This window comes from Poecile atricapillus, chromosome 3, assembly GCF_030490865.1.
Source record: "Poecile atricapillus isolate bPoeAtr1 chromosome 3, bPoeAtr1.hap1, whole genome shotgun sequence".
Taxonomy (NCBI): Eukaryota; Metazoa; Chordata; class Aves; order Passeriformes; family Paridae; genus Poecile; species Poecile atricapillus.
Window position 1 is genome coordinate 20,128,318 of NC_081251.1, and position 144,179 is coordinate 20,272,496.

The window sequence follows — 144,179 nt, forward strand, 5'->3', positions numbered from 1 at the left end:
ATTCTCGGTGTTATTGAAAAATATGTTTATGGTTTTAGTAAAGGTTTTACTTTAAAGCATAACAGATATAAACTCAAAATGAGATGTGCTGGATGTGATACACATGCATGTTTTAGAGCTGTTTATCTACCTACTAGAAGTATCCTTTGGTATAGTAAAGAGGTAAGGGTCTGATAAAGACCAGGGATAAGGGCCTGAAGTGGAATTCAGCTCCTGAGCCAGCTGAGGCCTCCAACACAGCTTCTCACAGCTCTTTCACAAATCCTTTTGCAGCAATCTGATACCAGGTCACACAGCTGCACTGTATCAGAGATATCCTTGACCATGGGCGGTCAAACATCTCGGAGAGGTGAAAGGAACCAAGGGGTTGCTGTTGGCACTCAGGGCCCTGACAACAAGGGTGGGTGGGGAACAAGTATCCAGGTTTTTTAGCAATAAACTCTTACAACAAGACCTGAATAAAAGAATGAAATGAATGCTAACAGAAAAGAGGCACCTAAGAAATCCGATCAACCTCACAACTCATTTCTCAGTTGTTATTTGCTGTCAACATTGTTGCAGTCCATGCAAAAGACAAACCCCAAGTTAGCCTGCTGATATTTCATCTGAGATAAAGACATCCAAAAGTTCCAACATACACAAAAGATGACTGTGGCATGGTCAATACACAGTCATATCTCCTGTCACACTTCATAACTAATATGGTTCATCTAATCTATTCCAGATCTAACTTTTTAATGTTCTTAACACCCATCTTTTGCTATTGTTTTACTCTATGCTGCAGGTTTTCTACATTCAGAAGTTCTGCAAGTACCTGTAAGAAGTGCCCAAAAACATGCATGTATTTAATCACAAAATAAATGTCTCTGAAAACTGTGGAGGCAACTGCTTATCTTTTCTCTTATCCCGAGTACAGAATCTTCATGACTGTTACTGTGCCTCATTACTGAAAATCAGGTGCCAGTTAAGGCATCAACAGCTTCCTAACCATAAAAGATCCAGACCTTGTATATTATAGCCATCCTTTACAAAATGCCACAGAATTCCATGAAGATCAACAACTTAATCTCTCTTAAAGAAGTAAAATACAGAGCTGGTCCATGGACGTTCTAATAGCTCCTGAGAATGCTTTTCATGTTCAGATCAAGTAACTAGTAAGATCTAGCCTTTGCTTTTCATCAATGCTAGACCACATTTAACATGTGACTTTACATTCTCTGCATGAATTCCTGCAGCAGATCTGGGATTTTCCAAACTGTCTTCCACAAACTAGATAGTTTGACAACCTAAAGGTGTCTGGATCAGATTTAGCCACTTGAAAGCTCTACAAATTCTTCCAGGCTACCTTCAGGCTGATTTTATTAGGAGACAACCATTCCCTGTGAGTTTCAACATCATTGTACTTACCCTGTGTGCTCATTTGCTATTTTATTGTGGTCTGCAGATCAGAGCAACAGCTTTCAATCCTTTACCTTAGTTCTTCTTTTTAATATTCTTCCTGTAGCAATTGCTCTTACTGTGCCGTAAGTTCTTGCAAGTGCTGACAAGTTCTCAAAGCTTCTACTGGGTCTGTTGCTGCCACCTTTAACTGCACCTGTAGGTACATTTGCTGCAACTCTTGCTGGCGGTTTGCTGCTACCTCCTGGTTTTCTCACCAAAGAACTCTGAAGCTGCATTTTCTATTGGTAACAGCCTTGCTGCAGACATTCTTCCTCTCAGGTGGTCTACCTTTGCCTATGGTCATCACAGGATCACTGGTATCACTCCACTAAACAGTTCTTGATCAGTGTTTCAACACAAAGTAAATGCAACAAGGCTACCTAGGGAGCAACAACAACAAAATCCTCCTTCCTTGAGTAGACATCATTTTTCCACTTATTACAGAAGAATCAGGACACACACAATGACAGTCCCACACTTTTAAAATCCAAAATACTTGAAAAATTGGTATGCAAGCTCTTCTACTCCTTCACTGGGGTAGGAATTGACAAGCATGTGTGTGTCATTTTATTATCAAATACAAACAGTCAATTTGCTAGATTCAAAAAAAAACCAAAAAAACCAAAAAACAAAAAACCAACACATGAACTCCATTTGAGGGAACTAACAAAATTAGTTCTTGTGAGTCATCACTGTATTGCTGGCAAAGTGAAAAGTATTCAGAACAGGAAGAATAGATTGATTAAACTTGAACCCTGCAAAGCTCACATGGCTAAGATAAAACCAGGAAGCAGCAGGCATAATGTGGATTTTATTTTATTTTCTAGCAAGTATTGATAGGTAGTTTATAAGGCTACCAGAGTTGAGGAGAGGAGAGGAGATCGTAAAAAGAATGAAAATAATTAGTCTTCAGCTAACAGACTTCAATAAACTGCAAGCATCAAAAACTTCATTTGAAACCAAAAAAAATTGATCTGCTGCTCCTGCCACTGTCACATATGTTTATTGCAGTCTGTACTGAAGTCAACCAAGATGGCCCAAAAAGAGACACATAACTGAGACTGACAAGCTTCCTCTCATGGATAACATTGCCAGGAACAAGAAAAACCACAAGGAACCTTTGCTCACCACACAGAGGAAAGTGAAAAGAAATCACATAGAACTGTCAAAGGGTGTCAAAGGATCTACAGGAGATGTCACAGAGCATTGCCCAGTGCTTTCTTTATTAAATGCTACCTTCAAGTAAAGCAGGCCTCTAATCAATTCTGAAAAACAGTATTCGAAGGAATACTATTTAGTAAAGACCAAGAGGCTGAAGCACAAAGCTGATGTAATGACCGACAAGGCTGGAAATGCCTTTCAGTACCCATCAGAAGCTGCCCTTTTATTCACCAAATATGGGACTACCTTGAAACTGGATGCCCTACAATCAAAATCAGTTTACAGCGTATTTAGCGACACCATAGTTCTCATCAAATTCATTATGACTTTGAAACCATTTGCAGACTCCTCAGTATCTTCACATGGAAAAATCTTTGCCATGTTATGAAGGTGCTGCCAGTTTATATGCCAGCAAATAGCCATGTTTGGTTACATTATTCCAGGCTCCTGAATGACCACTTCAAGAGTAACTCTACAGTAAAACAAGCACCTTCTCCAGATGCTGCAAGAACAGACTTGCCTCCTCTTTACCCAATACCCTCTTCCTGCTGGTTTTGTGAGTTCTGAGCTGTGATCAAATATGAACAGCATTGGCATGAATGGCATTGTCTAGAACATCTTCACTTCTGAATACATTTAAACTCTTACCATTTTTCTTGTGTCAGAGTGTTTTGCAGATAACCACAGGTTAAGAAATAGTTCCTCTCACTGGTTTTGAATCTAAGGCCCTCAAAGCTTTCACTGGAAGGCACAAGCATTCCCTATTTTACTACTCTACCAATAACACTCTTGGTTTCATAAGCCTTTACCACATGCCATCAATCATAATTTCCATGCTGAAAGTCCTAATGCACTTAGCTGTTCCCTGTACAGCAGTTATTTAAGTATCTGATCACCTCTATCAAACTTTTCAGAGCCTCATCCACTGCTAATATATTTCTGCAGTGGGTAGGGAGGTGGGAACAGCTGCAGACAGATCACCATGCTCTGTGGAGAGGGAAGGAATGGTTTCCACCATGTTTGTCTGTTCTTTTTTTAAATAGTTCTTAATATTGACTTGATTTTGAGCAACAGGATGACATTCTTAACAGAACAATTGATTTTAATTCAGAGACAACATTCAAAATAGTAATAAATTCAATCTTCTTTCTCTGTAAAATCTGTATTATTTTCCGCATATATTTTGCTGAATATCAGACCTATCTGTACTGAGTTTCACCTGCCATTGCAATGACCATGCAGTCTTATATGGCTCTTTCCTACTTTTTTGATGGTCAGGCTTTCTGAATACTTTAGTATCAGTAAACACTCTCACATTTCCCAAGGAATGGCTCATTTACAAATATGCTGGAAATTATAGATTTTAGCACAGATTCTTGAAGGGGTCTTTCAGTAATTTTACAGAATCACAAAATTAAGCAGGTTGGAAAAGACCTTGGAGATCATCAAGTCCAACCTGTGACCTAACACCACCTTATCAACTAAACCATGTCACTGTGCTACACCCAGTCTTTTTTTAAACACATCCAGGCAACCACTCTTTCTGTAAAGAATTTCTTTCTAATGTCTAGCCTACCCCTGGCACAGCTTAAGATTCTGTCCTCTCATCCTATTGCTGGTTGTCTGGCCGACCCCCACCTGGCTACAACCTCTGCTCAGGGAGTTGTAGAGAGAAAATTTACTGCTTAATCCAATTTATTGCACTGTGAAATTTTACTGCTTACTCCAGTTTCCATTTTCTGCTGTCTACACATCTACATGTGTAGCAACTTTTGTTCTTTTTCAGTGGATGTTTTATTTATGTTGGAGGCTTTGAGATGGCTTGTTGACAATATCAGTCAGATTTCCCTGATGTGTGCTTGTTTCTCCAACAAAAGCACAACAGGTATTATGTAATTGTAAGGTATGTCTTTCCTCTGCAAATTTTGTGTTAATATATTGCAACACAAAACCCACCTGAAATAAAACCACCTGAACCATAGGAAAGCTAACAACAATAAAAAAATCCATCTGCAGCGCAGCTAAGAGTGAGGAATTCTAATGCACTGGAAAAGAAATGAATCACAGCAATGAAACGGCCTTTTAACTAGACATGGATTGTTAAATTATTAATAGTGTAGAAAAGGAACATTTATTCAATTAATACTTTTATTCTGTCTTTAAAAGAAAGCCAGATAAGATACATGGGTCACGTAGGATTAAAGGAAAGATTCTTAATTCACTAGCAGCTGAGAAAGATATTAGACAACATTACAAAGAAATAAGCATCTTACAGGTGCATAAGAAGTTTCCAGTAACACTAAATTGGTTGCTGAGGAAATATCTGCCCTCCTAATTTGAATTTTATTTATTTATTACAGTTACAATTAAACTGTAGAAGTCTGAAAACACTGATTATTTTTTTTGTCACCATTCCAGATGAGGAAATGGAGTGTTAATTGATTAGTCTGATTCCAGTCAGAAGTAAATTAATCAAAAATAATTTCAGAATCAATAAATAAAGAATTAAAAAACAGAATTCTAGTTAATCTCAGTCAAGAAATATTTTTTTTAAAACACATTTTTTCAAACAAGATGGGACGTATTTTTTTAAATAATATAGATCTGTAGATAATCTTGATAATATATTTATATTTTAGATATTATATTTTACAAAAGTCTGTTAACCAGATACTGTATCATTAAGGAATTAAGTATTTGCTATTAACATAATAACTCAATGACATCCTGTAGCAAAATGACTGAATGAATTGCACCTGAGTTTACTGACAAGAGATATACAACTGGAAATCCAGAAACAGGAGTGGTGAGACTGTTACTGTCATACTATGACCTCTTGATGTTTCCTTTAACAAAAGGTTGTAGGGAAAACATGGAAGTCCCAAAAAAGAGGGAACATAAAAATAATTAAAGGGTTGTAGAAAGTGTGAGAAGAAACATTCTACATAAATTAGAACATGAGTCAGGTGCTCTTGCCTCAAATAAAATGAAAATCTGTGAAAATAGACAAGTGCAGTAATTTATCTCTGTAATCTTCCATTAATCCATGATTAATCCACTGATGTTTAACTAGTTAATTGGGCTAGCTTCATTAAGATCTTTTCTGTAGTCATAAAGTATATGGATATTTCATCAACTAAGAGAATCAGGATCCAGTTAATGTGGCTTAACTGAGTTAAATATTACTGAGTTTGATTTTCTCTATGTATTCTTTTGGGTAAGATAAATAGGAATCACCCAACTTTACTCTCATGGAAACAAAAATGTACCTGTTTTACATATTATCTGGAGCAACTAATCAAATTGTTCATTTGTTCCAGACATGTATATTATCCAATTATATATTATAATATAATGTTTCTTTAATTATAAGTAAAGAAACATTATTCCAATATATAATATTGGAATAATGTTTCTTTTCCAAAGTATGCTATATAAAACTGCTTGCCATTCTTGTGGGATATACTGGTGACCAGGTCATCTCACCTTGAATATAGATTAGGATGAATACAATGAAAATGCTGATTTTTTTTCATGAATATAAGAACTTTTTCGGATTTTTTTCTGATTTTTCTTCTTACTTTCTGTTCAATACATAACTTCTTGCCTACACAAGGACTTGCTTGTTCAATGCAATGCATTTTACTTTGTCTCCAGAATAACAAAAAAGCCACAAACAAATAAACAGTGGCGACATTTAGTGTTCTGCTACTAAGAAATACCCAAAGTGGATCATGCTTATTTAATTTTTTTCCTTTACTCAGTTTCTTGGACTGAGAACTTCCTACTACATGAAGAGAGATAGTAAGTTTTCAAACATGGTAATATTTCATTCGAGGAACACTTCCTTGTTAAAGTGGTGCAGAAATATTTTGCTTTCTATCAACCTCTGATGAATCACAAATGCTGTTTCCTGGTAAGCTGCACGAGACAGATCACCTCAGAACCAGCAGATGGGCACTCAACAGATGGAACAGCTAATCTCAAGTTTCTTGGCACAGTCAGAAGTTGCAGAACATTATGCAGCCAAGAACACAGCAGCCTTGGGAAATCTATATTCAACCTTTAAAGAACCTGGAAACATCTTTAAGGCATCCTGTTACACATGTTCCTTGTGCTAGTCCTAATTCTGGGGAATTCACAAGAATACTCCCACTTCTGAATGAGATGTGTGCCCACTTCTGAATGAGATGTGTGCACTGTTCAATTTTGGAAAAATCATAGAATATTCTGATTTTCTGAAATTATTTTAATATTTGTTTTCCATTGTCAATATCTTTGAAGGCTTTTATTTGTTTGTGAGATTGTCTCAGATCAAAACTAAAATATTTTGAAATGTTGGACTTTTTCAGATAATGGAAGTTCCGTATTTTATCTAGCTTCTAATCATTATTACTGTGGTCATGATCCTTTTCCTTTGAGTATTGTCCTCTTGCTACTCTAACGTGTGAGGAATGGACAGAGAAAAGGTGATGAATAGCTTCATCTGAAACAAGGGGTTTTTTTATTATTATTGTGAACCTCATGTTTTCAAATAGAATAATTGCAGAGCTCACAGTTGCATCGGACAGCACTGCCCAGGGAACATTCTCATTCTATGACAGCCTCTAACAGAAACATCTGCCTGCAATTTGTTACTTAACTGACACATCAAAGTGGTTGCTTAACACCAAAGTATATTTCAACTAAACTAGCACTGCAGAGTAAGATGGGCATAAATATTGATATCTATGTGTAGTACCTGATGGCTGTGACGGAAGTCCATCTGCATTCTTTTAATCACAGAGACAAATTCTTTGGTATATCAGAAGAACATTTTACAAAATTTGCATATAAGAGAATTAATATCCTAGCCAGAAATTAACATTTTAAGACAGAAACCCTTCTCTTGTGGTATTTGCCACTAAATCTAAACAAAAATGGATGAAGACTTCCCCAAATGAATATGCCAGCTGGAAAAGGGGAAAATAATTGCGCTGCTTCTGTTATTCAGGCTGAGCTCCATGTAAAATTTAAATTAATGACATAAAACAGTGAATCATCAATTCCATTTTTATCTTTTATGTTAACCATATAGATAATAATTCAGCAATACTTCTGAGCAGATCTTCTCATACCTGTAGCTGTTGTTGTTCTGCGCTAAATAGAGTGAAAATTTTATAAAATACTATTATAATGTGATTTTTTGAATATGACACTGCAACACCAACAATAAAACAACCCTTAAAGATTAGTCCCATTTTGCTAGAAATGTCAGATTCAAGTCAATTTCCAGTTTCAGAACCATTTGGCATTAATGTTCTGAGACAAACTTGGACACACATGATATTTAAGCTTAGAAAAAGACAAAACCAGAAGTGACCAATACTACTACTACTACTACTACTACTACTACTACTACTACTAAATGACCTCTCAAATGAATCAAATGTTTTGACTGGCCTCAAAATGACATTATTCTTTTATGTGTGAAAATTTCTCCATTAAAGAATATCTGATTAATTTTGGTGGGGTCTGGGCAGGGGATGAGGTTACAAAAGAGGCTGAAAGAGCAGTCATAATAGCAAAACGTTCAGTAGCTGTGTGGCATGGTTTGACACTGACTGAACACCAGGCACTCACAAAAGCTGCTTGCTCACCCTCCCCTGCCACAGCTAAGCAGAGGAGAGAAAAAAAATTAATGAAGAGTTCATGAGTTGAGATAAGGAACAGGAGAAAACACTTTAAGGGCATAACAGGCTCAACTAAAAGTTGCAAAGTGAATTTATTACTAACAGAATCAGAGGAGAATAATGAGAAGTAAAATAAGCCCTTAAAACACCTTTTTTCCCCCCTGACCCCTCCCACCAACAGGGAACAGGGAACAGACAGGGCGTGGGGGTTTTGGTCAGTTCATCACCGAGATTTTCTTCTGCTGCTCCGGGAGAAAAATCTTTCTCCTGTGACACTGTGGGGTCCCTCCCACCGGAGAATTCTCTATGAATTTCTCCAACGTGGGTCCACTCTCTCAAGCAGCAGTCTGCCAAAATTGCTACCATGTGAATTCTCCCTTTGAGCACACAGTCCTCCCAAAACTGCTGTGGTGTGGCTCTCTCTTTCCACAGGGTCAGTCCTCCAAGAACAGGCTGCTCCAGTCTGGGAGCAGGGCCCTCTCTCTCCTCTGGGTCTCCCACGGGGTCACAGCCTCCTCCAAGCACCCACCTGCTCTGGTGTGGGCACGTGTACCATGGACTGTGGGTGGATCTCTGCATCCCCTGTGGATCCCCAGGGGCTGTGGGTGGATCTCTGCATCCCCCGTGGATCCCCAGGGGCTGTGGGTGGATCTCTGCATCCCCCGTGGATCCCCAGGGGCTGTGGGTGGATTTCTGCATCCCCCGTGGATCCCCAGGGGCTGCAGGGGCACAGCTGCCTCACCTGGGCTGCACCACGGCCTGCAGAAGAATCTCAGCTCCGGCGTCTGGAGCACCTCCTGTCCCTCCTTCAGCACCAACCTTGGTGTCTCCATGTTGTTTTCCTTCACATGTTCTCATCTCCTTCTCTCTAGGTAGAAAAAGCTGCATGACTTTGTTTTGATTTTCTTCTTTACTATGTTATCACAGAAGTGTTACCAACTGTGCTGGTTTTACACTGGTTTGCATCTAAACCACTACACCAACCTCTCTCTAATTGTCCCAGCTTTGGCCAGCAGCCTGTCCATCTTCAGAGCCATCAGGGATTGGCTCTGCCGGACATGGTGGAAGCTTCCAGCAGCTTCTCACAGAAGCCACCTCCGTGCCCTGCCCCCTCCCCCCCCCCAAAAAAAAACAACCCAGGCCATGCAAAACCTATACTGTATGTTATAGTCTTTTAAAAATAATGTAATGTGAAACAAAGTAATTTTCTGTCTTAGGAGAAAGACCAGCTTGTAATGGTCCTATAGATTTTTTTTTTTTTTTTTTTTACTAAAATGAAAGATATTGTTAGTTTTGGCCCATTGCCATACAAGATCTAAAATAGCTTACATTTATAAAAACAGAGGATTAGAGGGCAAAAGAAAAAAACACTTTATATTAAGTTGTGTAACTAAGTTGATTTCACTGTGGTTCTGCCCAACTTGCATTGATTCTTTGCTGCCTCCAGTGGAAGCTGTGTACAACTGCCTGACCATAAAGACATGGAATTATTTTTTAAAAGCAATTTCAAGTCTTGAGGTTACTTTTTGAACCTGCTGCAGTTCCCTGATTCTGATGCTTATTTCATTCTAATTTAGGACATGATGCAAAAAGGCTCATGTCAATTCTACCAACTGGTAAGAGTTCCCAAAGCTTTTGCCTCTACCCCTTGCAATACAGGTGGGACCCACAGGTTGTGACTATACCGGAAGACAAATATGAAAACTGCCAGGGACGTTTCCTGGCACTGGAACCCAGCTGTCAATACAGTTAAATTGTTAGGGCAGTCCCTGGAACATGGTTAGTCTGTGACAACTCTCCGATCGATCCCTGTGTACTGTTGGGAAGCAAGGCTGCCCAGGAAGTGTTCCTAATGAGTAGTTTGCGTAAGGCTGTCCTCTTGCTGGCAGTAAGAAGGATGGACAGAATGGATGTGGCCTATCCTGTGCCAGCTGGCTTAAGTGCCACAGACTTTCTCAGTGCTCTTGAGCGCATTATATTTATTCCTGCAGATGTATCCTGTGTATTCCAGGTCCTTGGCTTCCCGCAGTCAAGCTGAACCAGGATGTATTCTCTCCTCTAAAGGACAGCAAATTCCCATACACGAAGAAACAATATTCACAACCTTCATCTTGTGGATGTGCAATGCAGTATATTGAAAATATAGTCTGCACTTTAATATCTTTGTATCACCTCAAATGCAGAATCAAGAAAAGGTACAAGCTGGACTCTGAAATGTAAAGACAGCTCTTAATAGCCATCTGTTGCTGTTGAATAACCTTTCTGCCTTTACTGTGAAGACAGCTTAATCACATTATGAAGCTGGTAATGAGGAAGCTGCCCAGGTACAGCTTGGGACTGCAGTGCTGTTTTCTGGGAGAAAAAAAAACCCTGGTCAACTGTGAACATGTGTAGGGAGCTCAGTGCTGCACAGTTGTTGTAGAACTGTTTATGGCCTGAAAAATAGCTGCCTAGAAGGGGACTAACCCCCCTTCCTTCCTCAGCAGCTTTTGTAGGCACATGATCTTCCACAGAGTATGCTTGCCTACAAGAGGTCTCTGGAACAGTCTGGCCAAAGGGCCTGCTCTCCATCTGATCTGTAAAAAGTCATCCAGCTCTCCACTGGATAGTCATGAGGCCTGCTCACTAAACCAGCAGTGTGCCTGCCTACTGATGACCTGCAGAAGGAAACAAGTACCTCGGCTTTTTATAGTTCTCAATGTTTGTACTTAGCATTCATATGCTGATGGTGAGTCATATGGGATATCCTTATGTTGCCTGAGATGGCATTTGTTTTTCAGCATAAATTTTTTAACAAGTGGTGCAAAGACAATGTGAGATAAAATTCTCAGATTTAGAGTACACTATCAAAACATGCCATCATTTATCAGTCATGGCTGTAAAAAACACATGTGATCCACTTGTCTCTTTGAGCTGAGAACCATTGCTCTGATGAAAGACGAAGATACTCTGCTTCTAAAATTACTAAATTCTTACGTACACTGAAGCTATCCTCTTTCCTTTGGCACAGAAAGACCAGTGTAGGCCAGAAAATGTAATGCACTCTATCAGCTAATGAGACATCATCTAGAGCTTTTACATGTAATCTTAATTTGATGTAGAAAGAGTTTCTGTGGCTGCAGCTATATAATTCTAAGTGAACAGATAGGAGTCCACAGTAAACCCACATGTAGCAGGCTCAGAGCTGCACAGTAGCTATGGAAGGTAGTTTCGTGGAATGGCATTAACCCCTACCCTCACTTATCTGCTTGAAAGTTTGGGGTCTGGTCTATGTTAGTGTATTCCTGTAGGCAATAGTCTACAGTTGGAGAGGTTTGACTTGCTTCGCTGAGGTATTTATCTTTACTGTGTAAAAGAAAGTATTCTGGAAAACCTAAATACAGAATAATTCAGAGGGATGGTCTCTGGAGATTTCAGGGGCTATCCTGAAAACCATGAAAAGCATCTAAAAAAGTGAGACTATCCTCTCAAAACTTGAATTTCCTCCTGCTGGTTCAGTAGGATTGCCAGAGCAGCTTTGTGCTAGTGCAGCACTGTTACCCTGCTGCAGCACTGCAAAGCTGATTGAACATAACTTTAAAACTGTCTCAATAACTGATGCATTCACCAACTCAGAGCTGTCTTGAGCCTTGAATTTACAGGCAGAGAAAAATTCTAGTCAAAAATCTGGTTAGGAATTTTTGTTGTGGTTTCTTTTTTTAACTTACTACCAAATATGAAGCTGGCCCTGGCTGCAGTTCTGATGAAACATTTGGGAACTGTATCAAAGTTCTTCAGTTTTGGTTGCAGTGATGATTAATTGGAGTATAATCTTGTTGGCATTTGCATCAGGTAGGAAGTGGGGAAAGCCCTTAAAATGCTCAATTGGCTTTAATGCCCCTAACATCTGTTGAAGTTTTTGTTCTACTTATATATGTTCTCTGGCTGATTTCAGTGCTTTTTCAGTGATTTTACTGCCTCATCTTTAGTCTCCCCAGCAGCTGTCATTGGGCATTGCCTCTGAGAGTTGGAGGCTCAGAGAGATGACTGAGCCAGGTGCATAAATATTATTTTATACTTATGTACAATACATTATATGGAAAACATTCTGCATTTTCATTAACTAGGAACAGAGATTGTGGAAAGTATCGTCTGTTCTGCTGGATGCAGTGTATGTATTTTTCTATAGATTTTAAAAGTAACTATCACACATGCAGATTCCATGTGTGTGGTCAACATTTTGTGAGTTGAATTGCCATGTCAACCAACTGATACCCACTCAACCCAGCAGAACTGCCATCCCCATCTCATTCCATAATACTAACCTCTACTGGGATTGGTGTGTAACCTAAAGATTAAATATGGCTTTTCTTTTCTGAGGAGTGAAAAGTATGGTTTTTAAACCAGGAGTTTTGTAAGTTGACGTGATATTTAAGAGAGAAAATGTATTTCAAAACATTTTTTGAGGTTATGAGGTCAATAAAGACCAATGCAAGAAGCATTTATTTAGCCTAGTCAAATAAATATCCATTGGAATTTTCTTCTAAGCATACACTCAGTTCATGTATTGGTTATGAGCCTGATTTAGACAATCATCTCTGCTCTGCAATCACTTCAGAAAATGTTGCACTTGCTATTATTAAATATAGATAGGAAGCCTTATGTCTGTTATAATCAGCTGGAACAAGAGCATGCTTAAAACTGTAGGGCTCTTAGCATGAAAATTTCACCAGTCTTAGACAACAGAACCAAAGAGAACACATTTTCTTGTTTTCATATACACCATGTAAGTAAAGGAACTCAAGAGATCTTTCCATTTCTGTCTTAGCATGGCATAATAGAATGGAATACTAGAACGGAATACTAGAACGGAATTGGTGAAAACAGTGACTAATGCATGTTATTTAACAAAACTAGGAATTCTGCCTGGCATGTTCCAAATCCCAAATGTAGTGCCTTTGTTTCATAACCACAGGAACAAGGAAGGGTTCACTGGCTAAAACTATCCACCAAATGCTGCATTTGGTCTCATTTGTGCATGCTTACTTCATGAAGTCCTTATCCTGAGGGTCACAGTGTTTAATTTAAAGACAGTGCATTTTTAGTAACATTGTAGATCAATCTACGCATAGATTTTGATTGTGGAATAGTTAATTAACTCGAGGTTCTGTAAAAATAAGACAAAAAAACATCCCATCACTTTTAAATGAAAACCACTCCTCCAGGACAAGCCAAAAAAAACCTAATTGCATAGCATTAACTCTAGGGATTTGGTCTCCCAGGTACATGTTGCTTTTTGAGACTGAGTTTCATATGTCCCTCTTCACCTTCTTTCAAGGAAAGCAAGCAGGTTTTTGTCCTGGCAGGGAAGGTGTGTTCATCTTTCATCTCTGCCTGAAGGGATTAAAACTTACATCTTGCAATTCCTGGAAGAATGCTTCCTTCACCAACCTGGCTGTTTAGTGTTGATAAAAGTCAGGCACTTCCCAGCATCCAGGGAAGAAGCCCAAGAACCTGTGAGCAGCCATGACAAACAGTGCACCTAATCACTTTAGAAGCCTCAGGAGTCACATTGAGGGTGGATTGAAGGCTTGGGGATTGTAGTTTTGACACCATATAGGCAGAGTAGGAGCTTGGTAGCATATAGGCAGTTATCAAGTAGATGGCTAGCTTAGACGAAGCCCTAAGAAAATATACTTAAGAAAATATAACCTGTTGGAATACTAAATTACCATCCTAAACCTATCAGCGGGAATTTCAGTTTAGTTCTATTGAAGTAATGGGAGCTATTCTATATCTTTGTATAATTCAATGTAAACAAATCAGAACAGACCCTTGCCTCAGAGTCTACATGCAGAAAAAGACAACAAACTGTTCATCTACCTCATATCTCAGCTAATATCATCATCGTACTTTGAGTCTATGTTTATATTAGTAAATTTAAAAGGAGTATTCCTGACCATTTGAATTCAATTGTTTATGACATTAACTTGTCCTTGGTGTGTCTTAGGGCAGTTCCAGCTATCCCATTCTCAGAGTCATGGTAGAGATATCTCAAAAGAGGGATTAATGCGGCTTCTGCTAATGTCCACTGTCTTTTCAAAGGGAAGACAGCTACATAAACCATATTATTCAACAATTTTCTGGTTGTTCCTTGACAGCTGGTCTCCATGCCAGACCAGGCATGTCTGGATACATCTAAGACAGAAGAAAAATGCAGCCTAGTATTCCTGACGTGAATTGGTGTGTATTCAAAACACAGGCTGTTCCTTCCTTACATGATAGTGACCAAAATCAACATGGAAATTGTAGCTGCAAGGAAGGGGAGAATCCATCTACGTGTTTAGCTGAAATCCTCTTTCAGTTCTTCTCTTCTCCCAAAGAGATTAGTTTGGGTGAAAGAATACTTACAATGAAATCTTAGGAACAGAACACCAGGCTGTATTCTGCCTGCCTCGTTTTCCATCTTCCCTGTCTCCAATTGGTGACCTCAATGTGTCAATATTTGGAATGACTAACATGTAAATACAGCCATACCAAGTTATGTCATGCAAAAGGACATTCTTTCTAACTGTTGCACTGATTGTTAAATTTCTTTTCTCCCCCCGAGTCTTAAGGTGACTGGAAACAAACCATGAAGCCAAGAGGAGGAAGGATTCTGGAAACCTGACAAAGCAGTCTTGCTCAGTCTTGCCCTGGGTCTCTTTCTTCATCGTGTGGTGTGTATTTTTTATTTTTTTAATGTTTTTGTACCTTCACTGTGACAGCACAGGCTGATATTTATGTAGTTAGAGACATGTGCCATCCACATATTGGTTTTGAAGACAAATCGATTGAAATGATTCAGTAGCTGGGGGCCCGCCTGCAGGCACTCCAGAGGCGCCGTGCGGCCGCCCCGCCCGTGCAAGCGCCTCAGGCCCGGCCCGCCCACAGCGCTCAGGGGCGCGGGGCGCTCAGCGCCGCCTGGCGGCGGCAGCGCCGAGCGCGCGGGGAGCCGGCCGCTGGGGGTCGCTGTTCCCGCGGCGCGCGGCCCCCGGCGAGGGGGTCGGGAAGCGCGCGGGGCGGCACGCGGGGCAGCTCCGCGCGGCCGAGGGACAGCGCGGCCACACACGAGAGCGAACACCGACAGCTCCGCCGGATCGGGTTTCACCTCCCACCGCCGCGCCCCGAGGGGCTACGCGGGGAGGGCGGCAGCCTGGGTGTGCTTTGGGGAAGGGCTCTCGTTGGAGGGGGCTCGGTGCTTCTCCGCAGACTGCCCCGCGTTTCCAGTGCCCTTCGCTCAGGCTGTCACCTCTGCCGAGGGGCCGCCAGAGCGGACAGGGCGCTCCCGCCGATGGTACTGCCTTCGTCGTCGTCCTCTTCCTTCTCCTCCTCTCCCGGCCTCGCTGGGAGCGCTTCCAGGCAGCGCCGCGCCGGGAACCCAGGAAGCCGCCTCGCCACCCGGGACCGCCCGTGCCAAGAATCGGCGAAAGTGGAGGCACGCCCGCTCCCTCCCTCTACCCAGACCCACTCCAGCCGCCTCTTCACGGGCTTCCCGGCCGGAGGGAGCAGAAATAGCCTTCCCCTTCCCCGGCAGCTCGCCCCCGCCCCAACACCTCCCCTTCCCCGCCGCAGCCGGGCCCGGAGTTCCCGGTAAACAGGCGGCTTCCCCACCCGCCCTCCGCGGGGCTGCGGCCGCGGGCCGGGGACCCGCCTGACGAGAGCTGCGCCAGGGACATCAATATTTCAGTGGCTCCTCAGCGCGGTTCTAATTAAAGGCTCGGGCGATGCTCGCCCCCCCCGTCCCCATCTTCCCGCCGCCACCCCCTCCCACTCCAAACACACACACTTGGGACCGTCTCCTTACGTCGGAGAGCAGCGAAAGAGTGACTGAGCCCTGCCCGGGAGAACAGAGCAGGGGGAGGGACGGGGGGGACCGGGGCGGGAGGGGAGAGAGGGCGGGAAGGGGGGGCTTGTGCAAGCAGCGACGCTCCCGAGGTTGCCAAGTGGACTTTTATTGTTTTCCACCCACTTCCAAGTCGATACTATCTGCCGTCTCATGTCCATCCTATAGCCTATATAAGCGGCTGCACTGGGGCTGGCGGCGATGGAGTAGTTTGTGGATACGACGGGAGCGCAGGGACGGGAGGGGGGCGGGCAGGCCAGCCGCGGAATACTCGGACTCCCTGCCGTTCGCGGACTGCTGCCGTCCGGGGAGCGGCTCCCGGGGGAAGACACCTCGGCTTCTAGGACAGAGATACAGGTAAAGCGGCCGGCGACCGCCAGCAACCTCCTTCCCCTCTGTCTCCCTCCCCACGCCTCCATCCCTCCCGCCCCTCCGGGCCGGAGCGCTGCGTGCGGCGGGACCGGTGACACCCTGCGGGCGGGAGCGGCCGCTGCCGGACCCCGCCAGAGTTGCCAGGGCAGAGCCGCCGCACGGAGCGGCCGTGTGTGAGGGGCGGTCAGTCGTGCGAAGGCGAGCGGCTCCGGGCATGATGCTGGCCGCCGCTCCGGGCTGCTGCTGCGGGAAAGGGGAGCGGGAAAAGGGGAGACTGGCGGTGCTGTCCCCTGCACCGGCTGGTGCCCCCCAGCCGCTCACCTCCCGTCCCGCCGCTCCTGCCCGCAGCCCGGGCGTGAAGCCCCGCAGCGAGGCTGGGGCAGGAGCCACGGCCCTCCGGCAGAAACTTCGGGGAAAGTTGTCGCCCCTCGCCCGTGCTCCTCCGCTCCGCGGCGGGGCGGGGAGAGGCGGGGCGGAACGCCCGTCCCGGCCGGGGATCTGCTCCGCCGGGACACCCCCAGCCTGGCCCCGCTCCGGAGCTGCGCCCCCGCCCTCCCGCGGGCCCGGCGCGGTCTGCGGGGAGGCGGTGCGGGCGCTGCCCGCGGCTCTGGGGCGGCTCTGCCCGCGGGGCGGGTGCCGTGGGGCGCGGGGGCAGCGGCGGAGCCCCGCGGACCCCCCGCCCCGTCCCACTCCGCCAGCCCCCGCGACCCGGAGCGGTCTGTGCCCCCGCCTTGTGTAACCTGCCAAGCGGTCGCCGCTCTTGCCTCCGCTAATGTTTCCGATTTCACCCCCACGAGTCTCCCCACCTTCGACCCACCCCCAATTTTCTCTTCCAGTGAAACAGGAGACCTCACATAGCAGCGGATCTTCCACTTCATCCGCTCATGCACTCTTCAGGTCGGACTGCAATGAGTGGGCTCAGGTCTTCTGGGCTGCTGGGGCTGGTACTCTTAATGCTCTCAGCAGGATACTGCAAAGAAAAAACGGACTCCACAGATCTGAAGGACAAGCAAAGTCTCTTAAATCTCATCATGGAGATCATTCAGGAACTGAAAAGGTACCACCTGGAGAAGGACAGTGGGATGCAGTACTTCTCCAAGCATGACTATAACTTGGATCGAAGAGAAGTGGCTGACTACGGAGGATACCAGGATGAGCAGAGAGTTGGTAAGTCACAGTCCATTTTTTTTTTTTTCCCCTAGGGTACGTCAGTGAATGAGATAGTGCATCAAGTTACTAATTTTGTATTAAGAATTCACCACTCAAAATACCTGCAGATTCCTTTTGGTATCAGAAATAGACACAGATGGCAAATTTGGAATAGAAAACCTCCATTCACCTCTCTGAGTCTTTTACTCTCTGGATAATGTATTCAACTGAAAGTCCAACCTCCTGTCGATTTGAACAAAACCTAATAATATGGGAAAAGACTGAAATGGGCTGAGATCAAAGAAACAAGGAATGAAAACACTTTTTCCTGAAAAGTTACCACTTATTATCATGTGCTTGGTTTAAGTGTTTCTTGGAAATGACCCTAGCAAGAATTCTCCTGCAAGACTGTAGTATCTCCTTAAAGAGCTTATGTACAGAAGTCTTCCCTGCATCTCAGGCTTCACTGAACTGTTCTCCCTGCTTGTTAATTCCTTTTGTACTTCAGAAGTAGCACCTTTGAAATAGTAGAGAACTGAGACAGTACTCTTCTGTCAGTGTATAGGCTGTGACCAGTTTGGGACACTCCTGCAGTCATCCTTCTGTTGGTTTGATTGGCTCTTCTCTAACGTGCTTAGTTAGGTGATGAACTTCCGTGCACACAGTTGAAACTTGATTTAATTTCTCCTGCTGCCATGTCTAACTTAGTGCTCCCTGTCACTCGCAAGCTCCCACACCGTTACTGCTGCTCATCTGACCCCTCCAACTGAAAGTGACTTTCTGAATATTTTCCAGCAAATATCTACTCACCTATTCCCAAACTGGTTTTCATTTTGATAGTATGCTATTTATTTTTCTTTATTGATCTCAGAAAGCTTCATTGTACCTTTTTGTCATTCTCATTCATACTCAAATATCGTCATAATTTGCAATTATTGGTGGTTGTCATGAAGATGCTGCTTCTCCATTTGGATGATTAATGAATGCACAGAGGAAGACAATTTTGTTCTATTTAAGGTCAACATGGGAGAGAACATTTTATTTTACAAATGTTGAAGTGTCAAAGAGGCCAGACTAAGCAGGGAACTGTGATCTGCAGAACTCTAAATCTCATCTTGGAACATGGGCATAGTTTTTGGTCACCCTGTTGGTGTGAAATATCTGGCTTGTATGGAACAGTTATCTATGAAATTAATAATCCTGCTTCAGAGCAGATTAGTTGGTAGTGTTGTTACTGATTCTGAAGCAGGATTTTTCATTCTGTTATTATAATGGAGTTTTTCCCAGCAACTCTGAAAAGGAACTACTAGTTAGAGTCTTTTAATTCAGTTTTGGCATCACTTTCCTAGTGAGCTTGTCTCATGGGAAATTTCTGAGTGAAGCATGTGTGTTTTTAATGCTCTTCCTGACATAATTAGGTCAAATAGGATAAGGTCAATTTTACTTACACTGACTAAAGTTAGAAGTAAATGAAGAATGACTTTCGAGAAGTGTCTAAATTCACAAGTGAATCGGATCTGGATGGAAATGCTCTCTGCTTTATATCTGATAAGAGGTGCCAGGGGAATGAAAAAGGCTGCTCAGGCATTCATGGTCAAGTAAATAAATAAAGCACCATATAGTGTATCATACACAATCAGCACTAAGCTATCAGCATAGAGTTTGTAACGGAAAGCAATCAAAGATAGCTGTAAATCAGGAAGTCACAAGCAGGGGTTAGGGCTAAAATGGATTTCAGTAAACCAGTTTCATTTTGCCATCTGCTGAACACAAAACACAAGGCGGTAAACCACAAACATAGGGAGCCAGAAGAGAGCAATTTGCTTGGAATCATTTCCTGTGAATTTTATTTACTGCTGGGGGGAGGGAGGGAAGATTCCTGTAAGTAGATCAATCCAGCTTCATTATTACAGTAGAGCAGTGCTTCTACAGACATACCTGGGACAGAATAGTGGTTACATTTGCATAAGAGAATTAAAAGACACAGCACCAGACTTGAATATATCTTTGGGTCTTTACCACTCGTGTAATATGAAAGAATTTAAATCTAGGTAAACTTGATAATGTATTTCACAGAAAGCTAAGATCTGACTCTTAGTTAATAAACATGGTCATGAATGATTTCTCACCTCACAGATGTTGTTCTATCAGTACTGTGTTTCACAGAGCATTTTACAAGGTCTCCCTATGTAAAGTGAATGCTTTAAATTTGGCCTACTGTATGCAAAGGACTTTTGACCTCTGTGCATCTGTCAAGACATAGTGGTGATGTTGCTGGACAGATTATTCCCTGTCCTTATTCTATGCTTGGCAAGCATAGGTCTAGTGCAGCAGAGTAACTATCCTTTTTTCTGTCCAACAGAAATAGTTCCAAGAGATCTGAGGATGAAAGACAAGTTCTTGAAGCATTTAACAGGTATGTTTGAATTTTGCATTGGTATCCATATTTCATACACATACCATAAGCTACACTGCTCTACCTGTGAGCTATGCTGATTCATAACTTTTTTCTTTATATTTCAGGTCCACTCTACTTTAGCCCAAAATGTAGCAAACACTTTCATCGGCTTTATCACAATACAAGGGACTGCACCATCCCAGCATGTAAGTAACAAAAGCAGACACTTCCCTAAAACAAGAGGAAACTCTAAAATTTATTAGCTCTATCAAGTATCAGTAAAGATACAATGTCAAAATGCATTCCCTGCAAAGAAAAACTTGGACTGCTCAAAAATGTACTAAGCATTGTACATTGTACCAAAATATACTCTAGAATTGCCAGAACAGCATCAGCATTACAGAGAGGAAAATGGAAATAAAACTTTCTCATTGCAAATACACTATGTAGAATGGCAGTAAACACTGCATCCTTAGGTACTGATGTATTTGTCTCATGGGTTCCAAACCAAGTGTTTGCTTTTCATAGGAACACGACTCCTCTCACAAATATTTCATGTTTAATTTCTAGTGCCGTAAAGTCAATCACAAATCCAGGTGGGGTTATTTACTTTTCATTGCTTATTTATGTAAGACTCATTTTATAGATATTTTCTATTTTCTATTCAGCTACCATTCTACCAGTGATGTGGACAATGAATCTTTGCAACACTTGTCTTCAGTGAATTATTAAAGTACAACTTCTTAGCTTAGAAAAAAGAAATAAGAGTGCTGATGGACCCAGCTAAGCAAATGCAGCTTATGATACCTCATCACTGTTGGCAGCACAGAGAATTAAATAAAAATCAAACATTGACATTTATCAGTCAGTAGATGTGACTCCAGATTCATACTGAGGTGGACCTGTTGAGTAAGCAGATGCTATTTTAGTACAGTCTTTTCAGAATGGAAGCACACTTTATTTTATTTGTCTGAGGTCAACCAGTTGGGTCAGTAGCGGAGCTGGGAATAGAAACAAGAGTTAGAGATTCCAAGTTTCAAGTATTAATAAATATTTCAGCCCAGTGCATTTTAAAGGCATATTTGGTAAGAATTGTGGACGTTTTCTCTATTTGTAAGGCTTCAGATTAGGAATTTCTTGGAAAGACAAGGATTTCTAGATGACAAGTAACCAGATCACACTCTGTTTACATGGGTAGAGATGTAAGTTGTTCGTAACTTGTCTGTTCTGAACAAGCAATGGACATATTACCTTTTTCATAAGCTTCACAACACAAACGTCATTTGGCTCAGCATTAATGAGTACTCCAAGCTGTGAAGCTAAAAACTAGTTGTCCTTTAAAGCTCTAAATTAGCCTTTTTCTCCTGACAGGTTACCTATCCACCAACATAATGTCTGGATAATAGAGGATAATTTGTATGAGTGGCAATTAAACCATAACTATGCTGTGAGTTGGGGATTGTTAACATTTCATCTCCAGAAAACATTAAATGTAGTTACTCATTAATGAAATAATGCCTAACAAAAGTGAACATCACTTACTGGGCTAGATTGACTAGCATCTTTTTAAAGTAACTTTCTTCTAGAAAAATGAGACCAACAGTCTTCTTTAATTCTTCATGCACATAATGATGTTACTTTTTAAAAATACCTTGACTTCAAATTATACTGTTCCTTCTGTGTAGAAATCTGAAGGTCTAACAGCAAAGAAACTAAGTGTCTCTGAGGCTGCAATGTGGTGGCTACTGCTGTAGCAAGTACAAAAGCATTGTGTTGGCATACTTTCTAGTACGTTGTACAGCATAGTAGCACTGGTATCTGAAAAATAATTTACTTTTCTGTCTGTCCGTAACCAACATTCACAATATTTGCTCTCAGTTTTTAATGTAAATGGAAAAAAAAAACCCTTTTGAATAATTTCTTTAGTTTTGCATTGGTTCTGTGTCTTACTATGAATGCATCAAGATCTTGAAAGTACCTAAAATAAGAACAACGAACAAAAGGACTGTAGAGGAAAAAAACTATTTTACTAGTTTTAAGATGAAACTTCATGCTCTTATGAATGTTTATGATGTGGTCATCTGCTTGGGCTGGACTTAAGATTCGTATGACTGCAAGATATTATTTGTCTGATTTAACAGCTTTCCCAGGAAGAAAATCTATTGGAGAGTAGCATTAGTTAATATTTAGTTGACAGACTTGCTCATTGAAGGCTGGATTTCAAAGGTGGATGAGCACTACTTATTCTTTCTCTAATATGGAAATACTACAGTCACATGTTTAGATCCCGCACGGAAGCACAGGCACAGATGTATAAATTTTTATACATACCTACATACACATGGAGAGCCTCCAAGCACATTCATGCTGTTTGTTTACAGATAGAACATGTGCAGAAGTCAGTTGCATAGTTACACGTGCTATTAGACGTGGCTTTTAGTTATTACCCAATCCTTGCACATTGCTCTTTTAAGTCAAATGAGTTGATTTTTATTCTGTTGCAAACTAAGGTATTCACTGAACTATGCTATGACACTAATTTGCACACTGAAAACAATTTTGATTTTTAAAGGCAAATTTGATTACTTTGGTCATCTAGTCATGCTTTTTTTTTTTTTTCATACAGACTATAAAAGATGTGCCAGGCTTCTTACTCGATTGGCAGTAAGCCCTATGTGCATGGAAGGATAAAGGTAAGCTTTTTCTTAGAAGAAATGACATTCCACTGCATAGCAAAGCAGTAGGTGTTGTGTTTCATACATGAAAATTCATGGAGTATAATCACAACTGTCCTTTAGATAAGGTATTCCCCTCCCAGAGGACTTCAAGTAACTGGCTTAATCTGGCAAATTTTGGCATTAAGGAAAGGGTACCCCCTACTGGAAGTCATTACATAAATGCCTATATGCATCATCTGTGAATTATTTATAGCAGCATACAGTTAGCAGATAGTGAATTTGTTGTTACAGAACAAAACACAACAGCTGTGGCTTATTTTTCAAGAGTTTACTCAGTACACAATTGCCTATATTGGCAGCAGCAGCCGCCCTTTTATGTGTGCAGCTGTAGTAGTTTTATGCTGCGCTGTACTCAGTAGTACGAGTTAATACATAGCTATACACATCAAAGCTTTATAAATTAAGATAGGTCGCAGGTGCTTTTATAGTAATTCAGTTAAAATGTATTGATAGCAGCATTGATAAAGTAACTTCCAGCTATTTGGATTTTTTGTGATATCCTTGGGTACACCTCTCATGTCTAGAGGTTATTTCCTCCTTCTTTGCCTAGATGAGCCTCTATTTCCCACAACTACTTGGGAGATTTCATCATGCACCAAAATAAAAACAAAAGCTAATCAACCAAACCAAAAAGCACTCCTAAATTATCTGTATTTTAGAGAACTGTAACATAAGAATACAGAAAGACTAATTTACATTCTGTCCTCAACTTTTTACCTGAGGCAAAATGTCATCTTAGACAAAGAGATAAATAATAACCATGTGGATTTGTCGGTAACAAATGCTGTCAAGCCAAGATGCTTTAACTCTGTGAAAAAATACAAATCTTGTGGAAGGAATCAGTGAGAAAAATAATAAATATAAAAATAATTAATATTAACTATTTTATTTTATTTTATTTTATTTTATTTTATTTTATTTTATTTTATTTTATTTTATTTTATTTTATTTTATTTTATTTTTTTTAAGCATTGACACTGTTTTGCACTTCACTCTCACAAGCAAGCTGAGGAAATAGGGTCAAGATAAATTTAAAAATGACAGGAAAAAGTAATTACATAAGTAAGTCGTTAGTGCTTCATTGTCAAAACTGGAAAAATGTACTGACCAGTGTCACACAGCTTCATTACGGGTTTGATATTGTTCAGTATTTTCATTAATAACTTGGGTGATACAACACCGTGTTTATGTATTTCAGTATTATAGGACAAGCAACCATGATACAGTACAACCTTGAAATTAAAAATAATCTTGGAAAATAAGCAAAATAGTCTAAATCCATGATAACAGAAAAAAAGCAGAATTATGAAGTCCAGTAGGATTATTCAACTGCAGAAATACGTGGAATTTGGTGAATAGTTAGATAGTGCTATTGAAAACACACATGTTGTCATGGACTGCAAACTAGGCAAGTCTTCAGTGTTACACTTGAAGAAAGCCAAACAATACTGGAATTTATAAATAGAATCATTGTTTATGAAACTCCTGACATAATTACTGTTACTGAAATACTGTATTTAATTAAGGGCACCACACTTGCATACATATGGGTTCTTCTTGTAAGAGTCCAAAGAAGAGCAATGTGGATGACCAAAGGCCTAGAAAACTTAGGATACAAGAACAGTTATAAGAATTAGGATTATTTAATCTAAAGAAAACATAACTGCAGGAAAACCTGACAGAGCTATCCAATTTCATGAAAGGTTTCTACAAGTCATTCTCTCTATCCATTCTGGATAAAACAGACATAATTTCTTTAACTTTGCAAATAGGTGAATAATGTTATTACCAATACCAATAAGCAGATATATGAGTGTGAAATTCTTTTCTCCTTTTCTCTAGAAAATTTCATATGTATTTTAACAACCTGTCATGTAAACATGAACTTGTAATATGAAGGAATAACAACTAAAATAGTTCCTATCTCAAGCTGAGAGTCTATTCATAAATGTCCATCTCTCAAACAAGCTTTGCTTAACATGTTTCAATGTCATCAACAACTGTCCACTTCTTCTATTCACACAGACACAAGTCAGTAGTGGTAGACTCCTTAAGCAGCCTCAATTGGCAGAAAGGACACTAACCTCTACCACTTACATCTGGAGATGCACAGGTGTCTCTGCAAGATTAAGCTTCTTTTCTCCTCAAGGCTTTTCTACTGCATCAGTTCAATTTGTGTGAAAAAAATTTGGTTTCCTGTTTTGTTCAGTATCTGGTTTATGTTTCATAGCAGGTTTGTAAGTGGGCTGGACTATAGATGGAGTATTAATTTGGCAGGCTGGTAGTTTTTTTGATTTTTCAGGTCTGTGGACATCTATCCATGTTTAGAGATCAATTTGGAGACAATAAAACATATGTATTTATTTATACTTAAAGTGCATTTTGGACTAGCACAGCTTTAAAGCACATAAGACATTGAAACTCAGAGATAAGATCAAACAAGAAAATAATACGTGAAAACAGGAGTTAAGATATGTTACTGTGACAACACATACCTGTGTGGGAACGTGTGTTTATGGTACGAGGTGTCTGTGGCTAGCACTAAATGGAACAGTAAAAGCTTCATAATCTTCAATGCATGGATCCCTGTGATCACATTACAGCAGAATTCCACCTGGGTGTGCACACTTGGGAAAATATTTTTTTTTTAATGTAAGCATGGGGAGGTTCTGCTACAAAATCCTACTGGCACAGTATTTTAGTTTATATTGGTATTTAAACCACTATATTCTTCCCATATAGATTAGCTTTTTCTTACAGAGTTTATCGTCATGCACAGGTAATAACCAGAATCAAATTTGGAAAGCTGTAATATGCCTTTACAATAGCTTTTATTTGTGCTTTTAAAAGTAAGCACAATTGGCTGGGGAGTTGTATAGTTACCTGTGTTCTCAACAGAGGGTGTAGTCAAATTGTACTCAGGATCTCCCCTAAGATTATCCATCATCCTTCAGCTAAGTTCCAGCCTAATATTCCTAGACTCATGCATGTAACAGACTATATTAAATAAATAAATAATAACAAAAAAGTAGAATAGAATTATCAATGCTAAAAATCTGGGGTCTACTCAAGGGTTTCTGAAAACTCCAGGGGTTTAGAAAACTGAGTTACCTCATACAAAACTGTTAAGTTACCCATACAAAAGCAAGTGTAGATGAGATGACAAATGAGTACCCTAACCACTGTTTTTTCACCCCCAGTGAGCTGCATATTCCCATTAGTAATAAAAAAAGTTTTTATTGAATTTTCAGTGTTTAACTTGCAGATTGTACCACACACTGATCAAACCAAAAGCATGTTAATTTCTTCTAAACATCACTTTTTAACATCATAGCTTAAATAGGGTACAGTAGGAGCATACTTACAGAAAATAAGCTAGATGAAAATGCAAGACAAAGAAAATTTACATCAGTTTCCCCCTTTAAGGAAGGATATTAAAAAAAAAAGTAATTGTCCCATCTGCAAAGCCAGAAAAAACCCTAGATTACATTAAGATTTTCTGTAACATTATTACATTTCCTAATAGCTTTCAAAAATTGTGAAACTAAATGTTTAAATACTACTAACAAGTATTTCTGTATGCACCAATAGCTTGATTTTCAATGGTTTATGTCAAGTCCAACTGACTTTGCATACAAATGATTCCATTACAAATTATGCTTAAACAGTAGAAAATGTAGAGAAGCTCAGAGTATCAGAGAATTCACACTGATTATGGGGAAGACAGTTACCTATGTTCAGACAGACAATATGAAAGTTTTAACTGTGAAAAATATAATCAGTGGAATTCTAGTATCATATTACCACTGTTTTTTAATCTTCCCTATGAATTTTTGATGGCTGTAAGACACCAAAGCTTCATCTGGGTCTGTTTGCATGTAAGAGTCTTTCAGCTGTGTAGTTCTTGCTGACTGAAAAGACATAGACTTTTTTACTTCTAAATAAGAACAGGCATAGAAACACATGAAACTGGGTGGACAGACTTGTAGCATTTAGTGCTCACCTGTCTAGGAGAGGGATAGACTTCTAGATATGTGTATATGCAGTTACACAGTATTTTCTTAAAAGCTTTAGAGGTGTGGGGGAGTAGGGTTATGAAAACCTTCACTGCTCAACATTTGAATCAACATTTCATATGTATTACATACATAAGCAGTCTGGAAAACTGTAATTTTGTATTGGTGATTTTGATATCAATGTCATAGGCATGGTTGTGATTTCATTCCAATAATCTCTTCTGGAACACTTAATAGAACAGGCAGCAAATTGAACCACTGCAGCTCCTTAGTTTTGTGGTGGCTCAGTGTCGGTATGGTCCAGGGCCTATAGTTATACAACCAGCTCTAAAAAAGGTACTTCTATTTATTTCTTGTTTATTTGTCTCCAAGTTTCTTCACAAATGGGCCCAATGAAACATCAAATCCTTCCTAGATCCTTCAAATTGGACATGCCATCAACTGCTCCTGACACCCAGGCAACTAGACAGCATTTTTCAATCTGTTAATGCTATTCCTGAGGTTTATTCATTTTTTGACTTCACAGATGCAGTCATTGGAACAGATTAACTATGAGCACATTTTTGATACGTAGAACTGGATTTCCCTAATGTGTCCACCAAAAATGAACCATCAGAAAAAGTGATGCTTTCCAGAATTTTAGCCTTGATTAATAAAGAAAGCATTCATGTAAGAGTCAGGCTGATACGAGCCTAGCTAAATCTGGAATTCACTACTGATCCTCCCAACATTACTACTGAATATTTTCACATTCTGAAACACATGTATATGAGTATAAAAATGATGAAAGGCAATTTTCTTCTTTCTTTTAATCCACCAGATGTTATTACCGTGACAAGAAACACCAAGAACCAAGAGAAGTGCCTTGGAAACCAACAGGGAAATAGAACTTACTACCTTTTAGCGAATTCCATTGTGAACAAGAGATTTATTTTTGCAGATTGACTACTTCCCATAATTCTTTTAACATGCATTTTGTATGTCATCAACAGTTTGCAGATTGACGTTCTCTACAGTAGCATAACTGCCAGTAGTACTTAATGCTCCATACTTAAAAACACACTACAATTGATGTGTAATGCTGCCAAAAATTATGTAAACACAAATACTTCACCAAGAAAATTAATGTTCTATTGCTTAATTCTACAGTTTTAAGGAATGGTTGTTTGTATATCTAGAACTACTAAAGATCTGCTCCACAGTAGTTGTGGTCACTTGATATCCTTCATGCTTATACAATTTTTTTAAAAGTTTGGTTAAAACAGACTTGCATTGGGGTCACATTGTACCCTGGAGTACAAATTGCATGACAAATAGGAACGTAATTCCAAGTAGACATACTTTTTGGGACAGTGGAGCATGGATTTTGTACACAAACACAAGCTGCCATTAATTTACTTTATATAATAAATGTATAAAACATTCCAGCGAACGTGCAATATGTAAATAATGTAAATAACAAGCGTAAGTAATAAAGTGTTTGGTATTAAGTTGTTCTGTTTGCTTTCTGTTCACTGAATCCAGGTAAACAAACTGCGTTCTGGTAGCTACTATCATTTATCCACACTTAAAACTTCTTTACACAGGAGTTCACTAGTGTAGGAAGGAACGGTGTACTCATTTCAGAGTGCAGTAACCTGGACACCCTGGATTTTTGAGGATGGACAGATCTCTGTTTCAAACCCACAGAATGCCCAGACTACAAGGCTGCTCAAATTCTCTATGGCATTCTAAAATGGAATATTTTTTAAGACTAACAGATGTTCTGAGATTTTTGTTTGGAGTTTGGGTTGGGGAGGGGCTTTTTGTTTGTTTTTTAATAATGTGCAGTCTGTTAATGATACTGCAAGGCAATCTAATCAGAAAATATCCAGTAAATCATTAGTATTGTACAATTTTTAAGGAATTAGTGTTACTCCAAAAATCTTGACACACATTTCCCTTTTTTTAAATCAGGTATTAAATCCAGTTGTTATAGTAAAATTTCTCAAACAAGAAGAAAATTTATATGTGCAATCTATAAATCCGTGTACTGGGTTTGCATAGCCAGGTTTTGGTAGCAGAGGAGCTACAGGGGTGGCTCCTGTGAGCAGCTGCCAGAAGCGTCCATGTCCAGCAGAGCCAATGCCAGACAGCTCCAGGATGGACGTGCTGGGCCAATCAGAAATGGTGGTAACACCTACAGGATAACACAGCTGAGAAGGGAAAAGTTATTGCACAGGTGTAATTGCAGCCAGAGAAGAGCTGGGTGAGAACATGGGGGGAACAGCCCTGCACACACCAAGGTCAGTGCAGAAGGAGGGACAGGAGATGCTCCAGGCACCAGAGCTGAGATTCCCCTCCAGGCAGTGGTGCAGTCCAGGTGAGGCAGCTGTACCCCTGCAGCCCATGGAGAACCACAGGGATGCAGAGATCCACCTGCAGACCCTGGAGAACCACAGGGATGCAGAGATCCACCTGCAGCCCATGGAAATCCACAGGGATGCAGAGATCCACCTGCAGCCCATGGAGGGGACTCACAGCACAGCAGGTGGATGCCTGAGAAGAGGTTGTGACTCCTGGGAAGCCCGTGCTGAAGCAGGGTCCTGTCAGGGACCTGCAGACCTGTGGAGAGAGGAGCCACACTGGAGCAGGTTTGCTGGTGGGACTGAGAAGCTGTGGGGAACCCACGCTGGAGCAGCCTGTTCCCAAGGGACTGCACTCTGTGCAAGAGTGAGCCACTCTGCAGCAGTCTGGGGAGGACTGATGCCTGTGGGATGGACTCACGTTGGACAAGTTCATTGAGAGCTATTTCCAGTGGGAGGGACACCACAGGACTCCTCTCCCTGAGCAGCAGCAGAAAGAACCTGTGATGAACTGACCATAACTCCCATTCCCACCTCCCTGCACTTCTGGGGGAGGAGGAAGAGCCTGGGAAAGAGGGGTAGGGGAAAGGTGTTTTTAAGGTCTTATTTTACTTCTAATTACCCTGCTCTGATTTTGTTAGTAATAATTTCTGTTAAAATCCCCAGCTCGAGTCTGTTTTGCCCATGACAGTATTTGGTGAGTGACCTCTCCCAGTTCTTATCTCAACCCATGAACCCTTCCTTTTATTTTCCTCTCCCTTGTCCAGTTGCATAGGGGAGCAAGAGAGACTGGTGAGTGCCTGCCATCCAGCCAGGGCCAGCCTACTACAATGAACCACAGGTACTTTTATCTTAATACTGGCATTTGTAGTTTCCATTCCATCCTCCGTTTGAACCACAAAATGTAAAACCAAAACCAAACACAATCCTCCCCAGCCTGAGAACTACAGGAGCTGAGATTCTGGAAACTGACATTTCAGAGCCTTTAGCATCCAACTCTTAAGAAGAAAAAAAACTGGCAGTAGTACAAAATCCTATCCTGGAACATGGCTGAATTCAGCATGGGAGAGGTACATGTTTTTATTTGCTTGAAATGACAACTAAATGCTAATTTTCATGTCTCAATGGAGGTAATACATGCCTGCAGAAAACCTGGTTGTAAAGAAATCAACTTCTACAGGATTCACTGAAGCCGCTTGTCTACAGTAAGCATGGGTGGAACTCTGTGCTTCACTGTTGTTCCATTGACCAGACCACAAGCTAGTATTTAACATGGGAGTTTAAAATACTGTGAAGCTTTCTCTTCCTAGCAGGATACCTGAAATCTGGCTAAACATAAACTTCTAGAAAATCTCATTGTAAAAGGGAAATAGCAACTTATTTAAGGTTTTAATCAATATAAATAATCCCCTATTAGTTTTTTCTAGTTTTAGCAGAAATCAGCATGCTCTGACAGAAAACACACCTATACTAAAGCTGACTTTTCTTTCAGACTTAACTGTACCACTTAAAATATAACAAGCTGTGGGGGTGGGGAGGGAGAAACAGGAGTCAGTTCTGTATTTTTTCATTCAAAAATTACATTTTTCATGAGTGGTATTTTGGATGTGTGAGCGCTTAGTCATCTGTATGATACACGATTTGTATCTTAACGCTGTTCACTGTTTCTCTTTGAACACAAATAATGGTTCTGTGCAACTGTCCTTCCCGAAGGCAATCCCTCTTCTGTATTCTGTTCTTCTACAAATTTGTATAAAATACCATGGTGCTCCTTCCCCTCTTCCACAAAAAAACTACTAATTATAAAAATAGATCAACCAGCTTATTCCTCCTAGTAGAGGTGGTGAACTATTAAGTCACTAGACTGCTTGCTGAAGATCTGTCTCAAGGTTGAAACTTTTAAAATGTGAACTGAATTTAACATGAGTTTTGACTTAGTATCACTTTACAGGAAGATTCCTAAGCCTAGTGAAGGTAAACAATGATATTCTCTTATTTCTTTGTTACCCCAGAAGCTCAAAGATAAAGATTTAAGACCTTTCAATCTTAGCATTAATATGCAGAAAACTATATGTAATTCCTACATAACCATGAATGGGAAAGCACAATCTCAACCTTAGATGTTATTTTACTTTCACTGGAATATTTGAAATGGTCATTCTGGCAGAGAATAACATCAGCTTATGCCTAAACACTTCCACCTTTGAGGTTAGTGCATCAAACCACATTTAGGATGTTTTGTCCCTAACTGCCCATCATTTTCCCCCATTTATTTTGTCGAAACATTAATAAAGGAAATCAAAAATAGTTTTTCCAGAGTCAGTACTTAATTGGATCTGAATTAGTGTATTGTTGTTTGTCCCTGAAAAGTGAAACCACTATTAGCTTGCTAGTTTTTTGGAAGTCAAAACTGATGGTAATGCACAAAGATTCTGATTTCTGTATTTAAGTATTCCTTCTACCATCTGCCTTTTCTAGGCAGGTTCTGAAGTTTTATGTCTGATTGAAATTTTAGCACAAAACAGAAACCTCATTAACAAAAACACATCTATTCTACATCCAAAGTCTCAAGAAACTTAATCCCCACTGTGAAGTCTGCAACACACACAGAGTAACACCAGGATTCCAATCTCCCCAAGAACAGGATCTTCTGCTGAAATCCATCTCTCCCAGAAGGCTGAACAGGTGACAAGTACAGAGACTACAAGTTTGGATGGCAGCAAGAGACAAAAGCAAGGCCAAATAAGAAAACAAATTTTATATGTCCAGTTTTACAGATAATGTGGTAATGCTAGTTCATACCAATGCTGAGAATATTCAAAACAGGAAAATCATCATGGCATCGCTTATATTACTGATCTCAGTACATTTACATGTCTAAGGCAGACAGGAAGTGTGATGTTCAGAAAAGCAGGCACAGACTCTTACAAAGCATTCAAATTTTGCCCAAGAGCAAAACTGTCTACTTACTGGCCTTCTGCTAACTTCGTATTGTGTTACAGACAGTCTTTTACACTGAACTATGCTCTCAAAGAACACTTCTGACAGGCTGTACATTCTCCTGAGTAAATCTAGAAATACTGTCTGACCCTCATGTAGGAACTAGAATTACAGCAAATTTCTCATCCATTGTTTGCATGGACCAGTATTTTAATACTGTGAGATACAAAATGTGATTTCACATTTCAGCTTTTAAGCTGGCATGTTTTCTCCTCAAAATAAATGCTGTGTTACATGTGCTTGTGTCAGTGTGCTAGGAACTGACCAGAGGATCAAAGGAAGACTCAGCCAGTTCTATCAAGCAGCAGATCTTTTAGTCTAGCAGACTCCACATGAAACAGCTTCCATCCAAAGGCTGCCTAATGACACTGGGATGACACATCTAAGTTACACATCAATTATTATCTCACAGACTACTATTTAAAGTTGACTGAAATCAACTCACTGAGGATGGAATGACAAGACCTCAGTTCAGTTAGCACTACATATAAAGAAGCAAGGTGTTACTTCTGCAGTGCTTGTGAGAAAGCACTGGAAGTGTTTACAGATAAATTTATCCTGAATTATATACTTTATAACTACATTGATGTGTGACAAAATGGTTGATCATGGAATCCAATTAAAACTGTTCTATATTTTTTCATTAGATAACCAAACAACTAAAATACAAAATTAAACTAAGTATTGAATGTAGTGGCATAATTTTACAATTTAAATACATCAATCAAGTAAACTTAACATATTTCAGGAGAAGCTAATTATTTTCTTTTAGAAATTATACGATGAAGCATTAATGATACTTCTCCAAAAATGCTTTACAGCATCTAAGACATTGCTCGTAAACAGTTTCAAAGTCCTTTTCGTTCCCCTAGAAAAGAAGAGAGGAAAAAGACTGTAAGAATAACAATACTGGCTAATGAGCAAATACAAATTGCAGACTGGCTTCTCCATTGTCAGTAATGGCAAACAAAAGACATTAGGAAAAAATTAAAACAGTGCAAATACTTGATGATAGCTTTGGCATATTCTCTCTAATTTGAGCTCAGGAATTTCCACAGATAAACATGGTGACTTTGTATTCAACACTCCTGCATGACTTTCCTTCACATATTTCTTCCACTCACTTTTGAGCCTTTTAAGTATATTCCTTTTTTATGTTCACACTAACCTCTCACATTGAGTTTCACAGTTTAATCAAGCACTGTGTGGAAATAAAAACCCAAAACAAACCCCTTTTTGTTCTAAACCTGCTTCCCACTAATACTATTTCATATTCTCTACTTCCTGAGTAATGAATAGCAATTCCTTATTCAGTTTTCCCCATGATATCAAGGTTTTGTAGAACCCTACTGCATCTTTATCCACTGCTGTTTCCTAAACTGAAGAACATTAGTCTAATTGTTTGCTCTTGCCTGGTATTATCCAACTTTTTTTACCACCTGTATCAATGGCTTTGTCTCTAACTTTCCTGATCACATCCTCTTTGCAAGAAGGCTGATGAAACAGGGTTTCACCCAATATTGAAAATATAGGTGCACTGCATTATTTAAATTTATTTAACTATTATAAGCATAATAACATTTTTCTTTCCTATCCCAGGAATATATAGTTTTCTTAAGTCATTAAAAAAAAGTTTACACTTCACTTTGCATAACATCAGATTATGTATCACATGCCAACTGTGGGATCTGGGAAGATTATATACTACACACACGCAATTTTTAATCAAGCCACCCAAAAAATTTCTTACACATACATAGTATGGATCTTCAATAATAAGCTGTTTCTGTGGATCGTAAGTTCCAAGTAGCTCAATTTTGGCCTTGCAGTCCTTAACTTGGTTACTTTTCCTATTCAAATCTCTGTAAAAGAGAAAACAAAATTTTCCCCTGAATTTTCCTTCAGAACTTTGGCATCAGTACGAGATGTTCATGACCATTTTTAGACAACACAGGCAAATAACATGTCTGGACTCCATCAATCCTCTGGACTTTATGCTGCTCCTTGTTTTTGTTTTTCTTGCTATGTGTCTTTTTTAATTGAGTATGGAAAACAAACTGAATTCAGAGCATAAACAACCAGTCAGGCACTTGACCCATAGCTTAAAAAAACTTTGTAACAAAAAGTTCATCAAGTCCTTCCTCAAATCAATCATTAGTACTTTCAACACTCACCCTTAGCTTGTATGGAACAAAAAACAACAGAAATTAGCCAGGTATTTTTCCAGAAGTACAAGTAAGATTATCCTATTTGCTCAAAGCCACTGTTGTAGATTGGTATCCTCTAGCTCATGTGAAATCCTACCATATTCATTAATAGAAAATGGTAAATCAGTGAGCTACACCTGTTTTCCTTCTGATATACTGTAGCATTTCTCCAGTTGTCGCATCCTCTTCCTTCTACATTGCCTGTCATTGATAAAACATTTTGGTTTTGAGATCGTATTCTCCCTATTTGATTAAAAATGGTCATTTGTTATCCCAAAGGCACTTAAAATGCACCTCTCATCTTCAGATTAAAGGCAGCTCAGCACTATCATCTTCACAATGAACTCCCAGAACCTACTAAATTACTTTAGTATTACACATCTCCATACTAAATCATCATTTTACTCATCATTTAAAAAGGCAAAGAAACTCCTTGTAAATACTTAGTCATAACCATATCGGTTTAAAGAAATTAAATTCTAATTATTACTTCTGATTAAGAAATTAATTTCAGATAGTTTAGAAATAGCAGTGAGGGCACAGTAGTGGTTTTACTTGAAGAAAAATCAGAGATCCTCTATCATGTTATTGCTTGAATTTACAGATTTTTCAATAAATTCTCTAGCCTTTTATTATTAAAAAAAAGTCAGACCATCTTCTTAAAGGCTTTTGGCATACCACTTAATGAACAGAAGAGGGTCAGATGGCTCTGGTACTAAAGACAAGACATGTCCCAAATCTTCCTTTTCCGATATGACAGGCATTCTATCAACACCTGGAATCAGCTTGCCCTCCTAGAGCTACAAATTAGCATTCCTAGGCAAAATGGTTCAATTCAGTGCAAGCTAAAGGCAAAACTTTAGCACAGCAACAGCAATATCCCTGTTATAGTTCTGATGTTTCTTCTGCTCTAGAGCTCCTATCATATAAATTGTTAATTCAAATTTCTGTTTAAGAATTCAAGTGAAAATAGAAGGAAGCCTTGTCACGTCATTGACTGAGACACTGCAATCAAGCTAAGTGTTACATACCCTTCATTCATGGAGACTGTGGAAGAGAGGTTATTCAAGACATTATAGAAAATTCAACAAAACCATACTTATTTCACTTAAGTGGTGCTGTTTCTAGAAGACTTTATGTGCTACTAATAGGGTCCTTATCTAGGTTTTGCTGTTGGTTGTGGTGGTTTGGTTTGGGCTTTTTTAAATTAACCTCATAGCCCTTACAAGCACCTTGACACTTGCAGTTTATTAAATTCAGCTCCTTAATCCTCCATATGTATGTAATTGAGTAGAAATTTTGCTAGTGATATCCAAATTTTTACACTAGGCAACTACTTAACCAGATCTTTCTAAAGTATGCTTAACTAGAGCAGAGCTAACAATAAAACAAGACTTCCCCAAGCTAACAACCTTGCTTATTTCAGAGTTCCCTCTCTTTCTATAAAAAAAGTAAAAAAAAACCCACACCATATTTAATCCCTTCCAAGTTCTCAGTTTGTCTTTTATCTGCCATGCAATTAGAAAAACTGATCACTTCAATCAAGACAGTAAGTACATCCTCCTTCTTAATTATACAGGCATCAGCTGTATATAGCACAAAGTAACTAAATTTCCATGTCCTTAATCCTTGAGAGGCACATATCACACAAATAAACCATTGAGTTCTGGCTCATTAAACTTATTAGAAGTGAAGAATCCATTCATTAGCACATCATTCACATACATGTAAAAAAAAAAAAACAACAAAAAACCCCAAACAAAGAAACCCCAACACAAGCAGTAAAATGTGACATCTGTCTTCAAAGTGACTTATGAGACATCACTCCAAGTAATCCATATGAATTTTTTTCCATTTCTTCATACATTACCTTAGATTGCTCTCATCCATACAAAGTATATGATCAAAGGTCTGGAAATCCTCTTTAGTAATCTAGAAGTAAAAACAGGTGCTTTAGCCTACAAACTGAATTTGATTAATAAAAAGGGAAAAAAAAAAGTGTTTTCAAATTCTGTAGCTCTAATTTATTAAAAAAGACACAGGTGGAAAGAATAGAACTCCACCTTCATCAATTTTTACAATAACTTACAACATTTTAAATGTACTCTACCATGATTATTTATCTATTTCTGCAAGAATTCCACACACAAATAAAAAGAAACCAAAACACCCCTCAAGTCAGCTATTTAAGCAACCTTTTATATTTTTTTTTTCTTTTACATTTCATGCATCAACTTAGAACATCATTAAAAGCAACATTTCTAGAACTTTTCAACTACTAGAAGTAAAGCAATTTCCAATCATGGGAACCATGCAATAAAAATGGTTAAAAATAGAAAAATTACTTTCTTGATAGCACAACAAAAATGTAGGTAACCTGGAATCAACTGCAATACTTCCAATCTAGAAATCTGCTGCTGCACAAGAAAAGATACCAAGTGGAACTTAAAGCTGAAGTATGATGGTATGAGTTACAACCTCTTAAAAAACAATGAATCCACAGTATTTTAGACCATGTAAATCACAAAATTTGTAGCATGATGCGAAAAGTCCAGGATTTATTCTACATCCTCCTACCGTCATATCATCTGTTCTTTTTCTTTCATGTAATTTATTGACTCCTAAACATGAATAACAATTAAATTCAGACATCTGAGTTCACAGTCATGTAGGCAAACACAGCAGATAAACCAACGACTTAAATACTAATGTCATCTTCATGTTATAAGGATGGCTACAGATGTTTGCCAGTTGTCATTTTATTTCAGTTTACATTTAAGACTTTGTTTAGGGTAAAATCTTCCCAGACCATGCCCACAACGCTTGTATAAGGTATCTGAATCAGGTGTCCATAATGAGGATGAAGAAATGGAAAATCTTTATATTAGAGTTAATTAAGACTACATTTCATGCATAGTCCTGTGTGAAGCATCAAAACCAAGAAACTTGGGAAGGTCATTCCGAACAGGTTTTTCTGGCAGGCATCCCTACAAAGGATGGGCTAGAGAAGTGAGTAAGCAAGTAAACAGCCAAAAGGCAAAGCACATTATCCTGTAAGTCAGAGTTTTAACTTGTAAAAAATATTTATGTATTAAAAAAAAAGGTTTAGATAGCAAAACATCCACTATTTTTTTCTGTGCAAACAGCATATAGGTATTGATTAAGCTCCCATAACAGAGAGTAAGAAAAGACAGACATAAATAATCATCAGAATAAAGCCATAAATGAAGCATTACACATAAAGAGAACTGAAGAGGTGAGGTATGTCAGGAGTACATGTGAAAATTAAGGGTTAATGATGAAAACTAATGCAGACTTGTTTATTTTCACTGTAAAAATATTTGCTGTATTCATGCAGTGCCTCTGACCTATGAAAATATTTTTGCAGTGGAAATAGCTCTGTTTTCCTGGCAAATCTAATCAGGACTTCTACAAGCTGCTTCTGAATGCTCTACACAGCTGAACACTTGCCCCTGTGAAAATACGAGGGCGAGGATTTCTTTGTTGTACAGACAAATGGAAGCATGAACTAGGAACACCTGACAATGTGACGGTTATTACCCTATGACCAATACAGCCCTAAAACCAAGGCTACCATTTGGCTTGCTCTTTTAAGTCCTAACACAGAGTCAGATTAAGAGGAAAAAAAAAACACCTTTAATTGAGCAAACTGCAGTGAACTGAAGGTACACCTCAAAACTACTAAAACTTTGGGGAAAAAACTGAGGACGTAAAAATTTAGGTACATTTTGAGAAGTGTAGTGGAGAGTTCAAGTAGTTATCTTTGGATGAAACTACACAGATAACAATAACTTTACATTTAAAAAATGCACGTAACAATTAATAAATTATTAGTGAAACATTTCCCTTTATTTACAGAAGGGAAATCTCATTTTTCTCTGTCTGAAATCCACAGAGTAATTCTCAAATTTATCCAGTTGTGAAACAGTGTTTAATACAACCTTCTTCTAATCTCAATTTCATATTTAAGGCAAATGCACGGTATGAGTCATACCAAAATCAATTTTTGCCTCAGTATGAATAAAAGTGAAAATAATTAAAACCTCTCTGGTTTGTGCATGAAGAAAAAGAGCTGAGAGAATTTCATACAGCAACCTGCCATTAACTAAAATGGTAACAACTTTATTTTATATATAAATATATACATTTATTTTTATAATTCACTTTTAATTTAGAATATCAATGTGTATGATGGTAGGACACGACCAATTCAATACTCTCTTTTACATAATCCATTCTTGTAGTACTGAATTAAAAAAAAGAAACTAAAATCAGTGATTATCATAATTATGCAAAAAATTACATGAGAAAAGGTGCCTTCCACTGGGTGGGTAAGAGTTTTGCACAGGACTGAAGAGGATAATTGTACAAGGTACTTAACTTATGACAGTACTTCGAAGGCAACAGAAAGTAAATCTTTACCCTCTATTTCTGCAGCTTCTGTATTAAATCTTCCTTAATCTGTTCTGAAACAAGTGTCACACAAAATTCTATCCTTAAGTTCATCTCTAATAGTGAAACAAATACACTTCCACTTGTACTGACCTGACCACTCTGAAGTCCTGTTCTACATTGTCAAGTACCCTTTTTTTCAGAAGTACCACAAGACCATATCAAGTCTGCAGGTTCAGAGAATCTGCAGAGACCATTTAACTGAAGTTTAGGGAAAAAAAAAATTTGGAATTACATTGTCAACATCATTAACATAAAAAATGCACTATTTTTTAATTTTCTCTCCCCGTATATGTAACATTTTAAGGTCTTCTAAACGAAAAGTCTCTTCATTTGCCAGAATGTGTAAATGAATGTCTTTTCATTCCTTCTCTCTCAAAGAAAGATTTAGATCAAAGAAAGATACAAAGATTTGCTTCAAGACAGAATCAACCTGGTTACAGTCCTTTGCTTTAACTGCTCATAAACCACTCTAGGAATACCTAGAGGAACAGTTCCCAAGTTTCCAAGTTGTATCTTCTAAGAAGACAAACATGTCACACTACTGTGTAATAACTGAAACACTGACTGAATTATTTCAGTACCATTTAGCTTGCATATTGACAAATAATGATGTTTGTAAGCACTGCTAAAAAGTAAATCCAGGCACTGTAACAGGAAAAGATCACAACAGACTTTTTTCAGTATTATTCTAATAGTAAATTATTGAAAAATATTAAATGGTGCTGTGCTTAATTCTGTTTCATATAAACAGAGATTAACATCAGGAGAGGTCAGCAGAGGGCAATTGACTAATTGAGAGAATTTATTTTTGAAAGTCAAAAAACTAAACATGTAGTCTTTGAAAAGTGAAGAAAGTAAATATGACCTCAGTGAGGTCTAGAAAAATTCTGAAGGGAACAGAAATGTAAGATAATAACAAGACTACTTGATCTTTTTGTCAATACAAAAACTAGTGGTGTAAACTCAAACTAAGTAAAGGTCAAGCCCTAAAGGAATATCTTGTATCCAGAGAATAGTTAACTGAAGTAAATTATGTGCATTTATATGAGTGTCTGAATGATTTAAATAGATGCAGACACATTTACTTCCAATCTCTTTGGAATGCAGTGTGGAAATACATGTTCTTTTGTTAATGAAAACAGATATGAGTTTTGCCTAAACTTAGAGGATTTCACTAAGTGGCAAACCTGCCTTTGACTTAAGAATGCTTCAAGGGTATGTTTTCTTCTGAAGTTACCACCAACTGTGCCACTAATCTTGGGTTTGAGTGCTTTCATTCTAATTTAGAACTCTTGATATTTTAAAAAGATCTACATGCAAATGCAGAAGCTTTTTCTGATGGATGAAGAGGTATTCTACTTTTTTTTGGACCTGTGTCCTGGTTTACGGAAAATCTGGGAGAGAAACTCCAAACGGGGTCCCCCCAGAAAAGCAAATTCAAGAGGCCCCTCCCCCCAACTGGTTTGGGAAGAGATTTCCTTGGAGACAAGTGGAAAAAAACTGTTTATTTAACAGAAATTGAATAATATTATACAATGAAACCTCTCATTGTTCGATGAAATGGCAAATCCAGAAAAAAAATCCTTTTCATGTGGTGTAGCTCGGCTCAAACCCACGACCCTGAGATTAAGAGTCTCATGCTCTACCGACTGAGCTAGCTAGGCTAAATAAATATACAATTCCTTACTGAAGGATGCATCACAGATCACTAGAGTAAGTCCATTTTTAAGAAGTATTTTAAAAATTCTCAGAATACTAAACATTTGGAGGCAGGAGTTCTCTATAATGCAGAAACTGGTTCAATTCCACTTGTACTTTCAACAAACCTTAATAACAAAAAACTCATTAAGCTCAACTAGAAAAGTTAAGCCACTTTGGAGTCCATTAAAAACTGCACAAAGTATTTACTAATTGATGCTTAATCATGCATTGGTAAAATGACTTCTGTGATGGCAATGGTGAGGGCACAGGTATGAATAAGGAATAAAATACACTCTCTTCTACCTGTCGTGCTTTATGTGCTGTCTCAATGCCATGATTTCTTAGACAACTTAAAGCCCTTGAATCTGGGAAGCGCCCCACGTTCCAGTCTGAAACAGCGGCACTGTCTGTCCTCCACTGTAACAACAGAACAAATACATACAAAGATTTTAAGAAAATTAAGGTACAGTACCTGCCTGGCAATATGGTTCATGGTAATGCCATGCTTCTTCATGCAATTCTGTCCTCGATAGTCAGGAGGGCTTCCTATTTCATAGGCAGATGTTGCTGCACTGTCTATCCTCCACTACAGAAAAACAAATTCATATTTTTATGTTTTTTTCCTCACTGCTTTTATTTCTGACTGGCTATGAGAGTTATAAGTTATTTCTTGGAACAGAAATAAATAGCTTACCTTACTTTCAAGCTTCTCATCAGTTACGAGTTTTCTGAAAACTGCTTCAGCTATTGGAGAGCGACAGATGTTTCCTATGGAAACGAGATTCAAATGAATTTTCAAACTATTGAAAACAAAAACCAAGTAATTGTGTGGATTTTTCAGCCCAGATCAAATTAAAGATTTTTATTTACTCAGACAGAATGCAAACTGTGTATGAGAGAACCCAGAGTCCTGTGCCTGGGCTGGGGCAGTGTCCAATATCAGTACTGTGGCATGAAGGGATTCAGATGAACCCAGTGGAGGACTTGGGTACACTGGTGGGTGAAAAGTTGGATATGAGCCAGCAGAGAGCACCTGCAGCCCAGAAAGCCAATCATATCCTTGGCTGTATCACAAGCAGCATGGCCAGCAGGTCAAGGGAGGGGATTCTGCCCCTCTACTCAGCTCTCATGAGACCCCTCCTGGACTAATGCATCCAGTTCTGGGGTACCCAGCACAAGAAAGATGTGGAGCTGCTGGAGTGGATCCAAGAGGGCCACAAAGATGATCAGAGGGCTGAGCACCTCTGAGTGAGAACTGAGATTGTGCACTCTGAAGAAGAAAAGGACTGTGGAGTTGAGATCTTACTGCAACCTTTCTATATATAAAGGGGGCTTGTAGTGATAGGACAAGGGACAACAGTTTTAAATAGAAATGGAGAACACTTGTACTGGACATAAACAAGAATTTCTTTTTTACAGTAAGGGCAGTGACCTTAACTTGCTGTCACACATCAACTATAAAAATCACAAAGAAGGAAGTGAGGGTCTGAAGCAACACAAATTGACTATCAAAGATTTAGAGAACATCAAATAAACTAAATGGCAATAGGAACAGGCTAACCATTGAAAAACTGATCTTGCCAAAACACTGAGTTCTGATGTCAGTAGATCTTCCAGGGGACAACATACTAATTACATTGTTTGAATTTATTTCATGCACAGAAATGAAATCAGTCTTGGAAGAAAAATAAAGCAGGAAAATTTTGGGACTCCCTATGTGGTTAAGTGAGAAAATAAGTAAGGACTATTAATTATGAAAATGTTTAAAATATGGTAATAAAGTAAAAAAATAATGGCAGTTCAACATTAAACAATACAATTTCAAAACACGGTAACATATAGCACAAGACAGAAAATAACCTTCATATCAAGGAATTCAGTTATTTGATACTGCAAGCCTATACAGCATCGCTCCTCTTATGAACACATCAAGCTCCATTGAAAAAGCATCATCTATCTTAAAAGGCTATTCCAGATACTAATTCCCTGTAGTAGCATAAGACCTTCCAGTTTCAACTTAATATTTATTCCTGGAAGTCTCTGCTCATCTGATCTTGGTTAACACCAGTCTCTATGTTTCCTTCAACAGATACAGAACCCTTGCCAAGCAGAGCTGTGCTAAACTAAACAAACCAAGCTCTCAATCTCCTCATGAAATTAACTGACCTTATCTAATCACTCCAGTTAAGTCAGATCTACACTTCTAATTTGAATTTATTTTTCTTGAATACTGACAAACAAAATGACAGATTACACTACAGAAAAAATTTGTTCCAATCTGTTTTTTTTTTTAAAAAGTGTAATAGGTAATTAGTGTTTTTGAAAATAACCTGAGAACTTATACAATCACCTTTGATTCATTCACAAGTATTAATTTATGATTATAACACCCTACTCCTAATTTGTCCATTCCTTCTCTTTCTTATTACTTCAAACAGGTGATCTTTAAGTATTTTTTCTAAACTATTACATTCTGTTTCCATTACACCAGCTGTTGAGGCCATCCATTTCTTCCTGAACAAAATTTTTTCTCTGTATGAATGATCCCACACAATTGTGCATGAACAGTAACTTTCACTACGACACTCAACATTTCAGTAATAAACAATGATTAATATTCTTAAACCTAGTAATTCATTAACTAGCTCCCAGAATTTCAAAATGGTGGTTTTGAAATAAATCCCTCATGGGATTCCATTTGTTTAGCCTTCTGCTTTACATGGAACTTGTTCCAAATTTTCACTATTCTACAGCTTGTTCACTTCTTAAAATAAATGCTATAATCTTTAATGATATCATATACCATAATGAACAGCAGCATGATCACCCTTGATTAAGCATATTAACTACCAATTCTAGCAGTAACTAGAAACTTCAGTTGTATCATTTTTGAAACCAACACTTAACCCAGTTTGTGACTTAAAAATTAATGTCTTCCCTGATGACACATTCCAGATATTAGCAGAGGTATTAACACTATTAGGGAACTTCAATCAGAATTCAAATCTATTCTTGGGAACTATGGACAGACTCACAGAACTGACTTTACAGAAGCTCTTTTCCCCACACACTCTTCAGTGTTATTTTCATTCTAAACAACTTGTACCCATTCTACTCCTTGCAACTGTTATCATTCATCTCAAGATTGATGTAAAGCCCTATCTTATCCCACTAACATATGTAAACTTAATCCTTGTTTTCCGGACACTTTTCTCACTAATTTCTATCCATTTCAGATACAGTTTTACATCTTACATTGGTCTTTCCAAGCTTTGCTGAGGTTCCTCACATATGTACAGTATTTCCTAAATTATGGATTGACAGACATAATTGGAGAGTGAATGGGAAAATTTCACAATTACCTTCCTCCTTGAACTTCAACCATTTTCTTAAATCTTATCTATACATTATCTTTACTACCTATCCTCTGGCGTTTCTTTCCTCTGTTGTATTTCCAACTGATCTGATCATGCTGGCTTTATGTAGAAGATAGCAGTATACAAGTTCTCAAAATCTCCATCTTCTCCCTTCATTTTTTTACATATCAAGTTCATTGAGTTGTAGTGACATTTTCAATCACAGAAAACTAGTGCCCAAGGTACCTAGTGTCCACCTACTGAGATTAATCCTACAAACATCTCCAAATACAATGATTCAAGGACAAGAGATTTCAGTCACAGGATCAGTACTGGAACCATCTGTCAACCACTTTTAAGAAGTCATGTCTTCTCATTCATTTTCTAAGCACAAGGCCTCCAGTGACAGTGACCTAAGCCAACACCTAATTTTTTGAATTCTTACTCTGGTCTCTGCACTAATCTTTGACCCACTCCCAGACAGAAATGGAAGCTCTGCTTCTAACTGGCAGGAGAGACAACTTGAATCCATTTGATGCTCAGTTCCACTGCCCATCTCTGAGTATGCTGATACAATTATTTACTCTCTCAATTTGTTTTGTATCTTGTTCCCTACTTCTTTCAGAGCTTCCCCAAATGCAAACAAACACTTTTTTCTGTTGGTAACAAAAGTTTTACTGGTTTTCATCCTCTCACATGCAAAAACCTGATTTTTATTCTACTTATGTTTCCATGAATGGTCACTTCATGCTTCCCAGCATCATTTGTATCATTCATCAGGTCCCCTTCTCAAGTGTTTGAAACTGACCAGTCACTTTATTCCATTCTGTAATCAAATTCCCGCCAGAACTTCATCACAAGTCCTAGTTCTTTCCATCTCACCATTCAATTACTTTTGTGAGGAACCATTCAAAGCACAGATTTTAGTTCAGATTCCCTGGTCTTTGCATTTGTGTGTGTATGCGCGTATGGCTCAAAAAACTTTCCTTGCAGCAGGAATAATTATCCTGAATTATTCAACTGCTGGTACATCATGCTTTTCTAATAAACCTAAAGGTTCATCAGGAAAACACAAATTTTCAACACATAGCACCTCGTCACAACAATCAGACCCTTAGCATGTTTTAATCATAGATCATCTTTTTCAATTCCAAGATTACTTTTACAACCATGCTTTCAACTCTAGTACTTCTGCATAACTGCAAACACAGATTAAATAAGACACTGTATTCTTACAGCTGTATTACCAATACTGCATAGAAGAAAGGTAATTTTCCTTACATTTATCTAATATTTTCTTCTTTATAAAAAAAAGGACATCACTTCTTTTTATCAATTTGCCAAGAATCCTTATTACAGCAACTTTTTCATGACTTTCTCAATGTCTTACCCTATTGCTTTCCCATTATGCAGCTATAAATAGCATTCTGTCCCATGAAACCTAGTATTTGGCAATATCTAAGTGCATACAATGAATTGTGAAAACTGAACCAGGAAACTTAAATCTCTCTGTAACTGTCATCTAATGTCCTCATACCCACTAAGTTAGTTGCCATTTCAGAAATTATTTTATGCAGTCTAGATCCCTGGGGACAATACTTGTACTCAGTGATTCACAACAAGCATTAATCTTCTGAACACTTAGCCAAACCAACTTTGCTCAACAGTACAACCATCTTACAATGGCTCCTCCATCTCTGGAGATCAGAAAGCCAGTGCCTGGTCTAAGATGCCCAGTCAGCTTGTTGTGTTATAGTGGAGAAGTCATCAGAGAGAAAGAGGCAGACTTACATAACACAGCATAATTAAGCCCATTTCTGGAGCTCAGCTATTAATTACATGAGCTATGCAAGTGTAAAATGAGCAAACTCCATTTTGATTCACCTCCACTTTTAATTATTTCTTTGCTTAAATGAAAAATAAAATATTTTTGTGCCTTTTCAAATGCTGTAATTACATATGTTGCTGGGTACTTCAATTATTTCTCAGTGATGAGGAACCCTTATCATTAATGTAGTTATGCACATTAACTAGATTGTATTTTGTTGTGTAATGACTATCTGCTTATTTCATTACAAAGAACACAATCAACAGATATTTCAGTAATAGGTTTCTTTCAAAACAATGTAGAAAGAAAATGTAGTTTTTTACGAAGAAGTGTCCTTTCTGGAATCTGCTCTCACTAGATGTGGCAAACTTTAGAATTAATGTACTACATTAAGCAGCAAAGAACACTACAGTTAAATGCAGTTCTAGAAATCTGTTTAGTACTCTTTTCAGCAATAATCTCGGCTATCATTCCTAGTAAAATTTAGGATGAAAAAGGTATCACTCTTGAAGAATAACAAAAAAAAATTAAGAAAACTTAAAGCAGGAACAAAAAACAAGTTGCCTATAGAATTTAACTGAGCAGAGTGTATATTTCACTGGAAAAAAAAGAAATGCTTATGTCAATTAACTTTTCACACTGCATATCACTAAGGTCTTTTTTCATAACCTAGAAACACAGAGGAGGAAATTTAAAAGCTATTTACAACATTTGATTAAAACATTGGTACTGATTGGTACTTGTCCACACTTTCCTCAGGCCTAATTATTAATTAATATAAACTATTTTATTAAGTTACACTAAAAAGAGCTCCTGCATTAGAACCTCATTACAGTGCAAATCACCATTGTGGGCCTAGAAACCCACACACACGAATTGTTTCACAGAATCATAGAATAGTTTAGGCTGGGAAAAACCCTGAGGACTTTTAACTGTTAACTCAGCATTGCCAAGTTCACAACTAACCCATATCCTTAAGCATCATGTCGACATGTCTGTTAAATACCCATGGAGCCACAACTATTTCCCTGGGCAGCCCCTTCCAATGCTTGACAACCCCTTTGTGAGGAAATTTTTCACCAATAACCAATTTAAACCTTCCCTGGTGCAATTTAGGGCTGTTTCCGCTCATCTTGTTAACTTATTGCAGGTATTGTAGAGAGTGGTAAGGTCTTTCCTAAACCTCCTTCTCTCCAGGCTACACAACCCCAGCTCCCATAGTCACCCCTCATCAGATTTGTGCTCCAGACCCTTCACCAGCTTTGCTGCCCTTCTCTGGACACTCTCCAGCACTTCAATGTCTTTCTTGATTGAGAGGCTCAGAACTGGACACAGCACTTGAGATGCAGCCTCACCACTGCTGAGTACAGGGGGACGATCACAGCAGGAGGCCCTGCTGGCCACACTATTGCTGATTCAGGCCAGGGTGCCATTGGCCTGCTTGGCCACCTGGGCACATTGGTTCAGTTCAGTTGTCCTCTTCCACCAGCCAGTTTTCCAGCCACTCTGCCCTCAGCCTGCAGCACTGCAGGAGGTTGTGATCCAAGGCAGGACGCAGCACTTGGTCTTCCTGAACCTCATATTGTTGGATTTGACCCAACCTGTCCAGTTCCCTCTGCAGAGCCTTTCTACTCTCCAGCAGATCAATACTCCCACCCAACTTGGTGCTATCTGTGACCTGACTACAGCAGCCCTCAATCCCCTTGTCCAGATTACTGGTTAAGATATTAAACAGAACTGGTCCCAATACTGAGCCCTGGGGAACCACTACTCATGACCATCTATCAGCTGGGTGTAAATCCATTCACAACTTTGGGCCCACACATCCACTTTTTTACCCAGAATACAGTGCACCCACCCAAGCCCTAAGAAGCCAGTTTTTCCAGGAGAATGCTGTGGGAAATGGTGTTAAAGGTTATAATGAAGTCCAAATAGACAACATGCCATGTTTTCTCATCCACTAAGCAGGTGACCTGCTCACAGAAGATCAAGCCGTTCAAGCAAGATCTGCCTTTACTAAACCCATCCTGGCTGGGCCTGATGCCCTGGTTGTCCTGTGCCACATGATGGCACTCATGACCTGCTCTATGACCTTCCCTGGCACCAACATCAGGCTGGCAGGCCTGCAGTCCCCAGGCCATTCTTTCAAACCTTCTTGTAGGTGAGTGTCACATTTACTAACCTCCCATCAACCAGGATCTCCCCAGCTGACCAGGACTGACCATAAATGATTGAAACTGGCTCAGTGAGCATGTCCAGCAGGAAACATGGCTGGAAAGCATCCTGGCAGAAAAGGACCTGGAGGTGCTGGTTGGCATCCAGCTGACAGCAGTGTGTCCAGGTGTCCAAGCAGGCCAGTGCCATCCTGGCCTGTTATCAGCAATACTGTGGCCAGCAGGACCAGGGCAGTGATTGTCCCGCAGTACTCGGTACTGGTGAGGCCACACCTTGAATCTTACATTCAGTTCTGGCCTCTCACTACAAGACACTGAGGTGCTGGAGTGTGTCCAGAGAAGGACACCAAGGCTGCTGAAGTATCTGGAACACAAGTCCTGTAAGAGGCAGCTGAGGGAGGTGGAGTTGTTCAAGCTGGAGGTAAGGAGGCTCAGGGAGACCTCATGGCTCTCTACAATACCTGAAAGAAGACAGTAGACAGGTGGGAGTCAGTCTTTTCCCAGGCCACTCGTAACAGAAGAGGAAATGGACTCAAGCTGCACCAGGGGAGGTTCAGGTTGGACAAAAACTTTTCACTGAAAGGGTGGCTAGATATTGAAAGGAACTGCCCAGCAGGGTGAGGGGAGTCTTTGTCCCTGAAGTGCCCAAGAACTAACTGGATGTGACACTTAGTGCTATGGTTTATTTGACAGATTGGTGTTTGGTCAAAGGTTGGACTCGATGATCTTCAAAGCCTTTTCCAACCTTAGTGAATCTGTGATTTTATTCTATGAATCTGTGATACTCCCCATCCCTGTTTTCTAGCTCAGGGAGCTGGTACACAGAGATGAACTGTTCTTACTGTTCAAGACTGGGGCAAAGAAAGCACTAAACATCACAGCAATTTCCTCATGCTTTGTCACTGTTTCCTTCTGCATCCAATAAAGATGGAGATTCTACTTAGCCCTCCTTTTGCTGCTGATGTATCTACAGAAATATTTTCCTTTGTCTTTTATGGCAGTAAGCACTTTAAGTCCTAGCTAGGTTTTGGACCTTCTGATTTTTCTCTCTGCATAACCTCATGACACCCTTTAGTCCTCCTGAGCTGCTTGCCCCTTCTTACAAAGGTCATAATCTCTCCTTTCTTCCTTCAGTTCCAGCCAGAACTCCCTATTCAGCCAAGTGAGTCTTCTTCCCCACTGGCTCACCCTTCAGCACATAGGGATGGTGATTACAACAGTCTTTAGAATATTATGTTTGGGAGGGGAGGATTCATATTAATTGAGATGTTTTTATACAAAAACATTTGTATTGACCACTAGCTTCTAAACACACAGCAACTGATAATCCCTTACTGAAGGATGTTTTCCCTGGATTATCATTTGGGGTTGATTTTACTCTAAGGTAAACATCAGAACATATTTCACCAAACTAAATTCTTATTTTGCTATTCAACTAATCTGCATGTCTCCTATTACAATAACAAAATAGCAGACAGAGAAAAGTCCAAACTTTAACTAATGGTTTTGCAACTAACTTGGCAAAATGCCAAGGGTCCATAGCACACAGGTAAGATTATATAAGCTAGGAAGCAGATAATGATAACAGCCCCCCTAGATCAGAGCAAGGAGCCATCCAGCTTGTTATGCCCTGAAGAAAACAGAAATTTAGAGAAAGCATGTACAAAGTAGGGCATGGATCTGTAATCTGTGTAGTCAGGTTAGCTATTTGCTGGTTATGATTATCTTGCTTACCAGTAACTGATTGCCCTAAACGCCAGAAGAGCATTCAGGAGATTTCTGATCTCATCTACACTTATGTTTTCTGGGACTTTGCAAGACAATATTTACAACTTAAACATATAAAATATCAGTAACAGAAAGTTCCCTATTTCTTCATTTTGGCAGCCTTTCAAAAAAGGCTTATTTTTTTCACTCATTTTCATAACAGATCAAGAATTTCATTATTAGATCAGAACAGATCTGCCTCCCCCAAGTTCTTTTTCTTACTTAAAGTCCTACCCTTCTTTCCCTCTTTTTACAGCGGCTCTTACATTAACTTCAGTGGTTTTCTCTCCCTTTTCCATGTCAGGTATTCCCAACAGCAAGCGTGCAGGCAGTCTCCCCGTTCCAATCCCGCTGTTCCAGAAGCCAAGAACTGCACGATCCATCTCAGAAAGCTGTTCAAAGACACCTCTCCGTGCCGCCCCCAAGCAGCAGCCTTAGGTCATACTTAGTTTATGCCTATTTAGGTATTGCGTTTCCCTACACACAACCTTCGCGTTTGTCAACACTGTCATTTTACTTCCTTCCCTATTTCCTACTGATTTCACCGAACCACAGAACTGTTAGGGTTGGAAGGGACTCTGGACATTATCTAGCCCAATGCCCCTGTCGAGGCAGGGTCACCTAGAGCAGGTTACACAGGAACGCGCCCAGGTGCTTTGGAACGTCTCTACAGAGGGAGACTCCATCATCACCCTCGCGCAATCTGTTCCAGTCCAGCTCTGCCCTCTCTACGCTAAACCCTTCCCCGTTGTTCCTATCACAGAAAGGGCGCAGGTGTATTCCGCCTTTTGCCTCCCTTCATTCCTACTATTCCGGCCCTCCCCGACAATGCAAACTCGCGGAACCGTCCTAGGGCGGGACGCCTGCGGCACCGCGGCGGGCCTGCCGCACTTCTCCCGGTCCTCGCCTCACCGCACTCCCGCCGCACCCCGCCCCGCCGGTGCCCCGGGCCGAGGAGCGGCGGGCGCAGAGCGGCAGCGGCCATCCCTCGTCCCGCTCACCCAGGCACACGAACAGCACTGACTTCGACTCCCCCGCCGCCATCTTCGCTCCGAGGACCTCGCGGCTGTCGCGCCGCCCGCGCCTCGCTTTACGGCACTGGCTGTTATAGGCGGCTGCGGACTTGCCTGTTTTGAGGAGGGAAAAGGAGCGAAGTGTGGAACGTGCCCGGGACAGCGAGAAGGGGGGGACGGGACGGGACGGGATAGGACGGGATGGCGCCGGGCGGTGCCGGTGCCGCAGAGGAGCCGCTAGCGGGAAGGGGAGCGGGCGCTTCGCAATCGCCCCAGCCCCGCCCGCCTCACCTGCGGCAGGTGCGTGGCTCGGCGGGGCCGTCCCGGCGCCGCCCAGTGAGGCTGCGGCGGCAGCGGCGGCAGGAGGAGAGGAAGTGAGGGGGAGCGGGGGCGCCCCGACCCGGGCAGGAGTGAGTATGCCGCGAGGGCAGCAGAAAGGATCCCGCGGGGCCAGCTGGGCTCCTCAGCGGGGCAGGAGTGGGTATCCCGCGGGGCCAGCTGGGCTCCTCGGCGGGGCAGGAGTGGGTATCCCGCGGAGCTAGGTGGGCTCCTCGGCGGGGCAGGAGCGAGGGTCCCGCGGGGCCGGCTGGGCTCCTCAGCGGGGCAGGCGCGGCGGGCACGGAGCCGCCCCCTCACCCCCGCGGGCGGAGCGGACGCGCTCGGACAGCACGGGCAGGGCTGCGCTGGCTCATCGCAGCCCCTTCTCGCCCGGGGTCGCAGCATGTGCTGCGTCCTCCACGTCAAAATCTGAGAAGCGTCGAATGCGGCTTTGGCCTCCTCAGGCTGTTGGTGAAATTGAGCACACGGGCGCTTCGCTTTCCAGGGCAGCTCGAGTGTCTGGTTTTTGGTTTTATTTAGTTGTATTTTATATCTGTGTATAATATAGATAGGTTATATATACCTATTATGTATTGTAAAAGATATATATGCGTATGTTTTTATATTTTATTTAAGTTTATTTAATTATATAACATTTTTAACATTTGTATGAATTTATTTCTATTTTTTCTCCTGGGCTCTCTTGTACACTGTATCTGTGTACCTGGCTGGGTTTTGTAACGCCAGCAGACGTAGCCCCACCATGGCAGGGTGTGGCCAGGACTGGATTCCTCTGCTGCTTTTTAAAGACTTGCCTGGCTGGTCTTCTGGTCAAAATGCAGCACTTTGGAGGCTAAATGAAAAATGCCAGATTATTAATTTTGTGCCAGATCTGTGACTTGCAAATGAAAGCTGAAGAGCTTATATAACATTTGCTGTGGAATGAAACAAACTGTGCATTTCCTTTTATGCACCTCAAACTGATATCTTGCATATGCCACTTCTTCTGTAAATACAGTTGGACAACCACATTTTTTAAAATTATCTGGTTATTTGACTGTGGAAGTGCTAGGTGATCAGCAATGTGGTTTCTGTCCTCACTGCCTGTAGCATCCTGCCCTTGTCAGGTCAGTTCACGGGTGTGAGGTGGTGGAGCCAGTCAGGGGCCATGGCTCTGCTTGCTTGTCAGACATGGCCTTGGTGAAGGAGGGCAAGATGAGTCAGATGTGGCATTCTCCCATGGGGCTCTGACATATTATATAACTGAGCAGTGTACAGTACCTTTAGTCCTGCTCTCTGTCATTTGTAGTCCCTTGCAGTGTCAACACTGGAAGCAGATTTCCTCCCTACAGCCCTGTTCCAATGTTTGTGGGTTGGGGAAGGTGAGGCTCTATATAGAAGCAAATGCTTTGAAAAGCCATCCTGGCGTTGCTATAAAACCTGATGTTTGTAGCTGTGTATGTCACATGTCGGCACATGCCTAGCTGTAATTTTGAGACATTCTTCATGTTTCCCTGTCATTGGGAGGGGACTGGGGAGGATCCTTATCTTAAGTGTTATCCCGCATTCTTAATTCAAGGGATTGTCAAACATAGGAACAGGCTGCCCTGAAGGTGCTCAAGGAACAGCTGGACGTGACACTTAAGGCTGTGGTCTAGTTGACAAAGTGGTGTTTAGGCAAAGGTTGGACTTGATGATCTCAGAGGTGTTTTCCAGCCTAAATGATTCTGTCATTTTCAGCTCTCAGCAATGGAAGAGAGACACAATTTTTGCTTTCTTCACCTAATGGCAACTTCATACCTTTGAAATGGACTGTGACAGAATTCAGTGTTGTCCTTTGCATTGTTTTCTCATCATTAAGAATTATACTTTCTGATGCAATAAGCCCTCCTTATTTTGGGGGCTTTTGAAACAGTTATTGCATTGTTGTAAAAGAGCCTGTAATGCAAGGCTGTTATGAAGGATAAACTTGTATGACTTAGTGGAGCAGAAATGCTCTTGTGAACAAGGTAATTTACGAACTTAGGCAGAACTAGTGCTCTTCTAATTTTTGGTTAATAAATATCAAGCACGTTCACTTTTTAAATGTTTATTCCTTTTAGCTTGAAGAAACATTTCTTGTGTGATTAATTGTAGGAATTAATTAGTTGGGGGAATTGGGAACTTAGATTGATCCATGCACGTAGTGACAGTTTTCTTAACAGAAGTGTTAAGTATTTTCACTGGGAAATAAGCAGAATCTGTGTTTTATTTAGGTAGTTAATATTTTTTCATGGTAGCAAAGAGGCTCTTGTGTAGTGCACATCTGGGTTTCATCTTATATTTTTATTCTCTCTGTACTTCTGGCCTTGGTGAGAAGATAAACAAGACGTTTGTTTAGGATTTTTGTATAAAAACAGCCTTGTTTTAGTTAAAGCTTTCATGTGCAAAGGGTAATAATGTTAGTCTGCTTGGGTTGCCTTGAAGTTTATTCTTCATGATTAAAATACAGTTAACAAGTCAAAATTAGGATTCTGTTTTGGATTTTCCCCTTGCCCCCCTGTCTAAATTTCACATACTGTGAAACTCCTGTATTAAGATGACATGAGACAGGTAGATCTGAATTTGTAGCTCTGACTTAGCTTCAGTCATGCTATTTATCTTGGTGGGTAGGACCCCTTTGATGCCAATTGTTTACACATCCAACATATTATAATAAGCGATATTATTATGAAAAACTTGCTAAAAGGGTGTCATGGGGTAGCTTTACGTTTAAAGTAGTTTTGAGAGCTAAAGAAGTTGAAACTGCTGGTGGCTGATGGGAGTTTTTTCTCCTGACCAATTATCAGTCATTTCTAAAATTGACAGCAGTTTTTGACCATTAGAAAGTTTTCTAGAAGTTTATTTAAAACCACGACAAAGGGTTTCAAGAGGACAGCATCCCAGGGCATGGGCGTAGGGTGGATAGGTGTGCTGGCATGTTTGGAGCCAAAGCCTGCAATTCTTGTAGTACAAATTCTTGCTAGAGTTCAGACATGAGTCTTAGACAACCCCCCAGCACAACTGTGCCTTTTGTGCATGTTTTAGAGCGTGTCACTGTCTCTATATTCTTGAAAATGATGTTTTATGATTCTTCTTGCACAAATGTAGTGATTTCTTCCTCATGACACTTGTGTGTATCCTTTCTTCTAGTGCAAAGGCTACAACTTGGTTGTAGGACTGTGGACTTGGGATTTTAATATTCTTGTAATTGGTAAAAGTTATAGGAATCTCTGAAGACTTTTAGCTACAGGTATTCCACTACTCTGCCTCCTGTGCAGCTGAAGAGTTGTCTAATGTGCTTGTTGGAATAAATCCTCTGTGCCTCAGGCAGGTATCGACTGTCTTCACACACCACAGTTCCTTAGAAATAAGGAACATCACCTAGTTGAAACATTGCACATCTACAAGGGGAACATATTTTTCTTTAATATATGTTGTTCAGCTTTGTCACTATCATTTTACCGTCATGTATTCCAGCTTTCATTAGAAAAGGAGATGAGAGGAAATTCTGCATCTCTAATTAGAATTTTTTCCAAGCTGACTTCAGTGCAAAAACTGCTGGGAACCCAACTCGTCAAATACTTTTGATAACGCAGGAGACTTTGTATTACAGGGCTTTTTTTCCTTGACTTTTCTCAAGGAAATAGTTCAATGTGAGACTGAGGGCTGATACGACATAAAATTACAAAGTCATCAACTTTGTGTTTGAATTAGTTAAGCTCTTTCCTCTCTGTGGAGAAAAGTTATAAAAAAGTTATAAAAATTATGCCACAATGAAACAGGGCATGGGTTTTTCACATGCTGTGGGGTGATTTTAGCATTAACAAAAGGAATATTTCGTGTGAAAAATATTGAGCTCCCATGGTCTAGAAGTGCGTGCATAATGGTTGCAAGTTTTGAAAAGGCAGCTTGTAAACATTACAGCTGACCAAAAATCTTTTATGCTTTTGGACACTATACATGACAAGAGTCACACTGATACAGCTAACAATCATTATTACTTTTATCACATTTCATACCATTTAATTTATATCACGGCCTAAGCTTATTTTGGATGTGTTATTTTATGTAATTATGGCATTTCAAATAAATTTTGCTTTGCTTTCCAAAATGTCATCAGCTAACATCTCAATTTCTATCTCTGTAAGCCTGAGTTTACAAAATACCTTTGCTTAGAGGACAACAGCCTAAAAACTTGACCATGAAGTTTACTTATTCCTTTAAAAAGTCACTGTAGAAAGCCTTAAACCTAAGTACCTTCAGTGCTTATCGTCAGCAAGTTTGCTGATGGCATGAAGGTGAGCACTGCCATTGATAAAACAAGGATGGGATGCTACCGAGAGGGACCTGGACAAGCTTGAGAAGTGGTGCCACGAGAACCTCATGAAGTTCAACACCTGAAGGCAATCCCAGATATGGCTATGGACTGGGAGAGGAACTCATTGAGAGCAGCACTGCTGAGAAGGACTTGGAGGTTCTGGCAGACAGATGCTGAACATGAGTTGGCAATGTGACAATATGCTCCTGCAGCCCAGAAAACCCAACTACACCCTGGGCTGCATCCAAAGCAGCATGGGTGGCAGGGCAAGGGTTGGGATTCTGTCCCTCTGCTCTGCTCTCGTGAGACACCACCTGGAGTGCTGCATCCAGCTCTGGAATTTTTAGCACAGGTCAGATGTAGACCTGTTGGAGCAAATTCAGAGGAGGGCAACAGAGTTGATCAAAGGGAGGAAGCACCTCTCCTATGGAGACAGTCTGAGAAAGCTGGGTTTGTTTAGAGTGGAGAAGAGACAGCTCCAGGGAGAGAGGTGATGCCTAAAAGGTGACTTTGTACACAGACAGGTAGTGGTAGAACAAGTGGTAGCAATTTTAAACTAAAAGAGGGGAGATCTGAATTGCATGTTATGAATGCATTCTTTACTGTGAGGGTAGTGAGGCACTGGGAGCAGGTTGCCCAGATGAGCTGTGGATGCCTCATCTGTGGAAATGTTCATGGCCACACTGGGTGGGACTTTGAGCAACCTAGTCTAGGAGAAGGTGTCCCTGCCCATTACAAGGGGCTGGAACTGGATGATCTTTCAGGTCCCTTCCAACAGAAACCATTCAGTGTTTCACTAATAAAGGCTGTGAAGAGTTGCTCATCCTAGAGTACCAGCTCATGGTAGACATAGGGCACATGCAGGTTGGGGTGAGATGGCTTGCCTCTCCAGGTTTACACTTACCACATTTACATAATTCTGATGATTCTGGCTTCCTTTGAGTTATCTTCAGAAGTATTTTAAATATCATAACTCATAGTAATACATTAAAAAAACCCTTAGAAACACACACACAAAAACCCCTCAAAACTCAAACCTACAGTCTTCTAGAGATGAGAACAAAGGAAGAAATCTGATCAACTATCTCCATTACTTCATTTCTATCAATGAAAGACCTTCTGTATTTAAAATTGTTCTTTTTTTTCAATAAAGACTTGTGGTTCTTTGTATTTTGGGTTGATTTCATACTGTGTATTTGCATGCCAAAGTCCAAATGTAGATGCCTGTGTTACTTCTTGCTGTCTGACTCCTTTGCTGTCTTGCAATAACCATACAGATGTAATGGAAGTTTGCATAAAGGTTTTGAAAAGTATTAATGGCATTTATTAGTCCTCCCTCCACACAAATTGCTGTGATTTAAATGTATAAATATGTGTAATTGTGGAAATATAAGCTTCACAAATTTTATTATAATTTTTTATTATAATGTACTTCATTAAAAAAACCTTCGAAATTCTGTAAATATCTCGGCTTTCTATATTGATAGCAATGTCTGAGATTCTCCTCTTTGAAATATAAAATTGTTGGGCTGTTTTCCTTTTAAAGAAAGTTCTATCTTCTGATATGTGTCATTCCTTTTGCATATTTGAGTTCTTGAAGGCTGAATTTAGTTGTAACTTCAGTATGTTCATGAGGTTTTTTCTGGTCACAGGCTGTCATCAACAGCTAACTTTAGCAGGTTATTGCAGGTAAAACAAGGAAAAACAGGCTAACAGGCTGGTTTTAACATGGATAAGAGGAGAGGTTTTTTAATTTTTTGCTTTATTTTTTACTATTTTACTTTTGCTGGACTATTTGGACAGAGTATATTTCCATCTGTCTTAGGTAAACCTTAAAATATTTCCAACTCCTTGATTTCTGTATGCTGTCAGCTGCAGGTTCTGCAGACCTTTCTGGTCTGTTCTGCCTCTCTCACCACTACCAGGACCAGTTTAATGCAATGCCATCCAGTAAACAACTTGTAATCCAGGGTGGGGAAGGAGGAAAGTGTAGTTGCATTAATTCCCTGTATAAAAACCATTAGGGTTGTGAAAGCACACAGAATCTTCCAGTGCAGCTCAGCTGACACTCTTTAAGGCCATGTAGTGCTTGCTGTAGTACTTGTACCGTACCATAGCTCATACTGTCACTGACAGATCACTGATTTCTCACATTGGTGTTGTTGATAAGCAGTGAAGCCTGGAAGCTGGTCAAACCAGGAATCCAGGTGATAAAGATCATGGTAGAAATACATGAGCAAAGTGCAAATCTTCACTGTACAGAGACCCTGTTTTCTTTTTCTTTTCAGCTATGCTTCCATCACCTTGCACTGATGTATTTTCTTGTCTCCTTTGCTGTTCTCAAGTTGCCTATGTCAGAATTGTACAACCTTGCCCATTAGCTAACCAGTGTCTCAGTAATGCTTTCTCATTCTCTGCTACTGCTTTCGTAGTCTCCTTGTCTATACCATAACCAGGATGTTCAAAGTGTACATTCTGAGCCTTTCCTTGCTCGTGGTTCTTGGAGTCTTGAGGAAACAGTATCTGCTTGCTGCTGTTGGTTCCAAACCAGGAGTAAGGAGCTCAGGCTCTGGAATTCAACTAAAGAGGGTTGTTATTGCCTTTATTTTTTGACATCCTTTTCTTGTAGCTTCCTTTTCGTCTTACTCCACTATTTCCTTGAACTCCACTGATCTTTTCTTGACATTTCATTAACCTGGATTCTTTGCTTTCTGTCATTGGCTTCAAGTGTTGGAAATTGTAAATGGAGATGCTATGCTAAACAGAGACGTGTTTAGCATAGGCTGCTACTCGTCACCCATATCTCTGTATTGCATCACTTTTTCTTTGGCTGGGCAAAATGCTTACGATGCACATCTGGCATGCTATTCAAGGAATTCCAAGTACCAGATGAATCCCAAGGCTGGAGCTGGCTACCACAGTATCATGTTGTTACACATTTGTGAAACCAAAATTGCATTAATCTCTTTAATTGTAGTGCCAAATTGAAATTTCTTGTTTAGGTCCTTTTCCAGTGCTGCACAGTCTTGTTTTTCTGGTTTCTCCTTCCCATTAGAGTGTTTTTCATTAACTTTTCTTACCTATGCGAGTTTTCATGTTTATGAATGTTCCTAATTTTGAATTTTCTTTGTTCATATAAGCCTTTTAGCATTGATGTTCCTGATGTAATCATGGGTATTTGCAAATCAGCTATGCCTTAATGTATTCTTGTGCTGTTTCTGAACTTTTTAGTGAAATGAAAGCAAAGACTGAATTATTGTATGTGGGTCTGTCCTGGTTTACCTGTCATAGAGGTATTGTCATTGTTTTTTCTTCTTTTTGTAGCCAAAAAAACCCCACTAAACCACTTTTTACCAAATACTTCAAAGCTCAAGCATACATGGGCAACATATGTGTGAAATCTGCATGCGAGTCTTTGTCTCCCCTTTGTGATCCATTCTTTGAAACTGTACTTTTGATGTTTGGGTTATTGTAATGCCACTAGGCTTTACTTTATCTGTTCATATTCAGCATAATTTTGATTGTATCAGAATTAGTTATAGTTTTTAAGTAAAAAGGCTTTATTTATTCTTTAATGCACCTTGCTCAGATAATTTCACCAAATGTTCAGCCAGCAAATTATTACTGTTAGTCAGAATGTAAATTAGAGGCTGACGCACTTGCCTCATCAGCTTACAAATTAAGCAGTTAATCAATTTTGGTGTGATATTCCCCCATGGGGTTTGTGTTGCTGACTCACATATGCTCAATATCTTCTCCTTTCAACAACGAGCAGGAGTGCAAATGAAGCTTGCTCCCAGCTGAGCATTCACTGGTCACGGCATTCCAAATCCATCAGTCAGTGTATCCTCCTGATAGATATTATTGTCTTATTGCTCCTGGTTACCTCTTTCCTGAGCAGTGCTTGAATACAAAACAGAAAATTAGATATGCATACTTATAAGCTAATAGTGAAGACAGTGCTACAGGGTTATTACGTATGTTAGTGATGGGGTAAACTGAACATGGAAATTCTGCTTATGTCTAAATATTTCATACAGTATTTTTGTTAAAAAGCAGATATGTCTATATGATTTTTTTCAATAGACTTGCGATATTAAATGAGTTTCTAAGGAACTAATTTTATAGTCCAAATGCTAAGGCAAGCTTGAGGGAGAAGAGAATAATTTGACAGATGAACAGAAGTTGAAATAATTTTTGAGGTCACAGAAATCCCACTTACAAGTCTGTTTGTAGAGTGAATAAAATAAATAGAAGCAAAATTTACTCCTCTGCCTTTACTATAACACTTATTTTATTCCTATCATATTTTTGGACAAATGCCACCATTTCATAGTGCAAACCTCCATTACCTTTTTTTTAAGGTGAATAGTTTTGAATTGTCTGACATATTTGTGCTATTTTTGATTTATTAGGGTTTTTTTTACTAAAAAAAAAAAATTTACTTTGCCTTTGGACAAAATTTTATGAAATTGATTGATCTAAAATTATATGGTGAGAGTCAGGACTCAGCCATACCATATATACACAATATATAGAACCATTAAACATTGTCTTTTTAGTGTTGGTTGTTGACTCTGTCCTTATGTAATCCTGAACTCTGCCAACAAAATCCTGAATGTGGCACAGCCCAAGAGGGAGAGTCAAGCTTCCCCCTTTCTGTGGTGATAAAAATGCTCTATTTCTTCTTCCGCTTCCAAAATGGGAGTCCAGCCAGGCCTTATCAGTCATCAAATTATACATAATTGAAGTCAGAGTGTGGATTTGTTTGTGATTTTTTTTTTTTTTTAACCAAGTCATCGGTTCCTCAAGGCTCCTGTAGGCATCCCGCCAGTTCTTTAGTATCTACACAACGTTATGGAAATAAAGGAACTCAAAGTGAGCTACTGGGGAAAGAATCATATGGTTACTACTTCGAGTAACTGTTGGTTTGCAGCATGAAATTGTTTAATCAGGTGGTTTATTCATCTGGCTCACTGTTAAAATCTCTGTGCCATGTTTGCTTGCCAATTAATTTAATTTTCATACCTTCTACTGTCTAAATGAAAATCTTACTTGCAGCCCTTCTCTGCAAGGTGTAGCTTTGATCTCTTCAGCTTCGGCATGTTCAACCTCTTTTTCTTCCCTTTTCCCCTCTCTGTATTTCTATTGTGCTTTAGAAATATCACCCATTTCTTAGCTTCTGAAAGTGCACAAGTCTAGCCACATGCAACGTAACTGGCAAAATGCTGTTGTCAAATCCACCTGCTGCGTCTTAGTCCAGAAAAATAATCCTTCATTACTTTAGTCTGTGGCAGAAAGGGAAAAAACAAGGGATAATGGAGGAGTGAATTCCTGTAACTACCTAAGGATTGCAGAAGAAATAATAATGCATGAAACAAGTGATACAGGGAGAAAGAGAAGTTTCTGATGTTGGGGATGTTGAGGATAGGAAGTTAAGCTTTCCTGTGCTTGCTGTTGTAGTGTACAGCTAGATGAATGTCTCTTCAATTTGTCCATTCCCTGGTGATAAAGGTACACCACACTATGTGGCACCAAAAACAAAAAAACAAACAAACAAAAAATACCTTTTAGAAAGGTTAGAGTGGACATACCTAATTTTTTATTTGATTAACGAATGCTTTTTTTCTGTGCAAAGTTTGTATTTTAGAATGCAGGTTTTTGAATCATTGTGCAGGAAAGTCATAGAATGGTTTGGGCTAGAAGTAAAGAGGACATCTAATCCAACTTCTCCTGCAACAGGCAGGGACACCTTTGACTAGAGCAGGTTGCTCTGAGCAACCAGATATGTATTGAGAGGTGAAGGAACAGTGAGGTAGTAACAGTATTACTTTTCCTGCTCCTGAAGTTCAGTTTTGAATTGTTTTCAAATAATTAGTAGCTCCTACATGCACAGTGGCATGCACAGAGTTTTTTGTGGTAACCATCAAATCTTTCTGAAGCAATTCTGAAACTGAAATCTGCAAATGCTTACAAAAACTATAATATGATTTTATATTTTTTCCCCACTCTATTCATGCTATTTGCAGACTTTCAGGTCTGAAAACACCTCATTTTCTCCATGGATTTAGTTAAGGGAGTTCTAATCTGTATGTCTAATCTGTATGAAACACGATATTCTTATTTTTTTTTTTTTTTTACTTTTTTTTAGTAGTAGGAAGAATAATTGGAGATGTTTCTCTAAATTCTGAGATTAGCCAGAGAGAAGCAAAGGGGAGGAGGGAATGCATTGGGTAAACAAGGAAGAAGAGTATGAGAAGAGAACAGAAGTTGATTTTATTTCTCTAATCTAGAAGCTGGATAATGCTTGTTTTTGCTCAGTAATGTTTTGTGACTCCCCAGTGTTTTCATCTCCCCAATGTTTTTTTATCTCCAGTGTATAGATCTTATTTTAATTGATCATGTGATCATTTTCTTGATCACTTTGCTAGAAGTCCTGCATGGTCAGGCACATAACTATCCATTTTATCACAGTTTAACCTTACTGAAGCATGAGAAAAATGAAGTACCATGAAACGTGTATTTTGGACAGACTGGGCAGGTGACCCTTCCCAGACCTCTAGACTTGTATCTTAAGTGAAAACTTACATACTTACATTGAATAAACATGTACATATAATTTTATAATATATAGTTATATAACATATATATATATAATATATCTAACATATATATAGCATAATTAGATAATATATAATTATGTGATTCTATGTAAGTTTATATATAATATAAACTTTCCTAGAATTGTTCACCTGATTTTGGAAATGAACATGCACTGTGTATTACAATGTTAATTATTTTTTACAAATTATAATATGCTGGCTTTATTTTTTGCACCTTCTTGAGAAGACTGTTGTTGCAGTATGCTTTTTGAGACTGCCTCAATTTATCTCTGTACAAAAGCAGAAATCTTGTTTTTCTCTTACAACATGCTGGTCATGTTTGCCCTGTGACCTTGAAAATACAGTGTGAAGTACAAACAACAGAAGTAATGGAAACATTTGCTCCACCCCAGGTTGTTAATCTACCGAAAGCAATCGTGAGTTCATGTTTTACTTGAGTTACACTGTACTCTCCTTTTGCCATGTAGCCAGGTTCTAGCCTGGGGAAGCCTTCCAGCCACAGAAGTGCATGTTCAAAACTCCTGCAAGCAGTTTGACAATTTTAGTACTGTAACAGTCAGAGAAAATTCACATGCCAAGAACTTTTCAAAATATCCTGAGATCTTAGAGCTTCACCTTCTCCTATCCTTTCACGCTCAGGGTCTTGACTATTATTTTAATTTTCTGAAAAGAGAAGGGATTATTAGGAGATAGAATTAAAATTTCTACTCTGATAACTGCAGTGGGGTTTAGAGTATGTTGCATTCTATACATTTCCTTTTGTTCCCAGAGAGACAGATATTTCTGGACAGCCTTCTGATGAATGATGTCACTTCAGACTCTCCAAGGTTGTACCTGCTACATCTTCACCAAAGCCAAATATTGCTGTAGGCTGTCTCAGAAAGCACTAATCCAGACATTCAGCTGTCAAAATCTCTTCTTGGAATCTTCCTTCTTGCCTGGTGGACATACTACAGGAGTATTCATCTCTTCGAAAAATGGAGGTCTATCATTTTCTAGTCAACAGAGCCTGGGCAAAAACCTGGCTGACTTGCTGCTATGCACTTCACTTGGTCTGATCTGAATTGCTCTCTAAGCTTCATTTATGTAACCTCAAAATGCATTTAGTCCTCACCTTGGTTTTGGGTGGGAATGTTGCCCAGAGTGAAGAGATGAATGAATATTCAGAGAATATAAATTTTAAAAATAGTCCACTTTTGATTGAATGTGTTTTCTCTATGCACAGTCTTTTTTATACGTTTGTGAGTTTAGGAACAGTAGAATTTTATGGAAATGCTGTCACTAGTTTTTTTCATAGATGTGATATGGGATTTTTGTAGATGGAACAATCAAGACTAACTCCTGTCTCTTTAACTTCACTAGGGCTTCTTTTTTGCAAATCTACAAGTGAAACATTACTATTCTTACATAAAATGGTATTTATAATGTTGGAAAATACTAATAATTTATAATACTTGATTCTGTCTAGTTGTTAACTAGTGACAGCAGATCTGGTGGATCAAAATGGAATAAACACACTTCTGTAGACTTTATGATCTCATTGGTTTGGAGGGTAGATGTCAAGATTTTGTATGTCTGCTGCTCTGGAGCTTTATAAAGTAAACATAACTTATCTCTAATCTGTGATTTTTCCTCAGTTGAAATACATGGGTGTCTTATGTTAGATCACATTGGAAAGAAAATCCTGATAAAACCTTCAACAGGAAGTAGATCTGTAAAGGAAATTTCTTGGTCTGAAACAGAATTTTGTTCGCTTTCAGAACATGCCACATGTTTAGCTCTGTAAGAGAAGAATCCTGAACAGATGTGAAATTTTTAATGTTCATGAGTCAGCAGTTGCCAGTTGCTCTGCTGTTTGAAGGACAGCAGAGTTGATGGTGGTGTAGAGAAGAGCAATTAGAGTGGTCAATGATGGAGCAGCTACCCTGAGGAGAGACTAAGAAGGCTGAGACTCCTGAAAGAATGGAGAGGACTGGGGACTTTGACTATTTGTAAAAGCATGAAGGTAGTAGATAAGTTGAATGCATTAGGTTTTCAGTAGAACTTGTGAGACTTGAGCTAGCAGGCATTCACTGTAAGTAGTAGATTAATTTAAAATAGAGCACATATTTCTTTAAGTAGCAGGTAAACTGCTGCTGCAGGAATTCCAATGGCAGAATATCAGCAGATTTAAAAAGGCAAATCTATAAATAAATAGTGGCAGGAACAACTAAGGATGTGAAACACCCCTGCTGTTACCAGTGTGGATTCTGAACTCATGCAAGAGAAAGAGATAACATACAGGAATCAGGGTTGTGTGTTTTATTAATTGGTATCTTCAGTTAAAACTATAAGAAACAAAATGTGGATCTGATGCAGAAGATAAATTCTTATATTCATGTGTTCTGAGCTAGTTTGATTTACTTTGTAAAGAACCACTTTTCCCGTACATGTTTTACAGTGAACAACCCTATACCTTCCAACCTGAAGTCAGAAGCTAAAAAGGCAGCTAAAATACTACGAGAATTTACAGAAATAACTTCCAGAAATGGACCAGATAAAATCATACCACGTGAGTAAAGAAAATGCTTTGATTCAGCTAAAACCTTCAGTGCTCCCTGTGTTGCAGTTATGCTGTCTTTACCAATTCCCTCTGTTTTCACTGACCACAACTTAGAGATGAATGAAAATTTTGGGTGCCATAACTTCTTTGAAAATATTTCAAAAACTTTGAAAATATTAAATAAAGGGTTTCAGTTTGCTGTATTCTTGGCAGATGTTACTTACTGGGAGATCTTTTGAATGTTTACTGCTACAAGGTACCTGCACTGTAAGGCTTCCCCCAGGATGGATGGACTGTCTGATGTTCAACCCTGTAAATGTATTTCTTAGGAGAGAACCTGGAATAATAGCTCTAGCTCTTGAATATCTGTGTTGATTAGAATTAGCTAGATGAAAATAAGTTGAAGCAAAGAAATCAGGGTGATTTTCCTTTTGATACTGGTTCAGCACTCTTATTTGCCGCTGTTCTCTTTATTTTTACAGTTGTTACTCTGCGTTTCTCCTAGTGTTTTCCAAGTGGAGACATAGTTGTCAGCTATTTACTGTCTGTTTTTCGTTTATCTTGCCAAGGGTACTCACACAAAGTGTGTGGCACTAAACAAACTAATTCTATACAAGCTAATCAGAACAGGTGAAGCAGTTGTGGCAGTGCATAGATTGTCACAGGTTAATGTCACCTGCAGCTAGGTTTGAGGTTCTCTGTGGTGGAGGTGTCATGATCAGTTTAACTTTTTTTGCAGTTTTCTTTAAGGCTTTGCTTTGATTATTTGACTCTTGTGTTCATACTTGTTAAATGTTGAGTTTTGTTTTCCCCTTCTCTTAGAACTTCTCTTATGAGGTCTTCAATAAATGATTTTGCTGTTTCAGCTCATGTAATAGCTAAAGCCAAAGGTCTTGCAGTTTTGTCTGTTATCAAAGCTGGATTTTTGGTCACTGCTCGAGGTGGAAGTGGAATTGTATTAGCTCGTCTTCCTAATGGAAGTAAGTGGATATTTTCCTTTTGTACTTCATGAGAGAATTAAAAGAGATAAAAATACATTTTTTCATTATTCTTTCACAGCATAAAATGGGAGATGTGCGATGAGTCAGGCAAAGAAGTGACTGTGTTTGGTGTGAAAGCTGTTTTCAAATCTTTATACCTTTGTTTGTCCAAATGTAAATATTTTCAGTATCTTTGTGGAAAAGGATGAAATATAAAAGTACATAGTATAAAATTCATTAGAAAAATTGATTATATCTGATTATGAAGTATATGATAAATAATTTGTAACAAGGAATTGTTTAGATCATGAGGATTTATATTTCTTAAATCCTTTTCTGTAGGATGAAGCATTACAGTTATGATTCTATTGTAGCAGTTTTGAACATACTTTTAAATAAAGAATTTGTTAGCATTTTTTTAATCTTTAATAATAAAATGAGTATTGCTTGTAATATATGTAAATTTATCTTGTGTTACATGACAGCCTGGTCTGCTCCCTCTGCAATAGGAATTGCTGGTCTTGGTGGTGGATTTGAAATTGGAATTGAGGTATGGTTTTGCATTTGATATACTTGTTGGTAACTTTTTTTGCAAGAAATTAGAATACATTGACAAAGATCTAAATGTTAGTGAGATAGTAGAATCTGCTTTTATGTACAAAAATATTATTATGAAATCCATTTATGCAAGACAAAAAAAAGAGGGATTTTGTTCCCATCAGTCAAGTTGTTAGAAGACATTTAGATAAAAAGAAGTGATGTAACACTAATTTCCTTGATTTCTCTCTGCTAACTGAATTTTTCGCTTATAAAGAGCCTCCTGTCAGTGTTCCCATATAAGACAATTGACGTTAATTGAAAAGGCATCCTAAATACTGTGTCAAATGCTTTACTAAAGGGCACAGGGACTCCATCTGGCAAGAAACAGTGTAAAGAACTTAAGTTGGAGTAAAATGGACTCCGCTTAATGTTACTGTACTTAACACATTTCCCACTCACACTTGTGGTTCCTGACACGACCTTTCAGTTTGAAAGCACCAGAACTGGTGATGCCGCTTCTGAAGGAATACTGTAGAAAAGGAGCCAGTTCCAGCCAGCAGAAATGCTTGAGTAAAGGACTCCCAACATTTAGGGAAACCCTTGTGAGCTGAGCCCTAACAGCACTCTACCTCTGCTTCCCATTTCTTCTTCCTCACAGCTCCTTCACACTTGCATGTTTTCATCTTTCCTCTGCTTCCTCTCCCTAGCCTCCAGATTCATCCTTCTCTTTGTTTAGCTTCTGTTCTGCTGATTCCCAAAGAAAATCAGAGTAACATTATGCTGCCAACAAGATCTCTTGCAGTGGGCGTTCTGCTCTTCAAAAGAACCCATGTACAGCTGATCTGGGTGATCTGTGCCAACCCACAGTACATCTACAGCTAGCCAGCTGTCCCTATCCTGGCCAGTCAGCCAGCATTCACATATTGAGCAACAGATCAATATTTTATTCTCTACTCATTGTTCACTGTATGATCTCAGGCATTATTGCATGCACTTTTTAAAGGATGATGTGAATACAAAATCATTAATTTTTATAACAGATTTTCATTGGTTTTCATGACTACAGGATCTGAATGTATTACAAAGTTTGAGCCCCAGAGTTTGTTTTGTTGTGGGATTTGTTTGTTTTTTTCTTTATTTTAAGCCTCTTTATGTGTCTTGATTAATTTATGAAAATTTTCTTTTAATCATCCCCACCTGATATTTTAGATAATGTAGACATTTCCTATTGATATTGAATCAAATAATTTCGATATAGAAGCTGTTTGTGAGAGTGTTTTTTTCCTGAGTAATACTGTGCCCTTCATTTGAAATTTTAGTCAGCTTACAAAATGCTGTTTCCTTACTGACATTATTATAATACAATCTTTTTTATTTCTTCTAGAAAATATATGTTATTCAGAAATACCTGAGTGTCTTAGGAGCCCAGAGTCCCATTTCACCATTCTTCTAGTCCTATATAAGCTTAGGTGTTTTAGAAACTAGGTGAAATTTATTCCTGTAGGAGAGATGATAGTTGACATAGTTGTAGTGGTACTTATCAATGCTTTTAAGTAACAAGAAGGAGATTACAGGCTTCAGAAGTCACAGTGACTTGGTATCTCAAATTAAAGACCAGTTTTAAAATTCATATAAATGCTTTCCTTGAAGGTTTTCTCGCTATGGATTTGCTTATCTTTAACAATGAATTCATCCTTTTACTGGGTAAGAGGAGGAAGCAGTATCCTGAAAGACGTTCTTCGTCCATCCCTGGATGATTCACAAACTGCTCCTGTAGCTGTCTTTTTTGGGATGGGGTGGAGGTTTCCAGGGGGCTAATAACAAAGACTTCTCTTGTGCTCTGTGTAATACTTCTAGGCCAGCCTTGTTTTGCAAATAATCTGGTATTTCCTCTTGTATTCCCTGCTGTCACTGTTTGGAATTTGGGGTAAGTTGAAAGTTATTTTCTGAACCTGGCTTTCAGTCAAGTCCATCAGATGAAAGATCAGGTGCAGTAGTCCTTGGGTATATTGCTACCTCTTCAAATACCAGATTTAATAGGTTCTTGAAGCAACTAACTAAATCTCATATCCAAGTCTTAAAAAGTTAATAATTCATATACATGCACACAGATATATAAAACTCCTGTAATGAAAATAAAATTTTATCAATAGCACCTGTATCCTTTTTGCTTTTAATTCTTTGGACAGGAATTTTTGTTTAGTAAGTTATGTCTTGCCCTTATTGGTTTAATTATTAAAGGATCTAAATGATTCACATCTGAAAATGTGCCTTCATAATTGTTTGTATAAGCCATAGAAAATAAGAAATTGTCAATTAGGAATTTTGAATTAACATAGAGTCTCTCTTATATTTCCTGTTTATTACATACTGACCATATCAGCACTTTGAAAAAAATCAATCAAATTTGATTAAAAAAGTAGTTGAAAGGATTTTTCATTCAAAATACCTTGCAGAAAAAGAATCAACTTTGTAATGAAAGCTGTTTCAAAATAATCCTTTACAAGAAAGGAAGATCATCTCCTATGCTGTTCTTTCTTCTTAATAAGTGTAGCACTTTTATCTGATATTTTATAGGTCTCAGACTTAGTGATAATACTGAATCATGAAAGAGCAGTAGAAGCTTTTGCCAAAGGAGGGAATCTTACACTTGGAGGAAATCTGACTGTGGCAATTGGACCTCTGGGGAGGTGGGTAATATGTTTTCCTAATAAAGCATATATGGAAGATAATTTTTAAAAGCCACATTGATGTGGAATTTTTTTTATATGTTATAGAACAACCTGGGCAACCTATATGCTGACTGGACCATTTTGTTCTTGCTAATCACCTTTTTTGTTCTTTTTTTCTTCTTTCCTGATTAAGTAATTTATTGGTAGAAGGAAAGCGTTCTGAGATTTGCTCTCTTTTTGCAGGAGACTGCTTGGCTAGGCTCAATGAAGACCGCAGGTGCTTCTGTGCCTGATAGATATGATTTTTAGTAACATATGGGTGTGTGCTTTCTGTTACCACAGATTTTCCCAACATTAAATAAATTTATATAAATTTAAATAAAAACTACACCAGATAATTTATTTTAAACCTTTAAGTGGTTAAGCCTGTTTACTTTGAAGAATGAGGTGAAATAATTTTTCTTGAAAATGAGCCTTGCAAGACTGCTACTCCAACCTCCTGCTCCAAGCAAATTCTATTACGACTTCAGATCAGGTCACTCAGTCCTTTTTTCCAGTTGGATCTTGAAAATCCCCAGTAAGGGAGACTGCTTGGTTCTCTGGGCAACCTGCTCTACTGTTTAGCTCTACTGCCTGACATCCAGTCAAAGTATTTCTTCCTTCTATTTATGTCAACAGCATTTTATTTTTCCTCTGTATGCTGCTATAAAGAGCCTGGCTTCATACTCTTGATTACCTCTCCATAGATACTTGAAACCTGCTGCTAGGTTTGAGCCAAGTCTTCTGTTCTCCAGGCTTACCAAGTGCAGCTGCCTCAGACTATGCTTATGGAACATATGCCTCCTTATGGCTGTTTTTTTTATGATGATGAAGTTTTTAACCGCTGTTTTTTAATCTTTTCTAACAAAATAAAAGGATGATACTTATTGCACAGAAGAGGGAGAGATCTGTGGATCAGGGAAGGGCAGTGAATGTCATGTGCCCTACAGAGGCATTTAGTACACTGTCCTGCAACATCTGTGTTCAAGCTGGGACATAATTGTCAGAATGGGGAGATGAGCAAACCGGCGAAGAACCCGATCATCAGGTTAGAAGAGCAGGGGTAAATGGTTCATATTGAAGTCTGAAGCCAGATTTCTTTCGAATTCCTCAGGAGACTCTTCTAGGACCTCTCCTGCTTGGTGTTTTTATCAATGACCTAGAGGAGCATTTGCAAAATATCCTCTTCAATTTGTGGATGACTCCAAACCAGAGGGTGCAGCCAATGCACTTCAGGCACCATTAGAGAAAAATGGACTTAGAGAGTGTAAAGATCCAGCACAAAACCTCATGAAATTAAACAAGGACGAGTGTAAAGTTCTGCATTCCTAGTTGGGTGAACCCCCTACCAGACTGAGCAGCTTCCCTATAGAGAAGGTGCTGGTATCCTGATGGGCAGTGGGGCTAAGCCAGCAGCTAATTCCTGACAGAAAAGGCAGTGAACAGTGTCAGGGGTTGCACCAATGGGTCTGTAGCCAGTAGATATGGGAAGTAATTGTTCACCTTTACTTGACGTTTCATAGACCATGACTAGAATATTGTGTTGAGTTTTAACCCTGCAGAAAGTTGTTTATAAAGCTGAGTATGTGCAGTGAACCACTACCTAAATGGCCAGGGAAATGCAGCATGTGAACAACGAGGCTGGGGGAGCTCAGCTTATTGAACCTGAAAGAGAGAAGACCTTCTGAGTCTGCATTCCCAACAGGGCATCACCAAGACAGACCCCAGTTCTTTAGAGGTGCATGGCAAAACAATGAGAAGTAGTAGTCATATATCAAGACAAGGAAGGTTCTGATTGGATATGAGAAAAAAAATTGACATGATTAAAATTAAGTGCTGATACAGGTTACTCAGAGTGTCTATGGAATTATAAACCTAGAATTCTTCAAAAACTGGCTGGACAATGTCCAGAGCAACCTGCTTTTAATTTGATGTTATATCCATTTTGAGATGACTGTCTTTTAACCTAAAATATTATATGATCCTGTGAAGGACAAATACTATAATCTTGCAAATCTGTTGAGGTCCAGTAAGGCCTTACTCTAAGTGTTTTGTGCTGACCATAAAGTCTAGGAGGATTTGGAAATATTGAATAGAATTTCTGTCATCAGTCCAAACATAATCAGATCATTTTAAAATGTGATTAAAGTGTGGCTTAACAGTTTTCAAAGGAGGCTGTTAAGATCCAGTTATTAAAATTATTACAGAGATGCCTCTGCCCAAATAAGATGCAAGTGAGACTATATGCTGAAGTCAATAGTATGGATTTTATTTAACAGTAAATGTGAGTGGGGGAGAGAGAGAGAAAGAAATAGCAAAAGAGGAAGAGGGAGAGAGAAAGTGACAGAAGGACAGACTGCGGAGAACCTGTCAGTGTTCTGTTGATTCTCCTGATTTTCTTGGTGGTGAGGGTTCCACGAAGCTTAGATTATATGTATATGGATGTATATTCTATTCAGGCTAATTGGGAGCACCCAGGTACCTCCCCTGATTGGGAAGTTTGACACTGTCTCTTGCCACAGGCTCTGATCTGTTGCATCCCTTTGCATCACATTCAGCCCTTTGGTGCAAGGCCATGGGAATCAGCCTGAGGCTGCTTTGGGGGTCTTTGATAGTTTATGATCACTTCTCAGACATGACAGCTGCCTCTCTTGTCAGTGCATTGAGTCAGTTATGCCTCATCACACCTTCCCTGGGGAAGGGATTGGGAGTTGTCTAAGGGAGAACAATTACCTTTATAAAAGGTACCATCCCCCCTTGCGGGATTTGCCTCATCAGCCCGAAAGCCTGGCTTGCAGCCTCCCCCTCTGTCTTACGTGAATCTTGCACACCAAGCTCACCTCCCCTCAAAGGATGCAAACCTGGCCTCAGCAAATCATCTGGGAGCCTCCTTGATTGTTTTGAGTCAAAACCATGAAGAGTCCAGTCTCTCAGAGACCTAATGGGGAGCATTCATATGAGGCAGTGTTGTTCTGTGATTCTGTTTGAAAAAAAGGACAAAAAAATAAAGAAGGATTAAAAAAAGAAAAAGACAATTGCTATTCATACTACAAAACTGTATTGAAGAATATCAACCAAAACCTTTTCCTTCTAGAAATTTGGAAGGGGATGTTGCCCTGAGAAGCTCTGCTGCTGTCTATACATATTGCAAATCTCGAGGACTGTTTGCAGGCGTATCTCTGGAAGGAACCTGTTTAATTGAAAGGAAGGAAACAAATCGCAAGTAAGCTCTCTTAATATCTGAAAGGTTCAGTGAAAGCATGGTGACAGAATTAACTAGGACACATTCACTTTGGAAAAAGTTTTTTTTGAAAACATACTATGTTAAGAATTTTTTGAGGGACAAGGGTTTCTTTTTAGACATCTTGCAATGGGTATTGAGATGATGCTGAATGTTTAGGGATTATTTATCTTTGGCAGGTTGATCTAAACTAGGCACCACATGCCAGACCAGTTGCTTTGTCACTCCCATTCCTCAACAGAGGAGAAAAAGAGAGGAGAAAAAGTGTGATGACAAACTCATAAGTTGAGATAAAGGCACTTACCAATTGGTATTTCAGTCAAAAAAACTCCAACCTCATCAAGGGGAAATTATTTTATTTTCAGTTAATAAGAGAATAGGATAATGAGAAATAATAATAAATCTTGAAAGCAACACCTTTCCCCCACACACTTTCCAACTTACTGGGCTCCATTTCAATCACAGCTTCTCTACCTCCTCCTTCCAAGTGGTTCAGGAAAATGGGCGCTGTGGTCAGTTTTCGAAATCTATAGCTTTGAAATAGTTCTGTCATTTCTCAGTATATGACCAGTAGGAAAAATGCAGGGCTAGGAGTGGATATAGGGAGCATTTGCACAAAGTGTATTTATCTAGAAGTTGAAATGTAATAATCAAATACCTGAAATCTTTTTTTTTTCTTTTTTTTTATCAGGTTTTACGGGCAAGACATTCGTGCTAGTGCCATCCTGCTTGGTGATGTGCCTGTCCCTGCTCAAGCAGATGATCTTTATGAAACCCTAGCATCCTTCACTGAAGTGTATGAAAATGAAGAACAAAAAAACAATGCAGGAAAATCTGTAAGGGAACAAAGAAGGGTTTGTGCACTTCTTTTTCATATAGGCTTGCCCTGTTCCTGAGCTGTTCCTAGTCAGTGTTAATGATGATGTTTATGTGTCATTTTTAACTTCTCTATTGGATGACCGAAGGCATAACACATGTCAGTTACTGCATGTGGAACATTTGTTCAAGTATTTCCCTGCTAGGCTCTTGGGGGCAAGAATGTTGCTGGGTTTGCTTTTCAATTTCCAGAATAACAAAGTATATCTTTGTTTTGTAATTGTGCATTATCAAATCTGAGGTGGTGATTAGGAATGTTTGATCAAGTATTTTTAGTCAAGTTAATTGCAAATTGGATACTCATAGCTTTCCTACCTTTTCTATTTTCCATTCAGGCAATCACATTTATAGTGTAATACTGGGACTGTAGAAGAAATTTTCTTACAGATATTGATATTATTGATAGACAAATATTTACTTTCAGCTTTGTTAAACCCATGGTGATTTACTTCAGTGTCATGTGTATGTCACTAGTATTTAGTATGCTTCTTGAGTTCCTACAGGTTTAGTGGAGAAAGAGTAATTTTAATTTTTTTTCAGTGTAACTGGATATGCTTCTAGGCTCTGAAGTCACAATCTATGTCCAGATGTGATGCTATGTTTTTAAAAAAATTGTGTACTTTAGGTAAATGACCGACCTGCTAGACCATCATCCAGACCAGAGCCACCTAAACCCACTGTTAAACCTACACCACCAGGTGAAAAATTTTCATAATGACTAATTAATTATCTTCATAAAATTAGGGCATTAAAGCTAATTAATACTATGCAGGTATTATAGCAGCTGCCTCTACAAAAACATTTTTTAAATATTGTTCCTCGGACAAATACTGAAAGCATGTTGATATAGTGCCATGAGTGATAAAGACTAAAGCATTTGTTTTATATTAACAAACCTTTTCTCTCTGACAGGTAGAAACACTGTTTTTATAGTTGCAGAATCATGTAATAATTCAAAGGAAATATTCATGTTACTGGATACACTGAAACCCCATAGTACAATGAAACTTCCTAGTAAAAAGAACAGTCCTACTAGAAACTGCTGGTCCTAGTTCTAGAAATTTCTGGTTTCTAGAAATCATAGCTTCTCTTTAGGTTGTCATTATCTTTTAATCATTAGAGGTTTTACAGTAGAGGAGAAGAGGCAGAATTTTGTCTCTTTAACAGTTTGTCTTAACAAAGTGCTTTCATTCAAAGTGAGACTTTACTGTGCAGCTCCTCTTGTTAACTTAATTCTCTGGTTAAGGGTATGAGGCAAAGTCTGTATTTCTTTCTTCTGCACTGCTCCTTAGTTAACTGCAATCATTTAATAACTATTGAACTTGTATTAGAAGAGCAGTATACGAAATAATATATGTTATCATGTGATATCAGTTGCTACTTTATTTTCTCTTTCAGCTAAAAAGAATACAAACAAACTTTATCCTGAACTTCCCAATGATTACGCATCTGTGGGTAAGTACTAAGCTTACACTTATTTTATTAATACAGTGTAGAATCTGAGAAGTTCTAAAAGTACTTTGAAAGATATGTAAAAATATCTGGCCATTGATATTTTCCTTTATTGTCCATGTGTTAAAATGAGATTTAGGTCTTGTATGATCTCCTGAAAATACTTCATAAACATTAATCTTATTCCCTGGCTTTACATTCTAACAATGAATTTCTTTTTCTGAGCAGCACAGGTTCTTCTGTTTTATTCTGTGTGCTTGAAAAATGCACTTGAAGTAGTAAAATTGTTTTATGGTACCACCTAACTGAAATGAAAAAGAAAGGTGATATAACAAGTTTCTGTCCAGGTCCTTATGCAATGTATAATAATTCCCATTTTAATTTTAAAAGTGCTTCCACAGATGATACCTGATTATGCTGGAATAAACACAGATTTACATTGCTTCTTCATGATTTTATAACACTGTGTTACACTAAAGATATTACTGGTTTATTGTTGTATTGATTCTCTTATGTTTAAAGCACTTTCAGCTCTTAACTCTTACTCTGCAATATTTGTGCCATATTTTATATATATATATATTTACATTTTTATGTATTACATGGTCACTTGAAAATAAAATTAAACAAAATATCTCTTTTTTACTTCTGCAAATAGAGCTAAAATTTGACTTGATAATAGATCACAATGAAAAGTCTGTCTCAGGCAGAGTAATTAGAGCTTTTCAGTAAAAATTAAGACAAATTATGTGTCATTGTCTTTCCATTCTTTTTCATGTCTTCTCTTCATACACGTTTTTGATATGTGTGCCTCTTGAAGGGACCAACATAGGAGTATCCTAAGTTGAGCTGTCAATGTGACTTCTGCAAATCAGAGGCTTCCCAAGAATCCAGATTTGTTACTGTGTTGTAGGACTTTTACAAGGAAAAGAAAGATGACTCTAGTGGTCTGTACTCAATAGCTGTCACCCAGGAGAGAAGAACTGGTCTTCTGGCCATTAAAACTAAACTTTCCCAGTCTTACCAAAGCCCTGACCAACTGAGAACAGATTTCTAAAGCTTGCACACATTTGGTATATTGAAGGGAGTGTTCTTCTATTCATGTGCAAGTGACAAGGTAAAAATATTCCAGAGCCATCTGCTGAATGGCTTTCAAGATTCTTTGAAATCAAAATATAGACTCAGTCTGCTACTGGGGATTTCTAGCAATTTCTCAAAATACATAAGTTTATTTTTGGGGAATGTGAGGGGCAGTAGGATCTTGTCTAAATGATGGCATGATATATTTGGCTCTCTGTTGCAGATTACGTTTCCACAGGTAACAGTTCAAATGCTTTCTGAATCCACAGAAATACTCTTAATGTTTCTAAAGGTTTTTTCTTATCGCAGGGGGCAATCAAGATTGAAGTCAAGAGTCGCAATCCTTTCACAGAGGATGTGTTAATGCTGAGGGATGAGATAGAAAGAGCCATAAGGCCATACCTCCTGTCAATAATCTGTTTCTGCCTACTTATAGTCCAAATTATTTGAACGGAACTACCTGGCGGCTATAGCACATATATGTCAATCTTTATTGCAGGAGTAGTTGCTGCAACAGATGTTCTTCTACAATGATCTGTAAAAGACATATCCAAATTTTTTTGTGTATTTCTAGTTTAAAAAATACATATAGATAACCAATAGATGAGTGAAGGAATCTTATCTTAAGGAAGCTATGTGTTAGATATAATGGCTGGTGTGGAGGTAGGTTTTGATGTTGAGCAACAAGCTGGTCCGGATTGCAAGTAATAAGAATTTGCCTTTGGTTGGGGAAGGGGCAACTTGGCACTGTGTTACCAGCATTTGGTTTTGCAACAGTTATACAAGTAGTAGAAAGGTTGAAATATTAACTGTTCCCATTAGATGAAAGAAGAGCTACACTTGCAGATGAAACACTTAATTATTTTCCGTGTACTTGAATTATATAGATAAGTAATGTAATATAACCTATTTCAAATGAAAGAAGGACAAATGAAAAAACATGATTTTCTAAACTGATAATGTGGTACTTGAACTCAGATGCAAGGAGATTGTTTTCATGTAACTGAATAATGCTTAAGGTAATGCATTTAGTTGTAAAATGAGCTTCAGTAGTATTCTAAATGTTTTCAGAAACTTGGGAATACCACACATTTTATTTAGGTGCAGTTTAAAAGTTACACAGACCTTTTTCAATTCTGGGAAATAATACCCCAAAACAACCACAACAAAACTGAAACTAACAGCTGGCACAGTTATTGTAATTCAGTGAAGTATGAAGTAGCTAAACTAGTAGACATTTTTCTGAAGACTCATGCCTTCTTCTTTACTAGAATTAGGAATTTACATCTTCATTTTTCTACTTGTCCCCTCTTTGTTGTAAAATCTACTAAAAGGGCTGACTGGCCCTTCCAGGATTTATTACCACAACCTAGCTTTTCTTTTTCTGGACGGATGATTCTTTGAACTTCTGTACCACATCTATAATACAAACAACCCATGATTCTTTAGTGACTGCTTGGACATTTTAGATTCAGGAGTTTAGTTCATTAGGCCAATTCTTTTTAGATACATCAAGTTCATAGTTTGTCACACTGGTATATCTAATCCTAGATATCAGATTTTCATTAGTATTATGATTTGTAATTTTTTCTGCTTGTGGTTCTATCATGAAGTAGCAAATAACTGAAAATGTAGCTAAATGGTTACTTACCTGCCCACTCTCCTAACAGTTTGATGAATAGTACACAATTCTGAAAATGTTAGAGTGATGCGGTTTCCCAGCTGAACTGGTAGCAGCAGGAGTAATGATCTGCTATTAAAAGTTGGACCTGGGTTGAGGTAAACGTTTGTGAACTGAATCAATAACAGGCAGTTTGTTCAAATCAGAAGTCAGAGATTTTTTCACTTTTTCTTCAGCTCAGCTTATCAGAAAAGGACTGTTTCACGTGTTTGGAAAAGAATTAATTAAAATTGCCAAGATGCTGAAACAGTCAGGAAACAGACTGGAGACCAGAGTGGGGATGAAAAATGGAAGTAATTTCTTCCTTCCAAGCACTGTTCTTTCACTATTCATTCACAATTGTCAAATCTCACCTTGAGCTTAAATTCTTACCATACTCTAGGACAAACTACTCACATTAAACACAAAATTTGTGATAACAAAGTAAGTGTTTTATGATAATTTGGAGAAAGTAATGATGCTGTCTGCATTTTTAAGGGGTCATATGATTTGCTTAAGAACCCCATAGGAACTTGTGGCTGTGAAGCCTGAATATATAAGGATTTTTTTATTGCTCTCAGAAACACTGTCTTTCTTACCTTCCACGATTATTAAACTAAATATTTTAAAATTTTATCTTGAGAAAAATATTTGCTTTCTTTTTTGGATTTTTGAATACAATAAATTACCTGCAGCCATTGAACTTTTTAACTATTGAACATAAAATCAACACACCCCAACAAGACTACAGTAAAACTAAAAAAAAAAAAAAAACATAATAGGAATTTTGACTGTATTTCTTTCAGCAGAAACCTTTCACTTCAAAAATAAAATAAAAATATTAACAGATTTTTATTGTCCCTATAGGCATATTTTTATATTCTTGCATACTGAAAGAAGTGCTATATCAAGCCTACTGATGAGGATATGGAGGCAGATGAGAAAATTGTCACTGTTTTTAAGAAGCTAAAAAAAACCCCTTCTTCCTTCAATGATGATTTGAGTGATTCGTCAACCTCATTATTAAAAATTCATGCCTTCCTACATGAATTTGTCTGCAGCTTTTAGACAGTATTTGTTGTGGCTTTCTTCACTATGTTAAAGAACCCTTTGCTACGCAGAGGAGCATTTTTTTTGTTCCCTTTTTGTTCTCTTTGAGACACCTGTGCTGTAATCAAATCACTTTTTGGTCTGTCTTCAGTTTTCTTTTGATTGCCAAACAAATTGATGAGCTCTTTCTCAAAAGTCATTTTCTCTTTCCTCTCAAATTTTAAGTAATAATACAAATACCAAATTCTGAGCTGTGAGCTCAATGAGATCAGTAAGGTTTGGGCTCCTAAAAGCTCTAATGAATTTGCACTAAACTCTAGTCCTTATATTTTCTAATATTTATTTAATTATCTTAACCTTCTTGAGTGTCCCTTATCTATGTTTAAAACAACTGAGGCAATATCAACCCTTTTTGATTAGGTGGTACCACGAGGTGATAAATTCAGTTTGTGTTAACTAAATGCATCAGGGATGCTGCTTTTCATGGTTACAGTTCTCCAGGAATCAGGCCTGGCCTACTTCTCTATAATTTCAGAGATGATCTCAGTGTTTCTTCCAGTAATCTATGAATGCCAGATGGTTCAGTAGATCTGTGAAAATCTGCTTCCCAAGAGAATTGCAAGACAAATTTTCATGCCTCCTGAAGTGTATTTTGTCAAGGAAAATTGAGGGTCTGTATGTGAATTTGCCTTTGTTAGTACATTATGGATTTTTTTGTGGCCTGTTACAAATACGTTAACTAAGCCAACGTAATTATATGGACTAAGAATTTATAGACCTTTTCTGGGGTAAAAAGTGTTAATTTTTTTTTTTTTTTGCTTCTGATTTCACCTTCCATTTCATTTATTTTACTCACATACCTGCTCTGCAGTTTAGTTTACATCTGACTAGTTATTTTGAAAGCTACTACTCTCTAGGACAATATTGATTAAACTTAGAAAAGAAAATATAAGCTGGAACATGGGCACCACTCTAGCAGTCTCTGCATTAATTAGAACTTCTACTTATGTGTGGTGCTGAGCCTTTTTAACACAGTATAATGAAAAAATGGAATTTTCAGTTAGAACTGCTGAAAGAAAGCATCACTCTATGTGCTTACAACTTTAAAATAGGATTGCTTTGGTAAATATGTATTGAAGCAATCACTTTGTTTTTGAATATATGTATTTCTCAACCTAGGTTTAATAAAACCAGTACTATTTTGGAACAATTCAGATTTAACTGGAAATCTAACATGCAACTATTTATATTCACTGTACAGTTCCATGTTTAGAAATGCCCACTGACAAAAAAATTCTGACAACTGTGTTACAAGAGAAATATAAGTGTGCCCAAATCTCTTGATGAGTGACTTTTGGCTTGGGCATTTTTATTTTAATTAAGACTAAGCACCAGAGCAGGAAAGTAAAAATATTTCACGAGTTTCAAAACAAACAAAATCAGCTATCTCTGTGGTCTCAGATTAACTTTTTCTCAGTGTAATACCTGAATTTTTGCTTTTCCTTTATTGTTAGAAAGCATATCTGTTGAGTCTGCCTTTCTAGGATATTGCCAATATTTGCTTCTTTCTGTCTGTTCTGGATCAAGATGATTTAAAAGGGTTTCATCATTCTGAACTTTCCTTTTGCCAACTTGAATTGTTGTAAAATTGAATCAAAAGCTTTTAACTTTTAGTTAAGTAAGATTATAAAATGGTTTTTGTACCTGAAATCTGCATAGACCTGGAATGGAGAAGGAGTCCAGAAGCTTTTGTTTTTAAGGATGAAGACACTGTGGTTCACAGTGAGGGGAAAAATGCATTTGCTTTTGAACTGAAAATTAAGTCATCCATGAAAACACAATAAAATCAGATGTGTACATACTCCTTTAAGTGTTGTGGATATGTGTTGTTTATCTGACACTGGAAAAAAAGCCACTTTTTATTCTTCAGTTTATGAATTACCCCTTTTCCAAGAAAGGAAGAGATTTGCTGTAGGATCAAGTAAAAATATAGTAAGGAGGAACCCTCATCAAGCTGTGCAGTAATCTGTTCCTTCAATACTATAATTTCATGTGAAACTCTTAGCAGATTATAAACTATAAAATCAATAAGACAGCTTGGTGTGACAAATAGGTATTTATTTTAGAAAAATTTTACAAAGTGAGACATATAATGTGTCTGCCATGATCCTTCATGGTATTGTCTACTAATTTGGTAAACTAAAGTATGGGCATTTTTGTTTTGTTTTAAGAGTTTTAGCTGAGCTTGGTCTATTTTTATGTTTTTCGTGGCAAGACTTGTGACATGTTTATATTTAGTTACTAGAAAAATAAAACATCCATCTGGTGGTCCCCTACAGTATTAATTTTCTTGCTATTATGAGCTCTTTCTTAATACTAACCAAACCCAGGAAATCCCAGGAAATTATTTTTGAGACTATTTTTATCCCTGATTCACTTTTACTAGGATCGTACTATTACTATCATGAATGTGATAAGTCAGATAATCAAGCTGCTTATGGCTTATGTTGTAGCAAGCTGTGAGGAAAATATGCAGCATGCAGGCCTTCACTGGACATACTGAAACAAATAACCTGATGTATATAATCAGCTAGCTCAAAATACAAGGCACAGAGAGATTGAGGTCAGACATGCTAGATTGAAATTGGGGTCTTTCTGATGTATGTGTACATGTGTGGGTAGAGACCTGTTGTACTAAGTATGAACCAGCTACTCTAGCATGGGTAATAGTATTTTTTTCTTGGCATTTTTTAATGGTTTGGAATAAAAAATATGAAATTAGAGCTAAAGCACAGAAAAATTTCAGTGCAATCTATGTGTAAATATGCATATATATATAATAAATACACATTAAGTGTAAAGCACCACTAAAGTGATAATTCTGATTCACAGAATGAAAACATTAAATTGTTCATAGGACCGTGTAGATGTTAAATAGTATAGACTGAAGTCTTGTCTGAAGCCATTGTAACGTGCAGATTAATGCTTTAGCATCTGGAATACATGCTTTAAATGTTGTTTCAAAGCTGTGTATTGCTTTAGATAGTATTTTCTTCTGTGTTGTTCAAGCAGTAGGACTAAAGCAAGTTTAAATTGCTTTCCAGTCTATTATCCAGAAAAGCCTTTGGGAGTATGGGAACTTCTGCTTCATTTATAGTACTTGAAGACAAACAGAAATTTTGACTACCTCAAGGAAGTGATAGATTTACAGGATTTCTCTCCAGAGTGTGGTGAAATGCCCTGTGCTTGACTGACTTGAGATAAATGCTAACACTAATGTAAGAAATGCAGGTCTTTTTGCAGTAACGGTGAGCTGACACTTTACAGATCCATCCTTATAGCAGGAATGAGAACATCTACTTTATACTAGATGTTAAGGGAAAATTTTCTTTACTCTGGGAAATTGATATTTTCACCCTGATGGAACACCTGCTTTAAATGTATTTTCCCATGAGCAGTAAAATTAGGTGCCACAGTTCCCCAAGAAGTGATTACTCTCTGTCATGGAGGGACCTGGAGTCCTGCATCTACCTTGGCTATTCTGGTTCAGTGCTACATCATGCAGGTCAGCCAGCTGGATATTGCTGATTGAACCAAGAAGGTCATTCACCTTTTGTGGAAACACTGTCAGTCCCTGAATAAGAAATAGGTGGCCATGGCAAAAAAAGTAAATAAACCAGACACTAATGTAAGCTAGATGAGTGTGAAATAACTGTTCTAGAAATGGTGTAATAATGCTTTTCACTTCTACAAAAAGACAAGATTTCAAGAAACTTCTTACCTTTTCATGGAGATGTCTGGCAAGATTTACATTGAGACTTCTCTGGTTGTATTTCATTTGGTTTCTCATTAACTTTTTTTTTTTTGCCCTATTAGGTAACCTTCAAATATTCTTTTTCCATTTGTTTTTTTCTTGAAGAAGCTCAGCTAGAAGTGACCTCTACTCTTGTGTAAAGGAAGTGTAAATTTTTTTATACACAGTGAGACTTGCACCCCTCTTCCCCCTTTTCTCTCAGTGGTAAATGTTTGTGTTTCTAGCAGCTCCTTTGCTGTGTAGCAAGGAAGTTGTCAGAAGGCGATTAAAAATAGGAAAATAGAAAATTCTTCTGTAAGAAAAAATATAGTGGGAAAACTTACTCTGGTCCACAATTTCAAGTATTGGTCTTTGCCATAAGATATAGGCTGTGTCTTCTCTGCTCCTGACATTTCTGCCTCTTGTCAGCAGCTACAGAAGGATGAGACAGAAATTGAGGCTGAGACAGCAGAGTAAGTTTGGAGACACTGTTGAGGGAAAAATCTGCCCTGCCTTCACATTTCTTGCACATCAGACAAATTTGGGCCAGTGGTTGAATCCCATCTGCAAGCCCTAATCTCCACATGATTGATCCATGAGCGTCATTTTCTTTTTAAAAAGCATCCATAAAGTCAATATTTCACTTGACTTAAAAGCATATGTATTAAGAAAACTGTTAATACCATTCTTAAATTTCAAATGAAGATTGTTGTACTATTTTTCATTTCAAGAACCTTATCATACCTGACTAGGCTGATAAAATGAGTATTCTGCAAAGTTTGGTTGTGCTTAGCTGGGAAGTGTAATATCAACACACCATGGGTGATAGTGGCTGTCCAAGATGCTTCATCCATGTGATGATGGATGTTCAGGTTGGAGAGTTTGCACTGAAGTTTATGAAGGAACATAAGAGCAATGAGAATTAGTAATTGTGGCAAGAATAAATCCTAGCATAGGTTTCAACAGCCCCTATGTTCCTTAGTGCAGCTAAAGTTAACAAGAGTTTTCTATATATTGCAGGTATTCATATAATATAAATGCTATCATGAAAGTGCTAGACTTTGTGTTAAAACAGGACATACTCACTTGTTCCTTTTACAGAAAACAGTTTCTGAATCTTTCACAATGACTTGAAACTCTTTCTCCTTTTCATCTATATTTTTTTCTTATCAAGATTAATTATTCTTTTCTCATTCTTTCTAGCTCTCTAGCAAAAATACTTTTCTGTCTGATTCCTTTGCATGGTAGTAGTAACATCTTTAATTTGTTTTATTCTGTGAAGCTCATTTTCACTTTGCCTTGAAAACAGGTTTTCTGTACTTGTCCCATTTTTTTCTCAACCAGTTTTAAACATTGATGATAAGGATTGTGAACAGACCTTCAAATGAGGCCTTGTACAGTATTATTATTTAGTATGTTTCCATATTAAAAAAAAAAAAAAATTCCATCAGTATTTCACAAAGCATTACCCTAAGAAACTGGCAGAAACTGTAATAATTGTTGCATCTTATTACTTTTGTTTTTTTTTCTTGAGGCTGTAGATTCTTTCCCAGACTGTTGTAAAAGCTATGACTTCCATCAAATGAACCAACTTATGTGCTAATAATACCTTTGGCAGAAATTTTGAAGCTGACCCTACAGAGATTTGAGAATCAAAATGCAGAGACAGTGTATTGAGACTGAGATACTAACTCAGTATGTGTAGAGGAAACATGGAAAAGTTTGTCAATATAAAAGAGCCCTAGATCATTCTTAAATCATCAGTTTGACCTGAATAAATCAAAGCCCAGTTTTTGTCACTGTACTTTGCTTTTCACAATATGAAAGCTATGCTTAGCATTGCATCTCAGCTTTTGCAGTATGATTTCAGCACAGGCATTGTTTGCATCAATGTTGTCTTGAGTACAATAAGGCCCTTGACATTGATATGGTTTATTTGACCTTTTCACTTTGAATGAAAATCTAATTGTTTTTTGAAAAGGCAGAAAAATCCAAAAAGTAATCAGCAAAAGTACTGTTATGGAATAGACTCTTGCAAGCAGGAGGTAGGGGATTTTTATATCCTAAATATCAAATACATCCACAGATGCTTAACCAAAAAGGCACTTCTTTAATGCAAAAGCTGAGTGTGCTGAAACAAAGATAGAAAGCATTCCATCAGCAGCTGAAGATGATGAGCCAGCATGTTCCCTAGTAGACCAGAAACTCAAAACCAGAGAAATACGTTTCATACTGAATGAGCTAAATTTTCGCAGTGACTTAAACTTTAAATATAGTCAGGTCTGTTTCAATCACCAGTTTTGTTTGCTAGACATGACACTGTTCAGTACCAACATGAGTTGGTATATATGGAATCTGCTTTGAAATGATCCATTTCTAGCTTATCTTGAAGAGGTCAAAAACACATAAGCCTTTTCTTGGGTTTTGTGAGTCTCTTATAAAAGCGTGTATAAAATCTTCATTCCATGCATACAGATTTGCAGCTGATGATGAACTTCTTATCTGTTTTGCTGCAAAATTGAGGGCCTTGTACCTTATATGGAATATCTGTAGCTAACTTTGCCTTGAATATTTTTTTCCAGCCACTGTTTCTTTGTTAATGGAGAATGTAGTTATTAAGTTATTCTGAAAATCAACTGGAGGGCTTCGTAACACTGGACAAAGTACCCAGTTAAAGTAATACATAACATCTACAACTGCAACCGAATCAAAAAATACGTTTTGCTGAGGCAGTCCTCATGGAAGTGAAAGAGGGCTTAGCAGGTGGTTTTGCTTTCCTTTCAAGAACTTGGGTATACATTTAGTACTGAAATATATTGAAGGGGATAGTTCCTGGAATGATACGGGCCTTCCTTGATATTATCAGTGTACCTTGAATACATTTTCCAGGTCATTGAAAAAAGGAAAACATTGTACACCTCTTTAAAAAGGGTGGAGGGGAGGGCCCCAGGAATTGCATACCTGCCAGCTTCACCTCTGTGCCTGGGAAAGTCATGGAACAGATCCTCCTACAAGCTATACTAAAGTACATATACTTTAGTATATGTAGTCATGGAGGTGATTTGAGACAGCCAGCACAGTTTCACCAGGGGTAAGTCCTGCCTGACCAACCCCATCAACTTCTATGATGGAGTGGACAAGGGAAGGGCTACAGATGTCATTTATCTGGATTTCAGGTCCCTTCCAAGCCAAGCCATTCTTTGCTTTTGAAATTGCCTTTAATCTACTGCTGCTGTAACAATACAGCCTTCAGGTGTTAGAAAGACATTGTATAGAAATATTCTTTGCCTGTAAATGAATGTAGAATGGAGTAATGCAACTTACGCCTTCTCTCCCTCCTCAGAGCAGGTTTGTCTGACTGAACTCAAATAGGCATTTGTGGGGCATTTAAAGAGCACTGTTTTACCCCACTGACAGTGACACTCGCTTAATGCAAAAAGTCCATCTTAGTCATGAAGGACTGATTATTTGCTGACTTCAATATTGTATTTAAATACTTGAGTGTCTTAAGAAGCTTTTATTCAGAAAGTAGAGAAAGACAGGTGATTTTGTTTACTTGCCCAAAACAAGCCATATTTATTGGGAAAGAAACAGCTAAGCAAGAGATTATTTGTTCTGAGTGTGATTTGCTGAATATCATGTCTCCTGACCTTTGATCAGATGAGCGTTATTGGAGATTATTTGGATCAATGGTGGCATATGACATACTTCAAGTATCTGTACAGAATATATCTGATTATAGCAGATTAGTACCTGTAGATGTAAAATGTCAAATCTACTGTGCATATTTAGGCCTTCCCAAACATCTGTTCAGTGAGATCTGAGGTTGTTGTTTTGTGTATGCAGAGGTTTTCTTGAGGTTAATCTACATTTAAAAAACAAAATTAAAAAGGCCATTAAGGAAATTAGTAGTTTAATGTGAATAGGACATTTGAGATTTCACTTGTAAGGCTTAGTTGAACAAACACTTGTTTTGTTGTTTGTCCGGAAACAACTAAAATGAAATTTTTAAGTAAGTATACATCTGCTCTGCTCTAGAAGCCAAGATAAACCCCTTTTTTCTTCAGCTAAAAGCTGAGAGGTGAGAGCTAAGAATATGGAAAATGAGCACATTGGGTAGAGAAAAGAGCTCATCTGTATACTGGTGAGATTCAAGAACTGAAATTATTTTCATGACTTTCAGTATTTAGCATACAATTAAGCTACTATTTTTCTTTCTAAATGGGAGTTGTTTGAAGACTTTTCTAAGTAGCCATTAGAATGTGCAATATTTTGTTGCCATTTGGAGCTGAAAAGTTAATTTCTGCAGAGTCACAGTGTGTAGTACACTACAATATGGTTCTCTTTTACTCCATTTTCCCCAGTCCTCACTGGCTGATGTTTTCTGTTGTCACAAGGGAAGAAAACAATGAGATCTTTTCATTTACTGACCTCTTAATCTCTGTGTAGTAATTGATATGGCATTTTTTTTTATCCTTTCTTTGACTTTTCCTACTTCATTTCCTTCATAAGTTTTTAAACAGATCATTTGCCACTTTCCCAAGATGCTGCTGTTTTAGGCCTATTCAGGCCTTCAGACATAGTGAATGGTAAAGCCTGAGAATGGATATTGCCCAGTAAGAGCCCAGTACATGAATTTCAACATTATAATGTGTTCTATTTCTGCATATCATAACACTGTAACTTAGATAACTCAGTAATTTGACTTAACTTTTTTTCATCCTAGCTGTGAACATTAATTGAACATCATCTTTGTGGCTCTGAGCTGCAACTTTGATCCAAAGCTTACATTACCTAAATTTCTTAGAAACCACTTACAAATGGTAAAGCCTTGAAATTCAGACATCATCAGAACATGGACTATTACTTGCATTAAACTTCTTCATCCATAAAATATTAAAAAGTATATGTATTCAGTGGACTATACTTAATGATGTCTTAGTCTCCAAGATGCCAATTTTCAACAAGTCATATGGAATGAGATACTCCCTCTTTCATGTTCTCATTATTGTATGTGTTCATAAAGGGAACATTTTGAGGTAATGTTGTTTAACTATTTCATTACTTCAGAACTTTATTTTCTTTGCTTACATTCCAGTAAGTAAATGACCCAGTCTTTTTCATAAAAGTATTACATAATATGTGCAAGAGGATTTAAATTTGAGAAAATATTCAAAATGGTAACCACATCCATTGCAAACTATGTATTTTCTATTTAAATAACAGAATACTGTTTTCAGTTGCAGTTTTCATCATTTTGATTGCTTTCTAAATTCACGATTGGAAAATAAGTTGTAAAAAGAGATTATTTTTTTTAATATGTGTATGTAGTAATAAATGTACAATTCTGTATTTTTAAACTATTTCTTTCCAGATGAGAGAATCTTTTGCTGTGTTTCCAGAGTTATTCAGTGAAAATTTGACTGTTATAAGGAAATTTTTTTTCATTGCTTTGTTTCTAAGGAGACAAGTTTAGTTACATGCATGTATTCTTTCAGATACTGACACAACTTTGCTTTTATCAACAGATATATATTGGCTTTAAAATATCAACAAAGTATCTTCATTCTTTGCTATAATTCAATGCGACTTATCAGACTTATTATGATCAAGACTACCATAATTCACATATTTTGAATTTAAGACTACTATTCTTTGCCACACCTCTTTCCCAGTTCCCTTCCAATGTTTCTTTGACTGTTCCTGATGCAATTCACCTAAGAAATCAAATCCCTTTCTTAGCTGCTCTTCTACATAATAGCTCAGAAACAGACTTAAAGTGTAAAGAAAACCAAGAGGGTAAGTTTAGATTTAGTAAAACGTAGATATAGATATTCCCCAATATGACTGATCATACATAACCAAGATGTTAGACTTGTCTCATTCTTGGAAAAGGTACTGTACCACTGAGGCTTTGGTAGTTTGAGCTTCATAATTTGGAGAAAAGAGCGACGCAGAATTAGCGTTGTATCAGACAATGTGCCATCCTATTTCTCTCTCTGTATCAGTGGTCTGGTACATAAGTAATACTTTGACTTCAACCTGATTTATGCTGTTCTTAAGTATTTTCTAAATTAATATCAACAGGTCAGTTTTAGGCTTGTTTCCTTAGTCTCTTTGGAACAGCTGCACCATTTACTTTAGTATGCTTGCATTTTTTATGGTCAGGGAACAGATCAAGGTACTAATCACAAAGACATCTTTATCTTCCCTCTTAACTCCCATTTGTTAAGTTATTTTTTTGATTTTCTTCTTTTTTTTTGTAACCTTAAAATAGATTCCATTAGTGTACACATAGACTTCTCTACTTTGAAAACCCACTAATATTAAAGCAGTTTATGAAACCAATGACTTTGTTCTGGATTAATGAATGTCAAACTAATGAGTAATATCTCTATTCAGTGTTATGTTGAATTTTAATTTGAATCTAGGTTTAGAGTTCTGGGATTATAGAATTGGAATACATCAATTCATTCTCAAAATCTCTGTCTCTATATTTAAGTTTCTTTAAAATATGTTCACATTGCCTTAATTTCTTGATTTTTGTTATTAGTTTCTGTAACTTCATTAAGATTCTTCTAAATAGATTTGACCCCTTAGCTTAGTTGTCCAGCTTTATCATATATTTGACATATACCTCAGCATTCAGCTACAAGAGTGGCTCTGCTACATCACTAATACTGCTCCTGTTCTTGTCCTTCACCTTTCTGTGGCTTCCAGTTCCTCCAGTATTCTCTGCTCTCCGTTCCCTTCCATTTTTCATTTGCTGATTTCTTCATTGATGGTTATCTCCTCATAAAAAAACACCTGTTCCAACCATCTCATGTGCTGATTCATTACAATTTTTTGTTTTAATTACAATTTTCACATTCATATATAAATGCATGATCTCCACAAAATTAAGTTCTATGTTCCTTCTGTTCCTTTACCCTTCCATTTAAACAACTCTTCATTTAATGGTAATGTCAAAAGTCAGTTACTACAGGCATTTTACCTAATGATAATATACTGTTTACTCATTTGCAAGAAAAAATAATTTAATCTGAATAGATGTGGAGAAGAAGTTCAATGAGTTAATGAGTGGAGTAAGGAGTCCCTGAGATGTGGTAGCTACCTTATTTTTAGTGTAACATCTGAAGGTGTGAAAAAATAGGTTTTGACTATAAAAGCATGAGTCGAGCATATAATTGTCAAGAAAGAAAGGTTTCAACTAAAGGCCAATGTTGGAGAACAAAAAGAAGAAAAATGTATGTCAGTACTGAATTATTAGAAGCTAGACATTAAGAAAGTTATCTTAGCAACCAGGGGAATACAGCTGTGAAATAACCTTCCCAGATGACTAATGGGGGTAAAAAAAGATATGGCAAGAAAGGCCGTTTATTGTCTGGCAATACACCAGACCTGGGTCTCAGATGATGTGCTTCATTTAGTCATGAGCTGCTGGTCTCACTTGTTTGGAGGCCTTGCATTACTGAACCATGCTTCAGGTCCTACTGGTGTCTGTCCCCTCTTACCAGTTCATACTGTTTATCTCTCAGGAGGATACTGATGCAGATATGATGGTTTTACTCATTCTCAGTTAATATCTTCTCTAAACTTGAGAGCTTTCACACATGCAGAAGATTCTCATTGTTTTATCTTTTATCTCCTCCCTCTCTCTCTGTCCCAGGTATCTATCTGATCTAGTTGCTTCTTTTTAATCCTCCAACTCACAGTATCTCTTCTCAGTATTATCATCTCATCCTTCATCTCATGAAGTTCAAGGCTGATCATATTCCTGTTACCTAATGTTTTATCTTGTTTTGGAGTTCTTCAGTACTGTGCTTCACCTTCTTTAAAGCAGTTTCTCTTGTTCCCAGTTCAAGCCATTGGCTCTATCTATGCTGATAAATTAGTCTTTGCTAATTTATCAGTATCAATAATGCCAATGTGATTGGGTACTGGAACCTGGACTGATTTGGAGACATCAAGTTCAATAACATGGAAAGGAACCATTCACTCATAAATGTAACTGTTACAAGTCTCTGCTGACCTGTGTATAACCACATTTTAAAAATTGCATGCCATCCTTCTGTATGTAACCTGGTAGATTAATATTCATCTTCTCTTTTCTTTGGTAGTACTTGTGATCCCTGAATTCTATTGCTGGGCTGTGTCTGTAATCACCTTTACATCTATATTTTGTTTGTCTCACTGAGAAGTCTTCCTTATTCAGCCTTCTATTTATTTTTCTGCTATTTTATTTTCCCAGCTATCTGACCTTCGTTGCTTCTAATTTGCTGAATAATATTTTCTGCAAAGAACTATTTCTCCTTTACTCAGGTATTTTTGTTAACTAATTAAGAATTCAAGATTAAAATTGTCAAATAGAATCTGAAACTTCCTCTTGCTGATCACTGCAGATCTCATGTGTTCTTCAACTTGAATTTCTTTAGAAGTTCTCACTTTCACTATAGGAGCAGCAAGGCCTACAGATGTTTTCTGTGTACCATTTTAAAGATGTAACCTTTTCTTTCTGTCTCCGCTTTTGTCCACGCTTTCGTCCTGTTATGATTCAGTTCTTGCAACATCCTTCTCTCTGACCTTTGCAAATTCAATATTTCTTTACTCTCATCTAGATTCAGTTCTTGCTTCAAAGTTAATTTCCTACCCCATCATTTTGTCCATCTTTTGCATTCCCCCACTGGCTCTCAAATATGTCTTTGAGCTCAGACAGAACCTAAAGCACCCCTCGACAGGTCGAGCTTTCATCTTAGTCTTGTTGGTATCACAGACTTAACTTAGCAGTTCACCTACCTACTTCAAAGTTGAACTTTAACCATTTTTCTACCTGCCTTTAGGCATCATCATGGCCCAATGCTGCTGCATTTCTTAAGTCAGAAATTTAGAACCTTAGCTCCTTCTATCATGAGCCCTAACACTCCTTCAGAAAACTATCCTTATCATTAGTAGTTGCCCTGATGCCTTCAGAATTTACTACATGTAATTTCCTTTGCCAACCCCTTGCCTTTCATAGTCTAATGTATAATATGCTGCATCCAGCATAAAATGTATTTCTCTGGGTTTTGTAGTCCCTACCCAAATCCTACCTGAAATAAAACTCAATAAACCTAGAGGCTTGTTGAGCTCAAACAGAACCAAAAGCACTCCCTGACAAATCCACCCTTCATTTCAAGGTTTACTGAAGGCATTATAAAGGAGGAAGGGACTGTAAGACCTCTAGAAACAGTGAGTGCAGAAGCTGAATAACTTTTACTTTCTGGATTCCATACTATGATTTTACTTCTTCCGTTAAAGCTGCCTTTGACTGCAATGCAGTAACTCACATGGCACAGAATAAGCCTTAAGACATTTTTTTCTATTCTGTCCTTCACTTGACCTCCAAGGAGCCAGTGTTACATTTTAGTTTTTAGGTCAAGCTCTATCTGCGGAGGAGCACAGCAGATGTTGACATACCTGTAAGATAATACTTAGTCTTGCCTCATCTTGTTTCTTGTCCACAAATGAATCTTTATCTTCAGCCCCTTATTTTACTAAACTCTAATCTAAGAGTTTCTCTATCATTGCTAGGCTGAACTGATTTGTTGGTGTGCCAGTGCAGCTCCCTTCAAAACACTGATCCATATGTTGGCAAGAAGGCCCTGCCAGGAGGTCACTCAGCCAGTGCTGAGTAAAGGAGATCACCTCCCTTGACCTGTTGTGAATACTTTGCCTAATGCCGCCTAGGATACAGTTTTCCTGCTTTGCATAGGCTCATCTATAGCTGTTGAATTAAGTTAATTTTTGTCTTCTTCTTTGACATGTTTGGTTGGGGTCCGATAATAGTCTTCCTTTTTAATATGATCATTTGGGGCAAACATCCTTCAGGCATTTTAGTGTAACCAGTAAATGTATACACACAGTATTTACATTCACAGTGGTATCTTAGCAGGTGGTATAGTCCAGACCAATTTCTAAGATTGGCAAATAAATTTCCTATCAAATCTGTATTGTTGAACAAGGCACCAATTATTATTTTTTACTCAGATTTGCAATGGGCCCAGTAATTGACCTAGTTCTTTAACGTACTTTGTATTCTTTCCTTAATTCTGATTATAAACTCAATACTAACCCTCTCCAAACAAAAGCCCATAATGGGTAAAGAACCAATATTTGTCTGTTCACTGTTAGTTGCATCTCTCGTACTAAACCTATGAGCAATACCTGATCCTTTCAATGCCTCTGAACTGTGTACTAGGATACTAAACCTTTCTGATACTTGATATGTTTGTTTTCAGAAGCACAGATTTTTGCATCTGCCTAATCTGTTAGCTGTTTTCTATCATTTGTTCTGTTTGTTGGTTTTATCTTACTTCTGCACAAACAGGGTCCATGTGGTTGCTTAGTTTGCCTGGTCTCCATTTAAGCAGTGAGCATTCTATTACAGCTTGGACAGCTGACCCCAACTGGGAAAAGAGATATCCCACAGAGTCATGCTCAGTATTTAAACCTGGGGGAAAGTTGCCTGGAGGGCCACTGCTTGGGAGCAGGCTGAGCATCATTTAGTTGGTGTTGAGAAACTGCTGTTCATTTGTGTTTCTTACTTTTCTTGAGTTTTATTTATCTCTCTTCTTGTTATTTTTCTTTTCATTACACTTCTTTAAAATATTATTTTATTTAAATTGTTTTCATGTTCTTATCTCAACACATGAGTCCATGAGTTTTCTTACTTTTAGCCCTGCAGTTCCTCCAGTTCTCTTTTACATCCCACTGAGGGGACAGAGAGTGAGATGTGTGTGGCACTTAGTTGCCATTTGGCATCAAATCATTACGTCAGTGCACAGGTGACCCACAAAATCATGCTAGCTCTCAAATTACTGACAATTAGCAAAATTTGCGAAGTCGATGTTTAGGATCTCACCACTAACCTCAGGTATGTGAAACTTCTTTTGGTTTTATTCCTGTGTCCATGGCCAAAAGCAGCACATTTTCTGCAAGATGTTCAGCATCAGGCATTTGATGGCTGGGGGATGTATGCATCTATGCCAGTAAAATTAAGTTTGAGGCCTGCAGCTGAACTGTGTTCCAACTATACTGTGTTCCAACCTAGATCTGGGTTATGAAAGTATCATAAGCTCAAGCCAAAATTATTACAAAAGTCTGTTCTTCTCTTAAAACCAATCTTAGGAACAGCCTATGGCTTTACTAATATTTTATAAGCTCACATTGGAATATGTAACTAGTGGCTACTGTATCTACTAGTAAATTAAATAGTGTGAAGGCATGGGCCCAAGTACTGTAACTCATATACTTCTATGGTTGTGTTGTTAGAAAGTGCCTTGGCATTATTCTCACCTTGCACTTTCCCAAGTAATTCTGAGATGTGGTTTAGTTGTTACTCTAGTACAGGAACCAGTAGGCAGTTTGCATGTGGCTCACCTCTCTGGTCAGTGTTTACTGGTATGTATGGCCAGTTTGTGCCAGCTGCCCTTGTAGTCAAAGACTGGCACTCTTAACTGAGTCACAGAAGTGTAGACAGTGTATCTGTTCTACAGCAACTTTATAGAAAATGCTTTTATTATGAGATAAATGTGCCATAATTAAAAATTGTTTTATTGCTCTTTCATTCACTCTGGTGCTGTATTGTAGCACACCCAAGAGGCCATAAATTCACTCTAGTTTATACCCCACAAAGTCTTTTATCTGTAGCAGTGGCCCTTCACAAAATTTTCAGATCATTATGGTATGTAAAGATGAATAAAATGGAAGGAAATTGTGGTCAGAGTAGTTTGTCATCAAGCACATGCCGCACCTGTGTATGCAGGAGCATTGAATATATATGCTGGCTACTGTACTAATTTGTCTTCAATCAATGGCTACTTTGATTGTCTTCAATCAAAATGTCTGTATTTCTGTTTTGACCACAGTGTTTGTGGAAGTGTGTATTCAAATAGCAATAACAAATAAGGATTTTCCACAGTGTAGTTTGTTTTTCTTGCAGTGTGCATACTCATGAATCTCAATGATTTTAGTATCATATGCTGTATGTAGCACTGTAGCACCATCTTGTGTGAGCTGCAAATGTCGTTTCTGTATATGCATTCAGTGATTTTCATGTGGAATATAACAATTTTATTTAAAGCCCTTTTATGTAAAACTGAAATTGGGAAATGAGAACACAAAATACATCCTCCTTATAATCCATGTGGTTTCTATGTAAGATTTCTTAACAGTGCATTCATTTAAGGTACCTCTCTGTTAGGATGATCCATATAAATATGAAGCATGGGATGCTGAACTTCACAGGCAAGAAATATGCATTCTGTCTGCACTGTGGTACAAAACTACAGAATTAAAGCAGAGAAATTGGAAACTTTATGGGAAATGAAATTAAATTAAATGATAGTATGGGAAAAGTCAGCTAGGGAAAATTAATTGCAAATGGCTGTGGAAGAGCTGACAGGAATAAAGCTGAAAAATGCTTTTAAATGATTTCACAAAGCAAATGGGACAAGGACACAGAACTGAGCATTCATATTCAGCTGTACTGCTTTGAGTTTTCTGTATGTTTGGAAAAATACACGTGTATAGGGACAAAAAATGGGAAGGGAAACACATAAAACAGTTTTGTTCATATGACAGAGAAAACAATAATTGGAGGCGTGTTTGTGGTGCAATGAATACATTCCGACCCTTTGATATCTCACATATGGGTCTTTTTTCCACCTTTTCATGCTTTAATTTGTGTTGTGTTTCCTTTCATTTTTCTTCCTACTTTTACAGAGCCGATTTCAGAATACTCAGCAGTTTGTATAAGAGGAATTATAGTCTTAATGCAGGTTCAGCCATGGAGGTGGTAGCTATTAGTTACTTACCATTGCTGTGAGTCCAGTATATCATAGTGGTCTTGACACCTCTTCTTTTGAATGTAATGAAAAGAAGCTGCTCCCACATAATTTTTACCACTTTCAGTCTTTTCTTTTGCTCTCTCAAGTATCTGCTTTTTCCATATATATTTTAGGCAGTTTTAAATATATAGTAACTCCAATTCTTTTTGAGTGATTATTCATTTACATGATGGAAACACATAGGTTTAAGAACTGAAAGCGTAGGAATTTTTTGCCTTCACTGTAACATATAAATACATTTTATCTATGTGTGCTGACTGAATGTGGCATAGGGGTAAAACACACCCCTTCTTCCTTTTTTTATGGAACTGAGTCATAACTGTTTCCATTCCATGGCACCTAAAGAGTCCTGGGCCACAGTATTTTATGACTATTCTTCAGTTAATGCTAGGAGTAAAAATGTTTCACTTCTGTGGGTTTTTGTGTGATTTCCTCAATCAAAAAATCTAGCTTCAAATCAACACTGTGCATGAGAGCACATCATACCATCCCAACTGCATCAAGTGCTTGGATTCTTGGAGGGAAATCATGTAATTGCTCAATATTCAGTCTGTCAGGGTTTCAGATGAGACAGTAAAAGAGCTATTTGGAAAAGCTGCAATGCTGCTTTTTTGGTAGGAGTAACTGGTGGAAATACGGGCCTGATAAATTTGGTTTTATTTTCACAGTAAAAGAAATAGATTTGTATGACTTTAGATCATGACTATAGATATCAGGAGAGAGGTATTGTGTGATCAAGAAAGATGGCATTTGACTTCTCTGCAATCAAATCTCTCCCACCTCCTGGCCAAATAATTTTCTATTAGTCTTTGATAACTGGTAAAAATGCAGATCATGATGAGAAAGCAGTAACCTGTAAAACATATGTATTGACAGATGCTGGGAAAAAAAACCAAAAAACCCTGTGATCTTTATGCATATATTTGTAGTCCATTGTTCTTATCTGTCCTCTTTGGCTACAGTTTGTGTTTGTAAGCCTTAGGGAAAGGAATTTTTCCTCTTTCTTTTGAAATGATAAAAGCAACCAGAAGGAAAAAATCAGTGGGTATCAGTTTCCAAAGACAGACTGCAAAAAACAAAACAAAACACCAAAAAAACCCCAAAAAACCCAACAACAACAAAAAAACAAAACCACAAACAACAAATCTTGTATCAATGCTTCTCTCACCACACTTTCTAGTTGTCTGCTTGCAGTGTGTAGACTAGTGAGAGGTTGGGTTTCTCCTTTTGCAACAATTTTGACAGCAAGAAGGTGCATCTAATTTTAAAAGCCTTTCATCTAGAACGCTTGAGCATTTATGCAGCCATCATGTCCCTATGAGCAATACAGCCTGAAATCTACCTGACCGTGTAAAGATTATTTCCTCTTAACTAATCTTCCAGTGCACCTTCCATTTTTCACTGTGAGGTTCACTCATATGAGGAATTTAACTGTTTTCTAAATCAACATTAATCTAATGCAACTACATCCTATAGCTCAGACAGTAAAAGGAATTGAGAGAAAACGTAATTATTGTTAAACTGAAGATACTCAGATTAAAAGTTCAGTGGTAATAAAAACTGGCTAAATAATAAATATTGGTTAAACTTTTCTATAGGCATGGAGGATGGATAATAGTATCCAAGATTCTGATAGTTTTAAAACTACTTTAGAAGACTCATAGCATGATTCCAACCCCAGACTGAAAGAGTTATGTAAGAGACTGGTGTAAAGAGAATGAAAGTCATTTGTATATGTGGTTGAAAATACCGCTTTACAAACCAAGTCACTTCTGGTGCATCAAACCCTAATCAGTTCTTTTCCACTGGCACATTTTATGAGTTCTGTTTAATGTCTGAGATACACCAAAATCCCAGGCACTGCAAAACCTATGTAACAAGAAGGGAAGTGCTGTGGATATTTTGTATTTTGCCGTCCTATATCCTGAATTTTGATTAAAAAATCAAATTTTCTCCTTTGAGTTTTGCTGTTTCCGTGAAGAAGCTGCCACAGAGAACACAAACCAAAACTCAAACCTGAGCAGTGGCTCTAATAGCAGTCATTCAGGAAATGTTCATGCTTTCCTCAATGCACCACTTCTGTTCCCACTGTCTCTGACCATATGAGGCATACAGAAAATTGGCTGCTCTTTACTTTGTATAGAGTATTATGTTATTAAACAGACTGTGCTGATAGGCTGCAATTCAAATTTCACTTACCTAAGATTATAGTGGAAATGGAAGGGATTTTTCATTAGTGGTTTATATGCTCATATAGATTATTTTAGTGTCTTTTTCACCCTTTTCTACTGTCATTTAAGAATATTCTATTTAAGAACTTAATGTATATGCTGACACTAGTAATTTCCTTTAAGTAATTTACTTTTTATTTAATTTCTTTAGTTTCAGATAACTCTTCGAGTGATCCAGTAGAAGTTACAGCACTTTATTCATTTGAAGGACAACAGCCAGGTGACTTGACTTTCAAAGCTGGAGACAAAATCACAGTGACAACTAAGACAAATTCCCAGTTTGATTGGTGGGAAGGAAGAATAGGAGGAAAAACTGGCATCTTTCCAGCCAATTATGTTGCCATAAGTAACAACTAAATTTGTACAGAATAAAATGTTGAGGCAGTAATGTATTTACACTGAAAAATATATTTTAACTTTTCAAATTTTATTAAAATAATATTTTTGATCAATACTATTCTAACAAAAAAAAATTAAATGCTTTGAATGACCATAACTTACCCCTAAATTTATTTCCTAAGTAAACAGCAGGTGATAGTCAATTTATGAGAGTTTTATTTTTGAGCAAATTGCCCTGTAAAAAGTAACCCAATTTGTGTATAGTTTCAATTCTATCTTGCTATATGGATTAATTTTTTACATGAGGGAAAAATTGGAAACAATTTAGAATTAGATATGTTGAAAAAAATGTTTAATTTCTATTAAATTGTAATTTATGGTCTTTTCTTTAATAAATGCTCTTAAATTTGCTTCAAACCATGTCTGAGTCAGAGTTCTTTACTTAGTAAATACTTTTTCTCACAGGTATGGCAGATAAAAGTGCATTCATACTTGATTTTTTTTTTTAAATCAGTAGATATTGCAGTTTTTTAATAACTACTTTAGGTCTGGTCTGCAATGTTTCTCATTGTTAGGCATACAAAGACCTTTTTTAAAACAAATCTGACAGTTAAGCATTTCAGCTTCTCTGATATCTTGTCTTATATTGCCCTCACCTTTGGAGAATTTAAGCACTTCTGAAAATTCGTGTAGTAAAATGCATGAATAATCCCTCAGAAAGCATATAGGCTTATCCTTGATTCCTGTAGGAACTTGTTCCATCTACAAGACAGAGAAATTTCTGGTTCACAAATGAGCTTGAATTCTTCCTGCTTCTTCCCATTTAAAACTTTTTGAATATTTAATCTTTAAGAAAAGAGCAACATAAAGTAAACTACAGATTTATAATAGTAAGATAGGGAAGATATTTATGTAGGATAGATGTGACAGTAATGTACAGCACTATCATTCTCAGATTTCAACTTAATTTTGAGTATGTTCAATCAACTTCATTTTGCAGAATTAGATGCTGCCTTTAAAGCTGATGTGACGAATCAGAGCAGAGGTCAGAATGAGACTTTGGGTTTTTTAGAATCAGTTCTGTTCCCTTCTCAATGCTGAATATGCTGAATTTGCCTCTTATAGGGAGTTAATGACAAGATGATAATTATGCTCCATCAGTCTTAGCTTTTCCCCAATTTAAAATGTATTAAGTCTTTGTTTCTTCTATGAGGACCAGAAATTTAGGATGTGTGATCTTTCCAGCAACAAAGTTATAGTTGATCTGTTATGATCCATTAATCTATCAGGTAATCTTTAGCTTTAAGTTGTTCCGTCAGAATGGTAAGGCTAAGCCTAGTGTAGATGAAGACTTAACATCAGGAAGTTATTGGCAAGATTGGCAAATGTTTCTGGATTTTTGTCAGACTGGGCCAAAATACATTTGATAAAGTTGAAATGAGACAGAAGAGACTGAAACCATAGTCAAATACATTTACAACCTTTCAGTGAAAATTCTTCGTATGCTTTGTCTCATAATTTAGACAGAAATCTGTCTTCAAATAAATACTGCCACCAAACAGATCCATACTTCTTGCAAATGTTTTTTAGTGAGTATTTTCCAGCTAGTGGGAAAGAGTTACAATTTGAAGTGAGAAAGTAGGTTCTGTGTTTACCTATCTTTGACAGACTGCATCTATTGCTTCTTAAGCCAGAAAACACCAAATAATCCACTATCAGGACTCAGTGAACAGTATTTATAATAGTGTGATAGTCCCAGAAGCTAGATATTGTCACGTAGTCACAAAGAATAACTCCTGCATTTATGATATCCCATTGCTGCACTTTAGTGATACACTATAAGCTGAAGCATCCACTAGCAGAATTCTGCTGTAATACTTCATTTGTTATTTCCAGAAGGCCGGCTGCTTTTTCAGCCAGTGTACTTGCCTTTATGTGGAGTTGTTAAAGCTTCTTAAGTCATCTCAAGTGTCTTCTTCCATGAAACTGTCAGAATTTATGAACTTGCACAGTAAAACCTTTTTACTGTTTATGTAAATTCAGTTTCTTGGATTGTCTTAGCTGAGTTTAGGGAAAAATGAGGATTTTCTAATCTCAGGGTTCAAGATAGTCTGTAGACTCTGCAGGATATTAACGATTAATTACTAAATCCAAGCTGCATTTTGAGAGGGAAGTATTAAATAGAAAGGGTATCTTATGACTGCAATGTGTCTTACTTCATTTAAATGTAATATAGGGAAGAGAAGATTCAGCAAATGCAAGAAAAATCATTGGTTGTCAAAAAAACCCTGAAGCACTACAGAACTCAACTGCCTGGTTCCAAATGTCATTGACACAGATTGTATCAGTTCAGATCAGTGGGCTTAGGCTAATTCCAAAACTGCCTTTGCAGTAAAAACACTTTACAGTAAAAGGCAGTCTGCACATTTCAGTAAACTAAGTTTACTGTTCTGTAAGGAACAGCAGTTGAATGTCAGGTTCTCTGCAGCAGGTCTAGGAACAAAAACCTAAAGATACAGAATCACCTATAAGACCTATAATGTTTTGAAAATCCTTTTCAGTTTATTGAGAACTGGCTAAACAGCAAATCCCAAAAGGTTGTAATGAGTGGCATGGGGTATAGTTGGAGACCTGTCATTATTGGTGCCCCCAGGATTCAACACTGGGCTCAGTATTTTTTAATTTACCAACATTTATTTGTTCCTGACTTGGACAAAGGTGTAGATACATCCTCAGCAAGTTTGCTGACAACACAAATCTCTGAGGAGTGGCTGATACCCCAGAGGGCTTTGCAGTCCTTCTGAAGGACCTCAGTGGGTTGGGGAGAACTGTGAAATTCAACAAAGGCAAGTGCAGGGTCCTGCACCTGGGGAAGAACAAGCCAATGAACCTGTATTGACTGGGGGCTGATCTGCTGGGAAGCAGCTCCGTGGAGAAGGACGTGGGGGTCCTGGTGGACAACAAGCTGCTCATGAGCCAGCAGTGTGTCCTTGTGGCCAAGAAGGCCAAATGTATCCTGGGGTGTGTTGGGAAAAGCTTTGCCAGCAGGTCAGAGGAGGTGATTCTGTCCTTCTACTCAGCCCTGGTGAGGAACATCTGGACTGCTGTTCAGTCCAGTTCTGGGTTCCTTAAGACAGGGGAGATGTGGAACACCTGGAGCTGGTCCAAAGAAGGGCTACAAAGATGATTAAGGGACTGGAATATCTCTCTTATGTGGAAAGGCTGAGGGAGCTGAGCATGTTCAGCCTCCAGAAGAGGTGACTGAGAGGGGACCTCATCAATGTCTGTCGGTATCTGAAGGGAAGCAGTCAGAGGATGTTTCCAGGCTCTGCTCTGTGGTGCCAAGCAATAGGACAAGAAATGGGCAGAAGCTGATGTGCAGAACGTTCCCCCTGAACATGAGGAAGAACTTCTTTACTTTGCAGGTGACTGAGCACTGGATCAGATTTCCCAGAGAGGCTGTGGAATCCTATATAGTATGCTCTAGGATGACCCTACTTGAGTGGGAACTTGGACCAGATCACAGAACCAGCTTACTTGGAAGGGACCCACAAAGATCAAGTCTGGCCCTGCATAGCACCATCCCCAAGAATGCCCAAATGTCCCAACACTTCTTGAATTCCATCAGGCTGGTGCTGTGACCATTTCCCTGGGGAGCCTGTTCCAGTGTCCAATCACCCTCTAAGTGAAGAACCTTTTCCTGGTATCCACCCTAAGCCTCTCCTGACACAACCTCAGGTCATTACCTCAGGTCCTGTCACTGCTCACCACAGAAAAGAGATCAGGGTCGTCTCCTCCTCTTCCCCTTATGAGGAAGTCATAAACTTCAATGAGGTTTCTCCTCAGTCTGCTGTTTTCCAGGCTGAACAGAGGACCCACTGTGGTTCCTATCAACCTGACCCAGTCTGTGATTCAGTGATTCCTAACCTATCTTAGAAAGCTTACATAATTTTGTCCCTTTATGTTTGTTCATGATACTTTAAATATATGACCAAAGCCATAATTAGACAGTGTTCAGATTCTGTTGTTTATGATACATTAAAAAAAAAAAATCTGTTCCTTTAATAGTATTTTAGCTTTAACTCATGATTTTAAAATTTACTTTGGTAGTACATATAACTGGAAAACTTCACCTCTGTTCATTTTTCTTTTTCTTTCAGGCCGTTGCAAGCCAAAAAATATTTCTGTTATGTGCAGGTGTAAAGTTCCATCATGGCTAATATCTCCAGGTCTTCAGCAACAAGCAAACATATAATCTCACACTCCCTTCTCATATAAAGCTAAACACTCCTGTTTATTGAACCTTTCACAAAATCTTCTCAGGTCGGTCTTTCTTGATTAAGTGTTCTGTTCCACTCTTTCTGTATGCACACACACACACGCACACACTGGGTGGTTATTTTGGAACTGTGTCAAATTTTGAAGCCAGATTTTTACAGATCAAATCAAATTTTAGAGACTTAAATCCATTCTGCATACATTGCTGTCAACTCTATACATAGCATATGTCTAGGATCATAAGAAGGACAAAAAAGTTGTTCATGTTTACAACTTATCTTTAGAAGAATTGTCTGATATGAAGGGAGCTAAATGTCACCTGTTCATGTTGATTTATTGAGGGTACTTAGATGCAGAGAACTTTTTAAATTTGCACCTTTCTTCTGTATTACCTAAAAGCATAGACACAGCATCCATTTCTGAAAAACTTGGCCAGAACATTTTGAAATCAAATTAGATTTTATTTGGAATCTAAATTTATCCAACACTTCAGTCTAAAAGTTCATGGGAAACCATTTGACTTTTTAATTAGTTCTTGCTCTTGATTGAATTAGAAATACTACAAAGAAAACCTCTTGGGCTTTTCCCATGCCATAAGTAATGCAAGAAAAATAAATAAAAAGAAATGGTAATCTTCATTCTTTGGCAAAGATTGTTAGTTAATTTCATCTAATATTTAGTGCAAATAATTCCTTAAATGTCAGGATTATATAAACTAATGCGTGCTAATCCTTGTGCTAGATTGATATCCACATATTCTATATCTGCTTTCCATTCTGTAATTCTTTACCTACACCTGTTTTTTGATGGTAAAAGTAAAGTTTCTGATAACTGCAGACTGCAGAGCAATTCTGTTATCTGCATTGCTAAGATGAGCCTTTGCATCTGCCTTTATAAAGCTTATAGATAGCACCACTTTGGAACTCTCTTCAATGGTTTTTGAACCTTTTACCTGGAAAGGTTCACATTCCATTTGACATTCTGAAAAGGTAAATACTCCTAACATGCATATATATATCTATATCTATATATATAAATATATAAATATATAAATATATATATATCTAAATATCTAAATATCTAAATATATATATATATATATATTCTCAAGCATTTGGCTTGAGAATTTGTTTTACATTTTGTTCTCTTACAAGCAGAGAAAGCAGCCTGGGCAGGGCCTGGAGGAGCTGAATGTCACATGGAAAAATCTGCCTCACTGAAGACTGAGGGGCTGCTTTGCTTGTCCAGCCTGAGGACATTGTCTGTAGTGGTAATATGAGCCTGAAGGGTATTCTAGCTATATGAAGTGTTTTCATGGACTACTTGAATACAATTTAATCCATTTACAAGAGCAATAATCATAGTTAAAGTAATTTTATGTTTTAAGATGTTTTGAAGCAAAGAGTTTCTTCCTTCTTTTCCAGCTGTGTATCTTTCTCCAGACTTGTGCTATGTGTGGGCAATTAGTATCTGACCTGCTGAATGCCTAAGGACTATGTTTGACAGTGTCCAAGGCAATTAAAGCTAACCTTACTGTGTCCTCCCTCTATGTCCTCCCTCTAAGCATCTAAGTAATGCAAACCACTGTACCACACAGTTTGGGAGGAAAAAAAAAAAAAAAAAAGACTAGTTACCTGCCTTAGCAGCCTAAATTTTCATATCATTCCTGCAAATGAAAATTGTTGTTCTGTCAAACCAGATATATAGTCTCACAACAAACATTATTAGACTTCTGAGTTTCTGAACATTCTTTTTTCATAATATTGCAGTGCTTTTTCTGCTTTCAGACATTTTAATTTTATTTTCCAAACGCAAATGATAATCAAATCCTTTTCTCCAAGAGAAATCTTTTTAGATTCTAATTTCATGCCAACTAAATGTGAGTTTATGCCTCACAATACATTTAGATGATGCTCTTGAGGGAAATAAATAAAGCACCTGGATGCAAAAGTATTGTCACAGATTGATAGTTCCAGGTCCTTGGGAGGCAGTTTTGACTACTAAAGTATCAAGTCACTTAAATAGGTGCCATTCTGTCATATTTTATCAACTGCAGAAATTTGGGTCAAAATGAAATATTTTGAAGCAGAGGTGATGTCTTTTAAAATACGTCTAATTTGTCTCAAACATTCTGCGGTGGTCATTTTTTGTAGAAACTAGATCTGTCCATTACCTTTTAATACCTGTCTCAGGCTATTACTTGCTCTCAGCTTTGTATTCCCTTTAGTGTGTCTTGTATTTTAATTTTCCCAATTTCCTTCTGTCATATCTGATGTCAAAATTAAGGCCACAGTTAAGCCAGAAATTCAAAACATCAGTCTCTTATTGTAATTGGTTTCGTGTCAGCCATCAGATTCTTACAAACGTGAACCAGGAAAGCTGTTTTAAGATTTTGCAGCTGAAGATTGTATTTGATGTGTTTTGGATCACTCCTTCTGCATATCTGATTTCATGCTTTTCAGATTAACCCCTTACTTCCTTCTGGGAATGCTGAAAATACTTGGGCCTGCTCCAGCTGATTTTACATCACTGGGATTCTTTTGGTAGCTTGAGGTATACTAAATGTTAAATGGTGCTACATTTACTTAAAATCTACATTACTCTCCTGACTTTAGTAGGAGCCATACTGCTGATCAAATTACAGTGTAAAACAGAGATTTTGATGTATTTATAAGCCTCTGAAAACAATCCAATCTGTATTTTCTCTGTGGCCATCACATTCTCAAGCAATACGTTCTCTTAATATAGGTTTCCAGTAGCTCACATTTTTACCAGAAAGGATACTTGCTTTGTGTCAGTCCATGCTAAGAAATTTTTTGCTGTGTATCATCTATGTATTTTTCTCGACAGTTACATCAGTCCTTTAAAAAGCCATCTCACATATTTAAAGTCTGTTACAACCTAAGCTTTGAAGTAGCCCTGAGCTTGGCAGATTCCTGTGCAGATTGGCAGCATCTTTTCCTATAGATTCCTTAGAGTCTGGTCATGATTCTGGCAGCCAAAGGAAACAGAGTTTCTTTTTCAAGATCCCGACTCACAATTGCTCTTTTGATTGCATAAAGAAAAATAATTTACTATATAAAAGGTAAAATTCTACAGCTACCGCCTCGTTTTGTCTTCTTCAGGTTTGGAACATCACCTTGGCTTAAATTGGACTATTTCACAGCATGAAGAATTTCCTCTTGTAGGAGGGCTTTACCTTATGATGTGCCACGGAGGCACACTTCCATAGTGCAGCATTCATTGCATGGCTGATAAATGTTAAAAACCAAAAGTGGAATCACAGAATCATAGAATGGCTTGGGTTGGAAGGGACCTTAAAGATCATCTAATTCCAAACCCCTGCCATAGGCAGGGATAGAGTTCACTAGACCAGGTTGCTTGAAGCTCCATCCAATCTGTCTGAACACTTTCAGGGATGGGTCAGCCAAACTCTTGTAGGCAACCTGTTCCAGTGCCCTCACCACCCTCACACTGAAGAATTTATTGCTAATGCCTAATTTTAACCTACTGTCCTTCAGCTTAAGGCCATTCCCCTTTGTTCCATCACTGCATACCCTTGTAAAAAAGATCCTCTCCAGTTCTCTCGCAGGCCCCCTTTAGGTACTGGAAAATGTCCTAAGACCTCCCTGGAGCCTTCTCCAGGCTGAACAACCCCAACTCTTTCAAAGCCTGTCTTTCTAGGAGAGATTCTCTACTCCTGATGATTTTATTTGCCCTCATTTGGACTTACTCCAGCAGGTCCATGAATTTCGTATGTTGGAGCCCCACAGCTGGGCACAGACTTCCAGGTGGAATCTCACAAGAGCAGAGGGATAGAACCACCTCTTAAAAATTGCTGGCCAGGCTGCTTTTGATGCAACTCAGGATGCCCTTGTCTCCCTGGGCTGCAAGTGACATTGCTTGCTCACACTGAGCTTTTTATCCAACACCTCCTAATCCTCTTCCTCACGGCTGCTCTCAAGCCATTCTTTGCCCAGCCTGTACTTGTGCTTGGGATTTCCCCGACCCAGGTGCAGGATCTTGCACTAGGCATTGAAGTGAAAGGAAAGCATATTCAGCACTAACCAACACATCATTCAAAGAGCACTTTTATTTTTGAACATATACATAGATTTGTGCCATTGGTTTCCAGACACTTGTCCATAAATGTTTAGGAGTCCTCCCAGGCTGGATGTCTGTTTTTCTAAAGCAGTCAGTTAAAAGAGGTAGGTTGCATGAAGTGCCTTCTAGAGTGCTTTCTGTAGTCTGCAGAACAGAAGATTAACTTGTTTCATGAGACTGCCATCCTAATGTCATTTTGTAGTGAATTCCTCAGGATGAGCTCTGTTTATCAATCCTTTATACTTGAAGTTTAAAAATAAGTACAGTTGTTTTTTTTTTTCTCTATGACCTGCTAAATTAAGGAAGTAGACACAATTTAATATCCTATTAACCAATGATTGCAAACTGGAATGTGAACTGAAGCTATGGATCACTGCCCCTGGGAATGTAGAATGAAAAATCTTAACAAAGGGAAAGATATAATTAACAGCAATATTCGTTCATATCTACTTTGGTAATAGGAATTAATATGGGATATTAATCTTATTTGATAATTTTGGCACACTCAAGCTATCTGCTTATTTCATCATTGCCTTTTTAGGTACTAAGACAAATGCTGGTTAAAAATATGTATCTATCTAACTTTGTATTCAGAGAACTGGGTTAGATTCATTTAACACCCTTCAAGTTATTCTTCTTTGATCAGTTTTGAAATATTCTTGGCAAAACAAAGAGCTGGAAAGAGAACTTCCTGAACTGAAGAAAATACACATTTCATGAAAAGTTGTTATTTATTAAAACTTTAAAAATCATATATTGATAAATGGGTTATCTTAATTTAAAAATTTTACTTGTTGATAATGTCTAACAACAGTGTACATTCCAAGCCTAAGAAACTCAGGTAATATGGAATATCTTTCTTCTTACATGTTATGATATAAAAAAATTATATTTATATACTTCTCCTGAGGATGATGTTAGAATAAAAAGACTAATTAATTTACATTTTAAAAATGACAGTTTTCTTAAACATGAAGAGTTTGCTCGTAACAACTGGATTCCAAAATCCAAATGAACAGATTGTTTAACATGTAACTCAGCAGTTCCACTTTAATAGATCCTGGCTGACAGTATGAAACTGAGACATTATTGATTACAGTTCCAATGAGATGTACTAGCTTTAATAAAGCCTACAAGCAACATGTGCAGGCAAGCCAGATTCAAAACTGAAACATTATCTAAACAGAGTTGATTTCAAATGTTTCAAATGTAAATAACCCACCGGGTGGTCCTTGAGACTGTCAGCAGTCATTATTTTCTGTAGCATAAACAGGGCTGTCAGCTGGGATTTCTGTCACAGAGATAAAAAAGTCATTCTTCCCTTGCAAATCCCAGGCTGTTTTTAAAGCAAGTCATGCACCTTCAAGATAGATGGAGAGGTCCTTTCTGGATTTTAGTGAAAGTATCCTACAAGCTGCTGTGAAAACCAGAATAGGTGTCTGAACTGTGTAGTCTATGAGGAAAGTAAAGGTTAATGGAGTCAGCAGAGTAATAAGCCTTGAATTTCTGGCTAAATAAATGCATAATTTCCATAGATTCTGAATGTTTGTTTTTCAAAGTTTTCAGCAGATAGCAAAAGCTAAACCAAAAATCATAGATTTAAATAGGTGACAAACATGTAACCTTGGATGAAAAAATCATTGTATGTTAGAGGCTACAGTTTCAATTAAACATAGAAACACGATCAGTTTAAGTGATCTAAAGTATTAGTTGATCACAAGGATTTATATAATGGCCTTAAGATTTAAGTCAACTAATCTGATTCAGATATTTCAGAAGAGTGTTACTGCACTGCCTGCCTCTACTTAGTTCAATGGCAGCTGAGCAATTAAAACATCTTAACAAATCTGGTCTGACATGTCTTAGCACAAAATTAATCATGTAGTACTATCTTCTGCATCAACAGTCACAACTTTATCTGATAGCCACTGAAATCCACAAGATCATTGCCACTGGCTTCAATGGAAAAATTATTTTGGACAGTGCAGCACATCAGAATTTATTTCCAAAATCATTGAAGATTTTTCCAACTGATTTCCTGGAAGCCAGTAAAACTTCTGGGTCCTTCTCAAGACCATTTTCACACTTCATCCTGGAAGCAGTTAGTCAGGGGTCCATACCTGCTTTCTGTAATGGTGCTGTGCACTGCTCAAAAACTAGAGAACTTCACTCTTTACTGAACCACAAAGGATCTTTTCTTATTATGAAAGTATTTTCTTTGTGCCTGGGAAACTGAATATAGATGCTACCTTCCATGATAGAATCATTCTTTGGGACCCTTATTTATACTTGCTTACATGGCTCAGTAAGTAGAATCAGCAGAAAGCATGTACAACGTGGTTAATCCCTCCTGGTGCCTTGGATTCTCAAGATATATATTACATCCCTTAGTAATTTTTGGAAAGAAGGAAGGGAAATCCTTCCTCTGGAGTGTTACTTGAAACCTAAAAGTCTAAGGAAACAATGCATGATAAATGAAAGCTTTTCAAAGCAACCAGGGATTCCATGGTAAATCTGAACTCCCATCCTTTTCTAGCAAAGCATATCATCACATTTTAATCTGAATTAATGAACTGAATCCCATGGTTGGACTTTGTTGCTTCCAGATGACTTGGCAAGATAAACTCAGATGTATTTTACACAGAAAAAAAATATGCCTTTTACACAGAAAAAAATATGCCTTCATCTAAGAACCTGTGACCAGTCATGCAAAATTTACTTTCTTCAAGTCCCTTATCAGAGATACCTGCAGAGAACGGTTAATATATCAAGAAATATTTAGTCCTCTCTCCTACCTAAGTCTTGACTCTTGGCTTGTATGTCCTGCAAAGTCTGTGTGTAGTGTTGTCCATGTGCTTGTCAGATTGCCTGGCTACAGTTTTACTTTTTCCTTCTTTCAGCGCACTCCCCATGTCCTCTCAAGCAGCCACCAAGTTTTCATTTCAGCCTTCTCCAGGGGATTTTGTGCAGTCTTCTTCAGCCTTGTGTTCTTATCTTGGAGAAACACCTGTATAACATGGCTGCGTCCTGAAAAAAACCTGGTACTTGTACTTAACTCTCCAAAGTTGTCTATAGTTGTCTTTATCTTTTTCTCACTGCAAAACCTTTCAATTTGCATAACTGTATAAAATACTGTGAGCATCCCACTACTTTCTACTGCTAAGAGGAATTTGATGACCACCTCCCTCTGAGATCAATGAATTGTATAAACATAAAATATTACAGGAATATTACATATTTTTCTTTTGGGTCAGAATTAACTTTGTTTGAAATTATGGTATATTTTAAGTAGATTTTTAGTTCAGCAGGTGAGGCCAGCAGATACTCTGAGTACCTGAGCTAGATGTCTTCATCCCACACACACTTCAGAAGATGCAGAAATTTCCCCAAATGACATTTTACTAAGCAGCACCCCAGACAAACAGCTACCACATACCATGTGCAGACCTACCTAAATGAAATGATGATAGCAAGGGACCGTCCTTGCATAATTACTGAGAAGTGCATGGAAGCCAATGTCCCAGTTTCTGGGTGCTGAAAGGGGAGAGTGCTCTTCTTGATATGTGGTATCCTCTGCTTCCTTAAATCCCAGCTGTGGACTTTGTTTTTGCCAAAAGTAATTTTTTCAAGAGAACAGAATTTTTCACAAAACACTCCCTTTCACAAGAAATGCCCATTTTTAAGAGTCTTTGAAACAGGAACTGTTTGGATCAACAAAAATACTTTTTTCTTCAAGTGTTTTTCAGGTTTTCCATCCCCCTGAGACTTTTCTTCTACTGCTTTCCATAGTTTTTCACTCTGCAGTGTATCTGTAATTTTCATACATATTGCCCTTAGGTTTGTGTTTGTGCATTTCATGGCCTTTCACATAAAACAAACTTAATTATTGAAGTAAAAGGGATAGAAATCCCTGCAGTATAATTGCACATCAGAAATACCACAAGCTGTAAATGGGTGCTCTATAATCATAATACTTCCCTTTTTTCTTCACCTAGCGTTATTTTTCTTACACTAACAATACATAAGTCTAGTAACTGTCTGTAGTAAAGAAAATGCACTGACATCTCAGGTTTGAATGTTAAAGGCAAACACATGGAAGCTACTTGAAACTGGCTGCAGAGAAAGAAGATTCTTTCAAATCCTGTTCTCCAGTATCTTTTTATAAATATTCATTACAATTTTTTTTTAGATTAATGCTGAAAGGCTTTACTGCATCAGTCAGTAATAAAGTGGAGGGACAGGGTAAGCCAGGGGTAGATTCAGTGTAGAGGTTCAGTGAGTGCCTCTGCACGTGTGTGTAACCATATGTGGTCTGTGGTGAAGAAGTAATGCCAGTGTGAACCTCTTTGATTGGATTATTGTGTCTTGCCCTTTCCATCATTATTATATTATTAGCTGATGTTTATTTTCTTAACTGTGCTTTTAACTACAGCTAAAAAAAAAAAAAAAAAAAAGCCTTCTTTGAAGTTCAGGATTATATTGTGCAGGGAATATTACTTAAAAATTGGCTAAAATACAGCAATGGACGGAGGGGGCTGAGCATGGGAATTTTAAGGCTGAGTGGAGCAAAAGCTGCAGAAGTTCTGAATCCCTGGTCTTATGACCTTTAATAACATAGTTTTGCTACTCTTCCACTCCACAAACAGCATTGCTGATTTACTTGCATGAATAAGATTTAAAGGATCAAAACTATAACTTGACACTGGTGGACTTATAGGCATAGTTTGGTTTATTCTACTGTAAGATCTAATTTTGCTCTGATTCAGAAGAGAAAAATTAGAGGAGCAAACTCCCTACATAGTCACTGGAGAGAGGTAAGTGCTTCTAGGGGGGCCACTTAGGGCAGTGTCAGTAAAATGGCGAAAGTAGACAGCATAGATTACATGCTTCTGAAATATAACTGTGCCATGTGGTTCTTGGAAAGCGAGACAGAGACTTGGGTGCATGTTAAGATTAGTCAAAGAAAGATAAACTTATGGTGGAGTTCTTGCTACTTTCATTTGGAATGTTAATAGCTCAAATTAAACAGTGTAGAGTACTCCAAATACCAGAGCAATGAAAAAGTTTACAGCAATCATATCAACATTTGGAGGGTCCATATTTTTTCAAGGTCTGTTCACTTCCCATGACTTTTAACATATTTGTACACTGCCAAATATAACTGAGGGTACAGATATGATGTAGGCCTGATTTAACTCGAGTGCCTGGGTATAATTCCTTCATCAGTGTTACTCCCGAAACCAAAACAAAACCAAACCAAATAATGTTGCTTTCTATTGTAAAAGTATATTTTGTCCCCACGTATGAAACAAACTTTCAGATTTGTATACTCAGAAGGAGGCCAAGGAGTGAACCAGTAGAGAAAAAAATCTCACTGAGAGTAAGAATAAAGTGATTTTCTAAGGTCAATGCAGAAATGTAAGTAACCCCTGCTAATATTATTCCTTCTCTAGGCAAACAGAGGTAATTTTGTTCTCAAAGTCTGAAAACCTTGTCTTTCATTCAAGGTTGTTGAACCAAATTCAGATGTTTTATTCAGCTTTCACATTAGAGATGTGACATGGAATCAAGCACCATCTCATTAAAATGGAAGATGAAGTGTTGGTCTCACATTTTCACAAACAGAAGTTATCAAGGACCAGGCTGCCAGGCTGGGAAAATGACAAAGCAATAGACAGAGAGGAAAGAAGCTGGATGCTTGTGTCCATCCAGCTCCCCAGTCAGCCACTTGCTGGATGCAATTTCTTGCTTGAGCCAGCCTTGCCACTTACTTTCCCCCATGTGCAAGGTGAGGAACACCCTGTGTTCAAAACACTGCAAGGACTAATCAGTGGAAGGAACTGAGCATGGGCATGTTTGAGATGGAAGCCTACTTCTAAACCACTCCTGTTAGATTCTCTGTGTTGGTACCTTGGCAGCCTGCTCAGCTTACTGCTTGTGAACAGTGGGCTTGGGCGAGTCCCTTATTTAAAGGGACAGCACAGTAACAGGCTGAGCTCCCTGTGGTCTCCATGGTGTTAAAGAAACTCAAAGAAAATTATTTGTAATATCGGTATGTGCCCACACAATAATTGGAGCTCTATCCTAAAGGCTCGCTGTCTTGGATGAACCCCAGCTGTCCTGGGCATGTACCACTCCAAAAGCAAACCCTTGACCCCTTTATATTTTCACAATTATATGTATGTTATCAAAAAGCAGTAAGAACGTGGGAAAGGGGAAAAAAAAAAAAGGTTAAAAATAAGCATCCTTACTGTGGGAACGTGGTGGGGAAAGAGTGGTAAATGCAGAAGCTCTCCCCCATCAGAGCAGAATTCTGTGCGAGGTTCTGTTGCTTTCATGCCATTTTTTTTCAGAAAGGTACTGTTGCCTAAGCACCTGCCTAACATACACTAAAGAAAATACTCAGCAAATGGGTCTCTCTTAGAGGCATTAAAAATGGCCACAGTTTGTGCTTACTAGGTCCAAAGCCAACAAGAGACCAGGCCAAGCAAACACACCTTGTTTGGAAAGTTTGGGTGCTGCCCGTTTGCTGGTGAGAGTACACAGATGCTACCTCTCCTATCTCTTCTGAAACATCTGTGGAAAGAAGTATCACATGAATGATAAGTTCAGAATCAAAGGTTCTTGTTGCCAATAGAAAAAAAAAAAAAAAAAGCATGACAAAAAGGCTCATTTTCACTGCTTTTCCATTGCTGTTCTTTAGTAAATACTAAAATGAAAACAAACCAAAAAGGAAATTACATTAAAATACCTTATATGCTAAAAAGGTTTGATCCAGTTGCTCTTGGAATCAATAGGAGTTAACTTTAGAGAGCTTTATATTGAATGCCTAAGGTCATTCTTCTTTTAAGAAATTAGCTGCCTCATTGAACATATTTGAAGTTTAGGATAAAGTAGAGCACATTTGAATTACACAGCTACTGGCTAATGTGTCAACAGCCATAGGGTTACAGCAGCCACAGCCCCAAGAAAATCACAGATTAAAGGAAACCATTGGTATCAGCAAGAACATCAATGGGCTCTGTATTAGCTCAAGAGTAACTGTGTTTACCATCCTCTTATGTTTGGGGTGGTTTTTTTCCTAAAACTTTGTGTTTTCCAAATGAAATTAATGTTCTTGGGACAGTATGAGAAACTGGCCAAGGCTTATTCGTAAGTGTTTGTGAGACATGTAAGACATTACTGCCCAGATAGTTCCTCACGCACATAGGGCAGGAAGTGTCAAAGCCCAAGTCTAGTCAGGCACAGAGGAAGGAGTAAGGGATAGGTCACTCCTGGAAGATGATCTTGTGATTCCAGATAAATAAAGAGGGTTAATAATATCTAACAAGTTAACATAGTCCCATCAGTCTGCTTCAGTAAAGAGGAACTGCAGTGGCACAGCCAGACAACACAGGAATGTGTGAGGAAATGAGAAGTTAGACAAGTTAAGGGAAGGCATGAACTTGCGAAGAAGCCATAGAATAGGGGATGAAAAAATGTTTGTATCAGAAGACTGGTACCACAAATTAATTAGTTGAAATGTTTGGTGATTCATGCATCAGCATAATTTTATTTTGGGACTTTTAGCTTTAGCAACTTTGGAGGAAGACAGCAGAACTGAACAATCTATTTGCTCCCATAAACTAAGGATTAATGGAAGAGATGTCTGTTGTTCTTTTGAGTTCCAAATTATATTAAACATCCTCTTATTTCTCCTTACGCTCTTCCCATAAAGCCAAAAGCCTAAAATTGGCACAGCACAAATATTGGCAAAGGCCCCTCACACAAGGGTTGCACAGAAACCTGTGATGTTCTGTGAAGCCAGAAATACAGTTAAAACTTGAAAGCTCCCTCGAGAAAAAATGCTGCCACAGGCAAAGCTGTTTGCAATTTTTGACAGCAGAACTTTCCCTCCTGTGGATTTTGAAGAGCCACCCCGAGCACTGGGCAGGGTGAGGCAGCAGCAGGAATGGCAGCAGCAGCAGCAGTCCGAAGCATTCTGCAGTGAGCAGCAATGGGCCATGCAAAACTCAATGAAGCAGTTCTTCTTTTGACCTCTGCACACCTATCTCCAACACATGTGATTTCCAGAATCCACCAGAAGCAAGTAAAAACACCTATTTCTTTTCATTCGCTGCCCTGGAATGTTTGTTTCCCCCTTTGCTTTTGGGCATCAACTCAGCAGAATCAAAGAAAAATACACTTTTTAGCTCAATACAAAATCTAGCATACAGACAAGAAAGGAACAAAGATAGTCATTGAGACTTTTGTTCTTAGATATTTGTGTGCACATCACTGCTATGATACAGGGGCTGCACCGAGCTACCCAGATAATATTGCAAAGAAGCACAGAGTATCTTGATATCTCAGGTGATTCTATAACTACAGAAATTCAACATAAGTTATTTATTTACATGACCTGGTGGTCCTTTCTGCAAGTTCATGTAATGTTCAAGTGCTAACATTAGTATGAGTTCCACAGATTTTAATATGCTTCTACATTTTTATGTTGATCTGATCATTAAGTGAGCATCTGTACTTCATATTATGGAATAAAATTTACTGAGGAAATAATATATGGTAGGGAGAGTATTCATGATAGAAGTACATTTTGAGTATAGTTTGGCTGACATTCAAAAAATGCAGAACTCTGATGGCTCAGTCCATTTGAGTGAGATTCTTGTTCTCAGATGGACTAAACTTTGTCAGTGGCAGCAAACAAGCAATAGCTAACTTGGCTTTTGATGGGTGGGGGCTCTGCTTAGCCAGTTGGGTTAATAAACTGTTTTAAAAGCAATTTTTATCCACTTTTACATTGAAATAAACCCTTATAATCATTGAAACTGAAAGTCTGAATTAGAAAATAATCCAACACACAGAGAAGTAACTAAAGCAATTTATTTTGTTGCCACTAAAGTCAAAAGAGCTGAGCTGATACTAGAAAAATCTAGAGTAAATGTTACTTGATAGGGGCTGTGGCAATATAAAATTCACTGTCTGGTACTCTATAGGTGAAAGAGCTATAGATATATTCCATTTTTACTGAGAAATACATATAAGATATTAAAGTCACACTGGACTTCAATGAAGGTTTACACTCAATGGGGAATTAGGTTTATTTGCTGAATTAGGAGCCAAAGTAAATAGTTTAAGCCACTCCCTCCACTCCAGTTTTCAGTTTTGTTGTTTTTAATTGCTAATTAATATATTTTAAGAATCATCACATTTAAAATAATTAAAACTTTAAAATATATTACTTACAATTATAAATAAGTGCAACAGATTAAATACCAATATTCAAAACAAGAAATTATTTCTTATTTCCCCATTTCTCCTCTTAGTTTTTTAAATAGCAATCCCCACAGATTTTAAAAAGGGAGGACAAAGACAGTTTAGGAGTGCACAAGGAGTAAAAGAAAGGAAATTGTTAGAAGAAACTGACCTTAAACCAGATTTTCAGAATGACAAGCTGATAAGGGACCAGATGGCCAAGAATATTGAAGACTGAACAGAAAAAGTCCTCAGCCTTTGTTTTAAGCATTTTTAGACATTTCCCTTGTCCTTATGTTATGACCTAAAGAACATACTGACTTCCCTCGGTTCCTAATTTCCGTAACGGAGAGTTTTGTGGAAGAACAATGTCAGTTTGATCATACACAGTTGGTAATGATTGCAAGGAGAGAAGGTAACTTACCAGATTACTTTTCATAGTATTTTTTTTTTTTTTTTGCAGATCTAGGAACTACTAGGTTCACTGCTGAAAGATTTGGGGTGAAACCTTGGCCAGTGGGAATTTTGCCATCAACATCAAAAGATTCAAATTTCATCCTAGATCTTATTTGTTTAGCAAGAAAGTGCTTATTTTTCTATTCTTTTTTTGTGCACAAACTGTCAGCATTGCACGAAACAAACCATCCTGATTTCCAGAGTGCTTTTCAAAAGCCGAGTGATTGCCAAAATTACAAATCCAATTTGTTCACAGACTGACCAGTGTGTGATCATTCCAATTATACTTGGCACATGTCAAGTGGAAGAATCAAACCTCCCTCTTTTTGGATCACTTATAAACACTTCAAAAAATAAACTCCCAATATAATTAGCTGCTGAACTGCTTGGCGGGTTGCCCTTAAAAAATTCCTGTCAGGAAACACACCCCCTTGATTCTTCCTGGGCACGTTCTTCAATAAGAGACTCAAATCTTATCCCCTGCACTGGCACTGATTAGTGTAATCCTCCTGGCTGCCTGTGGGTACCCCCAAAAACTAGTTTTCCCACAACTGAGGTCCAGGAACTTTGTTACATGAGAGCTGGATGATGTGGCAAGATCCCCCCCTGAAGCTCCTGTTAAGCACAAGCTGCTGCTAAGCCCCTGTGCAAGCTGAAAGTGTGCAGCAGAGCTCACTGGCTCCCTTACCCTTCAAAAACTCTGCTACTGATACATGTTGAGGTTTTTTTGCAATGCATCAGTGAAAATGTATTATCCTGTCAAGCTGTCTGAAACCCTGTGTAGGAGCTACCTTTTCCAGAACGAATCTGCCTTAAATCTTTAAAAACAGTTTGCATAATCCTGCCAAAAAGCAAAGGAAGATTCAGTGAGCCAGTTACCCATTTTTGCTGCTATCATGAAACATAAAAGCTTTTCCTCTTATTTCTTTACATTTTGGGGCTTTTCTGTTTTTGTTTTTTTCTTCCTTTCCAATGATTGTCATGAGAATCACTTCAAAACACTCAGAAACTGAGAAAAAGAAAAATTCAGTGATGAAGGAGGAAAGCAGAACAGCAGGTAAATATATCATGGAACTCAAGTTCATTCAGCAAAACTACATTTTTGAGAATAGTTTGGCAAGAAAGAAAACATGCATTTGGACTTTTCTAAGTCATATACTTTGCCATCAGAAGATTCAGGGCCTCCCAGTGCCTAATCCTTAAAACATGTTACTTCTGAAGACAAGTCTACGTCTACTCCCTGCTGTTTTTAGCAAAGTTTGTGAGTACCCATTTTGTATGGCAAGACTGTCAACTAAAATATTAAATCAGCCCCATCTCACAACAATCTCTGTAAAAGGAAAAAAAGCACTTTTCAGCTCCATGGATACCTGCTTGAAGCAACACCTCACTTTTTCCTGATGAAGTATTTCCTGATGACTGCTTTCCATATTCCTCATATTCTCCATCTCAGTTCAGTTCTCATGTAGGACACAACCAAAGGCGTGTTTTAGACAAGCCCGTGTGGTTTGGCTCTGGCTCACCCCCTTTACCCAGGAATAGCTTAGCACAAAAGTTGGCAGATTAGCCTTGCAGAATCTATATTTGGTAAGTATTGTTGCATTTCTTCCACATCTCTACTTATGTTTTTCTTCAAAATTGTTCAGAAATCATGAATGCTGACAAATGGTTCAGTAGATGCCTGACTTGTGTTTTTCTTTCATTAAATATAGCTCGGAAGTTTATTATTTTCTAGTCAAAAGCTACCACAGTCAATGTGATGGGTGTATTTATAATGGTTCCTACCAGACTTCTAGCGCCTTGTGCCAGTTGTCTACATGTCCTGGGATCATCTGATCCCTCTGGCTGAACTGTGGTGAGCTATTTAAGACTGTCTGCCATCTTGTAGTCAATAATGTTCATATCCAAAGGTCAGTTCTCTACTGTTTTCTACCATAACTTCTCATTGAAAGATGATGAGCCACTTCATTTTAAGAGTAGAATTTATGTTCACATGCACCATCTCATGAAGTCGTGTGAGATTGCTGCCAAAAGACTGTGCTTTTGGGAGAAAAATAGTTGTACTAGGAAGGACATGTAAACCCTAACACAAATATTATGAATATAGTGTTCAAACAGGTAAACTTGATACCTAATAAGGTACTGGATCTTCCTTCCCCTTTTTTTAGTTGAGGAAAACAGTTATTTCTAGGAGAACAGATTGAAAACTTACTATTAACATATTCTAGATAATTCTGTTTTGTGTTGTGTTTCTGCTTTTTTAAGGCACTGCAACAATCCCTGCTTTTATGTATGGTTTTGGGACTTTCTGCCTCTTTATAAATGTGCATTTCGGGATGTCTATAAATTGGCCACTCAAGATTGTTCCAGACAGATACTTGGCTTCCAGACTCTAAGTGCAAAGAAGAATGGTTTTCTTTTCTTCCTGTACTGACAAAAGTAGATGTGATAGTGTGTAAGCCACACCACTGGAATGCAGTAAGTAAACAAATATTTAAAGGACATTTTAGCAGCCTCAGCCAGTTTATTTACCTAGCTCTAACTCAAATGACCTCTGCTTAAAGCATAGCTCAGGCAGTCAACTGCACCCCAAGTACTTACATCCTGCCCCCTCAACAAAAGTAAAGAATGTGAACAAAGAGCATCCTAACCTCTGGGAGTGCATGGGAACAATGGACACAAAGAAGCACCAAAGCATCAGGACTACCTTTTCAGTCTTGTATCACATGCCTGAATCCCACATATTTCTGGTGAGGCTTTGCTCCTGAGGCACAGCTTACCCTGCCCCCAGAACATGAGACTATGGGCAAGGAGACCCAAACCTCCCCATACCAGAAGGAAAGGCATGGTAATGCTCCACTGTTCTTCCATTCTTGGGTAGTTTTTAGAACTGGAAGGAAGTGCAGGGCACAAAGAAAGAAGGTAGTGGACCCAATACTACAGAAATTCCCCTACAGTTCCCTCCTTTTAGAGGGCTAAGGCTCCAGCACTACATTTCATGCCATGAAATACTCTTTTTGCTATTCCTCAGCTGCTGGGAGTGTATTTCCTCCAAGCCCATCCTAGGGTCAGTGCTATGAATATCACCTCCAGCACAGCAAGCTGAGGCAGGCAGCAGCCAGGATGGCATTTGTCTTGGAAAATGTTTAGCTACGTGAACATTGGCTTTTGCAATCTGATTCCTAGCCTGAGCAAAGGTTACAAGTTTTCAGGCTGGTATGCCTGAAATACCACATTACACATAAGATTGCAACCTCACCAGCTCTTTTATTTAATCTGAAGAGAGTCAAGTTACAAGGAAAATAACAAGTCTTTAGAATACTGCACACACTTGAATTTCTTACTTCCCCCCCACTCCCCCCTCCTTTCTCCCCATTCCATATTCCTTTCCAGCAGATATGAGGAGTTCGGTTTATAGAGAGGTAACGAAGGAAAACAAATATTTATGTATCAGTTGTTCCTCCTGGGCCACATGAAATTGATAGCTCTAATCAGCAAAAGAAGGAAAACACTGTCTGCTATCAATGACTGGGTTAATCAGGAGTCTCAAAGGAAAATTTTATTGTAAAAGAGTGAAAACATTCAGTCCCTGTCCCTTCCTCCCTGTAGCTTCAACACTGAACCAAAGTCCTCCAGCTTTGCTTGGGCTTGTGTCTGAGGCATCCAAGAACCCTCCACAGCCTCACAAGGTAATTAACATATCTAGAGAACAGTTTTAGTGGTCTCACAGCATCTCAAGCCATTAGGATCTTAATTCTTTGATATCCTAAAAATTTAAGAGAATTAGTTGAGACCACAGTTTAATGTAAGTAAATGTGTGAAAAAGACTGAAAAATCTCTTTAGTGCAGATTTGGGTAAGTAAAAGACATCAGCTTCTTAAAATTTACGGTGTTTGCACCACAAGGAAGATTTTCTGATGTGATGAACAAGCAAATGGGCAGTATTTGTGTCAGAAGTGAATAGCTCACTGAAAAAATGCTTCTGAAGTTTGGTTGATTTTTTTGACCTCCAAGAAACTCTTCTTTTTAAAATATAACAAAATATTATAAATTTTCTTATATGTCTTGGTTTCTATTTCTCTCAATTCTCTCAATTTTTGCATAGATCCTGTTTAGTGTTGTGTAGTGGAAAAAAAGAAAGATTTGGTTATTGGAACAGGTGCCCAGTCTCTGTGGGGGTGCACAGGTTACACTGAGTTTAACAAATGGCCGTGAAGTCATTGCAGCTAACGCTGTTGATCCAAAAGGTTATAAATGTGCTTTTCCTCTTAAAAACAAACAAAGAAACAAACAAAGAAACAAACAAAATAATTATGGGGATGTCTAAGATTAAGGTTTGTTTTTAATGACTTTAATTTTTTTATTCTATAACAACAAGCCAAATGTGTAAGGATAGATCCAAGTTCCTTCTGTGTCCTCCTTGCAGTGCCTCAGTGATGTAGTAAGATGCTGATGATCCTGACAACACCTGCCAGAGGCTGCCATCTATTTATTTTTCTCCAAGGTGGCCAAGCCTTGGGTGAAGAAAGGAGGGGCTGAACGGCTGGAGATGGCACTCACCTGCAGTGAACCCTCCAGGGCTGGGGCTGCAGAAGAGGCAGTGTAACAGCAGTGGCTGCCAGCCTGTGCAACTTTCCCACATGTGCCTGAGCTCTTCGTGCTGGGAGGGGCAGAGGGAAAGGGAGCACATAAAGCTGGAGCTACATCTGTGTGGGGTGATATATGTCATGGCCTCAGTTTAAGATGTGGGAGCTGACTATGAGAAGTATTAAACACAGGCATTCTTCAGACATTGATGTCTGCCTTTGGCTTTAGTAGAGATGGTGCACAACAGATTCCACAAGACAAGACTATCAAATGGATCTAAACAGCAACATTTTTTTTCAGAAGGTCAGCACAAGGCAAGAGGCAGTTTTTACCCCACAGTACCAGAGCTGAAATATAATAAAAATATGATATCTTACCACCATATGATTTTTTTTGGTTGGTTGAGAGATTTTTTGTTGTTGTTTTCAAGTCTTTTTTGTGTATTATTACAGCCCTAGCAGACTGGAGACACGGGAAAGACAAAACCTGTAGGAAAACATGCTGTATTTTGAGATGCAAAATACTGAAATCAGGCAGCACCACTCTGCAGCCATCACAGTAAGTGTTCCTTGCCAACAGAGCTAAGGAGAAGTATAGACAGCTCACTGGTCCTCTTCTAAATGTACAGTGCTTCATCCAGGCATCAGGCAGAGAATACTGCTATCAGGACACAACCAACAAGCTGCATTGCATGAGGTGAACACATCCTCACTAATATACATAAAGATCAGGTTTGCACTGCGAGAGTATTTTTCATAAAGTTTGAGCTTTGAACCCTGTTCCCCTTCAAAAACTGAACTTCAAAATTCAGAATTCCACTTGCTTTAGAGACAATAGAAAAACTTCATTTTAAGCTTTCTCTTCCAACCATGTCTTTCTTTTTATTCCACTGGAACTAATGATCTCTGTCCTCTTCTAAATCCTTTACCACTCTCCTTTTTTTTCCAAATTGTCTCATTAATTAAAAAAATAAATTAAACTCAGAGCAGTTGTTCTGTTCTCAGCCTTTCTGAGTCTGTTCTTGACTCAACTTCCCATTTGCTTCTTCTACCTCAGACACAAAGAAGGGTTATTTATCCCGTATGCTACATTTGTTTCACCTGTGCAGACACACAGACAGGATCTCTACACCTTTTCGGAATAATCTCATTATTCTAATAGTATGTGTAAACCAAACCTGTTCAAATATAAGGAAAAAAAAAAAAGAAAAAAGAAATATTTTCACAGAATAATAGAACCACAGAACAGCCCAGACTGGAAAAGACCTTCAATGTTCATGTGGTCCTATCTTTCATGAAAAAGAGAGTCCAAATCTTATTTCCTATAACGTCTTAAGATTATAAAATAGTGAAAATAATGGGAATAATCTTGTCAATAAAACTGCCATTGAGTAGGCAAAGTAATATTTGATGCTCAAATCTGTCCTTCAGAGGATTTCTGTTAATGATGATCAAAGATCTGGTTGCAAAGTGCACTAAACGAACCATCAGTCACCATCTCTTTTTGAAGGAAGATTTGTCTTTTGTTTCTAAACTAGTTCTTGTGTGCATCACAAAAACCCTTGAGCAAGGAGTTATACTGGGGTTTGACATCCTGTGCATGGTATTGTGTGTGCTTCCATGTGTGCTCAGTCAGAAATCCCTAGTGCTACTTTTCCTATTGCTGATCATCACTATTCTTGAAGAGGACAGAAAATAGAAGTGTTTAAAACTTTATCAGTACAATTTCTTTCACTGGGACTTGTAATTTTTCACTGTTTTTCTATGGTAATCACCTCTTTAAGACATTTGTTTGTACTGATTTTTTTTTCCTGGCAATTTCCTAATCAATCTCTCTTCATTTTGTTTTTCACATTGAACTCTAACTATTTTAGAAATTAGGAATTATGTCTACATGCATAATTAATAACTTGGTTTAGTGGCTGACCTCTAAAATATAGGTTAATGAAAGTTTATGGCTGGCCTAATAAAATTACCAATTTTGAGATGGAAATATTTTCATTTTTTTTTAAAGAGCACTTTTGATCAAACCAGGCATTTATCCAACTCAAGGCAGTTTATTTCAAACTAGGCTTTATCAAAATGGCATTTTTTCAGTGAGAATCAAGTTTTAATGCATCAGTCTGGTATTCTAGGTGACATCTTTCTGGAGCAACAATGTAAGAATAAGATGTGTCTTCCAGAGGGTACAGATTTGTGCTGCCATCAGAGATGGTTTTCCTGAGACCAATGTCTGGAGCTGAGAGAGCAGCCAGGGGCAGGACTGACAGCCAACTTGTTAGAAGCTTCTGCCACAAGGCATTTTCCTTCTGATTTGAAGGTGAAAGATTTGCCTAGGACTCAGGTGGGCTGAATAAAGTTATGAGGTTAGGTCACCCACACTCTGAGAACCACCTTAATGGTTAATAGCATATTGCAGAACCTGGGAGGGAATAAAGAATCTATATGAGACAGAGTAGAGATCAAGTATATTTCATGGAAAATGTCAGTGCTGTTATAGATTCAGCTTCTCTGGGTTGAACAGAGGTTTGTGGTTGTAATAAGGCTTCCCTCTATTTCATCTGTTCCTGCTGTTATGGTGGCAAATTTTTTCCTCAAAAATCAAACAGAAAAGACATCCTTGTGACAGTTAACTTGTTATAAAAAGTACAAATTATTGGCAGGATTTTCAAAAGCATTCTCTGTGAGTCTACCCATGGCTTTGGAGGTAAAAAAAATGCTTCCGTCCCTGCCCTTCCCCCGACTTCAGTGAAGCTGCTTAAAAATCCTTTATTATTTTCAGGTCACTGTCATTATTCCATGCATCTGAAGTCAAACTTATCTCCCATTGTCTTACTAGACTGAGACCATTCTAACCATGTTTTGAATCAATAATTTTCCCATCTTTTCCACATACAAAATGATTTGGTTTTCTCTTTAGTTTCTCCATAAATCTTAAGATACTGTCAAAATGCAATGTGATTTATATTCATTGTGCTTCATGTATGTCTCCCAAAGGTGCCAAAACAATAAACCCTGGATAATAGATAAGTTATTGCTGATAACTCAACCAAGAAATATATGACAAATGTGATAGCATGGTTTGTTCTTAGCAATTATTTGTACTCTCTGAGAGATAGAAACTATTGCAGAGCCTGGGAGCACAAAGCCTCTAATCCAGCTGTTAGGAAGGGAAGATGGATTCACTAAACTGCTAGGCCACAGAGATTGCTTATCTCTTTGTCATTATGCTGGGGCAAAGGCAATTATTTCTGTTGAGCCTGGGCACAGGTTTCTCTCTGAAGGAACCACAGATTGGGAGCATTTGATTTCTCCAGGGAGAAACATAATTCATCCTATTCATAAGCAAATAAGTAGGTTAGTAATTAACATGAGAAAAGCCTATGTGAAACAAATGGCAGAAAGGTGAAGAGCTGGAACCTCAAGTGACCACCAAGCAGCAGGACAAGAGCACGTGGACTGGTGTCTGCAGCCTCCTGTCCTTTCCACCCCTATCCAAGGTCAACCAGGAAAACGCTGCTCCGCTCAGGAAGGTGCAGGAGCCACGTCTGTGGAACATGGGCTGGTGTGAGAGCTGCTCTCGTGGTGAGGCTGTCTGCGGCAGGAGGACAGCAAAAGGGGTGACAACACATGGACCTGTGGTGTAAGCATTGCTCAGGGGTGGGCGGCGTCTCCAGGTCTGCCTGGCCTGCACCGAAACCAGGGGCATCCCTGTGAAGATGTGTGACACTAAATTCAAAACACAACAGGGTTGTTTTATTAGCAGTATGTTTGCAACAGCACAAATGGCTTCTTTGTCATAAGCACATGCAGTAAATGCTCTCCAGCAACCAGCAGAGTAACCACAGACCCAAAAACCTCAAGGAATGAAAGGCACTGGGATCCCTCCCAGCAGCATAGTGTTACAGACAATATTCAAAAAAACACATCTGAGTTTAAAAATAAAGCGAACAAACTAGTAAGCATGTCACACTCCACCACTCCTCAGTACATAATCTCTTACTAAGAAATGCACTGTCAGCACAGCTGGTTGAGATTGCCACACCAGAAATGGAGGTCAAAGTTCATCACCATTTTTTTGGAGATCAAGGTACCAGCGTACACATCATCTCAGCTGAGCTCCTTTGACAGCCAGAGGAAAGGGCATCCACAGCACACCCAAGCCATGTTCTGGAGGAGACTGGAGGAGACTCTTCCACAGCTGAGATAGCTGAGAACCACTGAAATACTCGGACATTCCTTAATAAACTGAGAAGGGAAATAGATAGAAGATGTCTAATGCTCTTATATAGAGCCTGCTCTGGGACCCTGGGTTACTACTTTTGTGCCACTCTTTCTAACTAGCAGACTTCCTAGCTGGAGCAGCCTCGGGTACCAATACCAGGGTTTGCAGGTGGTGGCAGCACAATTACAGGGACAGTATAAAGTCCATGATTCTGCTGTTCAGTCCATCGAGCATGGACTTGTTTGCCTTTACAGCCAAGCTGGCTTCTTAACAAAGTGATCCTGAGCTTGAATGAATCCTGTCACGAGAAATGAATCTCTAAGAGTATTTTTTTGTGCAGAACAGTATGACTCCTTTGGTATCTGTCTGGTTTTGCATTCATTTCTGTAATCCCAAGTAGGTTTGGTGGAAGAAAGGGAGGAATTTTTAGTAGAGGTGCTTTAGTTTGGAACATACTGTGCCCTGTTCCTGTTGTCTCCCTCAGCAGCCTGTTTCAGGAAGGCACTGACAGCCCCCAGCACCTGTGGTGCCCATTCCCTGGTGCTCCTGCACTCCCATGCCAAGCACAGCTGGCACCCTGTTCCTCCAAGTCAGCAGTTGCTCCCCACGTGGCTAATGCCTAGAAATACCAACAACAGGAGCTTGAAAAGTAAATTGAATTAAAAGTAGCTTTCCTGGCTCTTGAAAGTGTGATTGAAAGAGGAGGAGTGCTGCTTATTAAGTAATTGATGTGTATTCACTTGCAGTTATTAAATAGGGAAAAAAAAAAATCACCAAGAATCTTATTTCTTAACCAACAATACTGTAACTTAGTTCCTAACTTAGGTACTTTAAAATGTGACCGAGAACATACTGCCTGCATCCCCCTATATTTACTATTATTGACTAAACAAATCTCCCCCTGGCCATGAGGCTTTTTAGAGGGGTGAGGAAAAACTTTATCTTCAAATGGAAACCTGCAATATTTAAGTAGCTCAGAACGTTTCACTGAAAATATAGAGTCATGCCTCAGCACGGCTAAAGCAGACATATCTATCTTTTTCCACAAGTCGTGATTATTGCATTCCTCAGTCACTGTGAAGATGGAAATGTCTGTTTGCAGACCTCAGCAATGACCACTGCAGTTGGAAGCGATGGTTTAGGGCTCAAACTCCCAGCTGCAGTTTGAAGGAGACACATGGAGATTCCCTTTCCAGGCAATGCAATTCTCGGAGGCAGTCCCTAGATGTCACTGAACACCACGGCTGGTTTAAATATAAGACAAGACATTTTACAGCAGGCAAGTCCTCATGCTAGAGACACGGTGTATTTCTGCTAGCTAGAAAATTACAGCTTTCAAAAAAATCTTTATACCTCAGTCCTTCAATTTCAGTGGTGAGATTATTCCATACTGAAAATTAGGAATAATGAGCATAATGAGCTGCTCAGGCACCAGTGCTAGGTTTGCTCCTAGCAAACCTGAGCTCTATCAGACCTGCCAGGTGGTTGGTGTCCCCCTTGGACGTGACTTAGAGCCCATCCAGCAGCTTCTCCACTAACAAAGAAAACTCCTGTTCCTTTAGTCCTTCTGAAAATTCCTCCGTTTCTCTTGTATTAAATTTTTCCACTTGCCTATACCTCATTCCCTTCTTTACTTTCTCAAAGGCACTTGGTCCTGTAAGAGTCGCTAGGGCTGGTCACTGGGTTGGGAGGCAGCCAGGGCTACCAGCTGTGGCCCAGCCCAGCAGCTGTGTTCAGTTTCAAATCTAGTCTGAGTTTTGTCTAAGCTTCTTGGGGTGGTGACTGTGGGAGCTGGTCTGTTCTTGCCCTCTGAAACCAGTTCAGCTGAGATCAGCACAGCCTCTTCAGTGCCATGGCTGCCTGATGAGGGTCACCATTACAGTGCAGCATTCCCTAGGAAGACAGGCTGGGAGAGCTGGGGCTGTTCAGCCTGGAGAAGGGAAGGCTCCAGGGAGACATTAAACCAGCCTCCCAGCTCCTAAAGAGGGCCTACAAGAAAGCAGAGCGCTGCCCCTCATAGCAAGAACTTCAGCTAAGATGCTGCCTTTGCCAAACAGAAGGCCTGTGGGGAAGATTTTCACAGGTAGATGTGACAGGTCACATTTTTCATCATCTGCCTTAATAGTGCAATACTATAAATTGTGCTATATAAAAAACTAGTATCATCTACACATGGGTGTCTAGTATTTCCTTGGACTCCCAAAACAGCCCTAAAAGGAGTGATCTTTTTTTGGCTGGACTGTGTTAGTCAAGTGGCTTTTTCCTTTAAAAATGAAAAATAGTTGCAAACATCTAAAACCCTCCCAGATGGAAAAGAGGTTCGATTTAAAAAGGAAAGTGAGAAAAAACTACATTTAAAGTAAGAAAGAAAAGCAACAACAACAACAACAAAAAAGGTCTCACAGGGTTTGTGCTTACAGAAGAGAGGCTGTAAACCAGAAAGATGCTTCACCAGTAAATCCAGGTAGGTGTTGCTGTTGCTGCTACAGGCTTCCTCTCAGTCAAACGGCACTGCCTTCTCTGCCAGACAAACACAAGTCTCAAGATCTATTTTCAAGGCTAGTAAACCTGGGAACTTTCTGCAGAATATATCAAATCATACCCGAACTGAAACTGATACTTGACTACTTCAGTGGTCTGTTCAGTCTGCTGGAATGGCACAAGTTTGGCTCCCTTTTAACTTGTCTTCCTTATCCCTCACTAGTAATTCAGCTACCTCTGCTTGTGCTTACTTAACACTGCTGGAGCAAAGCTTTTAGCTCTTCTCTGACAAGTTTGAGTCTAGGTAGACAAAATTAAAGCAATTTAATATAGTTCTTGTTTTATTTATGTATCAAATGGGAATAAAACAATCCAGTAGATGTCTGGGAAGAAGCAGATGTGAGGTGAACCATAGGAAATCAAAGCTACTCACTTCCATAGGTGTGGATTTACTGTAAACATCAGCAGTGCAAGGGTATACACAAAGCGTGACTCTGTTCTACAGCTCTTGTGCCATTATTACCTTCAGACACTGTAATTATTAAAATTAGTGACTTTTTTTGTGCTGTAATAGAGCTAAGAACTCAACCACAAAAGTGGATGCAGCTGCTCTAAGTGCTCTATAAACAGAGGACAAAATTCCAGTTTCACCTTTGAAGCCTTCGAGGTCTCAGCCCCACAGCTGCATATTCTGCTGCTGGTAACACTGGCAGGTCACCTGCTTGCCCCTGGGGCAACACTCAGGAGGTGTCTAACGAGCAACAGGGAAAGTTTCAGGGTATTTCTAGGGAGTCCTGGTATGGCGGGTTCTCCTGGCATCACAGGAGAAAGAAAGTGTTTAAAATACAAAGAGCAGATAATTAAGACTATAATTTTTGGCTGAGTGAGGAAGGCTATGGAAACATGTCACCAATGCATTAAAGATGTTTCAGCTACTGAGAGATAGAGGGAACCTGAATGAAAACTCATCTGGCTGGATGGACAGAAAAGGTCTACCTTAACAGATGCAGACAGAGTCACAAGAATTCAGGGACAAGCTCGGTATGAGTATTTGGATCCAAAGTAGGAAGATTAGTTCCCAATCACTAAGGGACAAGATGGTGGAATGCACATGCAGGGGAGTGTGTGGGTTGGGCTGTATTGATTTCAACTTCTATATGTTCCCAGGAGACATGAAAAGACCTGAGTTTTGAGTTTGGGCAGGCATGAAAGGCTGCAGAGCAGAGAAGTGAAATTCTCAAGTCTCCAAGACACTTATGTGTATCCAATACACAACACACACATTTATGTTAATGAGAGAAATTACTGGAAATTATTTGTGTGTACACAGTTTAAAAATGGGATTATGTGAGAAGCCTGAGATGCACTTGCTAACTGGTGGTTGTTGCCAGCTCCTGGAGAGTGGTTGGCAAAGATGGCCAGGTATTTGCAGTTGTCACTCTGGCATGGTTACGTCCAGTTCTCTGACAACAGCTAGTCACAGACATTTGAACACAGGTGGAGGGTTTCTGCTCCTCCCCAGAACCCCTCAGTTTCTACTTACTAAAATACCTGTGTTTATTTTGAAACACTGAACAAGGTCACATCTTATTCTTTCATTCTATCTTATATTGTTGATTCTATGCACATAATTCAGGATGAAATGATTCAAGTATTTTGTCCCAAACGTTTTCCTGGTCATACATTAAAAAAAGCTATATTTCATATTTTTAATAGGCAGTAAAATATAAAAATAGAGAGGACCTTCTCTCACTTAGGCAACTTTATGGTTATTTAATATCTACAGATAAGAATAATCACATGAGCACACCTACAAAGTCAGCACTGGACATACTTTTCATTATCGTGAACACCAATATAAAATAGTCAATGTAATGTAAGTGAAAATGATAAGGTAGATGAGTACAAAATGGGGGAAATTATACCTCTTGACTATACAGCAAACAGATTGGTTTTCTGGCTGTTTGCTCACAGAAAGCCCTGTGTCATTTCTGCCTCTGACTTTTGGAGTTCCTGTGGCATCTCATTTCCCATTATGCCGACAAAAGCTGTGATGGCAGAGGGTGCTTGCAGTGGTTGCCCATACAAGCCAAAGTTGCCTTATTTTAGCACAAACATTGTTTCCTACCTTACCTCGTAGCAAACACTTCACTTAAGCATGCTCAGAGTGAGGTGAAATACCACATACCTTGTGCTGTGGTGTGTGTGAAAACCCACCAAGGAGAAGGACATGAGTAGTATTTCAAGGAGGAATTTTGACATTTCAGCTGAATAAAGGAAGAAGCACAACCCTGTGTTGTTACACACTTTGGTATTGCCTCCCTTCTGCCCTTCACCAACAGATTCAATGAGCATTTTTCAAAATGCAATTTTCAAATTTCTGTGGCTTTGGGAACAATGCTACCTGTGAACTAAGCATCCAACCCTGGGGACCTGTACTATCTGAAAAGTGATTGTGTAAATCCTGAAGATAAATTTCAGGTCCTCCTGAGGCAGAAACAACCAGCTCTACGAATGGGGCAATGTGTAGCAGTCCAGAAAAAGCAGAACAGGGTCCTCAGCAGCTCACAGGCTGAGACAGTGGTGTCTTGCTATTGCAGGAGAAGCAAACTCCTTTTTTGAACAAGAGAATCCAAAGAATCCAATGTACATTAAGGCATCATCTAGAATTTTGACTGTTGCACTTGGAAATATGCCTTCCATGGAGATGGCTGAGAAAAAGGCAATGAGAATGATGAAAATTCTGGAAACTTTTGCCCTGTGGAAAAAAGTCAACAGAATACTTGAGATAAGAAGATGCAAAAAAATATTGTAAAGAAGAAGTGTCATCATTAGGTCAAAGGAGGTGATTCTGTCCTTCTGTCTGCTGTTGTAAGACCCCACCTGGAGCACTGCATCCAGCTATGGGGTCCCCAACACAGAAGATGTAAGAACAATGTGGACCTGTTAGAGAAGGACTGGAGGAGGGTCTCAAACATGATCACAGGGCTGGACCACCTCTCCTATGCAGACAGGATGAGACACTTGGGGTTGTTCAGCCTGGAGAAGACTCTGGGAATACCTTAGAGCACCTTCCAGTACCAAAAGGGTACTGGAGAGAGGGTACAAGAACTGGACAGGGACTTTTCACAAGGGCATGTAATGAATGACTTCAAAGTGAAAGAAGACAGGTTTTGACTAGATATTGGGGAGATTTTTTTTACTGTGAGGGTGGTGAGGCACTTCAATAGGTTGCCCAAAGTAGTTCTGGATGCCCATCTCTGGATGTGTGCAAAGCCAGGTTGGATGGGGCTTTGAGCAACCTGGTCTGGTGGAAGGTGTCCCTGCCCATGGCAGAGGGGTTGGAACTGGATGGTCTTTAAGGTCCTTCCAACCCAAACTATTATATGAGTTCATGATTCTACAATGTGCTGAAGAGGCAGCAAGAAAAAAAAAAATACATTTACCAGTAGGAATTTCTCTTTTTAATCATCACAGTAGTGAAGAACTGATTGTGTGGAGGTTTGTGAAGCCTGCATGATTAGAGGTGGCTTGACAGAAACATGCATAGGGAGAGGTGGATAGACTAGGTGACCTCCCCCAGTCTCTTTCAAGTCTAGTAATTATGATTGTGCAATTTAATGATGTCAAATAAATATAAAGTCAAAATATTTCATATTTTACTGCAAATTTCATAATAACTTGACACCACTTATATATTTAAAGAGAAAAATATTTCAATCCAAAGGAAATTGATATTAACTACATTTTGCTTCTATCTATAGTGGCTGCTTTTCTTTTCAATCTGACATCCATATTACTAAAGCCTTACTAAATCATCACTTTAAAACATTGTGCAAAAACTGGAGTGTTATATGTAGTCCATCATTTCAAAAAAATAATCAAAACCCATCCAAGCCTCCACACCTTATCCCTTACAACTGTTACCTTTCCTCTTTTTCACCACCTGGCTCTGTCAGTGCTGCAGCTTCACTGCACATCAGGCTGCACCGTAAATCCTCAAATCTAAAGTGCCTTTTTTTAGGCAAATTCAGCCATGCCACTTTGAGATGATCTGGGATCAAAGACACAGCAGTGTAGTGCCTTTACACCTGATTGCTACACTGACAGAGTAGATTTGTCTTTCAGTCCCAAATTCACCATGCAAAGGGGAACATCATAATAAAAATTTCATTAAGCAGCTTTAATTTTTCCATATAATAAACTTCAAAGGAAAAGAGAATTGGTGGGGGGGGGGGGGGGGGGGGGGGTAATGTATGATATAAGAAAAAAAATACAGCTCCAAATGAAAGGATACTATGGAGAACTGGGGCATTCCGTTGCAGAAGTATTAAATGCCTGCAGCTGAAAGCCACTGCACAGCCTTGAAAATCAGGCCACTCTTATTTAACCAAGATAAGCCATTTTCCACATGTCATTTATCAGCATGAATCTGTAATAAACTTACCAAAGAGTAACTATGTGCAGAGTTCGGCCTCCAATATTTCTTTGCAGTAATTCCTTTTGCTTTTTGTGGAGAGGCTACTTCTCCCTTTGTGATATTAATGTTGACAAGAATCTAATGTGAGTCCTTAATTCCTAATGAGATTGAAGATGGCACAGATTAATTCGAAAGGAGACCACCTTGGAGCATTGCCAAGAATGATTGAATTTTTCTTTTTGGCTTTGGGGAGCTGCTAACACCTTTTAGTTTCCCATTAGCACATTTCATGGGGTGAGGCATCCTAAGAATTGCTCAGTTCCCATCAAAATCTCCAGAGGAAAACAGCTCAAGTCTTTATGACCTTATAGGTAGAACACTCACACTGATCATGTGCAATCCCCTGAACTCATGAAATGGAAGACTCATTGCAGCAAATAATTAGATGACAAAGAATTTAAAACTTGCTCAGAACCTGCAACCTTTTTTATTCCATACTGCGCTTCTGCTAGAATGGCCATATGTCATATATTGTGCCCTGCAGATTTTACTTTGATTTTTAGGGGTTTTTTTAACTTGTGCCAGGCAGACAATTCCCACTGACTTACCCTTGATCAGTAACATGTAAAATAAATGCCAGCTTAAAAACTTTTTTTTGCTTTGCAAGCAAATGGAATGTTCTTCCCCACAGTTACTGGTATCGTTGTTCGTTCCTGTCAAACAACAGAGTCTGCCTTGCAGAATAAAAGGAAAGAAGAAAACCAAAAAAACCAAACTGAGACAAAAAAAAAAGGTTAGAAGAAAATAAAAAACAGGCAGTATTTTTCCAGAGTATCCTCTAAAAATAAGTACTAGCTAGTAAATATAGGGCCATAGAGTAACCTAAATCCTGTCTTTCTCATCAGAACTGGCTTCAAGGAACAAATTATCTTCCATTTAGCTGTTTCATATTTCTACAGTTTCAAATAAGACAGACATATAAATATGGAAACAAAAGGGTTTTTTACATTCACACACTAGAATTTTATTGCCTTAATGTATAGGAAATTCAAGAAGTACCCATCTAGGGTTCATAACTATTGAAATTACACCGAAAGTGGCATTTAGCCTTCTAATCTCTGTCTGCTAAAATATTCACATGATACAAAATCTCAACTAAATTTGAAGTGTAACAAAGGTGGAAAATCCTGTGGCCTTGGGGCCTGATTTCAATCCATGATTCCATTTTGCAAGGCATGTGAGTACAAGAACTTTTATTTTTTTTCATGTTATTATTGGAAAAACACTTGTGGTTACTGTTTGGTCTAGAAATATTTTTGGTAAGCCTAGTCAGCAAGGACTAGTTTCCCCACCCTGAATATATATTATTCAAGACATGTCTGGTTTTAGTATTTAGAGGTCCCAACATGAAAAGTTGTAGCAGGGAGCTTTCCTGTCACCCAGAAAGTAACTGTAAAATATCTGGTCAGTAGATACAAGAGAAGAGTTAGAAATCTAGACCCAAGAGAGGAGTTAGAGACACATTTTGCTGCAGAACTTCTTGAGATTTTTTTTATCCAGCGCTGGCCACTACAAGAGCTTTCCACAGTGAAACCATCATGTCCTGTTTACATTTAAAGCTGGCACTTTGGAGGCAAATATTCTTTAACACATATCAAATAGGAAACATATGCTGCATACAATATACCCTGAGCATAGTAATTACATTTGATGTCATTTAATGTTCCTCCTGACCTCTCCTGTAATTATACAGTACTCCAAGAATTTTGACCAAAGATGAATTGTGTTCATTCACCTGATTTTATATATTTCAGGCAGTAGCTTATGCGTTCTAGTACTGTGGAGGGATCTCTGATATCTGTTGATACTGGATTTCTTTTGGCCTAAGCATACTTAACAAATCTGATGTTCAGTCAGTAGCTTTTTCCTAACCATAATTTTGACATGTGCAATACATTTTCTGCCATGCAATTTATGTATCCAGCATGAGATAAGAAATCAGTTTTACATGTTAGTTCTGATCTGGTGGAAGTTTCTCCTACTCAGTCAGTCAGGTAAGCTGGGGTTTTGTCCAAAATTTTTTTTTTTTTTACTTCTGCCAGCCCCAAAGTTTCAAACATCAAGTCATCCATCAAAAATAACATGTTCAATTTAACTAGCAGACTTTCATTAACCAGGAGATCATGGCTGTTTGTTTGTTTGTTTGTTTGTTACTGTTTTTAGAGTGTGTTTTGGTCATATTTTCAGTTTTTTCTTTTAAGGCATGAGTCTTAAAAATTTCTGGGTTTTAATAAGTGTTGGGTTAGTTTGTTTTTGGTTTTTTTCCATAACTCTGTGAACTCCATAGCTGAGTTTTAAGAAAACTATCATAAATCAAGAAAACTAAGATAAAATTACAAGAGTTGTTACCTCTTTAACTGTCTGTACAAATAGGGAGATAGGCTTGCCATTGATACTCACCTCACAGTCCTTCCTAAGCCATATTCCAACTTGTCACCACATCTTATTTCCAAATGAATTATTTAGTCTGGCCAATCACCTGTAAAAGTCATATTTATTATGGGGATAATTTGTAGCCCATCCTTGTATCCTTGGGCATGAACAGAAGAAAGAGTAATTCAGAATTTTTTCATTTTTCCAATGTTCTTCCACCCACAGAACACAATCTTACATTTTCCAATAGTTTCTGGGTCTGAGTTAGCCAGCTATGAACATGTCAGTCTAAATTTTTCATTTTAGACTGTCCTGTTCTCCCTGCACAGTTCACACTGACATTAAAATTCTGAACCTTAAATATAATTCACACTTTCTGGTTTTAGTTCTTAAAGCCTTAAAAAATATTTTGTGAGTTTTATTGATACTTTTCCACATGGGCAAGAATTTACTTGAAAAGGAATCACATTTTATGGGTGACTACTATAACCAAAATTAAGGCTGAAAGATTGAAAAATATACTGTCACTTTCATGTGGATTTCTTCCAGTGCAGATGCTCCTATGTCAATTACTTTCTTTAATATGCCTCCTGGATCCATCAGAAGCTGTCCTGCTCCTTGGTTTTGATGAGTTTTATGGGGAGGGAGTGCCTACCTTACATTCAGAGGGAGGAATGTGCTGGGTCTGGGGTGGTGCCAAGAGAAGAGATCCCTCTTCCTTGACAGTACTGGGCAACCAAGACCTCAGAGCTGCATAGTCCTGTTATCACTTAAAAGGAATTCAGATGCTGTTATCATGGGCCAGCTTCAAGTCATCTGCCAGCCTCAGAAAAAGAGATTCATGCTTTCATGATATTTAAACTCTCTCATTGCTAAAAATTTGATGACCCTAAAGGTAAAAAAGGGAGTATAACATATATCACCTTTAACCAGAAGAAAAAACAGGTTGTGGAAGAACTAAGCTCAAGGTCATTGCTGCTTTACCTAACCAGCACATCTATACAAACTGTATTTTTCACCTCTAGATTCACCTACTTTAGTCTGACTGTAACTTAATCTGAATATGCCTGAGCTTTGCTGCTAAGAGGCAAAGTGGGGTGGCTTCCTCTTCTCCAAGAGAGACAGTGATGGAGGAGATAATTTCTTTCTGCACAAGGGAAGCAATGGCTTCCCAAGTATTTGAGCATTCATTATGTCCAGAACAAATGAATGGTGAAGGTCATCTAGGAGGTAGATGAGCCTAGTTCTGCCATATTCTCCCTGAGAAGGCATGACAAGAAATGCATAAAGAATTCCAAGTTGAGGAGTTACATGATTAAGTTCTCTGTTTCATTGTTTTCTAATTGTGCCAAATAAGCACTTGTGTCTTTGCAACCAAAGCTAAGGCTCGGCCTGATGTCTCAGGAGAACAAGCCACAACAGCTCCAAAACTTCATATTCTGAGCAGCAGCTCATTTCAAATCCATCCCTATGCATGTACAGCTGTGAATACTTCTTCCCATGTGAATTCCTTTGCATTTAATGACATTGAATTTCATCTACGATTTTGCCATTTAATATTGTGAATTCCTTCAGTAGCATTCTGCATTCAATTTTAATTTTGAACCCATTGAGTAATTTCTTATCCACTGCAAAGCTTCACCTTTCTAACAATGCTGTTATTCTAGGCTGATTCTGAACATGTTGAACAGTACAAAAATCTGCTGATTTTCAGAGACTTCTCCTGACAGTTGCAAAAAGCATTTCTTCTTATCCTTAGTCCAGCATCTGATCTTCTAGGCCAGTAAGGACCTATTATGTCAAAGAGTCAATTGAGACAAATATCATCAAAATATTTTGAAAGTTAAAGATCAGCTCATCCCTTATGCCAAGTGTATATAAGTTTTCAAAAATGTGATTTCTATATGCCAGAGAACAGAAAAACAGAGGGTGGGGGCTAGAGGCAAGGGAGAGAAATGCTGTGGTGGTTTATACCTTTGCTTGCTGCTAGTATTCCTTGTTAGGAGTACTTTGTTTCATAAACCTCTTAAAGCCTCTTATCCTTGCTCACTCCACTGCTGTGCTAGAAACCTCTAACTCCATGCCAAACCCCAAACTCCTAGCCCAACCACAGCCAACACCTGAATTCCCTCAAACCATGGCTTCCCAGGCGCTGCTCACACCTGTCCTTCCCAGGCCCCTGCCTCCCACCTGCCACAGATATCCTGCCTGGCAGGGCTTCTCCACCTTTTGCTCCCCAAAGACTTTCCCCCTGCAGAACCTTTCCCTCCCACCTAAAGTGAGACAGGTAACTGCTTGAAAGGTAGTTGAGATCACTTTGTGCTGAAAATGAGAGCCCCACAGCTCTTGGTCACTGGCAGTCCCTCCAGGTGCAGCCAGCAGCAGTGGGCTGCAGTCCTCACTGCTGCCACGCTCCACTTCAGGGCAGCTGACCTGCAGTCAGGCCTGAATTATTTTCAGTGCCTCCCCTGGTAGCTAAACGTTCCTTTGGAGAACATTCACTCTTCGGTGCTGTTGCAGTAGCAGCAGTTACAGTGCACATATCTTGAGACATATTATCACAGCAGTTTCAATGAGAAGCTGGGAAAATCAGTGAAACCAGGAGCAACTTTCCCATTTACAATAACAGCCTTAATTTAAGTACTTTTTGTCCTTTATTTTTACTTACATAAAACAAATAAACTATTCTGATTCATAAATATTCAGGTTTATTATTTATAATCATAAACCTCTATAATTATTCCTTGTAAAACCATGGTTTTTCTTCTGAGATCCACTTTTGGATCTCAAGTAATAATCAAGTGTTATTAACAGTAATTGGAATAATTTACCAACTTGCAATTTTGAAAAAGGTTCTTCTTGTCCTCTTTTCTCATTGCAGATCAATACAGAGTTTTACTACCTTTGTTTCCCTAAACACTCTTTGACTGTACTTTTCTTTAGATTTTAGGGCAAAAAAGGAACCATTATGATGCCCCTGCATACCATAGACCATTTTCCCCAGTTATAATAGTTTGGGTCAGCCCATGGCAACATTTCTCACTTGGTAAGATCTGATTCAAAATGGTCCACACAAGATAAGTGAGGGGTTGCATAAAGGATCTCAAATTGTGTTATCAACCTAATATTACTAATCTCAAAGAGAGGATATTGACAAAAAATCTCACCCAGACTACATGTTGATTTTAGTCTTGTGACTAGCATGAGTGATCAAATTTTTAATTTCTATAATGACCATAGGAAGTTTAGGTCTGTTTTAAATTTGAACAGCCAAACTAAAAAAACTTCCACAAACACTCTAAAGCTTAAGCTGAAAAAAAAAAAATAATCGAGAAATGTTTATGCAAACCTTGTTTTAGAAAGGCTTTCAAAGCTTAGACACTCCCTGTGCAAGGTATGTCCATTAATATTAAGCTTTTAGGATGTGAAAATTTCACTTTCATTAGAGAGTTTGAAAATAAAAAAGGACTAAAATGTGATTTTAAGGATCTCCTAAGAGCAAAGTTGCATTTAGATGCTCTCAGTTAGCTCAATAGCATGAAGATGACTGACTAGGCATGAAGATGCTCTGACCCATTTCTTCTGGTTCCCATTTTAGGTATTTATAGATGCCTCTGCTCAGTTTATATCTTACTGTAGAAGAGCCTCTTTTGCAACACTACCTCTGCAATTCCTCAGAGTTTCATTTTGTCCTTTCTCAAATATCTTCATAAAAATATTGTTAAGAAAAACAATTGCCCTCTGATGGCTAAGTTCAGTATAAAGTCTGAACTGAAACCATATTTTTGCAACTACATTTTTAAAAATGAGACTCATCTGTTCATAATGGTACTGCTGATAGAACTTTCACTACTGCAGTAGTAGAAAAGGCTGTTATGGGATAATGCATATAAAATATTCTTCAGATAAATAAAAGATTAACTTCTCTATGCGGCACTCTGTGGAATATAGATAAATGAAGTAATAAGGATGAACTGAACCTGAAGCACATTTTTGTTCCTCCAGCTTGCCTGATATAGAGAAAATACTACAGATCAAAAGAAAGGGGAATCAATAGGATTAGTTTCAAGAACACCACAGTGTGTTTCTGATAATCCTCTCAAATAAATTGTTACTTTTTCAGCCCTTTTCAGCCAGACTTTGCCTCCCATTTTGTGCCATTAGCCATGCTGATCCAGTGCTGCTTGCCTCACTTGCAGGAGTACTCTACATATCCCTTTTAAATGATGCCCCAATGGATTATCTGAACAATTTCCGATTGAAGGCAGTGAGTAACCACTGAGTGCTGAGGTAATATAATTTCAATGAATCAGTTCCATCTGAAATGTCAGATAACGGTCAAACTAGATAATGGAAATGGAATCCAGCCATATCCCTTTGTGAAATGGCACTTTAATGTGAAATAAAAGCCATTCATCCTTTCCACTCCCTAAATCACATCAGTTGAAACAAAACAGAAATTGTCAGTGCTGAAATTGAGGTGAAGGCATAGATTTGGGGAAGTAGATAGGTGACAGCAAGCTGGGTGGTGTGATATCTTATCCCTGAAGGGGATATGGATTGGTTCTCTCACTGATGTAGAGTATGGTGACTGTTCAGCTGTCTGGAAAGTATTGGTCCCCATATTTGTTTAGTGGTTCAGTGGTTTTAACCATGACCAATGAATAAAAGTTTCAATCTCTGCCCTCCCTTTTTTTTGCTAGAAGTGATGGGCAAATAAGGGTCAAACCCACATCTCTGACCTCCAGAGGGAGCTCCCTGAGTTTCTGGTTATGGTGTGAAAAACAGAGCTGAATATGCTTTCTTTTCTTTCCAGTGAGGAATACAGATTCCGCAAGAGAGAGGAGAGAGCTAGCAGAAGTCTCCCTAACCTAGAGCTGTGGTTAGGACACAGCTTGGAAAGTTGGGGGTGCTGATGTGAGCCATTTCAGGTGCTGGAAAACATTAATGGTCCCCTCTTTGAGGGAAGCATCCAGGTCATAAACTGCAACTGAAAGTGAGCTTATGACAGAAAAATTTGTGAGGCATCAAATGATAACAATAAGAGGACACATCACTTCTCCCCTTCATCCAAGTATTTGCCTAGGTGCCTAACTCTCTCAGGTGTGGGGCCTGCCAAAGAAATTATGTAGAATACCTGCACTGGGAGATGGTCCAAAGATAGACTTGGAGCTGCAGAGATGGGACAGTTCAGGGCACTTGCAGAACTGAAGAAGAGCAATGACTCCTCTGGAGGCTGCAGGGTCATCTTGGGTGTCTTCAGGAATAGGGGCTTTTGAGTAGAGGGGAAGGATGGGAAAGGAAGGGAGATTTGTGATTCACATCTTGCAATTTAGGTATCTGAAAGCTGCCTAAGTGCTAGTTTGGCTCCTAACCCAAGCTCTGCCCTGAATAGCAATCATGTCTTAAAGCTTAACACTGTAGAGCAAGACCTGAGATGACAAGAAATGAGGTCTGTGGAGTCTGGAAGCCATACCAACATTTCAGAGTAGAAGACAGTGTTAGGGATGCAGTGATGAGGGCTTTGATGGCACTCAGATGAACAGGCCTGAAGAGTATGGGAGAGGATGCACTGTCAAGGCTGCGGTTTTCGAGCTGAGAATTCATTTTGGCAGCAAAGATAACTAGGAAGAAACACACTTTTCAGTGTTTTCAATGAGACTGGGAAAACAGGAACAATATTTTGTAAAGTCTTTGCTCTGGTAGGGAAGAGGAGTTAGAAATTACTTGTTACTGTAGTAACATTATTCTTACAATCTGTCCATTGTACATATTTGAAGAGAACACAGAAGCAAATCCAGACATCATTTTGTAAGAGCCATTAAAAGCCTAGTCATGTCAAAAAATGAGAATTAATTTGATTAGATAAAAAAAAAAAAAAGTAAGGTGATGACTAGTGTTAAAATGAATATGCATGCAGACATCTTCCTCGGTGGAAGGGAAAGGTTCAGTCTTTCAAAATGATCTTGCCTTGAAAACAACAGGATGACTTGGATAATTCCCTGGCTAATGAGACAAAGTGGTCAGGGGAGCAGTGAGTGGCTTGTGATTAGGATAAACCCAGACCTATTAGGATAACCTTCTGCCCTCAACATATTTTTAAGCACAGAAGCCCTATTTTGACAACTCATTGCATGATTATCAACCTTGCAGTGAATTCACTTGCATCTTACAGCCCATTGATTGGGCTGGTATCCACACAGCCATCAGTGCATCTTCAGCTTCTGGAGCCCAAGGGGTCCTTCCAGTGCCATCAATAGTGACTTGTAGTGCCTCAGGGACACCATTTTATGGGTCACAGGCAAACAAGTGCAGGAAAGATTAAACTGGTCAGTCAATAACTAGAAGTAGGCCTTTGATGATTCCTTTAGGTTCCTTCCAACTCAGTACATAGAATTCTGTGATTCCTTTAAATAGTGTTACGCTGAAAATTCATACATGGGTTAGCTTAAAAACGTAAACCAGGAACTTCAATATGCACCAAATGAAATTGCTCCCCCTTGTAGCTCCTTGGGGAAGATTTCAGTGGGATAGAAGGAGCTTTTGCTACAGGAGATGCTGGTGGCTGGAAGGTTCCTACAGAGCATGCAAAATCCCACTCAGTCACTTTCTGTTTAAAAAACTCTGTTTCAAAGGTTAATGCTGTGTCAGCTCCTCCAGCTGGAGTCAAACAGGTGTGTGACTCGAGTCAGTCCTGAAATCAGGATAGAAAATGGCTGTAGAATGAGATGAATGGAAACAGAACTTTCCTCTACATCAGAGCTTTAGGAACTTTATTAACACTTGGGTATTCTTAGCAAACTACTTGTCGTTTGCTCAGAAAGCAGGAAGTTCAGAAAATGAGGAACAGTAATCACAAGAAATTGATTTTAATGCATCTAAAAATAAAAGGCTGTATTCTTTCAGATACAGCTGCAGAGAAACTGATTCATTGCACTTAATATAAAACTGAAATTCTGATTTAATTCTAGAGGGAAAATGTAGCTAAGGAGCTAAGGCAGGACCACCACCTCTCTACTTCAGTACTTCAAGGTGATGATATTCCTGTAGCACTGATGTTCTGCAACAAGCTGTGCTGTGTTTTGTTGATGGATTTTGTGTATATATGTATTCCTCTATCTGAGAGGAATTTAGCTATTCAAGCTGCCCTGTTTATTAGACATTCCCTTTCTAACAAAGGAGAGGTGTTAAGTTGCTTTCCTGTCAAGTGTCATGACACACAATTACATACTATTTTTGGGCAAAAGGTTCTTAGAAATCTTTTCAGCTCCTTCAACTGATGGAACAATGAAAGGTCTTATTGATGTCAGCATTGCATGATTCTCTTCTCCTGCTGAAATCTTCCATACCAGCATGTTAATTCTCATTACTCATTCAGAATAGTCAAGAAACACCTTGTACAAAATATACATGAAAATTCTCAAGATGTCAGGTTAATCACTCAAAAATTAATGGATTACAGATTTAAGATAATCTGAGTAAATTCTTGCAATATGACACAGCTATATGATTATTTCCTTTATCCCCTCTCTTGGGGGGATATTTATTTACCCACATTTGAGATATCAAATAGATTTATAGGAAAATCTAGATTACAGTGAACCTCTGGAGATCACCTGGGCCCATCCTCTGCTCAAGCAAGTCTAACTCCAAAGTTAAATCAGGTTGCTCAGGGTCTTGTGCAGTTGAGTTTTGGAAGCTTGTGGAAATCAATGTAACCCTTTTCTTCTCTCAGCATCTTCAGGAGAATCTCTGAAGCCCTGAAGCCTGATTTGAGAAAATTTGAAAAACTGAAGATATTCAAAAAGAATGGAGTATTGCCACTGCAGGTTAAATAATGAAATTCATCACTTTGGATTCTATGAACAAACAATTAAATCTGAAAATATAACTCAGGACAGCAAATATGGATTCATAGAAGGCAAATCCAGGGAAAGGGTCTTTTTGTTTTGGTACAGAAAGTTGTTACAGAGAAAACAACTGATTTTTGTAATATGATTTTCTTCTACAGAAGAGTATTTTTACATAGTTTTTACTGCAGTATAGAACTTTAACCCAAATGTTTGTGTTACAGAACACACATCATGTAAACAAAAGACATTTTATCTACAGTGGCAGATCTCAGAAAGCTAATTGTTGATGAAGAGGTGTCCAATAGTCAGACAGTTGCTACAGGTCATCAATTCTTTATTCAAAGTTGTTCATAGGACTCAGATGACATAAAATCTCTGGTGGTGTATTTTCAAATTAAAAAAAATTGGCAAGGTAGTAAATAGTATGAATAAATTTCTGGTGTATAGGAATTGAAACTATAGAATCAAGTATTTCAAGTTCCACAAAATGCATTTTAGTTCAGTTAGGTGCAAGGTAATACAAGTATATCTACAGTTTGGAAGACTAATTCAGAAAATATTGTTTCAGAGAATGTTCAGATTGTCATCTCAGACATCATCTGAAATTGTCATCTCAGATCAAGACAAGATAGAATTTTAGCTCACTCACAAGAAAGCCTCCCACATCTGAGCATTGTGATCAGTGCCTTGACAGTGCAAGGACTGCAGATATCTGTGGGAGCTACCTTTCCTTTCCTTATATGTTTTTTATTTCATTTCCTGTTCCTCAGAGGCTATGAGAATGGAAATATGCTTTCTTATGCATAGAGTTCTCTCCCTCTCTCTCTATATATATATATTTGTATTTCTTTATATAGTCAATGAGTCATATTAAGCTCTCACATTGAATAACAGTCTGTTCTGGGTTTAAGCTGGATGAAAACAAAGGCTGAAAGTTTGCATCTCCTTACACGTTACTTCCCTATCCCTGCAGGAAGATGGGACATGTCCTCAACATTACAAGTTTGGATTCAGCACAAGTTTTTGGCCCTCCACAGAGTATTCCCCTTGTGTGATGTGAATCAGTGTGAAGATCACTCTGACTATAGCAGAATTTGACACCCTCTACTGTCACAGAGTAGTGGCTCATTATTCACACCACACACTGCTAAATTGGATACATATTTGACGCTGTAGAAAAAGCTCATTTTCAAAACCAAAAACAAACAAACAAACAAAAACAAACAAAAAAACCACAAAAAAGCCCCACCGGTTAAAGATGAATCCAGACATCACAGACACCCTGTGCTTGCTCGAGACCAAAGTGGCTCCCTCTGTCCTTTCTGTCTCCAGCTTTTCTGTAAGAGACAACCAGGATGCAGAAATCATGGTACTCCTCATAACCCCTCCTTCTCCCCCATTCCTGTCAAATCACTCCCTGTGCTTTGGAAGACCCTGGCACTAAAGCAGAGCCTCTTGCAGGTCTCCCTGCAGAAAAGGCTGTAGTGCTGGTACTGTAGCAAAGCAGAGAGGTAAAGTGTGATAGAGAGATCTGATAATAATTCAGATGAAACCACCCCCATGTGTTTTCCTGAGAAGCATCCATCCTTTTCGTCCCTACAGGGTAGAAAGCTTTTTCTTTTACTTCAAGGGTCAGATCCCTACTATTGATTAACTCAAAGCCAAGTACAACTCAAATGTTTTAGTCCAGGAGTCAAAGCAAAACTGAGAGTTTGCCAATACTACAATGATAGAAAAAGCAATCCCAAAGTCTTCAAAATAGCTCTGAGCCCCTCTGAGGGTTTGTTCATTCCAGAGTCCTGATACATGCTGGAGTTATATTTGTCCCCTGTGTCCTGCCTGAGATAACCCCATAAAACTAACCAGGGATTTATGCTGAATTAAAACCAAGATCTTTTCTCTGCTTTACTGAACATTGAAACTGGGCAGAGGACAATACCTGTAAATCTGTGCATGCTAAGCAAATGCAGAAGTTATACGAGAGGTAGTAATTCAGCAGGATTGCATTTGCTGAGAGAGATTAGAAGCCTTAGGATTTCTTTTCTGAATTTTCAAGTCCCCAAAGAGAATAAAATTAAAAGAAAAATCTCTCCCTTTTCCTAGTAAATACTCTTTAATTGAGCAGTATACATTATCAAGGTGAAAAAAACCCTGAAAGAAGCAGAATTTAAACTTTCAGAATACAGTCTTGGGCAACTAATGCCAATGCTGACATTTAATTTTTCATCATTTTCAAACCAGTCCAGTTAAAGACCAAATCCTGTGCCTTAAAGTGTGTGCTAATTGTGGATGTCCAAAAAGAAACACTGGGTTTGGCTATTTTAAATCTTACTGTGTCCTAATATATACATATAAATACAAAAGTAAAATAAATGGAACCTTGAATGCTTTTGGATGGGCACTGCAAAACGGACATGGCAAAGATCAGTGAATGCCACAAAATTTGTGATCTAATGACATGATTTGAGGAAGTGCTTTAACTTTCATACATCTAAAAGCCTGTGGTTTCTCACACATATATCTGGTAACAAGTAACTTCAGGGTTTGCTTCAACTTCTTACTATGTTAAACCCCAAACCATAATAAAGCAATGTGTTGCTGATAAAGGTGAAGTTCTGATACCAGTGAAGTCCTGCTCACTTTAGAAATCTTGAAAAAGCAGATCAAATTTCAACATAAGAATCCTTTTTTTTTTTACTGTTTTGATTGTTACAAATTGTTTGTGCTATGCATGAAGCACCTTCAGCTATTT

At 38.5% G+C, this 144,179-nt stretch overlaps 3 protein-coding genes across 7 annotated transcripts; 2 read left to right on the forward strand and 1 right to left on the reverse strand.

Annotated features, from left to right (window-relative positions):
• Positions 1 to 16,295: 16,295 nt before the first annotated feature.
• Positions 16,296 to 32,747, forward strand: ALKAL2 (ALK and LTK ligand 2). The gene is made up of 7 exons (XM_058834420.1): positions 16,296 to 16,494; positions 17,346 to 17,676; positions 20,021 to 20,074; positions 20,182 to 20,262; positions 22,683 to 22,749; positions 27,631 to 29,443; positions 29,491 to 32,747. Exons 2-5 carry the CDS (start codon positions 17,394 to 17,396, stop codon positions 22,745 to 22,747), a joined length of 483 nt encoding a protein of 160 aa, XP_058690403.1. The 5' UTR covers positions 16,296 to 16,494; positions 17,346 to 17,393; the 3' UTR covers positions 22,748 to 22,749; positions 27,631 to 29,443; positions 29,491 to 32,747.
• ACP1 (acid phosphatase 1) lies at positions 31,899 to 50,816 on the reverse strand. Of its 2 annotated transcripts, none has more exons than XM_058834422.1 (6): positions 50,666 to 50,816; positions 41,234 to 41,307; positions 40,843 to 40,956; positions 36,233 to 36,294; positions 33,912 to 34,017; positions 31,899 to 33,023 (listed from the first exon to the last, which is right to left on the reverse strand). In XM_058834422.1, exons 1-6 carry the CDS (start codon positions 50,706 to 50,708, stop codon positions 32,946 to 32,948), a joined length of 477 nt encoding a protein of 158 aa, XP_058690405.1. In that variant the 5' UTR covers positions 50,709 to 50,816; the 3' UTR covers positions 31,899 to 32,945. The 2 variants fall into 2 exon arrangements, with proteins under 2 accessions (XP_058690405.1, XP_058690404.1); XM_058834421.1 differs by lacking the exon at positions 40,843 to 40,956 and adding an exon at positions 41,012 to 41,125 and having other exon boundaries at positions 50,666 to 50,806.
• A 141-nt stretch (positions 50,817 to 50,957) lies between these two features.
• SH3YL1 (SH3 and SYLF domain containing 1) lies at positions 50,958 to 97,751 on the forward strand. 4 transcript variants are annotated; one of them, XM_058834419.1, is made up of 10 exons: positions 50,958 to 51,087; positions 64,398 to 64,508; positions 65,366 to 65,479; positions 65,965 to 66,029; positions 68,597 to 68,709; positions 71,825 to 71,953; positions 72,663 to 72,825; positions 73,473 to 73,545; positions 74,246 to 74,302; positions 97,152 to 97,751. In XM_058834419.1, coding segments are annotated over exons 1-10 (1,032 nt in total). In that variant the 5' UTR covers positions 50,958 to 51,086; the 3' UTR covers positions 97,358 to 97,751. The 4 variants fall into 4 exon arrangements, with proteins under 4 accessions (XP_058690402.1, XP_058690399.1, XP_058690400.1 ...); XM_058834416.1 differs by having other exon boundaries at positions 51,060 to 51,154; XM_058834417.1 differs by having other exon boundaries at positions 51,060 to 51,154; positions 72,663 to 72,807.
• Positions 97,752 to 144,179: the final 46,428 nt, after the last annotated feature.

Coding starts and splice junctions, on each gene's coding strand:
- ALKAL2 (XM_058834420.1), top strand. CDS start 17,394: ATGCACTCTTCAGGTCGGACTGCAATGAGTGGGCTCAGGTCTTCTGGG. Junction 17,677..20,020: donor CCAGGATGAGCAGAGAGTTG/GTAAGTCACAGT, acceptor TCTGTCCAACAG/AAATAGTTCCAAGAGATCTG. Junction 20,075..20,181: donor GTTCTTGAAGCATTTAACAG/GTATGTTTGAAT, acceptor TTTATATTTCAG/GTCCACTCTACTTTAGCCCA.
- ACP1 (XM_058834422.1), bottom strand. CDS start 50,708: ATGGCGGCGGGGGAGTCGAAGTCAGTGCTGTTCGTGTGCCTGG. Junction 40,957..41,233: donor ATGAGAAGCTTGAAAGTAAG/GTAAGCTATTTA, acceptor CTGTTGTTACAG/TGGAGGACAGACAGTGCCGC. Junction 33,024..33,911: donor TTATTGAAGATCCATACTAT/GTATGTGTAAGA, acceptor CTTCTTTTCTAG/GGGAACGAAAAGGACTTTGA.
- SH3YL1 (XM_058834416.1), top strand. CDS start 51,094: ATGCCGCGAGGGCAGCAGAAAGGATCCCGCGGGGCCAGCTGGGCTCCT. Junction 64,509..65,365: donor ACCAGATAAAATCATACCAC/GTGAGTAAAGAA, acceptor TTGCTGTTTCAG/CTCATGTAATAGCTAAAGCC. Junction 68,710..71,824: donor GCAATTGGACCTCTGGGGAG/GTGGGTAATATG, acceptor TTTTCCTTCTAG/AAATTTGGAAGGGGATGTTG.